This window comes from Sturnira hondurensis, unplaced genomic scaffold, assembly GCF_014824575.4.
Source record: "Sturnira hondurensis isolate 20B ecotype Veracruz unplaced genomic scaffold, ASM1482457v3 Scaffold0000780, whole genome shotgun sequence".
NCBI classification, from domain to species: Eukaryota; Metazoa; Chordata; class Mammalia; order Chiroptera; family Phyllostomidae; genus Sturnira; species Sturnira hondurensis.
Window position 1 is genome coordinate 20,202,388 of NW_028073411.1, and position 112,556 is coordinate 20,314,943.

General features: G+C 61.4%; 5 protein-coding genes across 14 annotated transcripts; 2 read left to right on the forward strand and 3 right to left on the reverse strand.

Annotated features, from left to right (window-relative positions):
• Positions 1-10,353: 10,353 nt before the first annotated feature.
• Positions 10,354-31,595, reverse strand: JAG2 (jagged canonical Notch ligand 2). Of its 3 annotated transcripts, XM_037048247.1 has the most exons (26): positions 31,486-31,595; positions 30,940-31,284; positions 23,888-23,945; positions 22,700-22,951; positions 22,520-22,580; positions 19,562-19,692; positions 19,336-19,455; positions 19,038-19,151; positions 18,696-18,809; positions 18,442-18,555; positions 18,314-18,360; positions 18,019-18,189; positions 16,904-17,054; positions 16,671-16,823; positions 16,486-16,599; positions 16,152-16,265; positions 15,964-16,077; positions 15,701-15,817; positions 15,227-15,254; positions 15,060-15,145; positions 14,516-14,629; positions 14,312-14,427; positions 13,654-13,902; positions 13,049-13,180; positions 11,774-11,930; positions 10,354-11,690 (listed from the first exon to the last, which is right to left on the reverse strand). In XM_037048247.1, exons 1-26 carry the CDS (start codon positions 31,549-31,551, stop codon positions 11,215-11,217), a joined length of 3,714 nt encoding a protein of 1,237 aa, XP_036904142.1. In that variant the 5' UTR covers positions 31,552-31,595; the 3' UTR covers positions 10,354-11,214. The 3 variants fall into 3 exon arrangements, with proteins under 3 accessions (XP_036904142.1, XP_036904150.1, XP_036904158.1); XM_037048255.1 differs by lacking the exon at positions 18,442-18,555; XM_037048263.1 differs by lacking the exon at positions 31,486-31,595 and having other exon boundaries at positions 31,145-31,234.
• Positions 31,596-36,746: 5,151 nt separating this feature from the next.
• On the reverse strand, positions 36,747-43,694 carry NUDT14 (nudix hydrolase 14). Of its 4 annotated transcripts, none has more exons than XM_037048367.1 (5): positions 43,508-43,694; positions 40,703-40,746; positions 40,114-40,178; positions 39,687-39,924; positions 36,747-37,062 (listed from the first exon to the last, which is right to left on the reverse strand). In XM_037048367.1, the coding sequence occupies exons 1-5, from the start codon at positions 43,586-43,588 to the stop codon at positions 36,822-36,824; spliced, it is 669 nt and encodes a 222-aa protein (XP_036904262.1). In that variant the 5' UTR covers positions 43,589-43,694; the 3' UTR covers positions 36,747-36,821. The 4 variants fall into 4 exon arrangements, with proteins under 4 accessions (XP_036904262.1, XP_036904240.1, XP_036904251.1 ...); XM_037048345.1 differs by having other exon boundaries at positions 40,114-40,145; positions 43,508-43,673; XM_037048356.1 differs by lacking the exons at positions 40,703-40,746; positions 43,508-43,694 and adding an exon at positions 40,624-40,699.
• A 608-nt stretch (positions 43,695-44,302) lies between these two features.
• Positions 44,303-48,247, forward strand: LOC118989662 (uncharacterized). The gene is made up of 4 exons (XM_037049953.1): positions 44,303-44,320; positions 45,353-45,460; positions 46,706-46,837; positions 46,997-48,247. The coding sequence occupies exons 1-4, from the start codon at positions 44,303-44,305 to the stop codon at positions 47,405-47,407; spliced, it is 669 nt and encodes a 222-aa protein (XP_036905848.1). The 3' UTR covers positions 47,408-48,247.
• A 9,753-nt stretch (positions 48,248-58,000) lies between these two features.
• On the reverse strand, positions 58,001-98,922 carry BRF1 (BRF1 general transcription factor IIIB subunit). 4 transcript variants are annotated; one of them, XM_037048278.1, is made up of 18 exons: positions 98,365-98,920; positions 91,275-91,355; positions 84,186-84,359; positions 79,547-79,578; positions 77,214-77,286; positions 68,401-68,550; positions 67,464-67,557; positions 66,537-66,663; positions 66,025-66,064; positions 65,844-65,936; positions 63,676-63,939; positions 62,382-62,443; positions 61,840-61,921; positions 61,710-61,765; positions 60,750-61,012; positions 60,123-60,174; positions 59,492-59,663; positions 58,001-59,057 (listed from the first exon to the last, which is right to left on the reverse strand). In XM_037048278.1, the coding sequence occupies exons 1-18, from the start codon at positions 98,546-98,548 to the stop codon at positions 59,020-59,022; spliced, it is 2,037 nt and encodes a 678-aa protein (XP_036904173.1). In that variant the 5' UTR covers positions 98,549-98,920; the 3' UTR covers positions 58,001-59,019. The 4 variants fall into 4 exon arrangements, with proteins under 4 accessions (XP_036904173.1, XP_036904198.1, XP_036904189.1 ...); XM_037048287.1 differs by lacking the exons at positions 58,001-59,057; positions 59,492-59,663; positions 60,123-60,174 and having other exon boundaries at positions 60,827-61,012; positions 61,840-61,994; positions 98,365-98,922; XM_037048303.1 differs by lacking the exons at positions 77,214-77,286; positions 79,547-79,578; positions 84,186-84,359; positions 91,275-91,355; positions 98,365-98,920 and adding an exon at positions 69,796-69,937.
• On the forward strand, positions 73,799-76,317 carry BTBD6 (BTB domain containing 6). Of its 2 annotated transcripts, XM_037048316.1 has the most exons (4): positions 73,799-74,224; positions 74,367-74,457; positions 74,584-74,702; positions 74,870-76,317. In XM_037048316.1, exons 1-4 carry the CDS (start codon positions 73,860-73,862, stop codon positions 75,900-75,902), a joined length of 1,608 nt encoding a protein of 535 aa, XP_036904211.1. In that variant the 5' UTR covers positions 73,799-73,859; the 3' UTR covers positions 75,903-76,317. The 2 variants fall into 2 exon arrangements, with proteins under 2 accessions (XP_036904211.1, XP_036904217.1); XM_037048322.1 differs by lacking the exon at positions 74,367-74,457 and having other exon boundaries at positions 74,139-74,224.
• Positions 98,923-112,556: the final 13,634 nt, after the last annotated feature.

Here is a 112,556-nt window from a genome sequence, read left to right on the forward strand (position 1 = left end):
GTCCTTGGCCAGTCAGACCCTCAACCCCCACCCCAGGGGAGCCCGGGGACCCAGCCTGGCCAGGAGGACCACACACACACCTGCCCCCGGGAGCCGCCCAGCGTGCGCTCCTGCGATGAGATGGGGGGCAGAGGACACCAGCGTGGCCTTGGCCTTCTTCCCCTCCCTCTGCCCCAGAGGCTGCAGGGGGAAAGGGCCGGCCTGCCCTGCAGAGCGGCCCGAAGGAGAAAGCCCCGCTGGCATGGCAGGGCCGCCTCGGGTCTCCTGCGAGGAAAATCAGTGCATCTGTGCACCTCATGCTGGGCTGCTTCCTTTGCTTGGAGCCAAGCTGTTCCGTTTTGTCCTCTCCCGAGGAAATGCCCTCACTGGCTTTAGAGGCAGAGGGAGGGAGGGAGAGACATCGATGTGAGTGAGAAGTGTCGCTTGGTTGCCTCCCACGTGTGCCTGCACCGGGGATCGAACCTGCGACCTTTCAGTCACGGGATGACGCTCCAGCCCACCGAGCAACACTGGCCAGGGCCCAGGCCACTGTAAATGTGCACACCACACACGCACGTCCACACACGCTTCACAAACGATCGTGGCAGCGCCTGGACTTTTCCACACAGCCACTGGCCTCGGGGCGACCGCACTCCCGCCAGACCGCCCTGCAATCCGCCACCTGGTTTGTCTGACCACCCTCTGGCCCCGCCGCAGAGCTACGCTCCCGCTCTTGCATCATAGAGGGCTGCGCGGCGCACCCCTGGCCTCACGCCGCGGGGGATAAGCTCCCGGAAGTGGGGACGTCCTCACGACGGCCGCACCTCCCACCTGAGACCAGGGCCTCCATGGGCCGGAGTCTCCGCCCAGTCCTCAGGGCAGCGTAGGCTTCTTGTGAGTGCTTTCACTTGTCAGGGTCTTCTCTCTCCGTCTCCCACTGCTCAGGAGCAGTTTGCTGTGCAGACCGAGGCCAGCGGTCCCGCCTCTCTCGCCCCGGCCCCAGCCACCGGACGATGTTGCCCAACGGCATTCAGCCTTCTTGGGTCATCCAGGGATTTCGTCGTATGAGCCGCAGAAAGTGACATTTCATCCCTCGTCACAATTTTCATAGCTCGTTTTTTTCTCTTCTCCATGGCAACAGTAGTAAGTGGAGCGTCATTGCCGCCAGAACCCTCCCCACCAGCGGGGCGGGTGGCCTGGGGCTTCTGCCACTGTCCCGGGTCCTGCTGGAGTATCTGGGACGTGGCCTCGCGACCGGAGCCACAGCTCGCCTCCCCGCCGTGGCTGTGGAACAGGCGGTCTCCGAGGCAGCTGCTCCCAGGAGTGGAGCAGCAGGAGGGGCGTGTCTGCGACCTTCCAGGGAGGGAAATGTGTGTGGAGAGTCCCATGTTCACCCTGGCTTTCGCCTTGGTTTCCTTCCCAGGTACAAGGAGATGAGGCAAATGTGGTGGTGGGGGGGCGCTGGCTCACTGGCCAGGGAAGCAGAGGTCAGAGTTCGGGGCACTGGAGGGAGGGGCCCAGGGGCAGGGGCGGTCCTGGCCACGAGGGAGCTCCGGGAGTCTGCACCAGCTCTTGCTGGGGCTCTCCCCTGGGCAGCGCCACAAGACACCAGCTGGGGGTTGGAGATCTCAGCGCAGCGCTGACGCGGTCTGCCCAGGAGCAGTGTCAGGGTGGGGGCTCTATCCCATGAGACCACCCTCTGCAGGCACCAATCTCCAGCCCAAGCTGGTACCTGGGCTTCTGACCGACCGGCCAGCAGTGGGAGGTCACCTTGCTGAGGTGCTGTGGTGACTGGCGGGCCTCAGCAGCCCTGCCGTCCCCCCCCATCTAGTGCAAAGGTCATGGAGAGGTTGGCCCTGACATTCGGACGAAGAGGTGCCCAGTGGTGGCCAGGAGGTGCTCAGTCCCCAACGCGGAAGGTCTCCAGACCGTCCTTTGAGTTTTGTGGAGGTTTGATTACATCGCCGGGACTGACTGAACCCCTGGCCATCGACCACCCGCCCCTGGGCTGACCTTAGAGGTGGAGAGAGGGGATGAAAGGTCCAACCCTCTAATCCCAGGTTGGCTCCCTGGTAATCAACCCCCCATCTTTAAGAGTTTCCCAAACATCGCCTCATTTCCATAACCAAAGACACTTGGATGGCTCGCTGCACAGGGAATCCATCCGAGGGTTTTAGGGGTTCTGTGCCAGCCATGGGGTGAAGACCAAATACAGATTTCTTATCATGAGTCACACAATCTCAGGGAGCTGGCGTGAGGGCCCCTGGGCAGGTCAAATGCAGGGACGCCCTTCATGCAGCCAGCAGGGGTGAAAGGGCAGCCCCCAGCGGCGCCTGGTCGGGAGGTTCTGGCCCAGTCACGGAGAAACTGACCCCCCAAAGACCAGGGCTTAGGACTCAGAGTCACACTCCAGAGTGAGGGCCAAGCCCCAGGCAAACGCCAGGCAGACCCCCTCCCAAAGCCTGCCAGTGTGTTAACTGCCACCCAGAGCAACGCCACACCTTTCAGACTGTTCATTTATTTTTAGAGAAAGGGGGAGAGAGGGAAACATCAAGGTATATCGATTGGTTGCCTCTTGTGCGCCCCCCAACTGGGGGCCTGGCCTGCAACCCAGGTATGCGCCCTGGCCGGGACTCCAACTAGTGACCCTTTGGTTCGCAGGCTGGTGCTCAATCTGGTGAGCCACACCGGCCAGGGCACATTGCAGCATCTTTTAACACGAAGACAGCATCACTAGACTCCTGTCAGCACGACCACAGTGTCCCGCACCCGGTGACCTGCTGGCAGAAGAGAGCTGGGGCAGGAGAAGATGGCCCAGCCTGTGGAGGGAAGGTGACAGGGCAGACCCGCGGCGACCAGGCTGTACACAAGCAGGCCAGCACCCCCAAACAGCCACTGTGTGTGAGCCCGGGACTCCCAGGCGTGAGTGCGCATGGCTGTCTGTGAGCAGTGGAGACTCTCAGGGGACCGAGAGTAGACCAGCGAAGCCAAGACCAGGTGTGCAGTGGGACTGTCTCTGGGATGCACAATGTTGGTGAACATGAAGAACAGAAGAAAAAAAAACTCAGAAAGGAGCATCAGAGACGGGGCGATCTCTGGGGAAAAAATGCCGAAGAAAAATCTCCAACTCGGGAAAATCGTAGACAAGCAACGCCCTGAGTACAAAGGGAATCACACCTGGGCACTTCCCAGCCACCTTGCTGAAAACCAGAGATAAGCAAGACGCAACTTAAACCACAGCGAGATTCAAGTTTAATAATTAAAGTGGAAACGAGTCGCCGCCCAGTGCCGTGACATCAGGAGCAGGCAAGCTCGCACTTGGCTGCCGAGACACTCCAGAGCTGGGAGACACGGGCCTCCGCTCCACGGCCTGCTGACACTGCTTCCCCGCAACGGCGCGCTGGCTCACGGTCACCGAAGTCGGCAAGACTCTGTGTCCGTCCCAGGAGACCTGACGGAGCCAGGGTGGGCCTGTCTGCAGCAACACGCTCTTCAGAGCGAACGGCAGGGAATCACGGACACTTGCCGCGCTGGGGGCGAGCCCCAAAGCAGAGTAACAGGGGCCCGACAGCCTTGGCTGGGGAGGCTCCATTGGCTGGAGCATCATCTGGTAACCGAAACACTGGGGGTTCAATTCCCGGTCAGGGCACGGACGTAGGTCTTGGGTTCAGTCCCCCGGTGGGGCAGGTCGGGGAGGCAACTGATTGATGTTTCTCCCTCTCCCCTCCCCGTACCCCCTACCCCCACCTTCTCTGAAAGGGATGAAAAACAGTCCTGGGTGAGGACTGAAACACAGTGCCCAGCGCACAGGCGTGTGCCCTCGGTGCCTCTCTGTCTTTGGAGCATGGGCAGCACAGCCGAGGGACAGAAATCGGAGCGGCAGCGGCAGCCCGTGGGGCGGAGTAACCTCTCCAGGGCTACAGGGACGTCTGACATCATGACTGGAGGTCCCGATTACAGGGCGTGTGACTTGCCAAGTATCCCCAAACTGCACACTTCAGATCTGAAACAGTACGTTCTGCTAAAGGGACCCAGGACCCAAGGAACGTGTGAGCAGGGGATGTGAGACGGGCCGGGACTCCTGCGTGTCGGTCACAGACAGAGGAGGTGCCCGGAGTGGAGAGGATGGTCAGAAGACAGGAGACCAGGCCCGAGGGGCTCCCACTGGCCAAGCCTGGGCTGCTCTGGGGGAAAAACAAACAATGAAAGTAATGGGAAGGCGCGGTAAGTGAGGCCTCAGGGATCTGCTTCACAACAGGCAAGTGGGGCCACCACCCGCCACCGCCCGCCCCCGCCCCCGGCAGCGTTCCAGAGGCAGAGGTTTGGTGATAAAGGAAAGGGGTCTTTATTCACAAGCTTCAGGATTTTGGAGTAACAGCTTTCCACAAGAATTACCTGTATTTTGCTGTGTATAATGCACACTTTTTGCCCCGATTTTTTAAACTCCTGGCATATTACTCAGGAAGATTTTTTAAAGATTTTTATTTATTTATCTTTAGAAGGGAAGGGACGGAGAGAGGGAGAGAAATAGCAATGTATGGTTGCCTCTTGTGCACCCCCTGCTCGGGACTGGCCTGCAACTGGCCTGCATGTGCCCTGACTGGGAATCGAACCGCGATCCTCTGGTTCGCAGGCCTGCACTCAGGCCCACTGAGCTACACCAGCTGGGGCTTTGCCCAAATTTTTGAAGGAAACATAAGGATGCGCATTGTACATAGGTAGTACTAATTCCTTATCTGTATAAATGTTTTTGATTCCTTTATTTATGTGTAGGAGTTAAATGTGTAACTCTAGAAAGCAATAACATTCTCTGTATGCAAAATAATACCCCGGAATACAGTAATTGGTTTTGTATCTAAATATAAATAAATAAATAATTGAATTTAAAAATGAAAATGAAAGATTTTTCCCCTGAAAGTTGGGGCCCAAAACGGGGGTGCTATACATGGGAGTTCATCATAATCAGCAAGACGCAGTCGTCACTGAGGCCTCTCAGCTGCGGCTGAGCCCTAACTCCTGAGTTCCCCAGCCTTCCCCCTGTTAGTTTTCAGTTATCTTATTTTTCCTGTAGGGTTAGTTCAAGGACTAAAACATCAAATACAAAAGCTACACAGTTCTTAAAGAATGGCAGGCCTCAGACCCTGGCCCCTGGAGAACACCCAGAGAAGAGCAACCCCGTCTCTCCCCGCCAGGGCAGCCCGACCCCAGGATGCGCCCCAGCACAAAATGCCGTCTGCTGGGAAGCGCACCAGCTGCAGCCCAGGGCCCTGGAGGAAGATGAGTCCAGCCGCGGAGAGCCTCCGAGCCACAGCGCCAGCCCTTTTATTTCAAATCTCTGGCCCATAATTCCATGGGCTCTGGAGCCGTTCAGCTTCTCGGCCAATCCCGTCCCAGGCTGTTTACGTTGCCCCAGCAACAGCCTCCCCACTCCGCCCCAGGGATCTGATCAGAGCTCTCTGTATCATATCTGTGCTCATATATAAAAGTTGATTTTATGAGAAATGGGATTTTTTAAATTTTTTATTTATTTTTCTAGAGAGGGGAAGGGAAGGAGAGAGAGGGAGAAAAAATACCAATGTGTGGTTGCCTCGCATGCGCCCCCTATTGGGGACCTGGCCTGCAACCTAGGCAGCAGCCCTGACAGGGAACCAAACCAACGCCCACCCCCCACCACCGCCCCGGCCTTTGGGTTCCCAGGGATGTCCAATCCACTGAGCCACACCAACAGGGGCCAAGTGTTCTCTTATGATTAAAATGTTTCTCTGTTATTATTTTTCTCTTATTTCTTCTTCTATTTTAACTTTTTCTTGACTCAATCTCATAATAGTTTCTCTGTTGTATGGTGATTGCATTCCTGAAGAATCAGCTCTTAGAATTACTTATTATTTGTCGCCATTCTCTGGGTTTGAAATTCATTCTTCATTGTCCTTCCTGGTCTCTGGCCAGTGTCCTGCAGGCGGTCCCCTGAGGCAGAGGCCAGTTTGAGGCCAGCGTCCTGGGTCCTCCGGGGAGCAGAGCTGGGGATGGGCCACCCTTCCTCCAAGTGTCTCAGCCTCAGCCAGTGTTTCAGTCAACCAGCCAGGAAACAAGGAAGGGACACGACCGTCGTCCTGGGCTAAGATTGCCGAATTCCAAGTCTCCCGTGGCCAAGCAGTCTCAACAGGTTTGCCCCTCCCAGGGGACGTCCTCCCGGCCCACCCCGGGCCTCGAAGACCCTCCCCCGGGCCAGAGTCTGACAACACAAACAACAAATGTTGCAGAGCTTTTTATGCTTCAGCTGGCTCTTCCTTGGTGAGGGTTGTACTCACCCCAGGGAGGCCGGGACCCAAAGGCAGTTGCAGGACTGGAGGTCAGGGTGGGGGAGGGGTGGCCGAGGCCATTGAAAGTGGCCACATCAGGTGAGTCACTGCAGGGCCCGCCCTGGGGGAAGCTCCATTTCTGCCCAGCAGGGCTCTCCCAGCCTCTGTCTTCCCTCACGCCCAACTGAGGGGCTCGGCTCTGTCCCAGTCGGGGCCCCAACTTTCGCAGCCGATGCCACCCACTTTGGGAGCAGGCCGACCCAGCAGTTCAGAGACCAGAGAGCCTTTCCATGGCTGTAGGAACAGCCTTGCTCCTGGACCAGGTCACAAGCCGGGCACACAGAACAGCCACTGAGGTCACTGCATGTGGTTTGGAGTGGCCGCCAGGCCGCAGCCATGCTGCTGCCCGCCGCAGGTGCCCCTCAAGTCCCCTTTCACCACTGTGGGCCCAGAATCTGGCCCTCGAAGGCCCACGTGCTACAGAACTTGAGGGCGTGGATGAGACTCTTCTGGCTACTCGCTGGAATGGGCTCGGTGGGCTTAGACCCAGGGACACTGGAAAGGCTGGACTTGGCTGAGCCTCAGCTGCTGGCCATGGTGCCTGCAGGGGTGGGGGAGGGGCAGCACACAACCACAGTCTTCTGTCCTTGACTGGAGACCAGCCTGTGGCCAGCTCTGACCACAAGGGCATGTCGGAGGGGAAGGCCTCTGTCTGCCAGGTTCTCTCAGAGCTGCGCCGAGATGACGACGAGACGAGACCGGTCTCAGGGACAGAGAGTAACCAGGGCTCAGCCACCAGGCCTGAGCACAAGGCCACCGGGAGCCAGCCAGACCTCAGGGGACTCACCACCCAGCGGCAGAGCTCTCCGGGAAGCTGTCTGTGGGCTATGAGCCCAGCAGGACTGCTCACCCGCCCAGACCATCCACCACACACTACTGAGCAGCGGAGTGACCACTGCAGGGGGCAGGACCGCACACCTCCCCTGGGATTGCAGTCTGGCCCCGAGGGAGGAGTGGGGGGTGCTGGCGATGTAACCTGGGCCTTTGGCTCCGGGGCCGCACTTGGCCGGGAGCAGGGGCGGCCAGATGGCTGACCTGTGACAAGAAGGCTCAGATGAGGCTCAGGCCTCTGCAGAGACCTCCAGCCTGGGCCCACTCGTGCATGAGCCAAATGTGCCTTCGCCTTCCCTACCAGCCCCACTGAGCCAGGATTGGAAGGTCACCCACTGAGATCAGAGGGTGCTTATCTGATCTTTCAGTAGTACTTGTTGGGGGAAGGGTGTTATTTGCGGCACCTTCAAACCCCCGGGCCCCAAAACCCAGGAGCCACAAAGAGAAGGACAGACAGATGACCACACGGGAGTTCAAGCTTCTGATCGGCAGAGAAGCGGCCTCCACAGGGACCTGGGCACTGCCCCCTGGAACGCGTCCCAGGTCATGGACAGATCTGAGCATTGATGGTGAAGGTTCCACTTCAACAGCCACCCCAGTGGGCCCCGAACTTGGAAAGCCCTTTGTAGCCTGCACAGTGGAGGGTGGACAGGCCTCACCACGTACACACTGAAACTCTCTCAGCAAAAGGACACAAGAGACAGACATGGCCGGTGCAAACTCTTCACACATCTCTGTTAATTTGTGGGGATCCCCACGGTGGGCTTTCCACAGAGCACAGTCTTCCAGTCAGTCCGGCTGCCCTCTGACTATTCAGGTACACTCAGCCTGGCCACCCACTCCCCGTGGGGAGCCGTCCCCAGGCCCTCCGGAACACCTGTGCACACGTGGGCCAGCAGCAGCGGCCAGGGACCCCAGCTGGCCCCAGGGCCAAGCCCCTCCCAGAGAAACGGAGGTGACGAAGGCTGGTGGTCTTTCGCTGCTGCGTGGGGGTGGCTACTGATGCAGCAGCCACAGTGCTGCTCCCTCCAACGAGAAGTGCAAGGATGCCTGTCAGTCAGCAGGGAAGGCAGTCGCGTAACACACATCCCCAGACCTTGGTGTCCCGCGTGCCAGGTGGATGTCTTGCCCCCTGGATGTGCTGCACCGTGGGCCCGGGAGGCTCTGAGTCCCACCCAGCAAGGCCCTACACAGCTGTCTCAGGGGGCAGGGGCCAGTGCCGAGTCCCGGGCCTGCTCCTGTGTCAAGGCGTCAAGGCTTCACCCTGGTGACACAGTGAGTCGGTGCGGGTTTCTCCTGCAGGGCAGTGGAGGCAGGGGAGGTGATGGGAAATGGCCTCCACCCAGCCTGGCTTTTCCCTTTCTGGGCTTGGATTCTGCTGCTGGTTCGGTCTGCTCAAGGCTGCCTCTCCCGGGTGAGCACACTGGTCTGGACCGCTCCGCAGCACAAGCCTCGCTGGTGCACAACGGCACACCCAGCCCTCCGAGGGCAGCCTGGTCTCCACCCAGCTAAGGGAAAAGTGCCAGTTCACCTTAATCAGCGCTCTGCCGGCCCATCCGCCCTCTCTGCTGCTCTGTTACCCACACGTTGCGTCCCCCGAATCTCCACCACATGCGCTTTCTTCCCCTCAAGGCACCGACAGGCCACCTCTCCGCTTGCATCACTGTGGAATTCCTCCCTGGTTTGGCTGCAGAAAGCCACCGTGTGGCCCTCTCTCCTGCATCTCCATCACACTCGGGTGGGTGGGGGCAGGTGCCAGAAGCCTGTAGAAGTGGAAGACCCCGCAGTCCCACGTGGATGGGGGGAGAGTGTGAGATAGCTCACAGCACCTGAAGTGACACGGGAAGAGCTGAGGGTGTGGGGGGTCATGTCTCTGGGCCACACACCATTCTCCTAAGTGAGGTGCACTGAAGGGGTGGGGCCCCACGCAGGGCCCTGGGCAGGACACCCCTCCACCCTGCCCTGTGAGTGCCCCTCCCACTGAGCGGGGGTTAATGGGCCTGGCTGCTCTGGGGACGCCCAGGAGGAGACTCGGGAGACTTGCAGGCGGTGCTGTCTCCAAGCAGAGGCAGCAGGGACCGTCCCCAGGGCGGAACACAGGGGAGGCTGTGCGCGGTGGCACGAGGGAGGCCTCGTCCCAGCCACACTGCTCTGCGCCCCAAGCAGGCCATCTACCGAACCATGGGCCAGCCTGGCGGGTCCGCGTCCCCCCCAGTCCTGGCCAGGCAGGGAGAAGGTGCCACTGGGACCACAGAAGGACACAAGGAGGAGGGAGGGGCAGCTGTCTCCAGGCCTGTGTGGGGACCCTGGCTCTACCCTTGCCATGCAACCCGTGACTATGCAGGCCTCTAGCAAGTCTGGCCGGTGGGGTGCGGCCAGCACCCCTGCTGAGAGCTGCGCCTGCCAAGGGCGCCCACGTGCCCGCCACAGCCTGTGTGTCAGCGCCCAGAGGGCCCACAGCAATGGAGGCCGTTGACTGCCTGCACGCGGTGCGACCTGCAGTGACCAGCCTGTGGCCAGCCAGCTGGCAGCTCCGCCCAGGCCACGAGCAGGGTCCTCTCCTTCTCGCAGGGTCCGTCTTGGCCTCCCAGTTCCCTGAGTCCATGATTGGGACACAGGCACCGAGCCACGGCCTGAGGCCTCCGACCTGAGTGCAGCTGGCTAACCGGCGAGATGGGGCTCACGGCCTCTTCCCCTCAAATGCCACCTAGCATTCCCTCAAAAACTCCACAGCTCTTTGTGGCTAAGTGGCTTTAAACTGCTTTCTTTTTCAACCCTCAACGAGGACCTGTCCCGGCTGCTTCTTAGGGAGGGAAGGCGCCACCTGGTTGTCTCCCACTCCTGCCTGGGCCTGAAACTGACCATGGCACTGTGGCCCCGTGAGCAGTCCGGGCCGGGTCGACCTGAAACCACTTTGCAGAGTTTTTCTCGCTGTGGTTAGTAGGGTATTGATGCAAGAACCTCCCTGCCCGTCCCCAGGAAGGCTGCCAAGACGCCCAGGTCCGAGTGTGGGACTGGGCCCGCTGGAGGCCCCGCTGCCTGGGGGGCCCTGGGGGCAGGAGGCCCCTCCCTCAGGTCGCAGCCACCCCGGCCGCCAGCGGGCCCAGCCTGCAGCCACGCCAGGCTCTCCACAGGGAGACCCTGCTGCCCCGACGCAGAAAACAAAGGAGCAGCACCCAGAGGACAAGGGGCCAAAACGTTTAAGTCATTAGGTCAAATGTACAGAGTGATTCCCTTGGTATGTACATATGTACAAAAATGCACTTTCACGAGGCGGGCCGGGGCCAGCAGGTGGGCAGTGGCCTGTGCCCACAGCGAATGTTGTCAGGTGCGAGGGAGAGTCTGTGTGAAGGCACTTGTCACGAGCTTCGGTGCTGCCACCGTCCCCGGGAGCAGAGCAGTCAGGAAGGGCACTTCAGAAGCACAGCTGACGGACGTTGGGAGCGCGTTCCCTGCAGCAGCAGGTGAGGCCGGCGGACGGGAGGGGCTGCCCACGGCCTCGGGCCCCTCCAACCACCGCAGGCCCCGCCGGCCACCACAGGTGCCACCGGCAGCCACGGGCTACACTGTCAGCCACGGGTGGTCCCACAACAGCCTCAGGTGGTCCCATCAACAGCCACGGGCCACACTGTCAGCCACAGGTCCCATCTACACCGTGGGCCACGGGTCCCACCAGCTCTTTGGCCTGGAGCCACTGAGAACCCCAAGTGAGGAATAAAGGGAAGATTCTGTAAACAGGGCACCTCTGGGCTCAGGCAGTTTCGTGAGAACACAGCAACACCTCTCCCGCCACGCGGCAGGTGCCACGCACGGAAACGATACAAAAATAGCGACTGCCCGAGGATACGCCCTTGCCTTCCACCTGACAATTATCAAATAATTTACACAAGGTTAAAGAAACGTAGAAAATAAACATTCGTTTTTGGTTTTTGGTTTTTCTACACAAAATAAAGAAACTATGCACACAGCCTCAGCCTCCCATTGTCAGCGGTGGCACGGCGCCCAGCAAGGGGTCCCGGACGCTGGCCCAGATGGCGGCACGGCCCTAGTCCTGGTCAGCGCGGGGGGCCTCATTGACGCTCCTCACTGCGCGGTTGTCCACTTTGGGGCCCGAGGCCCAGCGGGCTGGCCTCCCTGGTGAGCACCTGGGCTCTTTGGTGAGTCTGTGCGGGAGGAACTTCCCCACCTCCAGGGAGTCCTCCTCACTGCGGCTGGGCTCCTCGTCCTCCTCGTCCTCCCCGCTGCCCCCGTGGCCCGCGGGTCCCGGCAGTGCCTCGCCCGCCCGCCGTGGTGGCGGTGTGAAGTTCTTGCACTGGTACAGCACGTCCTTGTGGCCGCCCGGCCGCTCAATGGGGTTGCGGATGGGGTTGAGTGGGGCCCACTGGTTGTTGGCGCTCTCCTCCCGAGGCAGCCGGCTCCTCTCCCGCTCTTTCCTCCGCTTTCGGGTCCACCACACGCAGACGACCACGCAGACCACGCACAGCACACTGAACACGCTGCAGAGCACAGGCACCAGCGCGCCTGCGGGCGGCAGGGTGTCCAGCCCAGGTGTGGCTTGGCCCCAGCTTGGCGCCCCCGGCCACCTGCCCACCCACCCCACTCACCTGCGGAGGAGCTGCCCACGATGACCGTCTCCACCTTGACCTCGGTGACGGCCAGCAGGAGTGAGCTGTTCCCCCGCTGTGTGATGGCCGCCACAATGGCATGAGCTGCGTTCTGAATCAGGCCGCTGTCCGGCAGGTCCCAGGCTGGACTGAAGGACTGTGGCAGAGGGTGGCACTGAGGGCCGCCCGCCCGCCCACCCACCCACCCCCTGCGGAGCCTGCACCCCCTCCCCTCTGCAGGGCCAGGACAGAGACAGTGCTGGGCCTCCTGCCTAGCTGCAGGGACAGACCCAGGCTGCTGCAGCCCCTGAGCAGGGCTGCACTGGACAAGGGATGTGGGCCCCTGGGCAGAGCAGGGGGCCACTGCCACCAATGAGGCCATGGACAGTGCTTCATGGCCCACAACCCCACCAGCCCCGCCCGGCTGAGCAGCCCCCCTGGCCTCTGTCACCCCTGCCACCACCCACGCTTCGGCCTCAGTCGAGGTCCCAGAAAATGACCCCTGACCCCACGACCCCCACCCTCAGGCCATGTTCCCAGGGCCTCCTCACCCCCCAGGCCGTGCTCCTTTCCCTCTGGGGGCAGCCTTTGTACCCCACCTGCTGCGGCCCCAGGGCCTCCCAGCGGTCCGGGGACACCAGACCAGAGAACGGGAGCAGTCTCAGTCCAGGCCCAGTCTGTGCCCGCCCCTAGCCAGCACCTGCCTGGCATGCTGGCTGGACTCCTGATCCGGCAGGCCCTCCACATCCCTGGGCCTCTGCCCACCTGAGCCAGAGCCTTCATTTCAGCAGGCAAGACAGGGACCCCCCCAGCCACACTCTGGTCCGTGGCCCCTGAGAAGCTGACTCCACTGTGGCGAATTTCCACCTCCCTGGGCCCCAGGCCACTCCCCAGCCCCTCCTGTGCTCTTGGACCCACACACACACCCCACCCCTGGCCCCTCTGACCCCTGCCTCACCCCAGCTGCTGGCCCAGTGCTGGCCCGACCTCCAGCCTGGCTGACGCGCACTGTCTTGTTGAGTCCTGGTCTTGGCTCCACTGCCCTTCCTCCCATCCTAGGCAGGTGGGCCGGCCGGGCTCCACCAGCCCTGGGAGAGGGCACCTAGCACCCACCCCATCCCACGCGGGCGTGGTGGGCCGACTCCCAGGCCTGCGTCCCTGTCTCCTCAAGCACCTGGGGACAGACCTGGCCTAGGCCCTGTGCTCCCAGCACCTCCCAAGAGCACATTCAGAGCAGGACCCCAAGGGGGTGGCCACCCTGCCCCCAGCACTCACCATGGCCACCTCCACAGCGCTGGCCTCCAAGGACGGCCGGTCACAAAGCAGCACCAGCAGGCGGTCCCGGGCCACTGCCCTCGTGGCTGGCAGGGCACGAATCCCTGAGCAGATGGCGCCCACGGTGGTGCCCTGGGCAGAGGTGGGCAGCGCGTGAGCAGGCCCACACCCCCCAGTCTGCCTGGGGACACGGAGCGGGGATGCAGGGGGGCCACCACCACCTGCAGCAGAAGCAGCAGCAGCACAGGCAGGCCCCAGGAGATGGGGCCTCACACACCGAGCCCCTCCCCCGCCTGCCCCGGGGTGCCGGGTGTCTCAGGCCTGATGGCCCACGGCCACCGTCAGTCAGGCCCCTGGGAGAATGAACCAACAGGCACCCTGGCCGGGCCTGCCCCCCCCCCACAGGCCACATGGGGCTCCCATTCATCTGACCCCACAGGGCCAGGCTCCCTGAGCAGCCACAGAACCAACCTTGGCCCTTCCAATGGCACAGGGGTGGGGCCACAGCCCGAGTAGAGGGCGGCTGGAAGCAGTCCCTGATGTCCAGGTGGCCATCAGGAGAGGCTGGGAGCACCCGGGGCACTGGGGACTCCCAGATAGCTCACCTGGGGCACCTGGTCGCGGTTGAAGCGCAGCGTGAGGCGCGCGCAGTTGTCGTCCAGGTGGCTGGAGCCGGGCAGGCAGGGCGTGCGGGGCAGCAGAGGCTCCTCGGGGCCGCACTCCCCCCAGGCCGCACAGGGGGGCTGCAGGCACTGCCCCGGGGCCTTCTCCCTGCACTGCTGCCCCGGGGGGCACTGCGCACTCAGGGCGTCTGGCCGACTGACCAGCAGGCAAGGCTTCTGCCCGCACCACACCTGGCCGGGCACGCATGTGGGGAGGCAGAGAGAGTTGGGGTCAGCAAGTCCCAGGACCACATGACCCCATCACTCAGGCTCCTAGGCTGTACCAGAAAGGGCTTCCAGTGGAGGAGGGACAATGGGAGGCAGGGGGCAGACAGCACACAGGCCTCGAGCTTCTGGAACCTGCGCGGGGGGAAGCCTCAGTTTCCTCAACTGCACAAGGATGGGACCTGGTCATGCCAGGGGGCCTTCCTTCCTGGGTGGCCAGCAGAGGTGAGTGGACTTGGCTCCTCCCACCCCTTGACCCCGGCGGCAGCTCCGGGTTCTTACAAGGTGGGTGCCAGAGTCATGGACAAAAGACGGGGCTCCTGTGGGCCAGGGGCACCAGGACGTCAGACCCAGGCAGGGCAGGGGCCCCAGGCACCTTGCTGCAGTCCCGGTGGCCATCCAGGCAGCGGCAGCTGTTACAGTCCTCCACCCAGGAGCTCCCGTGTGGGAAGGGCACACCCCTCGACCAGCAGGGTCTCCCGAACACAACCACTGTGGGGACAGCAGAGGGGTCGGGCATGGCACTGCGCCCTGGAGGCCAAGTCTGGCCCTGCCGATGCCTGCCACAGGCCCCACCTACCCTCCTGGCAGCGTGGGCCAGCCCGGCCGGGCGGGCAGCTGCAGCGATAGCCATTGATCTCGTCCACACAGGTGGCCCCGTACGTGCAGGGGGAGGACTGGCACTCGTCGATGTCTGCGGGGATGGGGCTGGCTCAGCGAGCAGCAGGGGCCACGCCCCCACACAGGGCCTGGGCAGCAGCCCAGAGCAGCAGGAGAGCCCCATGCGGGTCAGGGGGGATATCCCAGGTGAGCAGGGGTCTCCGTTTGCCCCGTGGAGCCTCTGAGCCAGGCCTGGCACTGCCATGGGCCTGCGGCTCTGTGGGCACCAGCCCCTCACTCCACTGTGGTCTGTTCTCTGACCGGGCAGCCTCAGATGCCAGGGTGGGGCAAGCAGAGTGGTGCTGCTGGCCGGGCACGGACAAGTGGGGAAACCGGGCGGGGAGCAAAGCCTGGGCGGCTGTGTCCACACTGGACTCGTAGCCATGACCCCAGGCCTGGGCTGGGAGGAGCTCCCTGGGCCGGGCCCCACAGTCCCACCCACCCAGCCACCCCAAGTGCCTCACTGATGCGGCAGTCGGGACCCGCGAAGCCGGGCGCACACTCGCAGCGGAACCAGTTGACACCATCGATGCAGGCACCGCCATTGTAGCTGTGGAGAAAGGACATGTGTCAGGGGTCCCCCGGGGCAGGATGAGCTCCCAGGGTGGCCAGCCCCCCAGCTGCCACTCACCAAGGCAGAGGGTTGCAGTCGTCGGTATCTGCATCAGAGAAAGGGGAGGGGCCGGTCAGCACAGCCTGACACCCAGCCCACCTTGCCATGTGCCCGGTGTGGGTGCCCCGGACATGCCACCCACGTGGCCACACTGGGAGGCTGGGGGGAGGGGCAGGGTGGGGAAGAGGAGGTGGCCCTGGGCAGTCACGGAAGGCAGAGTCCTGGAGGCGGATGGCGGGGGCTGTGAGATCTGGCCGCAGGGTGAGCGGTCGGCAGGAGGTGGATGAGGCCTGGGATGTGCAGCGAGGGATGGGCTACAGGGCTGGGGGGTGGGGGCAAGGGCAGCACAGCAGGTCTTGGAGTGTAACTGCTTCGGTGGACAGGTGGGATGGACACACCCACAGGCAGGGTCAAGAAGGGCAGGCCTGGGGAGCCCCCAGCCCACAGCATCCTGCCCCATCCCTCCCTCCGCTGCCCCCGCCTCGTGCTCACTGTGCGTGCAGGTCCGGCCCTCCCAGCCCTCTCGGCAGATGCAGGAGAAGGAGTCTCCGCTGCCCACACAGGTGCCCCCGTTCATGCAGGGATTGGGTAGGCAGCTGTTGTTCTTGGCTGTGAGGGGCACAGAGGAGGAAGGGAGCCTGTCTGTCCAGCGCTGGACAGACGGGTGTCCCCGCCACACCCCGGCCCAGCCAGGGGCGGCGCACCAGACCAGGAGTGGACACGCCCAAGCTCCGAAGGCCCCAGGGCCTCCTCACCCGTGTTGCAGGTGCTGCCCTTCCAGCCGGGGGGGCAGGCGCAGCGGAAGGTGTCCCCAATGTCGTAGCAGGTGCCACCGTTGCTGCAGGTGTACGCGTCACACTGGAACTCACCTGCGGGCACAGGCTGCTCAGGGGTGGCCCCAGTGCCAGGGCAGGGCCGAGGGGCAGGGCGGCTGGGCACTCACGCGAGTGGCAGGTCTTGCCCTTCCAGCCGTCCTCACACGCACAGTAGAAGTCATTGACCAGGTCATAGCAGCGGCCTCGGCTGTGGCAGGGATCGGGAAGGCAGTCGTTGGGATCTGGGGGCGAGGGCGCCGGTCAGCCGGGGCCACCGGCACTCAGGGAGGGCTTCTCGGGGGCGGAGGTGCTGGAGCTGGCCCAGAGAGACAGAGGGGCGGGGAAGGGCGCCGGTGGCAGAGCCGGGGCCAGGCCAGAGGTACTGGGCGAGCCCGGCACAGTGTGCGGGTGCCTGGCACCCAGAGGCCGCGGCCAGGGCGGGGAGCCTGGCGGGCCACTCACTGGTGTCACAGAGCTCTCCCTCCCAGCCGCTGGGGCAGAAGCAGCGGAAGGCGTCCACCTCGTCGATGCACGTGCCCCCATTGTGGCACGGCTGGTCTCGGCAGTCGTCAATGTCTGCAGGAGGCTGGCGTGAGCAAGGTCCCGGGCAGCTGCCCCCACCCGGCCCATGGTCCACGGCCACTCACTCTCATGGCAGTAGGTGCCCGTGAAGCCGCTGTCACAGACGCAGGAGAAGTTGCCGCCAGGCAGGCTGACGCAGTGTCCGTGGGAGCCACACACACCAGAGACCACCTCGCCAGCCACCCGGGGTCCAGCCTCCAACTCGCAGCCGTCAATCACTGTGGCAGAGGGGAGGGATCAGCCCAGCGAGCCCCTTTTCTGCAGGCCCCGCCCCCACCTCCGCAGGCCCCGCCTCCACCTCTGCAGGCCCCTCCGGGGCAAGGGTCCTTGGGCACAGAGCAGTTCTTGCCGCCCACGTTCTCGGGGCAGGCGCAGTAGTAGTCACCCTCCAGGTTGTAGCAGCGGGCGCCATTCCAGCAGGGGCTCGGCTCACAGAGGTCGGTGTCCACCTGCGGGGCGGGGGTATTGTGAGGACCCAGCCGCTCCTGGCAGACTGGCCGGGCGTCCTGTCTACTCGAGGGGCCCCAAACACCAGGCCTCCATAGCCAGGGCCTGAAAGACGTCCCCGGGGACTATCCAGGCCACTCAGCTGGACGGAAACACCTGCGGGCCTCAGGGCTGCTCAGTCCACCATGGCTAGCTTCCTCCGCCCGCCAGGCGGCATCCGGCTGTCACCCCTGCTGTTGGCAGGAAGGCCAGCCCCTGACCCACTTCCCACTGACACCGCTGCCCTGAGCCCGGCCTGCAGGTCCTCCCCAGACACCGCACCACCAGGCCCCCGGGTGCAGGCAGGACCCTGGCCACGCGCCCCAGGAAGCCTGCAGCCAGCAGCCCTGTCCTGCGGGCCCCGGCAGCTCCCTACTCTCCCCTGGGGAGGTCAGGGCTGCTCAGAGGGCAGTGGGACCGGCCACCTGCCTGGACAGCACCACCCACTCCTGTGCTGGACCCACGCCCAGCCCTCACTCTGGCAGGTGCCCTCACCACACCCTGGGGCCCCCCTCTCAGGCTGCCCACAGCTCAGGCCAACAAGCCACTGGCCCTCCAGTCCCAGGGCAGGGTCACACAGGGCTACTACCGGGCTTGGCATGACAAGCAGGGACCCCCCTTTTTTCAAAAAGACTTTTATTTATTCATTCTTAGAGAGAGGGGAAGGGAAGGACAAAGAGAGGGAGAGAAACATCCATGTGAGAGAGATACATCAATCGGGGACCAGGCCTGCAACCCAGGCATGTGTCCTGACTGGGAATTGAACTCGTGACCCCTCAGTTTGCAGGACAATGCCCACCCACTGAGCCACACAGGCCAGAACATCAGCAGGGACCCCTGACCCTCCCTTTACACTCTGTGCAGCTAGGCACCTGGGCTTTAGGGGCTGCATCACAGTCCAGGACACTGCAGGGTCAGCCAACTCACCTCACAGAGTGGCCCAGCGAAGCCCTGGGGGCAGTGGCAGCGGAAGCCGCCCACCAGGTCCTCGCAGACGCCACTGTGGCAGGGGCTGCTGGCGCACTCGTCCAGCTGCAGCTCGCAGTGCCGCCCGCCAAAGCCCCTGGGGCACGTGCACTGGTAGCCGTTCACCAGGTCCTGAGGCAGGTGGAAGGACAGACGGACAGGCGGGGCTGGGTGAGCAGCCTGCGGCAGCCTGGCAAGCCCCTGCAGCCCCACGCCCTCCCCGTGTGTGCAGGGCGGGGCGCCTCCTGCAGCTCACCTTGCAGGTGCCCCCATGCTGGCACTGCCCGTGACAGTCGTGGTCTTCTGCGGACAGAGGGTGGGGTCAGAGGCAGGGTCCTGGCGCCGCCCCAGCCCACCCGCCTGCGGCCTGCCACCCGTACTGACTGATGTGGCAGTTGAGGCCCTTCCAGCCCGGGAGGCAATCACAGTAATAGCCACCAATCAGGTTTTTGCAAGAGAAAGCATTAAGGCACGGCTTCCCTTCACACTCATTGGCGTCTGTGGAGGAGACAAGAGGGCGCCGTGGGGCCCGGCCCCACGTGACCCTGTGCCTGGCGCCCGCAGCCCCCGCAGCCCCTGCAGCAGCCGCTGGATGCAGAGCCCACAGTGCATGCTCCCACGAGGCCCCCAGCCCTTACCCAGAAGGCAGGTGGCCCCCACCCATTGCTCCGGACAGATGCACTCGAAGCCATCAACACGGTCCACACAGGTGCCGCCCGCCGCACACGGGTTGGAGGCGCACTCGTCCACATCTGAGGAGGATGGGGTGTATGGTGTGTGAGTGGGGCTGGGAGGAGGGCTCACAGGCCACGGGTCTCCATGTGGAAGGCCAGCCACATGCCAGGGTCTCCCAGTCACTCCTCCCCGGGGCCACCAAGCCCACAGACACATGCACAGACTTGAGAGCTGCCGCCCCACCCCGCCCTCAGGACCCCTCAGGTGCCCAGCTAGAGCTCCTCGCCGTGCTCAGTGACACTCACCCAGGGCGCAGGTGGGCCCGCTCCAGCCCGACGGGCAGTGGCACTCGAAGCCAGAGGGCACCTCGTGGCAGGAGCCACCATTGGCACAGGGATTGGAGAAGCAGGCGTGCTCGGCTGCACGGAACCAGAGACAGCGCTGGGTGGGGTTTTGGCTCAGGCCCCCCACCTTCCCAGTGTGTGCCCCTGAGCCCCCACGGTGGGGGTAAGGGAGTGTCCAGGACACAAAGGAGCCGGAGGGACGGGGCCCAGCCAGGCCCCTGAGAAGCAGCCCACTGCCGGGCCGAGGCCACGGACCTACCCCGCTCACAGTTCTTGCCCGAGTAGCCAACGGGGCAGACACAGTGGTACTGGTTGGGCTCGGCGTTGGTACAGGTGCCCCCATTGGTGCAGGGGTGGTGGCTGCCACAGTAGTTCAGGTCTGGGGGCAGGGGCAGGGACAAGGCACTCAGGGCCGGGCCTGTCCCTCACGCCCTGCCCACTCCATGGTGGCCGAGCTGCGGGCCGGGCCGCCCGCCACCCGCTACCTTTGTCGCAGAGCAGGCCGCCCCAGTTGGTCTCACAGGTGCACTGCCAGGGCTCCACGCAGCTGCCGTGCACGCAGCCGGGGTACGGGACGCACTCGTCGCAGAACCGGCCCTGCCAGCCGTAGCTGCACCTGCGGGCAGGCGGCCGAGGGGCGTGGGACTGGTGGGTTAGGGTGCGCCCTGTGGACGCGGGTGGTCATGCAGGCCACCCCCAGGCTGGCACCCCTGGCCTTTGAACCAGAGCAAGCCCAGGGCCAGGCGGGGGTCACAGTGGCCAGCCACCCCTGCCACTGCAGACACATACAGCCACTGGCCCAGGACAGTGGCCGCAGCTGTCCAGTCACTCCTCCCAGAGCTATTTTGGGACTTGCCCCTGAGTGGGGCCCCGAGAGCAGGCGCTGGGGAAGGGAAGCCCTGCCGGGACCCTGGGACACAGAGCCCTGGCTTAGGCGCGCCAGTGGCTGCCAGGGCCCTGCGGCACCAGGTCCCAGCAGGCCAGTGGGACATCAGGAGGGCCTCCTGGCCTGGCCCCAGCTCTGTGACCTTGGGCCCAGCTTGCTACCTCACCTGAAACTCAAGGGCAATAACAACTCTCTGCCAAAAAAGCCCCACCAAGGGTCCATTTCATTGGTGGGGACCCAAGGCCCAAGTCCGCACCAGGACGGCCCTGCCAGACCTGGGAAGAGCCACCTGCTCCCTGGCAAAGAGGCCATGACCCTGAGGCCTGGCCCCGCCCATGCTGTGGGCCAGCATCCCCTCCAGGAAGTCTTGCAGGAGGAGGGCAGGCGGCCAGCACAGAAGAGGCCACCTGTGCAGCCCCATCCAGGACGTAGCTGCCCCTCCAAGAGCCCAGAGCTTAGCCAGACTGGGGACCCCGCTGTCAGGGGAAGGCCCCACACTCCTGCAGCAGGGACCCCAGGGCTGCCAGGCCCTGACCAGGACCCCAGGGGCCCCTTCAGAGAACTGCAAGATCCTGGGGGAAGGGCGGGATGTCCAGGCTGCGTCTCTTTCATGCCGGCACCACCACGTGAATTTATTTTTGTACAAGGAAGGAGCCACGGCCCTTCCTGGGCTGCCCCCGAGCCCCATGGCTGCCGGAGGGGCCAGCGGCCTGCCCGTTCAGTGGGCACAGGACCGGGAAGCCGAGGGTGGGGAGAAGGGGCTCTGCCAGGCAGATTCCGTGCACCAAGGGCCCCATGGGCATGCAGGCCGCACACCCTGACCAGACCCCTCCAGGTGACATGGGAGACCAGGCTTGGGCGGGGCTGTGAGGGGCTTGGGTCCCCAGCTTGGGTCCCAGGGGTGTGCTGTTGGGCCTGGGTGGGGCAGACCCCGCCTCCCTGGCCCAGGGCTCCAGGAGCCAGGGAGGAGGCGGCAGGAAGGCAGGGCCATCTCCGCAGCAGCATCCGGTGGGGGTGTCCTGCCCTGAAACCCGAGTCCTGAGCCACCACAGCAGCTGGGCCTCCCCCACAGGGCGGGAGAGGGCGGATGGGGGCTCACCTACTCCCCCATACACGGCCCAAGGGCCTCCATCTCAGGAGTCCCGCCCCTCGGCTTCCTGCTCAGCCCTGGCCAGCAGGGGGAGGGTGGGACCGAGACCAGCTTCCCTCCTACCTTAGCCTCCCTCCGTCACTGGTCAGACCCCCGGGGCCACAGCACTGTGGCCACCAGGGTGAGGCAGGGTGTGCATGGCTGAGACCCAGCCCCACTGGGCTCGCTCCCCGGGCTCACACCCACCCCCCAAGTCAGTGGGCAGGCCCCTCCCTGGACAGCCAGCCAGCCAGCCTCACACCACCTCTCCCACCCAGAGTTCAGACCTGCCCTGGGCTGAACCCCCACCAGTGGCCCTCCTGCTGTGCTCCGACCTGCGGCCACCTGGGCAGGCCTGAAACCCAGCAGTGTGAGGGGCTGGGTGAGTGAAGTCCCAGCCCCCTGACCTTCCCTGGGGCCAAAGCTACCACAGGACAAGCAGCAGGGTCACCACCCCTGCCTTCCTGTCCCCGACACCTTGCCTTCCTGTCCATACTCATTTCTGTGTGACCCTGAGAAGGTCACCTAACATCTCTGTGCTCAGTATCCTCATCTGAAAAAGGAAACCCAACCCCCAGGGAGGCCCTGGGCAGAGAGCGTCCACCTGGGCCCCAGCCATCCTCAGCACCTGAGCGCCCACTGTCTGCACCTTGCTGCCAGCACTCCCAGGGGCCCTGCGGGCTCCTCCCAGTCATACACCTTCACCAGCAGGAGGCCCAGACCCTTCCAGCCTCCTCTCTCCATCTGCTCCCAGCCCAGGGCTTCAAACACCGTCTGCATACCCCAGATGCCCCTGGTCCCTTGGGCCAGGACCATCCCCATAAACCCCTCTGCCTAGAAGACCCCGCCTGGGGCAAGGCAGACACCGCCCCTGCCCAACCCTCCCCTCACTCACGACAGCTTTATGGTCAGCTCAGCACAGAGGCCGGAAGGCTTGGGACCCTCTTGACCCCCCACTCCTCTCACCCCATGTCAAATCCTCTCCAGGATGTCTGAAGGACTCGCCCATCTCTCCGCCTCCTGGTCTCCCCCCTCCACCATCACCCCTGCAGCAGTCTTCCCACCAGCTCGCCCCATAGCAGCTACCCTGGTCCGTCCTTCCTCCTTCTTGCCCAGCTCCAAACCCCCAGGGCTCCTCTTCCCTGCAGGGTCCTGCCCCACACCTGCCAGCCTCTCCCCAGGATCCGGGAGTGTGAGCCCCGCTGCTCCTGTGTCCTTGTGCTGCAGATACGCCCCTGCCGAGTGGGCACTTGGTCCCCAGGCCTGCGCCCCTTGGAAGTGACTGTCCCAGCCACCCTCCCGGAGGCCCCACACAGCACCCCTCCCACAGCAGGCCCCCCCTGTGCAGTGTGTGTGCATGCATGTGAATGTGTGTGTGAGCAGCTGTCTCAACATCGGGAGGAGAGGGCAGGGGCGGGTGGCACTCACCTGCACTCCCCGGGCACGGCACAGCCCCCGTGAAGCAGGTTGCAGCCTGGTTTGCACACGGCTGCAATAGAAGGGGGTGGAGAGCCTGCTGCGGTGGTGGCAACGTGGCCACCCTCGGCCCACCGGCCCGCCCTCTGTGGGGCGCCCCCCAGGCCCGCCTGCCCCGCCACCTGGCCGCACCTTCCTGGCACTCCTTGCCCATCCAGCCATCCATGCAGGCCTTGTTGCCGTACTGGTCACAGGTGTGGTGGCCAAAGTAGTCATCGCGGGGCCGGCAGAACTTGTTGCAGGTGGGGCTGTAGTAGTTCTCGGCGCAGCGCACGCGGATCTGCAGCTCCAGGTGGGCCACGTGGCCGCTGAAGTGCAGGCTCTTCCAGCGGTCCTCGGGGTTGACCATGCCCGTGTGGGACACCCGCTCAATCAGCAGCGCCTCTGGGGCAGGCGGCAGAGTCAGCCCCAGTAGCAGAGCAGGGATGCTCCGGGGCCACCAGGCTCCTGCACCTCACCCCAACTGCAGACCGGCCCGGAGGCCTTCTCTCCATCCCAGCCACCCGGCACCCAGGGGCTCACAGGGACCCGGGAGACCAGCCCTGTGCTTCGAGATTTCCCACAACAGAGGCTAAGGAATCCCGCGCGCCCCACGCTCCCTCCACTGTCTCCACGGGCCTCTCCCGGTGGGACGCTGCGCCCCCTGGAGCCTGTCCTTGTGTGGGTTCCCACTGCCTGTCCCACCGCCCCTCCTCCCAGAACCACTCCAGACCCGAGTGGCCCGTCCCCACCCCCCCCAGCACAGCCTCCTGGGGGCCCACCCTGGCCTGGCCAACCCCGTCACTTCCCCCTGCAGTGCAGACCCTGGCTACTCCCCAAACACCTGGGGCTCACTCTGGCCTCAGGGCCTCGGCAGGAGCTGCCGCTGCCTGTGGGGTGCCTCCCTCCAGCCCCTGGCAAACCTCTCTGCCCACACCCACAGGGCCCGCAGGCCCCGAGCACAGGCCGCCAGCCCACAAGTGAGTCTTGGAGAGGGCCACCATGCCCCGCGTTCCAGGACAGACAGGCAGAGAGAGGCTCCAGGGGTGACCCACTCCCTGTGCCACCAACATGGCCAAGAAGAGCTCGCCCGCAGGGGGACGCACAGGAAGCCCCCTGGTGGGGGCGGGGCACACTCGGCTCTGCAGAGCTTGGTGCAGCAGGGCTTCCTGGCAGCTGGGGGGAAGGGATGATGTGCACAGGACCCTTGGGGAGAAGAAGATTTCCTGGCGTGTGGGCCTCTGTCCCGAAGGAGCCTGGCCGAGAGCATCTCCCGGGGCCCCAAGGGAGCCCACTGGCAGCGGCCCGCCTGCCCCTCCCAGGCCGGCAGGGCGGACTCACCATCGGGGCTGGTGTGGTTGTCCCAGTCCCAGGCCTCCACGATGAGGGTGAAGGAACGCTGTGGATACAGGGGCCTGTCAGGGACCTCTGTGCAAACAGGGACCAGCCCTGCAGCTCTGCCCTTCGGTCTGTCAGGGCTCCCCACCCACCGAAAGCTCCCTCCCAGTGTCCTCGCTGTGGCCTCCATGCCCCCACCCCTCACTCAGATGACCCCTCACTCAGATGACCCCTCACTCAGATGACCCCTCACTCAGATGAACAGCCTCTGGGCACATCTCAGCAGACCCCCAGACCACCCACTGGCAGGAAGGAGGCTGCCCCCCTGGTCAGCCAGGCTCAGGGGGGCTTAGCCCCTGGCTCCCACAGCCAGCAGCCCACACCTGGGGAGGCTGAGTGCCCCAGGCAGAGTGGCCGGTGGGCGGGGGCAGTGTGCTGCACTAGCCACAGGTAGGGTCCCCACGGCCTGGGACCACAGGGTGCCTACTGGGAGCCTTGCTCAAGAGGAACGTGAGGCCCTGCAGCAAGCCCACCCCAGAGGGACGACACTGTGGCCCCCAACTGCCCCCTGCCAGGCACGCAGAGATCGCAGGGTGGAGAACATGCCCACAAGGCCCCCGACAGGCCCTGGCTCTGGTGTTGCCCCTCCAGGACTCAGCAGGTGCACCCGGAACAGCACACGACCCACAGATCCACCTCACTCTGAGACCAAGAAAAGGGGCAGCGAGGGGCCCCCTGGTGCAGCCTCGGCCATGGTCACCCCCCCACTCCCAGGACCATCTGAACCCCAGGCTGTGTTGGGGTATCGGCACTGAGAAACCCCAGGGCTCGCACCCTCAGCCAACGCAGTCCTGTTGCTCGCAGGCACAAGCCCCGCAGGAGCGGCGAGCCTTGGCCTCCCTGCCCAGGACCCTCCGTGGCTCCCCCGTCTACTACACAGCAGAGCTGAGCACCCTCCGCCAGGGCCTGGCTCCACCCAGGCTGGGGCCCCCAGGACAGGGCCACCTCTGGGACTGCTGGCTGCCCCAGGGGACCCTGTGTGCAAAGGCCGGACTCCGGCTTGTCCTCAGGGACTTCATCTCCCACCCCCACAGCCTGGCTGTGCTGGGGAACCACACATTTCACTGCCAAGTCCCCCTTGCCGACTGCTGTTCCCACTCCCCACTGGCAGCCTCTTGCTGACACACAGGCCCAAGCCCGCCAGTCCCCCTGGGCACACCCGAGTGCCCACCCCACCTGGCTCCACTCACCACCCATGAGCTGCCTGCCACAGCCGGCCACACCCACTGCCTCTGGGCACCCCCCCACCTGGCCCTTGGGGACCCTCCCCTCCTCCCACAAGATGCTTTCCTATGGCCTCCCCTCTCGTCCACACTTCCGCCCCCACTCCAAGCCCAGCAGAGCCTGAGACACCCAGGTGATGGCCACAATCTCACGCCCACAGCCACCACCCGGGGGCCTGCACTTACCCAGGAGCGTGGGCTGAAAGTGGGGATCAACCCTTTACCATCTGGAACCCCTCCTGCCACCCCTGGGTGGCCACCAGGCCCTCAGTCCCACTTCCTGAATCTGCCCCACCTGTCACTGCCAGCCACCAGGCCTCACCCATTATCCACTGCAGCCCCATGGACCCCTGGACTCTGTCCGCATCTCCCCACACGCTGCTCCTGGGGCTCCTGCAGCTGCTGTCCCCTCACAGCCGCCCCAGCACGCCTACCCTGTCCCCAAACTTCACACACACAGCACCCTCCCTTGGCCCAGACTGCCACCCTCAGGCCAGCCTTCCCCTGGCCACCCAGAGCCCCAGCTCTGTCCCAGCCTCGGCTGTTTTGTCCTTCACCGGCTCACCCGCTCACTCGTTCACTCCCACCTGGAGTCTGCAGCAGGCTCTGCTCTGCACTGCAACCACCACCGCGGCCCCGGTGGGCAGAGAGCCAGAGAGCTCCGGGGCAGGGAGCAGAGTGTTGTTCTACAGGGGTCAGGGCAGGGCTCGAAGGGGGCCCCCTGGGGCTGAGGCCGCTTTACAGGGCTCAGGGCTGACAGCCGGGACCCGGAATGGGCACCAGTCACACTGTTGAGGGTGCAACGACAAAACCGACTGTGGCCCCAACACTGAGTGGCCACCAGGGGTCCGAGTGAGGTCTGCGGCCCCTGGGTGGAGTGGGCAGCGAGGGCACGCAGAGGCGGGAGCAGCGAGCTGACCCAGGTGGGCCTGTGACCACCACCGCAGGCCCACCCACCAATGGGGCAGGACAGCCCAGGCCGCCCACCCCACAGGGCTGCTGGCTGTAGCCCCCCCCCCACCCCGTGCCTGGGCGCCGACAAGCATGGTGCTCCTTCTGGCTCCCAGGAAACCCCACGCCACCCGCTCAGGTAGGGTTACTGCCACCTTGGCGGAGCCCCGGGCTCCGGTTACCTGTTCCCGCAGGGATGTGTGCCCGCCCGCCCGCCCACGAGGGCCCCACCGCCCGCCAGCTGGGTTCCCTACACCGGTAAGGCAGGAAGTCATCCAGAGCGAACCTGAGCCTCCCTCAGTGCGGCCCCACCGCCGCTTCTCCCGGCTGGCCTCCAGGACTCAGTTTCCCCTCTGCCAACGGCAGCCTGCCATCCCCGCCTCAGGGGCTGCAGGTGGACCCGGCTGCCAACCCCACAACCCAGCAGGGCAGGAGGGCTGATGGGTCTGGGCTGGGCCTCAAAGAGGTCCTGCTGTTCTAGGGCCGGGGTGGGACAGGTTCTCTCCCGAGCAGGCAGAGGGACCCTGGTCCCTGGGAGGCCCACCAGCCGGCTGACCTCAGTCCCTGAAGGTCTGGCCACAATACATCCTGCGAGCAAGCCTGCCCTGACCCACCCCATGCTGCGTGGCAGAGCCCCCTCCCCCACCTAACCACCAGACCCTCCTCCTCCGAACCCTGCCCCCCAGGGTCAGGTCCAAACCCTTCATCTGACCCTAAGACAGGGGTGACCAGGCAGCAGCCCAAAGACAGAGGAACGGCCAAGGACCACGTGTACCACACCCCACAGGCTAGGGCCCCCCATGTCAGGAAGACCCTGCACAGCCCCAAGCCCACTGCCCAGGGCTCAGCCTCCAGCCTGGCCTCCTCCCCGAGCAGACCTGAGCGCATCAGCCCTCTGGCCCCCCACGGAGTGCAGCTCAGTGTCTGTGGTGCCAGGAGCTCTGAGCACAGATACATTTCCTGAAACCCGAGCTTTGGAGAGGCCCAGGCCTCTGTGGCCATTGTCACCAGAGGGAGTGGGGAGGGGCTGCCTCCCCACAAGGCCCTGGGCCCCTGGGCAATGGCAGGAGGCATGGGCCACAGGCCCACCCCACTCAGGAACCCAGACATCCACACCCCACACCAGACTGGCCAGGGCCTTGCCAAAGGAGGCCCCGCCCATCCCATCCTCGGGTCCCTGCTGTGAAGAGGGCTCCCAGCACCTCATCAGCTGCATCTTGGGAGTCGGCTGCGGCAAAGCCCAGATTGGGCTGTATCCTAGTCACACCTGGGGACGAGGACAGGTCCCCAGCTCACTTGGGGTCAGAGGCTGAGGGTCCTCATCACCTGGTTCTGAGAGTCGGGGATGAGAACCTGGCTCGGGCCTGGGGTTTAGGGATGCTGGTCTCCCCACTCTTGGTGGCCTGATCTGCCTCCATCCAGACCCCAAGGAGCCTGACAGTCCCCGAGACCACAGTCCCTTCCGGGAGCCCCTGCCTAAAACACTGCAGGGACCTCTTTCTTGTCAGCTGCAGCCTGGCCCCCCAGCCCAGCCCCCAAGGCCGAGGGACATAGCCCCACCCACGTCCGAGCTCCCCCAGTGGCCCCCCTTTGCTGAGCCCTGTCCAGCAGGACCCCTGGTCCCTGCGGGAAATGTGTAGGAAGGAAGCAGGGGGCCCAGTGGGGGGATGCCCTTAGACCCCAGGAAAGGGTGAGGTGGGAGGGAGTCAGGGCTCCCCCAGCCCCTGGGGTGGGGCAGGAACACAGGCAGGGTGACGCTCTCCCCAGCAGGGACAACACTGGGGGCTGGCACAGGACTCGGCTGCTCCTTCCAAGGGCTGGGGGCTCTCGCTGGTGCTGAACTGTGATGGCCAGAGGCAGGGGCCAAGCCCTGTGCCCACATCCCACCAGAACCCCCTCTTTGGGGCCCAAACCCCACCCCCGTTCACACGCGCTCCTGAGACACCACAGCCCCCTGGGGACCTCGGCCTTGGGCTGGGCAGCCATGGGGGAGCCAAGCAGGCTGGGAGCAGGGCTGGGGGTCACATGCATGCCAGGCGCCAGTCCCCGGGGGAAAGCAGCCCCAGGAGCTGCTGTGGCCTCAGGCTGGCTGCGCTGTCAGAAAGGGGGTCAACCCAAGCCCACCTGTGACACATGAGGGGGTCCATGCCCACCCTGGTTGTCCCCACAACTCCAGTTCTTCTTGCCACTAGCAACCACGTGCCGCCCACACACAGGTAGAAAAGCAGAGCCTGCAGCACCTCCCCGGCCCCCACCCTCCATTCCCACACTTGGGTGCAGCCCCAGCTGCCACACTGACCCTCCACTGCCCAGATCCTCGGAGCCCACCCCCATCAGGCCCCTCTCGCACCCCCTGGCCACCTGCCAGGCCCAGAGAGCACACGTGCACTCTCCCACGCACGTGACCTTCACTCAGTCAGCTGGAGGCCGCTCTGGGGCCGAAGGGTGTCCCTGAACCCCTGGAGGCCAGGGAAGAGGCTGGGGGGCCTCTGTGGGGCAGGGTCAGGCGAGCAAGGCAGCTCCCACATCCAGGGCACCTCCACCCCTACACCCAAGGCCCAGACCATGCCCTCCCGGGAGGCTGAGCCCGATGTCAGCCTGGACACAGGCCCACCCACCTTGTCAGGGTTCTGGGAGAGGCAGGGGTGGGAGGGCCAGGGTTGTGGGCCCAGGGTCACTCAAGGGGCTAGAAGGGCAAGGAGCCCAGACTAGCTCCTGTTCTGCTGCCTCTGCAGCCCTAGGGGTAGGAGGGCTGGCTCCCTGGACTCCTCCTGGAGGCCCATGTTCACCTCCAGCTCCCTCCAAGCCCTCCGCCGCCGCCGCCGCCGCCGTTGCTCAGTTCAGGGAGCCCCACAGTCCATGCTGGCCCCAAGCAGGAGCCCCCACCACCAACCACTGAAGCTCGAGACACCCACAGCTTGCAGGGGTCCCAGGCACAGGCTCTGCTGTCTGTCAGAGAGGAGACCCAGTGGACACCCTGGGTTCCAAATAGACTCCAGCCTGGCAGGCAGAGTGGGACCTGCTGCAGGCCAAGGCAGCGTGCCCCCAGAGTGGCCGCAGCACGCGGAAACACCAAGGCTCTGGCGTCACTGCAAGCTGCACACCTGGCAGCCCAGCCGCACTGACACACGGAGAGGGAAAGGCGCTGCCCCTAAGCATGCATGACCCACGGCCCCGGTCCCTACCTGGGGCATCACAGGGAGTGAGCTTCGAGCAGGAAGAAGGGGAAGCTGCCTGAGACCCACAGCCCAGAACCCAGGGCACCCAGGGAAGCGAGGGCCTACCCCACCCTGTCCCACACCTGGCTGGCCAGTGGGGCCCAAGAACCACGAGGGACCCGCACTGGCCCGCCACACATTCCTCTGAGGCCTCCCTGCCCCCACACTGTGGCTGCCAACTCGAGCAGAAAACACATCCTCAGGTAGCGATTCGAAGCCGCCCTGGCGGGAGCCCAAGCACACACGACAGGCTTCGGCCCTGCTCAGACCTGCCTGCCGCACCGCTGTGGGGGCGAGGGGCGGGCTCATCGGAACTGCCCGGGGCCTCCCAGGCTGCCCCTGCCTCCTCCCACTCAGAAACATGTTCCCCTCGAGGGCCCTGGGGTCAAGGGAGACCCCAGAAACCAGCCTGGCTCAAAGGGCACAAGGCCACGGCCAGGGGGACGTGCGAGCCTCCTTCCCCACTGGGCGGTCAGGGAGGGGTGAGGATGAGGGTTGGTGTGGAGGGAAGTGCCAGGGCAGGGCTCCCGCAGGCTAGGTCCTGCTGCTCCAACGCTGGCCAGCCAGCCTCAGGGGCATCAGGTGGCCACATTCCTTCCACCCAGACGTCCTGGGTCAGAAGGTGGGGCCCCTCCATCACAGCCTGGCACCCTGTGCCTGGGACTCCCGACTCACCAGCCCTCTGCGCGCCCCGCCCCCGCCGCCCCCTCCCACCCCCAGCTAGCTGCTCCAGATCCAGCACACAACGGTTCTGACGCTTCACAGGGTCCTCTGCATTCCTGCCCCACCCAGTCCCAGGACTGCGGCCAGCGCCCCAGCTGGCCACGCGGTGGTTCAGAAACAGGACGCATCAGCACCTGACCAGCAGCGCTCCCTCACACAGCCCCTGCCCACACCTGCCCGAGCCCTCACCGGCCATTGCCTGGGGCAGCCCACATCCCTCCCAGCATCCCCAGGCCCAGGGCTGCTGACTGACTGCCCAACCCCCAAGTCCCGGCACCAAGGCCCCTGTTTCCTCCTGGAGGTAGGGGGCGAGGTGTGTGTGTGTGTGTGCGGGGGCTGGATCAGCACCGGGGTCTGCAGTCAACATACGTGCATTAAGCCCTCCCCAGTGCAGCCCCCAGCCCAGCCCCCCATCCGCACCCCATTCGCGGGCATCCAGGAAACAGCAGGGCGAGCGCAGTCTGGCCGCCGGCCCAGGGCGGCTCCGCCGGGGCCTGCCCCATACCAGCCCCAGCACGCGCGGCGCACATGCCTCTGCGGCCTGCAGGGGCCCAAGGCGCCTCGAAAGGCCTCCCCACCCAGACAGACACGCGCACAGCGACGCAGGCACACGCCGCGGGGCGCTGCGCACGCGGGCCGCAGCCACCACCGCCCCCACCGCGACCCCCGCGCGCCCACGTGGCGGGGCGCGGACGGAGCCCCACGGAGCACGCGCCTGGGGTCTGCCCGCCGTGCGGCGCCCCCTGCCGGGCCCGCCCCGTCTGGGCGCGCGCTCTGCACGCAGGGCCCGGGCCGCAGGTGCCAGAGGGTCCGCGGGCAGGGCGGGGGCCTGGACGCGGAGGGAGGGGAGAGCTGGGGCCCAGAGTAAAGGCGCACGTACCGGCCAGGCGAACTGGAAGGGGATGACGACGAGGCCCGGGTCCTGGTCGCCGCCAGCCCTGGCCCGCGCCCGGTCCCCCGCGGCGCCCGCCGGCGGCAGGTAGAAGGAGTTGCCTCCCAGCACGGGCGTGGCACCGTGGCCGTAGCTGCAGGGCCCCGTGGGCGTCACCTTGGCCTGGTACTCCTTAAGGCACACGCGAACGTACGTGTCGCACTCGTCGTGGCCGCAGCCCCCCGCGCGCGTCGTCCGGCCGTCGCCGTCACAGCAGGCGCCGTTCAGCAGCTCCCCGTTCGCGTTCCGCAGCGCGCTCAGCCGCAGCTCGAAATAGCCCATGGGCCGCGCCGCCTAAAAATAAGGCAGAGAGCGCGCGAGGGAGGCGCGGGCCGGGGTCGCGAGCGGGCGCCCCACCCCCACCCATCCGCCAGCCCCCGCTGAGTCCCGGCCCTGGCGCGCGGCCCCGAGGGTTTCCGAACGCAGCGCTCACAGGCGGTGCCGCCCGGCCCCGAGGGACAGCTCGGTGCGCCCCGTCCGCGCCCCTTCGCTCACCTGCACGCAGAGCGCCAGCAACAGCAGCAGCGGCCGGGGAAGGCGCCCCCGGCCCCGCGCCCGCATCTCCGCCTCGACCCCGCTCGCTGCCGCCACCGCCGCCGCCCCTGCGCGTCCGGCCGGGCCCGGCCTCCCTGCGCCCGAGCGCCCTCCGAGCGCCGGCAGAGGCAGCGGCAGCGGCAGCGGCAGCGGCGGTGGCGGCGGGCGGGGTCGAGGCGGCGCCGCGCGGGTCTGGGCGGCGGCGAGCGCGCAGGAGCTGCGGGCTCGGGCTCGCAGGCGGCTGCGCTCCGACCCGGCTTGGCTCCCTCCCGGCGGCGGCGGCGGCGAGCGGCGGCGGGTCTCGGCCTCAGCTCTGAGCGCCCGCGCTCCCGGCGCCCGCAGCCAACAAGTTCGAGACGAGACTGACAGCTCGCTCGCCCATTCGTCACCCGCGTACCTGCATATGCATGAGAGGGCGGGGAAAAGCCGTGGGGTGGGGCTGGGGAGGGTGCCCGAGCGCCGGGGCTTTAAAGGCGGAGGGCGCCTCCAGCTAGCGTCCGGCCCTTCGCGCGCTTCTCCGGAATCAGGGACCGTGGGGCTCCGGTGACGCTTCAGCCGAGCCCGGCGAGGAGGGACCGGTGCCTCAAAGCGGTCTCGGCTTGCCCGAGCCCCGCTGCCGGGTGTCATGAGCCAGGGGGTGGTCCCCTCCCATCAGTGCGCGGCCACTGTGCTCCTTGAAGTCCCAGAGGAGAGTTGCCGCCTCAAGCACAAATCAGGGCTCGGCCCCCACGCGGGACAGGCGCGGCCTGGGACCGAAGCCGGACCCAACCTACTGCTCGCCTCCTTCCCGGGGGAGGGTCCCCTCCGCGCGGTTCCCATCTCCTTCACGCTGGCCGCAGGGGGCGCTGCTCCCCGCCGGCGTATGTATGGCCTCCCCGATGTATGGCTCGTGGGTCAGGCAGCCAAGCAATGAATGCTCCCAGGAGCAGGCTGTGTCCAGCTCCGCGCTGGCACAGGGTCGCCGGAACACTCTGGAGGAGTGCCCAGGCCAGGCAGGGTCCAGTCTGGGCGAGGGCAGTAAAGGACAGCGCTGCACGCCCAAAAGGACAAGGCGAAATCCACCCGAAGAGTCTCCTCTTGCTGTCCCTATCGCCAGACCCCTGGTCCACTTTGCTGCCCCATTTCCACGGAGTCAATCATGAGCTCCTTGTCTCCAAACATCATCTACCCTCCACGAAGCAGGACCCCTTCCAGGGCTGGGATGACCTTAGCCGTTAGTGACTACATGTTCTACAGGGGTCTTCTGGCCCCACCCCCACAATAACTGGATGGTGTCCTCTCCCTTGGACCCTCCGGCAAATCTGTCCCAGTCCTTCGGCTGGCAACCCCGCTGGGGTTGCAGGCCACTGCCTGGAGCTAGTCCCTCCCACAAATAGGGGCATGGAAGGCTTCCTGGAGGAAGGAAGCTTTGAAGGAGATCGGTTCAGGGCCTGGGGGTGGGAAGAAGGAACTCAGGAAGGAGCACAGGCTCTGCTCTGTGTCTAGAGGACATTCTTGAGGTGCCCCCCTAAGGCCCTGGTGCCCTGGGAGTGAACGATGCCACCCCCAGTTCCACTGCCCCACGAACGCTGAGCAACCCTCTGGGACCCAGGCCTCAGGAGCAACTGGGGTCCCCTGGAGGGGTGGGCCTGGCTCTGCCCATTCCAGGTGCTCATCCCTACCTCTGCAGGCTGGGTGGGGGCAGGGCTCACAGAGATTCCACCAAAGGACGGCCTGTGGACTGTGTTCAGAGCAGCCCCTTCTTCCTACAGGGGTTGGGGGCTCACCCTGGAGGCCCTACCCTTTGCTCTGGCCGGGAGCAAGTCCCCAGGTACTCTAGGCCGAGTGGAAGAGGAGGCCCCCAGTTCCAAGGGTCTTGAGCTCCATGCCTGCCTGTTCCCCCTGCCCATGTCCACTGCCCCACTATCCACAGAGACCCTGGGCACTTCTGCCCCTGTCTGCCAAGCAGGGACCAAGGCAAACAGTCCCTGCCTACCCTCAGGGGCTCCCAGTCAAGGGCAGATAGAGAACTTGGACGAATCCTGTAGAGTGACACACTGCAAGGGTGAGAAAGGCCAGTAACCCAGGGAGGGGCCTTCTAAGACAGAGGGCAGACAAGAGTCAGCCAGGTGAGCAGCTGGACTGGCAAGTGCAAAGGCCCTGAGGCTGAGGGAGCTGGACCCCAGGGAGGGCCTGTGAGAGACAGGGCTGCTGCTGGGGAGGTAAGGGGCAGAGGTGGATCTTCGGGGAGCACCAGGCTAAGCTGGCTATCCCCCCACCCCCACTGGTCTTCCTGCTGAGACCAACGGGAAGTCCCAGAAGGCAAGGGAGCCAGGGTGGGCTCCACTTTCAGCTTACATCTTCACAGAGATCCCTGGCTGTGGGGGAGGGGCAGCAGGGCAAGGCCGGCAGGGAAGTGCCAGTGAGGGCCAGTGGCTGGGTAGGGCCTGCAGGCGGATGGGCTGAGGATGGGAATTCCAGGGTAAGAGAGAAAACAGTCCCCTCCCCAAGTGCCTCTCCCTCACCCACCTCGGGAGGGAAGGTTGTCCTAGGCTGGGAGCGTGCAGAAGCTGCTGCACTTTTCTGCTGGGGGCCATCTGGCTGGGAGGCAGCAGGACAGGCACTCCCTGCATCTCGAGCATCAGGCCCCAGCCCTTGGGGTACACGGAGCCCTTGCCTGCCCTNTCCAGGGTAAGAGAGAAAACAGTCCCCTCCCCAAGTGCCTCTCCCTCACCCACCTCGGGAGGGAAGGTTGTCCTAGGCTGGGAGCGTGCAGAAGCTGCTGCACTTTTCTGCTGGGGGCCATCTGGCTGGGAGGCAGCAGGACAGGCACTCCCTGCATCTCGAGCATCAGGCCCCAGTCAGGAGACGCAGCCTCCTGGGGCCTGCCCAGCCCTTGGGGTACACGGAGCCCTTGCCTGCCCTGCAAAACCAAGGAGACAGTGGCCGGGTCCCTCTGCCTCCCTGCAAATCCTTGGGGAGAGGAACCAGGGTCCCCATGGCAGGGGCAGCTGGTTGTGTCACGACAGAACAGGGGGCAGCAGACCCAGGACTGCTGTCTGTGGGGCAGGCTCCCTGGCCTAGGCGTCACCCTGCAGGTACAGGGCCCTCCTGTTCACTGTCCCCTTCCCTGCCGTCTCCTAGGAGCCACATCCCAGGACCTACTGGTGCTCAGGAGGTGCTCAAGCCAGAAAGGTGGCCTCTTCAGAGGAGGGGTGGACCCTGGATGCAGGGACCCCCACACTGGGTGCCCCCAGCAGGGATTTCTGCAGCCTTGGGCCAGAGGCCTGGAGATCCAGTGGGATCAGAGCTCCTGCCTCCACCATTGCCAGGCCAGGCTGCTCTGCCTCTTCCAGGAGGGTCCCCAGTGTTGTTCTGGGGTGTGCTGAACCACAGCTCCCCTCAGACCCCAGTTCCATGGGCCTCTTGCCTGGGAACCCTCAAGTTGGACTCCGAGCCCCAGGGCCCTGGGGCAGGCTCTGTGGTGGGTGCTCAGCTGTTGCTGTGCACAGCAGGGTGGGCTGGGGCCATGCAGCCTGGCGGGGGGTGGTGGCTTTGGGACCAGGCTAGGGTGCAGGCTGCTGGGGCTTTGGTCAGAGGTGGCTGGGCTTAGGAGAGAGCTGTGCTTCCGTCTCATTCTGCGGTGCTAAATATAGCGGCCAGGGAGGGGAGTTTCCGGTTACAGCCCCCGCCCCCCACCGCAGTGCTGGGAAATCGATGCCAGTTCCATTAGGCTCGGCAGCAGTGCCTGTTGACCTGCCCTGGGGCCGCAGAGTCAGGGGGCTGCACTGCACCCTGTCCCCAATGCCTGCCACACCAGGCCAGAGCCCAGCACACAGGCCACAGCACAGAGAGCCCACGGGTCCTGCCATACACACCTCCAAGACAGTGTGGCCAGCAGCCCAGAGGGCCAGTGAGCACTGGGGGTGGGTGTAGGAGTGCAGGCTGCAATGGAGGCCAGTAGGTGGGGCAGCCCTGGGCTGGGCGGAGCTCCGGCTCTGGGGCAGTTCCCAGAGGAGTGGGGCTCGGGGCTCCCCCCGCACCCCCCACCAGGCCAGCCCCTTGTACACAACACGTGCCCAAAGGCCCCTCCCCAGATGCATGGCAGTCACCTGGCTGGGCTCCTAGGAGGCCCCACCTGGGACACAGCAGACATTTGCATACAGGTGATGCTGCTTGGGTGGGTCAGCTGGGCACAGCGTCCTCAAGACCGCCCCAAACACCAGGCTCAGGAGCTGTGTCCCTCGGGCTGGGTTCAGCCACTGGCACTGCCTGGGCCGGGGGGAAGCCCGGGGAAGAGAGGGACCTGAGTGCCCCTCCACACGTGCTCATAAAAGCATCTGCCTGCCGGCCTGGGGTCAGCCTGGAGAAGGGCAGGGGGAGGACATCCAGGCAGGCGGTCCTTGGCCCTCATGAAGTGCCCCCACCCAGCAGGTGCCCGAGGCAGTGTGTCCTGACCCTGTGCCTTCCATAGCCACAGCCCAGGGCCCAGCCCCAGGGACACTGAGGCCCTGGACAGTGAGCCAGTCCCCACCATCCTGGATACCCTGCACACCCCCAGGGCCGGGGTCCATGACCCAGGCTGCCTCAACCTGCCTCCCAGGGCAGCACACGAGGGGATGACTAGAGGGTTTGGGGGGGCTCTGCAGAAGGACAGGACAGCCCCCACCCCCAGCTGACACCTATGACCATGGGGACCAGCACACACTCTCCATTGCTCGCTCTGGCCCACCTTGGATGGGCTGAATGTACCTGGCTGAGTGGGTGCCAGCCCCCGTGACCCCAAGGGTTCGAGGTGTCTGGAGGGCGGTGGGCAGCCCCAGCCCCCCATCAGGCCTGTGCAGGGCAGGGGCTTCAGGGCCACACACACACATAGGCAGGCAGGTGGAAGTTCACTGTGTCACAGGCTCCCGTGGCCTGTGGGACACAGGGGCTCTGGTGATGCCTGCCACTAAGGCAGGGCCCCTCACTCTCTCCAGAGCAGGAAGCCTGCTGACACAGTCCACAGTCCTGTCCCCCTCCTCCTGACACAGGTTAGCTCAGCTGCCACCCCCCCTCCCCGGCCCCAGTTCACTCCGCACCCTGGCCCACTGAGCTGCCCTCCGAGTGCTTGGCCCATTCCCTGCAGTCCTGCCGAGGCACAGCCACAGCTGAAGCTGGTGCTGCGTGGAGCCGAGGGGCCCTCTGGAGAGCACGCCACCCCCGCCTGCCCCACCCGCCCCTTGGAGCCAGTGGACATGGGCTGGAGCTGTGCAAGCCTTTATTGAGTCTGCAAGGGCGGGTGGCTGGGACCAGCCTCTGTCTAGCCCTCTGGAATGTCACTGGGGATCCAGTCCAGGGGCCACACAGCTGAAGAACCAAGAGATACCAAAGATGACGCCGAGAGTCTTGGGGACATCTGGGTTGTCCGAGAAGGCCTGGGCGCCAGCCAGGGGAAGGTGCACAACCTCGATGAGCTCACCCTCCTCGGCCAGGCCCCCGCCAGGACCACCCCGCTGGGTGTCTGTCACCTCTGCATAGAACATGGTCTGGCTGGAGCCGGTCAGTCCCACACCAGACCTATGGGTCGAGACAGTGTCCAGTGAGCTGCTGTGCGGGGCCCGCTGGCCCTCTCCACTCTGCACCTTCCAGCCCTCTTCTGGGTGGGGTTCCGGGGGCCCCCACCCGTGCACCTGTTAGCTTTGAAGATGCAGCAAGCTGCTCGCTGTGAAGGGCCCCACGGCAGGCACTGCAGAGCCCTGAGGAGCTGACCATGGTCCCGGCTGAGAGCCAGCCAGAACACAGTCACAGCCAGAGCCACAGCCCTGGGACCTGGGAAGGGCACCTGAGCCCCAGGGTGAACAGTAGACCCAGCAGCCGAGACCCTGAAGGACGGACCCAGACTGCCAGCCCAAGGCACCTGGAGGCCGCAGCGGCTGAAGCTGGTCAGCCTCGGGGGCCGTCTGGAGCGCAGCCCCTCCTGCCCATGCTCATGCAGTGCCCTCCTTCCCCACTTGGGTGTATCCCCCTGCCCCCGACACCTGGCTGCTGAAGTGTGTGCTGGACTCCCACCCACACCCAGGAATCCAGGCTGGCTGCAAGCAGGGCTTGGGCCTAGGAGACCCCCCCCACTGTCACCGGCAGGGCACCAAGCCGGGGGCAGCAGGTGCCAAGGGAGCCCAGGCAGAGGGCTGGGGCTCGTGGTGGTGGTGGGGTGGGGTGACAGCAAGGTCCCCCAGACCAAGCCCATGGGTCCCTGGCTATAGGGGGGCATGAGTTCCCTTCCCAGTGGGTGGTGGCCACAGAAGGGGACAAGCACCCCAGCAGAGGGCAGTGGCCCAGACTGGCTGACGGAGGGCAACAATGGGCAGCATGCCGACTGCTGGCTGTGAGGACAGGGTGGTCACCAGGCCAGTCTGGCTTCCAGAACAGGAGAGGAAGGCCCACGTATGGTGTGCAGGGGAGGAGGGAAGCTCTGGGTCAGCCCAGCTCGCTGCGGCTTCCCTTGGAGACGGGCCCGAAGCACAGGGCAGGGAGCGCAACGGAGGGGCCGCCACTGCCATGTCCCACGAGGGCCCTCGCACACTGACCTCGCCCAGCTGCTTCCTTTGCCCTCCACACCCTTATCACCCTCAGATCCTTCCTGGTGGCCCGCTTCCGCCGGCGGCACAGCCTGCCCTTTGATGGGAGCCATCTGAGGTGTTTCTAGTCCCAGTTTCCCCTGGCCGGTGAATAAGGCGGGCAGAGCCTTCAAACGCGCCCAGCCAGCTGGGCACAGCCTCTGCCTCCTCACTTGGCTGCTTCAGCCGCTGGTTGATCTCAGCCCTCTGGCTGGGTCCCCTGGGCCCGGGAGTGGGCGGCCTGGCTCACTCCGGAGCGATGGAGAGGAAGCCACGGGCCCCACCCCAGGCAGTGTGAGCCCTGCTGTGTGTCCAGCTCTCGTGAGCCCCACAGGGACAGCCGCCCCAACCAGTGCCCCAGCCCTGCCTCCCCACGGATGTGTGTCTCCCTCCAACACACATCTGAACAGGTGCTCACTGTCCACAACCTTCCTTGGTCCCCCAGCATCCTCAGATTGGGTCGTAGCCCAGAGGCCCTGCTTGGGGAGCCACTGCAGCCTACCTGCTGACCCACCTGCCCAGAGCCCCTGCCAGGACCCCCCCAGGCTCACCTCCTAGGGGGCGACCCCTCCTGAAACCTCCCACCTGCCTTCTCCTTGCCCCTACCCCAGCCCAACCTCTACCCCACGGCGGGTCCCTTGGAGTCTCCCCATCCCCAGCAGGCTAAGGGGACAAGTAGCCACTTACTGGCCACTGGAGAACGCTTGTAGAATGCTGAGGCCACTCACCCCAAAACATCCAACCCTTTGGCACGTTTAACATGGAGGATCCTGTGCCTCACCCCCTTCCTGGGACTGGAGATCAACTCTGACCCCCACAACTGTAGGCTGGGGGACACCCCAACAAGGCCTTGGGGGCTGCTGAAGCAGGGAGGCCCTGGCCCAACACTGCATGGCCCCCGCGCTGGGCTGAGAGGAGGCAGAGCCTCCAGGCCTCCTCCTAGGGATACAGGCCCCGCCCCCTGGGGAAGGGCCCACGTAGGACTCAGAGAGGCCCCCTCCTGCTGGGGTCAGGACCCACCGCAGTGTCCCCAGGGTGGGGGTGGGCTCCACTCTAACATCCTGTCCTGGAAAGAGGGACCTAGAAGTGGGCCCCCTGGGGAGTGTGCGGTGCGGGACACCTGGGCCTTGGCGGGCTGGGCCCTGAAATCCAGGGTCCAGGCCACATGTCCCTGCTTCCTGGAGTGCTGGGGCCCCCCTAGGCCTGGACGAAGCCTTTCGCTCCTTCCTGAGCCACTTTCAGGGAAGATCTGTGACTCACCCCCACCCCCCTCGTCCAGGGCTTAATCCTGCAGGAAGTGAAGGCATCTGTCAGTGGCAGCTGCCACGAGAATGGGGGCCAGGGGGCGGGGGCCTCAGGGCGAGGCGGGCCCCTGAACCAGCTCCCAGAGCCCCGACTCCGGCCTGGATCTCCATCTGGGTGCGTTCCATCCAACTGTCCCCAAGCCCCCAATAAAAACAAGGGGCTCCCCTATAAAAACTCCCTGGGGACAGGCGTGTGCGTCTGGAGGCAGCCAGTCCCACGCCCTGGGCAGCACTGGTGGGAGGCGCCCCTCCCTGGCCTTGCAGGCCCAGCCTCACTCACTTGTAGGTGGCCACTCGGCGCAAGTCGGCTGGGGCCAGGCGGTAGCCACACTCTTCCCAGGCTTCCTTGCAGGCCACCTCCTCCAGTGACAGCCCGGGCTCGTCCACCAGGCCAGCACACAGCTCGAACGTCACCCCCGCTGAGCCCGGCAGCACCGCTGGCAGCACCCGGGGCCTGTCCTGGTCCATGGCCACCAGGGACCCTGGGAAGCGGCGTTCCACCTCGCCTGCATACACAGCTGGTTGGGAGGGGAGGGCAGGCCATGGTCACAGCCACATAGCAGCCACCTCCGGGTGCACCAGACCCCTCACCAGGCCTCAGTTTCCCCCGGAGCCCCTCCTGCATCTGCATTCTGACCGTAGGACCATAGGGGCCTGGAAACAACCTGCCAAGCGCCCCCCGCCCTCACCCACTACAATGGCCTCACCTGGCCGGAACTGCTTCACCAGCACCAGGCTCCTCCGAGAAGAGTTGAACAGAAGGATGGTCACACTGGGCAGGATGGGCAGGGCTCAGCGCAGGAGCAGTGCCCACCTCAGCTCCCCTGGTCCCTGGTCCCTGCTCCTGGCCCGCCCAGCCCACCTCCTCTGCCCAAGCAGCCTTGCTCAGATGGGGAGAGTGAGGCCCAGGCAGGGCCAGAGCTTGCCAGGGTCACGGTCAGGCTCGATCCCAGCTGGCAGGATGGGGCAGCAGGATGGAGAAGACATGTTGGGAGGCTGGGGGCCAGGTGACTGACATGACATGTGGTCCCCATTGGCCAGCTGCCTGCTGGCCACACTCCTGGAACCATGCCACTGTCTAGCTTACCCCCCAGTGCTCAGGGGCCAGGGCACCCAGACAGCTTTTCTCAGGTCCAACCTAGGACCCAGCTCAGCCCCCAGCCTTGGGAGGACCCTCAGTGAAGGGAAAAGAGAGTGGAGATGTTCGTGGGAGATACACAAAGGCAGGGTGGGGCTCCATGGCCCTCGTTCCCAGGATCCCCATGGGCACTGGAGGGGCCCAGACTGGATGCTAACCTGTCATGTGTCTTCATGAAGTCCCATGACTTCTGGGCACCATTCTGAAAGAGGCAGGCAGCGGTCAGGGTGGGTGAAGGGCTGCCAGCTCGGGTGGAGGTGCTCTGGGCAGCCGGGGAGGCCCAGAGGCCCACATGCCAGCTCCAACCAGGGAGGCCCACTCACGGCCTGGGCCCATGGGAGCCGTGCGCCCCTGCTGGCGGGACAGAGAGGCCAAGGACAGTCTGATGTTCCGTGGGGTGAGACAGAGAAACGGCACAGGAAGGAAAGGCATCCCAGGTACAGTGCGAGCACACCCAGCACAGGTGAGGCCCAAGGAACTGCAGAGAGATGTACGCCATCACCGAGTGTGGGCAGGGACAGGGAGGGAAGCTCCAAGCGGAGCAGAGCAGACAGGGTTCCCACTGCTGAAGACCCCTGGGCCACCAGACAAAGGGAGGTGGAAGGGCAAGAGCACCAGCGGCAGCCTGAGAGGGCACCAGCCCGAAGAGCAGCAGGAGTGGGGTGGCACCCGAGCAGGACGCGGGGGTTCTAGGATGGTGACTGGATGGTGGAACAGCCCCTCCTGCACCATCTCTCAAGCACCCTGTGGTCCTACAGCTCCATCCCTTCTCCCACCACCCTGCTCCCAGGCCCTGGGTGCCCTGCCCTGATGGGCTCTGGGCAGCACTCGGTGTGTGCAGGAGGCGGTGTGGGGCACATCCTGGCCAAGCCCACTGGAGGCAGACAGACAGGACACTAATGGGGCAGAGCAGGCAGCAAGTAGGAGGTGCCCGGGACCCTGTGGCTGGACACCCATGGGTGACACAGGCCATTCCACCCAGCTCCACCTATTTCCCTAAAGGTCTCTGTGAACTGGGCTGGACCCCAGGGCCTTGGGGCCCTCCCTTGGCTGCCCATTGCCAGCCCCTCGGTCACTGGTCAGCCAGAGGCCCTGGTGAACTGTGGGCCCATCCTGAGGGTCTGTCCAGGCCAGGAAATGCCAGGGACCTGGGCACTGGAGACACAGAAAGGTGGCCAGGGCTACAGAAGAGAAAGGACGCTGAGGGACAGCCTTTGTGGGAATTCCCGTAGGTGACACTGCAACCGGCCCCACAGAAGGGAGGCACGGGCACTCCAGGCAGGAGAACCTCACGGGCAGAGGCCCACATCCTGGCTTCAGCTGGGCTGGGAAGCCCGGCCTGAGCTTGGCCCGGAGGCAGAGATGTCCTGGAAAGGTGCTGGCAGCAGGATTCCCATGGTGCGGGGGGGCTGATGTCCTGCAGTGGGCAGGCTCGGTGCTGGATGCGTTCTCAGGCACTGCCCCCTGAAGCAAGCCCAGGCCTTCTTACAACTTGGCTGCCCAGGGGCCAACCGCCCACCCAGGATGGTCTCCAAGTGCCCACTGCCTCCGTCAGGGTGCGTGTCACCTGTGCAGGTCTCAGGAACCCTTCAGCTTGGGATCAAAATGTCAGACCCTCCAGTCCAGCCAAGGGAGGGTGCAGGGATGGTCTCAGAGGCTTGCTGAGGCCCAGTGAGCCCCCCCCACAGGACCCTGGCTGGTTGGTGGGCCCCAGGCCTGGCTCATCTTCTGGGAGGTATGGGAGAGAGGGACAGGACTAGAGTGGACACAGTCCCCTGCCCCTCAAAGCTCCAAGGGTGCCCTGACTCTAGTCTATCTGCCTGTCCACCAGATCCTTCCTGGCCAGGGCAGCTAATGACCAATGGTATAGATGCCTTGGGTCGCATGCACTGCCCAGCCCAGTCCTGGGCCCCCGACTTTGCTCCCACCACAGCCTGCTGCATCAGGGCTCAGCTCTGGTCACCAGCACCCATCAGTGGAAACATCCCCGCAGGCACCCTTCACAAGGCATGGGAGAGAGGGTGTCCACGGCCCAGCACAGGGTGGCCCTGGTCTACACGTGCGGACCAGGGCCACCCTGTGCCCAACTGCTGCCACCTGGAGCCCTTGCCCCTTGGGGGCCGTGAAGCCAGTCAGGCACCCTGCCCCAGGTAACTGTCATTGGGGAGGGTGATGACCTGCTCCTTTCAGGCCAGTGCTGCCAACATAGGTCTTTCCTGGAGCCCACAGGGCCCCAGCAACGGGGAAAGTGGGGGCGCAGAGGCCTCTCTCAGACTGGACCCTAGGGGGCTTCACAGGGTTGATTAGAGGAAGGGGCAAGGAGAAGATGGGAGGGCAGGACGCTGCGGGCCCAGAGGCACAAACTCGAACTGCCCGTGCTGCCCGAGGAACAGGAGGCAGGGCGCTGGAGCAGAGGGAGCTGGCAAGTGGAGGCTGGGGACCCGAACAGGACAGAGCAGGCGTGGAGAGATGTGCAGGAGGTCAACGGCTGGACAACGCGAGAGGGAGGCCACAGCCACACGTTCAACCCACAAACATCTCTTGTGAACCTCCTAGGTGCCCAGTGCGGAGGGAGGCAGCCCCGCCCTGCGCCCCCGGACCGACAGGTGGAGACCCCCGCAGAGGGGTTCTCCAGTGCTCTCCGCTCCCGCTCCTGCCTCCCCTCTGCCAGGCTCCTGTCCCTAGAATGGCCCCCAGGAAGCTCTCCCTGATTCTGGAGGAGGCCAGTAAGTACCACCGCAAAAAGGGCCGGTGCCCAGCAAAGCCTCCTTGAGGGACAAGGAGTCCCGAGGTGTCCCTGCGGGGCCCGATGACCATCGTGCCGGAACTCGCGCAGTCCCCAAGCCCTAACCTTCCCAAGGAGCCCGGGGGCGGGGCTCGGCGCTGAGGGCGGGGCTCCACGCTGTGGGTGGGGCTCCGAGCCGCAGGGGCTGAGGGCGGAAGCCGCGGAGGGGCGGGCTCACCTGGCGGTAGTGCAGCGTGAAAGGTTGCAGGTAGGGCGAGGCGGTGCAGCGCCCCACGGCCGCCCCCTCGATGCGCTCCATAGCGGCGCGCGGCGTAGTTCTGGCCGCGGCGGACGCAGCAGAGACCGTGCCGGCCGAAACGAGCGGGCACGTGACGCCGTTTTGAGCATGCGTAGTGAGCGCGGGGCGGAGCGGGGCGCGCGCAGGTAGAGCCTCCGGGCGGTTTCGCGCGTGCGCGCGGTGGAAGGAAGCTAAGTGTGACCTCTGGAGCCGGGACTCGCGGAGTGTGGGTCCTAGAGGGGCAGCAGGGGACGGGTCCGGGGACCGATCGCCGGTGGTTGGATTGGGGACCTATTGGTTGAGAGGGAGGGCTTCGCGGTGCGGTTCTGCCGGGGATGAACCAAGTGGTTGCTTCCGCCACGGGGTGGACCGTAGCTCCCTGGCGGGGTCTCCCAGGGGCGGAGGCTTACTCGGGGAACGAGACAGGGCCCTGAAGAGAGAAGACGGTGTTCACGGCTGCCCAACCGAGCCCGCGACTGTGGGAAGGGAGGTCACCGGGGCTTTGCACACGGGTCGCTGCGCGGACTGGGTGAAGCACAGAATGTGGACATCCCTTGGGGGCCTGGCGGCTGTATAGAGAGAAGGCTCTGGGAGGAGGACAAGGCCAGAGGAGCACGAGTGAGGCAGGGAGAGCCAGGTCCTCCCCTCTGGGTCCCTGGGGTGGGGTCGCTGGCCTGGGCTGGCTGCCCGCCTGCCGCGCATCAGAGGAGCTGCAGTCTCGCTGCTTCTGGGGCTATGCCTCCTCCCTCAAGAGTCAGCGAAGTTCCTTCCCCCAGAGGCCCCTCTTCATGGTTGGGGCCCTGGCTGTGGAAGGGCCCCATCCTTCCTGGGTGTGGATCCCACGGACCCACTCCAAATGTGGCCACTGCCTTGCAAGGGGCAAGTACAGGTGGTGGGGCAGGGAACGAGCCTGTCACCTGCTCTCTGAACTATGGCCCCAGGAGGGACAGCCCATGTGGGGCTGGCCATGTGTCCTTGAAGTTTACTCCAGTGTCACCTGTTGCCCTGTGAAAAAGCATCCCAGAATTCCACAGCTTGGAGCACCACTTACTCCCTTCTCCCATCCGAGGGTGTTGGCCTTGGCAGGACTGGGCTGCTGTGATCTGTGGGCTTTGGGGGAGGCCTGTCCCGCACCTGCTTCTTTGCCCAGGCCTGGTGCCTCAGTTCTGTGGCTGGGGTGGTGGGGCTGGCTGGCTGCGTTACCGTGTGGCCTCTCCAATGGGGCTGGCTTGAGCCTCCCCACTGCCTGGTGGTCTCAGCAGCTATTCTGTGGTGGCCAACTCCCCCAGCACACAGCCATGTGGCCAGGCTTCTCATTTCCCCTGGGTAGTGGGTGTCACAGAGTAAGTCCTGGGCCACCCCAGATCCCAAGGGAGAGGACTTCACAGGCCTGGGGGCACTGGGAGGCCTGGTTCATAGGGATTATCATCAGAGACTGGCTGGCATTCGGCCCACTCTGGAGGGGATTGTGCTTCCCAACCTTGCCCTGGTGCCCTGGAGGCTGGAGAGACCACCCGCCAGACAGTCGGTCCCAGAAGCTGTCCCCCCAGCCCAACAGGCCAGCTGGGCCTCTTCCAAGCACACAGGGCCCCGGGGTGCTCCCACCTGCGGTTGTGTGCAGGTGGGAACTGACCACAGAGCGTGTGCAGCAGCAGTGAGGACAGGAGGCGTCTGTCTGCACCGAGCGCAGCTTTCCTCGAGTTCAGGGAAGTGACGTTTTGTGACAGTGCAAGTGGAGGGGCTGGCAGTGCATGTGCCTGCAGTGTTCCGTTCCCCCACTGACAGCTCAGCTCCTGGTGCCGCCCCAGGAGCAGGAGGGGCCTCCAGACAGACATTTGTGCCAACAGCCCCGTCCACAGCAGCTTGAACCTTCATGGCCCTCAACACGTGACGGTAAGCAAGCTAGTCTAGCCGCACGGCCGAGTATCTGTCACCCTGCAAGGCGACAGCACTGATGCCTGTCCTTGTGGGCGTGGGCCTGGACACAGGCTATGGGGAAGCAGCAGACCCCAGGGGTCACAAGTGTTAGGATCCATCCGTGTGAAGCGACCCGGGCACATAAAGTCCTACGCATGGGAAGCGGATTAACGGTTGCTGGCATCTGGGTGGGGGTGAGAGAGGGGCTGCTGAGGAGGACAGGGTTTCCTTTTGGGGTGTGAGAATGTTCTGGAACACACCATCATGCATGCACTAAATGCCACTGTGCACAGTGAAATGGTTAATGTTATGTGAATTTCAGTTCAACTTTAAAGGAAAAAAAAGGTGCAAGTGAATCTGTTCACGAGCATTCAGGGTTTACTGTGGCCATCCAGCCACGCCCCACTTGCCCTGGGGCCAGTCCAGGCCACTGCAGCCACCCCGCAGCCTGGGGACAGGATGCCAGCGGGAGCGAGTTTCTGGACTGGGGTGCGAGTCTGGCTGTTTCCCCGCAGCATCTCATGTGTCCTGGCAGCTCAGAACCAGGGCCAGGGCCCAGAGGGGACCACAGAGCCTCTGAGAAACTGCCACTGGCTCTGTTTCTGAGGGGCTTTGGAGACCCTGCTGGGTTACTGAGAAGTCTGGCATGGCCCCTGCGCCATCCCCAGCTCAGGGTTCTTTGCTTAATCACCTCTTTGCTGGAGGTTCTGGGGTCAGGGTGTGGATGCTGCCCCAGCCCATGTCAGAACTGTCCGGTCCTTGCCAGTAGGAGCCTTGGCGGGGGTTAGGGCCCTAGGGACACTGGAAGGACACCCCACTGCAGGGGCAGGAGCCGGCAAGACACCCAGGATGCTCCTGCTAGCTGCCACCTCCCTTTTCTGTGTCAGGGGTGAGGATGAGAGGGGAGGGAGAGTGGCCACACAGGGTTCTGCATGGGCAGGGGCTGGGAGCCCAGATAGCCAAGTGAACAGGGCTTCCTGGTGGCCGCAGGCTGGAGGCTGCCCTTGGACAGTTCTCAGTGGCCTGGGCAGTGGACGAGTGGGCATTGGCTTCCTCCAGGGCTCAGCCCTCCCCCAGATGGGGTGACAGGTGAGGATGCCAGTCATGGAGTTTCTGACACAATAGACCTGAGAGGGAGGACAGCATCAGCATCAGGGCCTTTTCTATATCCAGCCTGAGCTGCACAGTGTCCGCTGGCCCTGCCTCCTGCTCCAAACTCAGGTCTCCCAAGGACCCCAGACCTGCAGAGGGCCAGGGGTCAGCCTTCAGGCTTCCTCTTCTGTCTCCGTGCCCTGTGCTGATTCCTGCTCCGACTCACACGGTTGCAAAGGCTGGAGGCCCCACGTCTGTTCGGTGAGCTGGGGGCCGCATAGAACCGAGGCAAGGGAACACATATCCTGCTGGACCATCAGGCCCGAGTGGACCCCTCCCTCCACCTTCACTCTGTCTGGGCCCCACTGAAGGAGAAGGCTGCAGCTCTTCCGCATGCTAACCTCATCCACATGTCCTCAGGCCCCCCCAGAACAGCGTCCCACCAAATACCAGGTGGTGCGGAATGAGCCGCCACAGAGGGAAGGAGCTGAAAAGGCAGTGGTTCGAAACAGTCCGTGCAGAAGGGGACGTGGGAAGAACGTGCTTCTGAGCCTGCAGAGGACACGTTCTGAACCCTCTGAACGCGCTGCAGGACACCCACTCACAGTCCCGGTGCGCCTGAGGTCCGAGGTGCTCATACAGGAGAGAGGGACAAGGGGGTGTGTGTGCATGTGCACACGTGTGTGCCGAGAGGCTGAACCCTGCATGGCTGAGGTTGGGACACCTGTCCCACATCCACTCTGTACCTACCTCACCTCCTCCTCCCAGGCCCAGCCCAGGTTGGAGCGGTTACCTCCAGGGTGCATGCTCTGGCCTAGACTCTGGATGTGAACAGTCACTGGTTTCCACAAGTGGGGGCCTCTGGGCCAGGGTTTCCCTCAGTTTGCAGAAAAGCACCCCCCCCCTCCTGATGCCACTGGATCCGAGACCGGCTCCCAGGGGCCCCGCGCCCTGCACTGTCTGGCTGCTGCGTGATGCCACCCACCTCCCGTCGGGCCCCGCGGCCCCGGTGAAGGAGCCCCCCTGACTCAGACGACCAGACCTGCGGGGTGTCCTCCGTGCAGAAGGCACAAGGTGTGTTCCTGCAAGGTGCGGTCTGAGGAAAAACAGGCAGACAGACGCACAGGCACCCATCTCTGGTACCCTGGAAGCTTCGGGGGTGGGGGTGGGGGCTGCCCCCCACTGAAGTCATTTCCTCCAGATGCCGAGAACAATCCCCTGGATCATCCCATGTACATCCCTGACCTCTGTTCCCTTGTGCTTTGAGGAACTGCTGCACCAAAGGCCCCAGAAAAAAAGGCTGAGAGAGCCCAGGTCCGGTCTGCCCTCTGCCTCCCTAAGAGTCTCTAGGGGCCACTCTGGGGCCATCAGTGGGCAGGGACACAGACGCTGTAGGGGTGACATCCAAGCACCCCCACCCGCCTGGACGTCTGGCAGGGCTCTGCATTTCTGCTTCTGGCCCCTGGGGCCCTCTCTTAGTCCTCTGGCACAGGTCAGGGGTCGGCCACAGCAGACGCTTCTGGGGGAAGCCACATCCTCAGCTGCCCCAGAGGTGCCATCTCTGGTGTCACACTGTCTCCCCTGGGTGGCTGACACCCACAGGCACAGGCATCCTGCATACACCTCCCTTCCCCTGGCTCCTGTGTTAGACGCTGCGGGTCCCCATGCCAGGCGTCTTTTGCGCTCTTGTTTCGGTGGAGCTTCTCCCGCAGGAGGCTCTGGAGACAGAGCATGGAAGCTACATTGTGATGCCTGCCTGGCCCAGCGCTCTTCACTCCACCTTCCTGTGTGAGTGCTGGCGGGGCTAGAAATCTCTTTGCCCACAGTGCTGTGTAGGCGTTGCTTCCATGTCTGCTAACCAGCCACACTGGCTGCTTCACCTCAAGCCAGCGTGAGACTTCTTTTTGGACCTAATACATGTTGGTTTGGAGAGCGCCCCATGTGGACTACAGAAGAATGTGCATCTCTGAGTGTTGCTCCATCCAGACAGCCGTGTCTGCTCAGAAGGTTCCAGTGGGTGCTGAGAGGGGCTGGGGTGCTGCCCTGCAGCGGTTAGGCCTGCTGTCCACTGCTGCTCGGTGTCTTCCGAGGCCGTGTTTTAGTTGTATCTGTACATTTTTCATCTGCTGCTCATGTCAAAAGTATCAGTGTCCCTCTTTGTCCTTTGTGATACTATTATTTTTTATTTAAAAAAAGATTTTATTTTGTTTTTAGAGAGAGAGGAAGAGAGGGAGAGAAACATCGATGTGTGGTTGCATCTCATGCACCCCCTACTGGGGACCTGGCCTGCAGCCCAGGCGTGTGCCCTGACTGGGAATCGAACCTGCGACTCCTTGGTTCACAGGCGGGCACTCAGTCCCCAGAGCCACACCAGCCAGGGCTGATGCTATTATTTTAAAATCTACTTTCTTGTTTATTAAAGTGACTACCCCAGCTCTCCTTGAAAAGTTCTTTATTTTCAACAGCGCATGTTCTGTTGTTTTAAGTGTGCATTTCAACAAAACGGTACCAGTTTGGGCTGCCCTGCCAACAGGGCCCGGCCCACCCCTGTCCCCCCGGCATGGCAGGGTCCCCCCAGGCCAGCTGAGACCGGGCATCAGGGAAGCACCAGGCCCACTGGCAGGAGCACCCTGACCAGATCTGGGAGGGGTGTAGAGTGGGCTGGGGTAGCCCTCCTGGGGAGGGGAGGGGAGGGGAGGGAGGAGTGGGCTCTGGACCCTCAGGTCCAACGTCAGTCAAGGCTGTGAGTGGTGCACGGGGCCTCGGCTGTGACACCACCACCCCCCACCCCCGCCCCGGCCCCCAGCTCAGAGCCGCGCACAGCCTTGTGGGCGTGGCTGCCCCAGCCTTGCGGCAGTGGCTCGACCAAGGCCCCACACTCCCGACCTCTAGGCGCCCCTGGGTCTCGAAGGGAAACAGCTCAGCTGGGAGCCCCAGGGGCGCACAAGCCCCATGGCAGACCGAGTCCGCCCGGAAAGCGGGAGCCGGGGAACAATGACCTCCGTGTGACAGACTTTCCCCTCGGTGGGAGAAAATAGAGTCTCATAGAATGGCGGCTTCCTGCGTTTGTGCCTGGGGAGCAGCTCACACGGAGACCTCCCACAAAGAGGAGCCTCCAGCCAAGTCTGCCCGGCGGGGGCCCTGGCCCTCAGGCAGGCGCAGGTCCGCCCGCCACCCCCTCGGCGCCTGCCCCCCGCCCCCACCGCAGCTCAGCCCCAGCAGCTTGACCACCTGCAGAGGGCCTGAGCTGAACAGGCAGCAACAGCCACAGGCCTGGAAGAGGGGCCGCAGGCTCCAGCTCGGGTTGGGGGATGGGAGGGGCAGAGGACTGGCCTGAGGAGAGCTTCTCCAGGGCAGCGGGTCTAGGATAAGAGTGGTCTGCGCGTCTCTGCCCCCAAGAGGTCAGGGAAGGCATGCCATGGCTTGAACACCCAGGGGCTGTGCTGAGGGAGGCCATGGGTGCCAGGCAGAAGGGAGCAGCAGAAGGGAGCAGGTCCAGGCCCTGGCTGGTGTAGCTCAGTGGATTGAGCGCGGGTTCGATTCCCAGTCAGGGCACATGCCTGGGTTGCAGGCCAGTTCCCTGCAGGCCAACTCCCAGCAGGGGACACAAAAGGCAACCATACATTGATGTTTCTCTCCCTCTCCTTCTCCTCTAAAGATAAATAAATAAAATTAAAAAAAGGGAGCAGGTTCAAGGGGAGGTGGGTGCACCGGTGGGGGCCCAGGGAATGGCCTGGAGGCTTCCCTAAGTGTGGGAGGCTGAGCAATGCTGCCTATGAGGGCCATCATGCGGGGGGTCGAGTCAGGAGGTGCGGGTGCCCACCAGCAGGTCCTGGGAAGCATGGGGTCATGGACGGCTCAGGTAGTCAGACCCAGAGCCCTAGGGACATCTGACCCGCTCAGGGGCCAGAGGCTTGCCCTGGTGGTAGCAGGAGGGTCCTGAGGACACCCTTGGGGGCTTTTCTGTCTGGGAAGAGGTGTGAGGGTAGGGTGGGGCAGCCGCAGGGCCCCCGGCTGCCACTGAACCCTCCCTCAGGGAGCCTGGATGAGGGTCCTGACCTTCCCCCTCTGCCTCTGCCTGCTGCTGGCTCTTCACCTCTCCCAAGCCCACTTCTGAGAAGCCCTCAGCCCTGCGGAGCACACAGCCTGTCAGCCAGCCTCCCTGCCTCATACCTGCAGTTAGTCTGCCCCCTTCTCCAGCCACTCAGCCTTGGTATGTCCTGGACGAGGCCCCGGCTGACCACCCTCCCACCTGCTCCTGAGATCTCTGCCCCTCACCAGAACCCCACTGCAGCCAAGCCACCCCTGCCTGGCGGCTCTGGGTCTCATCCCCTGCCCATCCTCTTTAGGGCACACAGCATGGAGACCGTGGCACCACACTCCCTGCCTGGGAACACACCCGACACACACCCGACCCTTCTCTTGGGGCATCTCTGACACTAGGGTGAGGCTGGTCCATGTGGCCACACGGTCAGGCTCTTCTCACACATCCTGCTGCCAGAGCCCACCTGACGGCACTGCCCTCCGGACCCCCATGTGGCATTGGGGCCGAGGCCTCAGTGCCCCAGCTGCTCCCAGCCCAGGACAGAGCCATGGAGCTCGGAGGCCCCCTTCTCGTCACCCCCCACTGCCTGTCCCGTTTCCCAGCGCATATACCCTGCGAGGGCCTGGGGCTCCCCCTCGATTCTTCACATGCGTTTTCCCTCTACTACTCCCAGTCCCCATCTGGCGCCCAGATGGACTCAAGTTCGCACTGCAAACACCTCTCCTGGGCCTTCTGACCTCCAGATCCTCAGGCCAAGGCAGCAGGATGGCCTGGCTCCCCTGCCCCCGGGGGTGCTCAGGCCCTTTATAAACACTGGCTGACCTGAGCCACCTGTGGTGGATGGAGTTGGGTCGAGTGAGTCAGGGGAGGACTTTGCTGGCCAGAACTGCTGGGGGTTCTCAGGCACTAGGGAGAGGGACCCGCAGGGGTCAGGCCAACGTCCCCACCATGCTGGGGTGCAGAGAGCTGTCTCGCCTCAGCCAGCCTGGTGAGGCTTGGTGAGCCGAGGGGCAGGCTGACTCCCATCACCTACTCACTCCACCTGTGGGCGAGCACCTGCCTGAGGCCCACCCATCTGCCTGGAGCTGACCCAGGAGCACAGGGACGAGGGAGAGGGAGGCTTGCTGAGGGCTCAAAGAGACAGCCTGTCTGTGAAGGAAACTGCAAGGTAGGGCCCAGCCCAGAGAAGGTGGGACAGGAGACCGGGGCCCAGGTTGGGGAGCCCTGCGCCATCACCCCCTCCCATGCTGCAGACCAGCATCCCAGCCTGGAGTCCTGAGCGGGCGCCTCCTTTTGCGGTAGGGAAACCTGGGAGCTGGGTTTCCATCCCCTGGGGCTTGAGTGCTGCGTGATGCTGTTGTCGCCCTCTCGGAGCCAGTCAGCCCCTGACAGGGGTAGAAGGCACCCCCTACAGAGTCTCTGCTAAGGACGCCACAGGAGCGGACATGCTCGTCTGCCCACTCTGCAGCCGGCACACTGACCCCCGACCAGAGAGGAGAGGGCTGGGCTGACCCAGCTTCGCTCCCTGCCCGGCTCCAAGTCCAGGACGCCCCGCGGGGGCAGGGTGGGGTGGTGGTCATCGCCTCTGACCCCAGGCCCGGGCGGCCTGGGCGTTCAGGCCGCGGCTCGGAGCGTTTCCGCCCGCCTGTCCCAGCCCGGCCCCGCAGGAAGTGGCCGCCTCCTGAACAAAGAGGCCGGCGGACAATGGCCATTGAATTGGGCCGGGGCGCTCGCGCACGGATAGGCCGCCAGCTGCCCGCGCTGATAAGACCCAGCTCCGCGAAGCTCGGCCTCCGTGGGCACCCCAGGCCCGGGACCCGCGGCCGGAGCGCGAGTCTGGAGACTAGTGGGGGCCCGTCCAGCAGCTCCCTGGGAGCGGCCCCGCCTCGCTCAGCAACCGGGCCCCGCCCTCAGGCCTGCGGGGCGCGCACGCGGCGCCGGGGTCTTGCTGGGCTGTCCGCCTGGCCCTTGCGCGGCGGACGAGGCGCGCGTTGGAGAGGGCGTGTGGTCCGCCGTCTCCCCCAAAGGTCGTCGGAAGTCCTGCATCTGGGACACGCCGGCACCTCGCTGCACCTCCTCCACCTCGTTCGAGGAAAACGGCGGCCCCGGAGGGCTGCCCTGCTGGTCCCTGCGCAGGGCTTCCTGCGAGGATCGCAGGAGGCTCGTTGTGCCCGGGACGGAGCCGGGGGCAGCGGCGGGCAGGCTGGTCCTCACGCCTAACGGGGGCGGGAAAGGGTCGGGGTGGGGGCAGGGTCCCGGTAAGCCTTCCAGGAGGCTACTGAGGGCCCTATTTCCTCGGGACTCTGCCTTGGGGGCCACAACTTCTGAGCCCCCAGCACAACGGTGCACCTGGGCCCAAGAGCCAGCGGCAAGGGAGCAGAGGGAAGGTGCCTACACTTGAGCCGTATAGCCGAGGGCAGGGGTCTCTACGCTGGCTCAGAGCCCAGGAGCACCCTCAACGGCACCCCTGACCTGGAGGTTTTGTGAGGCAAATACCCATCCTAACCAGAGCAGTGGCATGTGTGGGCATGTTGGGGGTGGGGCCCCAGCATCTTCTGGAAGGAGCCCAGCATCCTGCCACCCCTGGGTTAGAAAACCACAGGGGCAGGGGCACTGAGAGGGACCAGACCTGCAGGTCTAGGGGAACCGAGGCAGGCTCTCTTCCTGGGCAGGGCGAGGGTCTGAGGAGGACCCAGGAGCTCAGGCCCACAGCAGTCTCCTGTTCTCATCTGTCCAGCTGAGAGTTCTGCCAGCATTTCTGGCCCTGCATCCACTAACCAGTAGGCCCTGCCCTCGACAAGCCCCTGCCTTGGTGGAAGCCCTTCCCCACCCAGGACAGAGATGATGCAGATGGGCAAGGTCAGGACAGAGACACTCCTAGGCTGCAGGACCCAGGAGAGAGCTTGGACCCAGCTGTGGAGTCAGTGGGCATGGAAGGCTTCTTGGAGGAGGTGACACCTGTGTTGCATTCCTCAAGGGAAGAGGGCAGAGGGCAAACCCAGCAGGAGGACCCCGACCATGGCTAGAGTCAGGGAGAAGCCAGTGTCTGAAGGACAGAACCCAGGAGCACAGGTGGATAGCCAAGGCTGGGCAGTGTGCCCAGGCCCCGGCTCCCACCAGAATGGGGACCTCGAGCTGATACCCATTACTCTCAGACCTGTCCTGCCCATTCTGCTCTGAGGGTGGCAGTGGCTGTGGAGAAATGGCCACTGGAGGCCAGTCTTGGTAGGGAGAGGGCATAGGAGGTGACTGTGCCCACATCCCAGGGGGGGGGGTGGAGTGACAGGGTTGTGTGGAGGGTGCTGGTGACACAGGAGCCACATGGGCAGCAGTGAGCACAGCGTCACTGGCAGCGGGGCTCTGGTGGACCAGTAGGCAGTGGCCTAGGCCATGGTTGAGCGCTGGGGCACCTGAGGCCTGTGTCAGTTGGGGTGCCTCAGCAGGGCTGTCCAAACCGCTGCTCAGAGGCCTAGGGAAACGCCTCCAAGGAGCCAAGTAGCCCCAGAGGGTTGCCTGCCTCTCCCACAATGAGCTGTGAGCATCCCACCACCTGGGGAACCGTGACCCTTCTGAGGCCCGGGCAGGTGGCATAGCCTAAACCTCAGATGGGCACATGCCCACCCTGGCCTGTCTGTCCCTTGCCCCTCCACTCTGCCTCAACACTTCAGCTGCCCTTCCTGCCAGTGGCCACCTGGGATTCCACAGCCCACTTCGATGTCTCACAGTGTCCCCCTCCTTGGGCACAGCTAGGCATGGCCATAGACACTAGGGCCTGCACAAGCAGACACCGTCCCACCAGGCCCCTGCCCAGCACCAAGCCCTGCTTTCAGGCTGCAGGGAGTGGGAGGCCAGCAGCTTCTGACTGCAACTCCAGGTCCACAGCACTCACTGAGAGCCTGCTGTGGGGCTGCCCTGACCACCACCTGCCCACCAGCCCCCACCTGGCTGGCTGCTTTGTGTCCCAAGAACCCTGGTGGGGTCCCCAGCCCTGCCCTCCCTCCATTCCACATCTGCCAGCATCTTTCCCACCCCCGGGCAGCAGGGCTGAGGCTCCCCAACCCAAGGGCTTGCAGTAAGCAGCATGAGGCCAGGGACAGGGCCCACCAGAGCTGAGCACATGCTTCCACCTCTGCTGTGTGCTTGCTCCCCATCCATGGGCTCAGCTGTACCCCCACGCGAAAATGATACCCCAACCTCTGGGGACCCTGCCCCTCCACACTGAGGCCCTCACCTCCTGCCTCCAATGCCCTGTTACCAGGCCCCAGGTCAGCAGCCCACTGGCCTCTTCTGTACCCCAATACATCCTTACCAGCTCCTTTGCGACCCAGGGTGGACCCCTTCTCCTCTAGCCTACCCCTCCCCTGCCCTGGGGCCACCAGAGGAATGTCCCTATTCCCGTGAACTAGTCTCCGAGCTTTACGGGACCCTTAGTGGGAACCCAGGCTGCTGCCTCACCCCACACCCACCCATGGCCCAGTGCACCTGAGACATCCTGGGGAAGGACAGAACTGAAGTTGGAGAGGGGACTGGGGCCCCAAAGGTTCCCATCAGTCTGAACATGCAGATCCCTGCTCCCCCCAACCCTGCACCAGGCATCTGCCCTGGGGCCAGTGTAAACGGCAAAGGAATCAGTGCCTGAGGGCTCCTTCCCAAACTGCCCCTCTCTGGAGGGGACACCTCACTGCACTGACCCCCGCCACACATTCTCTCTCCCGCTGCAGGAGGCTGGCACCCCATGGTCCACCTGGGCATCCTGCAGCGCCACCTGCTGGCTGTGCCCGGTGTCTCCCACACTTGAGGAGCCTGCAGGGCTGGGAAGGAGTGCTTGGCATGGCTGTGCCCCCATGTGCATGGGCAGTCCAGAGGGCCCCATGTCCCAGACCGTGGGACCGCCATGCCCTCCCCAACGTTCAGAGAACCAGGACCAGTGATGGTGGTCTGCAGCTCTGTGGGAACCAGCCCTGCCCAGAAAGTCCCCACATGGTCTAACACTGACCCTGGCAAAGCCGGGCAGCCTCCCACTTGGACCTCAGCCAGGCTGCAGTCACTGCGCCTGCCCAACTTCAGGACACCCCTGTCCCATTCCCTCACCAGCATCCTGCTGTCACCCTGGAGTACTATCCACTGGCTGGGGTGGCCATGAAGATGTTGCAGATAGTGTCAGGGTCACTGACAAGGTCAGGGCAGAGGTCAGGTTCAGAGTCAGATCCCACCAGTCTGGGGCCCCAGCCCTCACAGGTCCCTAAGGGCCCATTGTGTGGGGACAATGGCTTCCTGAGCCAGGTCCCTCTCCCAGCAGGAAAGCCATAAAGAGTCTGCACTCTGCCCTTTGAAGGACCTGGGTGGGCAGTCAGAACCTGAGGCCTCAGTCCCCGCCCCCTGCCAGCCTGGCAGGGACCCAGGCCTCCCCAGGGACTGGCCAGCCCTCCAGGCACGTAGGCACCAGACAGGCCCTGACCAGATACTGCTGGCCACATGCAGGCATGTCCTCACCCCCCACAGCACAGAAGCTGGGCTCAGGTGCCCACCCCATGGGAACCAGCTGGACCACTGGTGTATCCCCAAGGGATCAAGGTGCATGTGCAAGATTGAGGAGAGGGTCTTGGAGGGGCGGAGCCTCTAACAGGCACACCTGGCCCCTGCTGCCTGGGACCTGGGCCAGTCCTGCCGTGGGGCTGGCAGTGTCTCTCACACTAGGGCTCCGCTATCTTGCCAGGCAAGGGGGTCCAGACCCTAGGAAGGGCAGGAGGTAAGAGTGCTGAGGACAAGGACAGCAAACTGGGGAGCCCACGTGGGGTGTGGTCCTGTGGCACAGCAGCCATGGCAAGGAAGTGTAGCCCCACAGACAGGACTATATGCTTGGGGCCTTGATAAAAACCGAGTGCCCAGCCCAAGGCTTCACATGTGTCCATGGTTCTATGGTTTGTGCTTTTTATTGTTCATAGAAAGGAGTGTTCTTGGGGGCAGGGGACCCCAGTTGGGGCTTAGAGACAGGAAGACTGGTGAGAACCAGTCTGGGCAGAGGAGTCAACACTAGACGGAGGTGGCCCCCAGGGGCAGCCAAGTGACCACAGGTGGGACAGAGTGGAGCTGTCCATCAGCTCTCCCACAACGCAGGCAGTGTGGTCCAGTTGCCACAAGGAACCTTCAGGAGCTGATCCCTGGGTAGCCCATCCCCACTGCAGGCCCACAACGACAGTATGAGTCCCTGAGTTTGTCCTGCTGTGACCCCAGGGCCCCTCTGTGCTGCAGCAGCCCGTAGGATGGCTGCCCTGCTCCACTCCCCTGCTGGGCCTAGGCAGCCTGTCCTGAACCAGGCCCTTCCCCATAAAGCAGCCCCAGGTCGGACCTGGCCTGACCTGGCCCTCACCCACCCAATAGCACCAGGGAGCAAATGGGGGCAGGGCTGAGGGGCACCTAGAGGAGAGGGAGGCTGCTGTGCCAGTGCCGCAGCCTCCAGGGGGCACAGGGGGCACAGGTCCTGGGCAGCCTGGACAGAGAGTTGGTGTGGCCTGGAACCTGTAATGGCAGGTGTGCAGAGCTTCAAGGGGCACAGGTGTCAGAGGGGTTTTGCTCTTGGAGGCCCTTGGGTGCTCCTGGGAGTGTGGGGTGGCCACTGGCCCTGTGGTTTGTTTGCAGGCCTGGATCATCCAGAACCCACCATGGGTTCTGCAGGCGGTAGAGACTGTCAGGTATGTGGGCCCAGCTGGGTGACCTTGGGCTGTCACTCAAGCCACTTTGCCTCTTTGGCTTCAGCTGAGCCACAGAGGAGCCCGTGAATTTCCCCCAGCACCTGTGCTGACCTTGACCTCTGAGATGTCAGAGCAGAGGCTCTGCTCAGCGCATGACAGGGAGGCCCCAGGACTGGAGATGGGGGGCAGTCCTGTGCCAGACCTTGGGGGAGAGGCTTGGAGAAGCAGCCGCAGCCCCAAAGTGTCAGCCCTGGGCCACTTCTGGGCCAGCAGCTGGAGGTACCTGGCCTTTGGGCATCCGGATATGAGTGTTGGGGAGGGTAATACCAGTGTGGGTGGAGGGCACAAGTTCCCCTCGGGCCAACAGGTGTGGCAGCAGCGACCTGCACACGGGCACTATCTAGTTGCTGGTCTCCCCCATCACTTGCCACCTGCACGTCCGTGTGGCGTTGGCCCCACTGCTCAAGGACCCTGTGCCAGGTGCTCCTCGCCCCCCTCCCAGGGCACAGCTCTTCCCCACCAGCCCCTCCTCTGAGGGGCTGGACTCCTGCCTCAGCCACACACACCCAGCCATGTTGCCCACCCCAAGTAATCTTCTGGCCCTGCCTGCCCCTCCAGCCTCCCTGGGGCTGTGTCCCTCTGGGGCAGGCCACAAGCCACATACAGAATCAGAGACCACAGCCTCAGTGGATTTCAGCTCAAGTAACATCTTCCTGTGCTTGGAACCCAGCCCCCATCCACCTCCCAGGTGGCCCAGGGTGCCGGCTGGCCCCAGAGGGCCGCAGACACATGGCCTCCACGTCCTGACCTCAGACTCCAAGTCTCTGGGAGGAGGCCCAGCCCACCCCAGGGACTAAGTGCCAGCCCAGAGAGGCAGTGTAGGGTGGCCTGCCCCTGAGGCCACCCTCTCCTGAGGCAGCAGGAAAGGGCCGAGGCCTGGCCCTTAAAGACATGTCCAGAGCAGTGCCCTCTGGGCCTCCCCAGGCTGAGGCCTGGCCCCTGGGCAGTACGGGGCCACAGGAACCCTCTGGAGCAGGATGGCCCAGCTCAGGGCCCTGCCTGTCTCCCCTCTGGGGTGCTGGGCCAGATACCAGTGCAGACAGAGGTGGCCACTGCTCTCCTGGCTCAGGCCCTCAGGGCTCACGGGTGGGGTACAGCTCCCTCTGCCTGGTCCCAGCACAGAAGTGGTGGGAGGGAGGCCAGGGTCTGGCTGAGCACCGCAGCTGGAGGTCCAGGACCAGCCCCGGACCAACAAAGGGACAAGTGGACACAGTGCTTCTCAGTGACAGCAGGTGGCAGATGCAGGGCACCCAGCCCGATGGAGGGCAGAGAGCAGGGTCCTGGAGCCCCCTAGGCTCTACTCACTGAGACAGGAGCTGGCCTCCCTATGCCTCAGTTTCCTTACAGGAGACCCCACAGTCACGCCTGTAGAGGGCTCTTGGGCGATGAGACCTATGTCTGATCAGTCACATGTGGGCAGCAGCCCAGTCCCCTGTTCTGGACAGAAACACGCCTCATACCATTCAGAAGAGCGCTGTGCCCTGGACCCCATGCGAGGCCGTGAGGCGGAGGCCGCAGAGCAGGCCGGGCAGCACCTCTCGTCACAGGGGTCTTCACGCTCACCCCTGGGGGCCCAAGGCCCGGCCTGACTTCTCAGACACCAGCGGGGTCCAACACCAGGACACTGCCCACTGCCAGGTCATGCCTTAGTAGCCATCATCATCGTCACCATCACAGCCGTAATCTGCAAACGGACAACCGTGGCCGTTGAGGAGGGTCCTGCTGTCAGAGCGCCCGGGCTCCCCTCCCTTGCCCCTAGATGCTCTGGTACCAGCCGCTGGGCTGTGGCCACACAGCCCCCCAGTAGAGGACTGCCCCCTGATCCCTGCAGGTGCTGGGGGCCAGCGGCCTGCCTGTGGGCAAACACTCTGCTTGTGTGGGCTGGACCAACCCCACCTGCCCAGCACCCACAGTCTCCCCAGCGGAGAGGGCCTGGCCAGCGCTGCCTGGCACACTGAGGGCCTCAAAACTCAGGTGTCTTCATTCAGTTTTCCTTCTAGGGTAAAACGGGCCGAGTGTACAGCCCACAGGCCTCAGCAGAGGGCTGTCCAACAGATGGCCAGTGCCCTCCCCCTGGACACCCCTGCCCGTGCCAGCCCCATAGCCCTGGGCCCTCACCGCTGCTGCCCAGCATCTGCAGGGCGCTGACGCAGGGCTCCCCGTCCTCCTCGTCTGGGTCCTCCTCCTCCGCGTCCTCATCGGGGTGGTACGACACAGGCCCACTCTCCACCACCACTGCCGAGGGCCTCCCGGGTTCGGCTCCTGGGGTGGGGGTGCTTGGGAGCAGGGTCTGTGACAGAGGGGCGGGCTCTGGGGCAGGGTACCGAGCAGGCTCCCTAACCTGCTCCCTGCCAAGCCCTCGCTGCCTCTCTACTTGGCTTCCTGAGCCAGACCACAGCCCTGACCACAAGGAGGGAAAGCCCTGAGCCCTGTCCCGGGAGGGCCTGGGCCCCTGACAAGGCTGCCACCCAGGCAGGGAAGGCCGGCACAGGCAGGCTGGACCGGGGCTGTGGCCTCACTCCCCAGGGGCTCTCTGTGTGACCTGGGTGATGGCCCAGGAGGGACTGCCCATAGGTGGTCAGGGCAGGGCTGTGCTCCGCAGGCCCCAGGCCCACTCCCAGGACATCTCTCCCGGGCACCCTGGGCTCAGGATGCCCCCTGCCCATGCAGAGTGGGTGGCTGGCTCTCCCACCTTCCCCAGGACCTGCGCTCCCAGTGCAAGGCTCTGCCCCCATGTCCACACAAGCACCTCTCCCAGGGCCGCCTTCTTAGCTGGCTGTGCAGACACCAATGGCCTCAACCTGCAGGGAATCACAGGAAGAAGGGGTGAGGGGAGGAGCAGCACTGTGGGGCCCTGTCTGCCCTTCTCCTCCCGGGCAAACAACGCTGGTCACCTCTCTACCCACCCCCTGGCCCACAGCAGGGGTACCCTGACTTGTGCTAACAGCACCCCTTGCACTGGGCCTGCTCTCCCTCCTCTAGACACTCAGCCAGAGCATCTTTCCCCACTGTCATCTGCAAGGGACCGAGGGGGAAATACCTGGAACTCCTCAGTGCTGCCGACCCATCCCAAGGGGACAGTTGGGACCCTCACCTGAGAGGAGGCAGGCTCCCCTGCATGCCCAGGAACCCCACGCCCCAGGGCTGGGGACAGGGCAGTGTGTGCACTGTAGCTGCTTCCCTGCAGGCCCAGCTGGGGAAGCTGGAGCCACACACTCCACTGGGGGGCGGGGGTGGCTCAGAGGACCCGCTGCACCTGCTGGGTCCCAGCCCCGCAAGGTCCGGGCCTGGCATACAGACTCGTGGGCAGTGGGCACCACCAGGGTGTTCCCCAGAATGCAGACTCCTGCCCCACCTCGCCCACTCAGTACAACACCTTTTCCCCACACTGGTCACTGGGTCAGCCCCACTCCTGCTGGCCGGTTTCCTCCTCCGAGGCAGCTTCCTGCTGGTAGCCCTGGCCCTGTCCTCGGGCCGTGCATCTGGCCTCTGTGTGCCGCCCCCACCCTTGCTGTCCAGGTCCCGGAGCACGCTGTAGTTGATCTTGCTAGAGATCCTCTTCTGCTCCAGCATCTTCTCGATGGCCTCGCCAGCCGTGCTGGCCTGGATCGGCTCCCTGCGCTTGCAGGACTTCTTGGGCTGGAGGGGACACACCAGTTACGTCCCCTGGAGCCGCAGTCAGTGCCCTCAAACCCCTAGCTACTTCTCAGGACACCAGGGGAGGACAGGGCTCAGCGATCCTAAGGCCAAGCCCTCCTCCTCTCTTGGGGTGGGGGGAGTGGCCCATGCTGCCCAACTGCACCCAGTCCAGGGAGCAGGGCCCCAGGAAGCACTGTCAGCAGGAAGCCTGGCCTGGTGCTGCAAAGTGCCCACAGCCCACCATGCCATGCCCTGCCAGGCCCAGCAGACAGGGGTCAAGTGTCCTGCGCTCTGGCTGTGTTGCCAGCAGGGAGGTGTGGTCCCCAGACCACCTCCTGGGCGCCAAGCTGCAAACCACTTGCAGGAGTCCCCTATGCTGCCTCCATCACGGTCCAGGGACCCCTGCCAGGCTGCTGGTGGCCTGAACGCTGACCCCGGCTCCCAGTGAGCCCAGAGGGGCTCTCAGGTGCGGCCTTCCAGCGCTGCAGGCCAAGCCCTGTCTCTCCTCTGGCTCGGGCACAGGCTTGGCTGCCCCCCACCTGGGAGCTTCCTGGCAGGATGGCACCATCTAGCCACAGAGGAGAAGCTCAGCCCCTCACTTCGACCGCCAACTGGGTGGGTGGCAAAACAGGCGCTCAGCACCCGCTGACACCCTGCCTGGGGCTGCCCTGAAGCTGAAGGGCAGGTGGGCCCCTACCTTCTGCTCCTTGTACACGCCCAGCTCCTTCTCCTTTGCTATCCGCGCTTCTTTCTCTGAAAGGCCGGAAAGTGCTGGGTCACCAAGGGCCTCAAACCCAGGGGGGCCCTGGGTGGGGGCCGGCACTTACCCCTCTGCTCTCGCAGGTACTCGGCGTTCTCCCGCATCCACAGCTCGGCCTTCACACGAGCTTCCGCCTCGTTCAGGATGTACTGGGCAGAGCACATGCACCCTCAGCGCTCGCTCACTCGGCCTCAGCCACAAACTCGCCTCCCACTTGGGCACCTGGGTGACGAGTGGGCCCCGACCCAGGAGGGTGCATATGTGCACCACACTAACCAACGGTTCATCCTTGGGAGCCCATGGGTGTCCCCCAAGCTCCCCATCTCTGGGCCCAACAAGGGAGTGAGCTGAGGGCTCCAGAGGCCAACTTGGAAACTAACAGGTGGTCTTCGGTGCAATGTCCTGAGAGCAGGGATGGACCATGCCTGCCTGCCGCAGGCCTCAATGCACTCTCAGCCCTGGGACTGGAGGTCTGAAGCTGTGGGGGCACTCGGGTCAGGGTCCCTGTGACTGGCAGGGCCTCAGAGCACAATCCCGGGGGGACTGACATCTGTGTTGCAGCCCATGCCGCATAGGGTGTAGCCCAGAGGGCACAGGGCCGGCGCTCACCCTGTCGATCTCCAGGTCGTCGATGCCGCTGAGGTCCAGCTCGCCATCCCCCGAAGTGTCCTCTAGGGGGAAGCATAGCTTCTTGTTAGCACGTGCCAATACCACCTGGGCTCTCAGGGTGCAGCTCCAGACTCGCACCTCAGGGCAGGCACCGCTCTCCGGGAGCAGGGGAGTGAGCAGATGAGCCCACACTGCCCAAAGCCAGCAGGACGCTAAACGGGGCTACTGAGCACAGCTTGCCTGTGGTGTGCTCACTGTTTGGAGCAGTTTCCAGAACGGGAGAGGGCAGTTCACCGGGTCTCTGCTCAACCACCCAGCGGGCCTCTGAGGGCCTCCAACAGTCCTCAGGGCAACCCAGAGCCTGTCAGCCACCCCTGTTGCCCCAGCTGGGTTGATGGAACAACCTTCAAGGTTCAGACATCAGGCGGCCCCTCTTATCTGCTGCCCCTCGTCACCTGAGGTCCTCCACGGAGTCCCACTGATGCTAGCCCGCCCAAAACAGGCTGTCTGGGATGCTCCCAGCTGAGGTCCTGCTAAGGCCCCCTGTGCCCTTTGCTCTCTCAGCTCCAGCCAGAATGGCCTCCTTCTGTTCCAGGGTCACAGCGTCCCCACTGCCTCACACGTGCCCTCTGCCTTACACTTGGCAGGGCCTGCCCACGGCACGTGATTCATGTCTAAGCCACTGCACCTCGGCCTGAAGGAGGGCAAGGTCCTCCTCTGTCAACCTTGGCCCCTGGAGCAGGTCGTCCCAGCAAAGGACCAGGACTGGCTGTTAGAAGTGAGTTGACAGAGCCAAAGTCGCCTTCCTCAAAGAGCTGCAGATGACTGTGCCAGTTCAGTGGTGGGACTCAGCGAGCGACATCCGTCTGCCTACACATCCCCCCAGGTGAGAAACACGGGAGGACGGGCACAGGAGGCCGGTCTCTGTCCCTGGGGGACCTTTGTGAGGTGTGTCTGTGACTTCTCAGCTGGGAGGCATTGGGTGCTGCTGCACAAGCACCTCCCAGGTCCCCCGGGGCAGGAAGGGGCCTGGGGCCACAACCCTACCCAAGGTCTCCAACCAGGACCTGGGCCAGTGGGCAGCAGGCAACAGTCCCAGGGTGGGGGCATGGAGGCGCCCTGCTGGCCTCGGGTGTTGGCACACACTGGGCCCGACAGTTCCCGAAGCCCTGTACTGGGGGGGCGGGGAGGGGGGCCGGCAGTGCCACCTCTGCCTCCTGCAGACCGGGGGGCCAGCCCTTGCCCAACCCAAACCCAGAAGCTGTCCCCTATCCACCACTTGCCCCATACTCACTGGGCTCCCCGCCATGTGAGATACACTCTCGGATGGAGTCTGAGATGCCCAGGCTGGCTGCCGTGGGCAGGGGCCCCAAGAGGGACTCCAGTGCAGGGGGCCTGCCACTCCCGCTGGGGCTGCCCACTGCCTCCGAGGTCCTGGGATCGCCACCGAGCAGCTCCTGGTAGAAGTCCTTGTTCAGATGGCTGGCAACGGCCTCCAGCTCCTCATCCTCGGCGTCCTCCTCGCCAAACAAGCTGGCTGCAGGGTCCTCGACGGAGCCTGGGGCACAGTGCCACACCAACTGTCAGCTGCAGAGGCCAGAGGAGCCTGCTCTTGCGCAGAGACACTCCCACCAGCTGCAAACGGCGCTTGAGTGTTTACAGTCTCAGTCGGCACCGAGTGTCATGTGCGGGGTTCACATGTGGATGAGTGTCCCCTGGGGACAACCTTTCCATCCCCAGTGAGGAGTCGTGTGGGTGACCCTCTTCGGGGCACACCTGTGGCTCTCCACCCTGAACACACTCGATACCCCCTTCAGTGGAAAGACCCTTCCTGCCGCATAGCCAGCTCTTCCAGGCATCCTGCCCCCTCACACGTTTCACGGGGACACGGCGACACAGAGACTGAGCCCATGGGAGCTGTGGCTTCCACGGGCTTGCAGGTGTGGTGCAGGTGGACTATCCCAGGAAAAGGCCCAATGCTGAAGGCAGCCAGACTTGCCCTGTCCCACTGAGCTCAGACCCAGTGGGTGGGTGGGTGCAGAGCTTACCACCCTGACATCCTGGAGCAGTGAGGTGGGGTGGGGCTGGCGGGCTGGGATGGAGTGGTGGGCACGTGCCCATTTTGTCATGGCCAGGCAGGTGCTGGCAGGGAACACCAGGAAAACCTGGCCAGGCCAGAGAACACCTCCAGAGGGAGCCCCTGGCCACAGCTCCCCCAGTGCTCAGGGAAAGCAAGCGGCCAGAGCAACCAACAGAAGCAGATGAAACGGCTCCCGGAACAGTCCGCACAGGAGCGCCCTCCAGAGGCCACAGGGCGCGGTGAGGGTCAGGCCCCTGAGGCATCAGCAGGGAGACAGCCATGGCCGTAGAGGCGCAGGCCAGAGCCAGGGTGCTCCTCCTGCCCCAAGGCATCTCCAAGGACTCCTGGCCACAGACATGCAGTGGACGGCGCAAAGGAGGGTCAGCGCCCGCAGCCCTGCCTGGCATAACCCAGAAAATGCAGTCAGTGACAAAGCAGAACCCCTTCCACACGTGGCCCTGACTGGGCTCCGAGCGCCGAACAACCAGGGCCCGCCCCCCCACCATGAATTGGGGGTGGGGGGCAGCGGGCAAAAACACAAAACACGGTGCCCTGTGGAAGATGGGCTGTGACCCACATGACTGCATGGAAGATGGGGCCACAGGAGAAACCCACATTCAAGCTGCGGCCTGGCTCCCACTGAACGCTGGACATGCCTGAGCCAGGGCAGGGCAGGGCTCGCAACCCGCGCCGCTGCCAGTCAGGGCAGTCTGTGCTGGAAAGCCTGACAAGGAGCGGGTGCTGAGGCCGGGTGCGCAGAGGTGCATGGGGGCGGTGCAGGCACAGACAGCAGCCACTGCAGGGGTGGGAGAGACAGCACTCCCCAGCACAGAACGGGCTCAGACACGGGGACCACGGGGACAGCGCTGGCCTCCTACGGCTGTGGAGCAGCAGGGCAGGGGATGTAGAATGCAGGGCGGCAGCGGGGACACATGACTGAAGATCACGAAAAAAACACACCAGGGGGCTGCCAGAACCTGGAGAGGAGCCTGGGGGCATCAGTCACCCAGACTGAGTGTCCGAGCGGATAAACGTCATTTGGCACCTGCTCCAGGGCCTGGGCCTCGTGAGACAGGACTGGACAAGATGGACTCTGAGGGGCAACTGTGGAAAGGGGCCTGGGGTGGCCAGCAGCCGCATGTCCAGGGCTGAGCTCTGCCCTTTGGGAGGCAGGCAGGGCTGGCCTGTGTCCGAGAACAAGAGCTGAGGGGACAACTTCAGTCTGGGGCCACGGGGACAGGAGACAGGTGGGTGTGGGGGCTGCCCTGCGCAGGGCTGGGGGGCCACCTGATGACGAGAGGTGGGTGCGAAGTGGAACACGTGGCTGTGGACAGGGTGCAGGCAGGGGCGGCCCAAGCAGCTGGGTACAGGGATGGACTCACCGTCTCTTGCCAGGCTGGCCAGGGCCCCCTTGGCCTTCGGCCGGCTGTTTTCTAGTTCAGTCTCAATTGCATCCTGGTAGCTGGATATTTCACCTGAAGTGACAAATTAAGAGTAGAAAGTGAACACAAGACCTCTTTGCTCAGGCACCCACGGTACCCGTGTGGCAGGGCGGCTGGTTACCTTCAACTTCCTCCAGCTTCTTCGACAGCACCTGCTCCAGCTGAAATGCAGAGGATGAGAGCACTCAGTGACAGGAGGGGCCCGAGGACCCGCCGGACACTGCCATGCCCCTGCGGGCCTGTCATGAACACAGGGGCCCCTGATGCCAGCCTTGCCTTGCCAGAACTGCGCTTCACAGGTGCAGATCAGAGGTGGAAAGCAGCAGTTTCAGGGTCCAGGAAGTGTGGGGCAGCAGTGGCCTGGGGTCCCCTGACCCAAGGACTGGGCCCTGGAGAGGCAGCTCTTCCCTGGACCCCACACTAGATGCCCCGAGGGACAGTCTGGGAAGAAGCCCTGTGCACTGCACACTGGCTCCTCTACGTGCCCGCCTCCCCCCCACACACACTGCATGCATGACTGCATGCAGACCCACCACTCTGCCACATGGGGTGTGCAGTGTCAGACTGTAGGATGTGACAAGGGCCTCTAGTGCTGACAGCAAGGCCAGGCAGTTGGCAAGCATGTGGGCTCACCTGCTTCATCCGCAGCTTCCGCTGGCCAGCTGTATATGACGGGGGGTCACACTCTTCCTCCAGGTCTATCTTCATGAACTCGTCCACGGTTAGCTGGCTGGTAGGCGTGTCTTCAAATTCTGTGAGCCTAGAACAAAGACCAGAAGGGGACCTGATGCCCCTGAAGAGCCACTCAAACCAGCACTCAGTTTACAAACAGCCCCAGGTGGTCTGGGGTTCCTGGCCCAGCGCCTCGCTGCTCCTGGGGAGCAGAGGCCCCCCAACCCTCCTCAGTCCTGCCAACAGCTCAAACCCAACCCAGGAGAGAAGGCTACTCACCCTCCCATCTCCCACGGGCCATGAGAGAGGCCCTGGGAGAGAGAAACCCAGCCTGTGGCCGCATGCCCAACTAGAGGTTTGCAAGCCCCTGTTCAGTTTCCCCCAGTCCATACAAGAACCAAGATGCTGAATGAGAGTTTAGAAAGTGAATGTGAGTTACACAAACACACAGGGCTCCGCCTGCCTCTTGAGAAGGGCCTGGGGAGTGGGGGCAGCAGGGGGACAGGTCCCAGAGCAACACAGCTGCAGCGGCTGAGACCCCTGCACCCCACAGCAGCACCTCAGTAGGCTGCTCGTGCACACAGGGGTGGTGGCCATGTTTGAGCCCAGCTTCCAGGTGACTGTCAGTCGGGCCACGCCAAGCAGGACACAGGCAAATCGGCCCTCAGTGCCTGTTTCCTGACCCTTTTGAGCTGCAAAGTCTACAAACCATCATCCACTTGAACTTGCCTTAGAGAGAAAAAGGCCTGCTAGAAAGGGGTTGGCCCCGAGACAGACCTCTGCAGGCAGAGGGTGGCGCCAGGACGGTGGAGGGCCCCACCTTCAGGACCGCAGGCCTGGCCGAGCCCGGGGGAGAGCACAGCCCTGCCCCCGGCAGAGGCCACTCACCTCTTGCGCAGCGTGGACTCGCACACCTTGACCACACCGATGACCTCTTTGATGGTCCTCCGGAAGTCGTGCATCCTGGCTGCCACCAGAAGTGCTGGGAAGAGGACGGGGGAGTGAGCAACAGAGCACGCCATACACTGAACCAGCATCGGGGCTGACCTTGCACTTGGTACGTCCGCTGCCTGGTCAGCGGTGGCTGCATAACCCAGGTAAACACCAGGGGGACAAGGCCCATGCACGGCCCTGCCCATAACTGCTGAGATGTACACAGTGTGCAACACGCTGCGTCACACCCTCTGTGGTTCAACACAGGATTCAGAGTGAGTTTCCTGAGAGCTTCATGGAGCACCCCCAGAGGGAACCCACCAACCAAGGTGCCTGTGCAGGCCAGCGATGGGGCCGGGGGCTCTGAGGGACACAGGGAGCAGCCCCGCGTACTGGATGCAGCGACCACCATGAGGTGCAAACTCGGAAACCAGGCTCTGGGGTGGAAAGGGAACCTCAGGCAGCGTGGAGCCTGCCGGTAGATGATCATGAGAACATGGCCCTTGGTGTCCAGAAAGGAGTAGACCTGCAGACACTGGGTACAGGGCCAGGAGAAAGAACATGGGCCCTGGCAGCCTGTGGGGCCGAGTGGGCTGCAGGTCCAGGGCCCCGATGGACCTGACGCCATTTGCAGGTGGTTGCCGCTGGAGAACACACCAAACAGCTGCCCCAGGGGCCAGGGCCCAGCAATCAAGCCCCAGGTCCAGACAAGGGAGCCTGGCAGTCCCCTCAGCCTGAGGGCCCTGCCCCTCCCCCAGGCCAGTGGAGGGCAACTGAGTGCAGGTTCAGGTCTCTGAGGGCATGGGAGGCTGGGAGGCAGCTCTGGAGATAGCCCAGCACCCACTACCCATAGGTCAGTGGGCCCGACCAGTCTGACTCCAAAGCCCCTCACCTGCCCCACAGAGGCCCGACGGGCGCCGGCCTGTGTGCATCCAATCCCTCTTCATCCTTTGCAGGAGCCTCAGGGCCGTCATGGACACCTCATGGTTCTTCTCGCCGAACTCCAGCAGGTGGGCAAAGCGTGGGATGTACAGGCATGGGTCTGCGGCAGACACGTGCCTCAGTGTGCGCCCAGACAGGACGGCCACACCACTGCACCCCCAGCACCCCCAGCAGGGCCACCCTCACCAGTCCTTCCCCCACACAGGCTCCCCGGGGACATGCAGCCTCCCCAATCCGCAGGTGGGGGCCCTCACCGCACGCCCCCTCCCATGGCTGGGCGGCTGCTGCTTCATTTGGGCACTTCACGGCAGCGGGTGAGGTCGAGCTGACTTTTACCATATTTACTGGCTGACACTCATTCCTGTGGAGTGTCGGCTCGTCTTCTGCCCCTTTACAGGTGTGTGTTGTGTCTCTTCACCTGAGTGTCTACTTATCACTGAGGGCCCTGGGCACCCCGATGCACATACAGACACACACCAGGGCTGGTACAGGCTGGGGACAAGGCTTTCTGGGGCCACCAGCCTCCAGGGCAGCAGCACCAAGTCACTTAATGGACTCGGCTGACTGAGACGCTGCAGCAGGGTGGTGACGCGGCACATGGGTGTGAGACCTTTGGACATGACTGTCCAGCAAAGCCTCACTTGAGAGAGGCCACTGGGGCAGAGGGCGGAGAAAGGAGCAGGGGCAGACTGGGAGGCCCTGGGAGGTACGGAAGGGGTGGGCAAGCTCATCACACCCCCAACCACAGCAGGAAGTGCTCAGACAAATCCTGGCTGTAGGGCACACCAGGAGCGGCCTCCACACGGGCCTCCCAGACTAAACTCCGGCCCTGGGGGCCCCGTGACACTGCACACACTGCCACCTGGTGCCTGCCAGCCTTGGCTCACAGGAAACCCAGGGATGGTTTCTGGGGCCACTGAGATCGGTGCAGCCCCTGAAGCAACACGAGTCCCTGAGGGCCCCCGGGGGCCTGACTGGCACTCCCCACACTGACCGGGGGGTACCATCCCTTGGCGATCCCACCGCCACAGTGTCGCCCAACAGGCACAGGCAGCTGCTGCCTCTCAGTCCCTTCCGGGGGGGGGGGGTGGCACAGATGGCACAGAGACCCCGAGGTGCCCAAGGCCATGTGGCCATGCGGCCACCATGAGGCTGACTCAGGTGTATGGCTGGACAGCTTGAAGTTACAGCCAATGTCCACCTTGGGTGTTTTGTCTGGGGTTTGTTTTTTTGTTTTCTTGTTTTTGATATTTGGTTACTAAAACACTTTTGGGAGAAAATCAAGATATGCTTTATAAATGACACAAATAAGTTTTCTAACTACTTTTTAAAAAAAAAAACATACCATCAAAGCTGGGGTTTAAAAGCAACATAAAGAACTTCATCCTAGTTTGGGTGGGACGTGGACTTAAGTTTAAAAATCCTGGTGCCTTGGCTGGTGCGGCTTAGTTGGCTGGAGCACTGTCCTGTGACCAAAGGGTCACAAGTTTGATCCCTGGTCTGGACGCACACGATGCCCCTTTGGGGGCGACCAACTGAGGCTTCTCTCCGGCACTGACGTTTCTACCTTCCTCTCTTTCTAAAAAAGCAATGAAAAAGTGCCCTTGGGTGAGGACCAAAAAGATAAGTGAATATACTGGTAAAAATTTCAAGGCAAACCCACTAGGAAAGGGGGTGGTGCTGGGAGGGACAGGGACTGTTCCGCTGGGAAGGAAAGGAGCAGGCAAAGGAGAAAGCAGCAAACACAAACACAGATCACATGGCCTAAGTGAAATGCCATTCAGCTTGGAGAGAAAAGCAAAATTCAGGGGCAGGGTCTGCAGGAGGCACTACAAATTGAGACCAAAACACAACACCAAAGGCTGTGCAAGCCTCACAAGCACGGTCACCAGGACAATGGGCCGCAGCAATGTGAACACAGCCATGGCCACACGAGCAGTGAAGGGGGTGGGATGGACACTGCCGGGTGCAGAGAAAGCAAGCCCCTTGCAGGAGGCCAGACAGACACTGGGAAATGCAGCAGGAACGAAGCACAGCAGCAAGGGCTGGAGACCAGTTTCAGACCACGAGGGACGATGTGTGGCTCTGGCACAGACTTCAAGCTGGACAGACTCAGGGAAGACTGAGTGTCTAGGAAGAGCCATCACCACAGTGTGGGTGGCGCGCTCCGTGCAAGAACCAGCCCTGGCCGGTAGCTCAGCGGGCTGGAGTGTGGTCACCACACACTATGTTGCGGGTTCGACCCGCCATCAAAGCGTATACAGGAACCAACCGGTGACTGCATCAACGGGCAGCACAATGAATCAATGCCTGCCAAAAATCAGTTTAAAATACATATAAAAAATCTATGCATTTCAAACCCAGTACCCTACGAACAGCAATCATGCCTCTTTAAAGCCTGTGGGGCAGTTCTCAGAACCGACCGTGCATGGGAGAACAAAGAAACCCTCCATACGGCTGGAGAACACAGCTCTTACAGGACATGCCCTTTGACCTCAAGTGCGAGTACTAAGTGCCCCTGCCGGGGGCTCAGTCGGTCACCGCACTGCCCTGCACACCAGAGAAGGTCGCTGGTTCGACCCCCAGTCAGGGTACATGTAGCAGGCAACCAATTAATGTTTCTCTCTGTCAAAAATACACAAGCATATCCTTGGGTGGGGATTAAAAAAAGAAAAAATACTAAATATTAGCCAAAAAAAGATAAAACAGTTCCCTCCTGTCCAAGCAAAGCATTAGGAAATTAGAGAGCAAGCTTAGACTTAAATGCTTTGCTAAAGAAGAAATAATGAACTAAATATTAGGGGGGAAAAGTTAACAAAATAAAGCATTTAAAGTAGACAAATGGAGTAATAACCAAAAATAGTAAATCATCACCACCCAGAAAAAAGTTTAAAAAGAGCAAATCAGACAGCACCATGGTGCAGGTGCTGAGACACACACACACACACACACATGGCTGGGGCAGGAATGGGCCAGAAACAGCCCCACACATGCTCAGTGAGCCCCTAAAGGGGCCAGAAAGCCAGGAAAGGGTAGTCTCCTCAAGGAACTGGGTTGGATCCCTGGCTGGTGGCTCAGCAGACTGAGCTCAGGCCTGAGAACCAAAGTGTCACCAGTTTGATTCCCAGTCAAGGCGCATGCCTGGGTTGTGGGCCAGGTTCCCAGTAGGGGGCGTGTGAGAGGCGATCACACATTCATGTTTCTCTCCTGCTTTCTCTCTCCTCCCCAAAACAAACAAACAGACAAACAAACAATCAAAGAAACCCAAAATGGTGTTGGAAATCTGGACCCTTATTTTACACCACATTTGAAAAACAACTCAACCCTGGCTGGGCAGCTCAGTTGGTTGGCGTGCCACCCTCAGATGCCAAGGTTGCAGGTTCGATCCCCAGTCAGGGCACATAAAACCATCAACCAATAAATGCATCAATAAGTAGAACAACAAATTGATGTTTCTGTCTTCCTCTCTCTAAAATCAAAAACTAAAATAAAATTCAAAGCAAGCACAGGCCTGCAAACCAAAGGATCACGGTTCGATTCCCAGTCAGGGCACATGCCTGGGTTGCAGGCCAACTCCCAGCAGGGGATGCACAAAAGGCAACCATACATTGATGTTTCTCTCCCTCTCTCCTTCCCCTCTAAAGAGAAATAAATAAATAAATAATCTTTTTAAAAAAAGAATAAAAAAATTCAAAGCAGATTAGAGAACTAACTGTAAGATGTGGAACCCCCCAAACTAGAAGAAGGCTTAAAGGGAGCTCAGGGCATCTCAGAATGGGCCAAGATGTCTTGGATCTGACACCAAAAGGACAGGGAACAGGGCAAAAACACACAAATGTGACATCAACTCAAAAACTTCTATGCAGCAAAGGAAACAATCAGCATGAAAAGGCACCAAAGAAATGAAAGAAAAGTATTTTCCAATCATGTGTCTGAGAAGAGACTAACATCCTATACACAGAGAACTCCTGTGACTCCTGAACAAGACACCTGATTAGAAAAAAAGGGCAGCCATGGCTGACGTGGCTCAGTACACTGAGTGCCCGCCTAGGAACGTCCAGGTCACCAGTTCAATTCCCAGTCAGGGCACATGTCTGGGTTGCAGACCAGGTCCCCAGTAGGGGGCGCGTGAGAGGCACACTGATGTTTCTCTCCTTCTTTCTCCCTTCCTTTCCCTCTCTCTAAAAACAAGTAAAAATCTTAAAAAAATAAAACGAAAGGGCAGAGTTCAGGCAGGTCAGCTCAGTTTGTTGTAGCATAGTTCCCAGATGTTGGCTGAAGGTTTGATCCCCAGTCAGGGCACATACAAGAATCAACCAGCAAATGCATAAATAAATGGAACAACAAATCGATGTTTCTCTCGCTCCCCACCCCCAAAAATCAATGAATAAAAAAGCAAAAAACAGCCCTGGCTGGTGTAGCTCAGTGGATTGAGCACGGGCCTGTGAACCAGATGATCACGGTTCGATTCCCAGTCAGGGCACATGCCTGGGTTGCCTGACAATTCCCGGCAGGGGCCAGTTCCCAGCAGGGGATGCACAAGAAGCAACCATACATTGATGTTTTTCTTCCTCTCTCCTTCCCTTCCCCTCTAAAAATAAATAAAATATTTAATAAAAAAAATCGAAAAACAAACAAAAGGGCCCTTGGACAGGTGGCTCACTGTTTGGAGGGTTTGCCTATACACCAAAAGGTTGTGGGTTCACTCTGGGTCAGGGCTTCCATGCCCCTTTGGGGTGTGGGTGGGAGGCAACTGATCCAAGTCTCTCTCCCTCCCTCCCTCTAAAATAAAAGAGAGCCCTGGCTGGTGTAGCTCAGTGGATTGAGCGGGCCTGCGAACCACAGGATCGTGGTTCAATTCCCATGCCTGGGTTGTGGGCCGGTTCCCGGCGGGGGACTCACGAGAGGCAGCCATGCATTGATGTTTCTCTCCTTCCCTCCTTCCCTTCCCCCTCTAAAGATAAATAAATAAAATCTTTAAAAATAAAATAAAAGAGAAAAAAAGGCCCAGGGCGTTAAGTGTCATTTCTCCAAGGAAGACACGAGATGTCAAACAGGCCCAGAGCCAGGTGTGGGCACACTGGTTACCAAGGAAATGCAGATAGCCGCACTGCCCATCCCAACCACACCGCGGCCCACTGCCCCTGGCCTCCGGCCACAGCACCCCTACTAGACTCAGCACTGCGGGACTCCCAGCACCTCCCAGGCCTGCGCTGCCCGCTCCAGAAGCCAGGCTGGAGGCATGCTCATCTGCGCACAGGGCGGGGCCGCGGACAAGTACGTCCTCTGCGCAGGGCGACGGGGTGGGCCGGGCACCGTGACGCAAAGTGACGCGCAGGTGGACGGCGCCCCCTGCGGCCGGGCAGCGGGCGGGCGGCCGGGCGAGGAAGCAGCGCCCGCTGCGGCCCCATGCTGCTGCCCCTGGCCTGTCTGCATGGTCGGGTGACGCAGTGTCTCACCGCGCTCCTGGTGCTCACAGAGCCGCCCCCGAGGCCCAGGCGCGGCGGGAGGGCGCACGGCGCACCGCCCTCGAGCACGGAGGCCACCCTGCCTGTGAAGATGGCCGCGGAGCTGTACGCACCCGCAGGCGCCACGGCCGCCACCGCTACGGACATCGTCAACAGCAACGCCGCTGCTGCCGTGGTCGGCAGGAAGGCCCTACCTAGTGCTCCGCCGCCGGCCGCGCCCCCACCTGCGCCCGCGCCGCCAGCGCCCGACAACAACAACTTGGAGAGCCCCAACTGGCAGTCCTTCCACCCGACCCTGCGCGAGAGGTGAGTCCGGGCCGCGCCTGGCCTGGAGCCTGCGACCCCGCCCGTCCGGGCCCTGAGCCCATCTTTCTGCGCCCCCTCCTTCAAGCACGGGCGGAGCCCTGTGCCATTCGAGCCCTGCGCCTCGTGCCTTTCCCCTTTACAGGAACGCGCTGATGTTCAACAACGAGCTCATGGCCGACGTCCACTTCTTTGTGGGCCCCCCGGGCGGGGCCCGGAGAGTGCCTGCCCACAAGGTTGGTTGAAGCTTGTCCCTTTGAACTCCCAAAGGCGACAGGCATTTTCTTATTAGGCACGGACAGTCTTCTACCCGGGGTGTGGCATCACTAGGGCAGGGGGTCCAGCACGCTCTCTCTCTACAGTATGTCCTGGCTGTTGGCAGCTCAGTCTTCTATGCCATGTTTTATGGGGATCTGGCAGAAGTCAAGTCGGAAATCCACATTCCTGACGTGGAGCCTGCTGCATTCCTGATCATGTTGAAGTAAGTGGGCTCCCCTGGCTGCAAGGATGGGTGGTTCTTCCCTGTCTGCTGCCCTGGAGGGAAGGTCCACAAGGACTTGTGGGCTTGCCTCCCAGGAGCTGGGTGCTGTGGGGGGGGTGGGGGGGGGGGGGCTACGCAGCTGGTGACGGTAGTCCCCACCCTGCCAGGTACATGTACAGTGATGAGATTGATCTGGAAGCAGACACAGTGCTGGCCACTCTCTACGCTGCCAAGAAGTACATTGTCCCTGCATTAGCAAAAGCATGTGTCCACTTTCTGGAGACGAGTCTGGAAGCCAAAAATGCCTGTGTCCTGCTGTCTCAGAGCCGACTGTTTGAGGAGCCTGAGCTGACCCAGCGCTGCTGGGAGGTCATTGATGCTCAGGCGGAGATGGCCCTGAGGTCTGAGGGCTTCTGTGAGATCGACTGGCAGACCCTGGAGATCATCATCGCTCGGGAGGCCCTCAACACCAAGGAGGCGGTGGTCTTTGAAGCTGTGCTGAGCTGGGCGGAGGCGGAGTGCAAGAGGCAGGGCCTGCCAGTCACCCCACGCAACAAGAGGCATGTTTTGGGGCCCGTCCTCTACCTGGTCCGAATTCCAACTATGACCCTGGAGGAGTTTGCGAATGGCGCTGCCCAGTCGGACATCCTGACACTGGAGGAGACCCACAACATCTTCCTGTGGTACACGGCGGCCAACAAGCCCCCACTGGATTTCCCACTAACCAAGAGGAAGGGCCTGGCCCCACAGAGGTGCCACCGCTTCCAGTCCTCCGCCTACCGCAGCAACCAGTGGCGCTACCGTGGACGCTGTGACAGCATCCAGTTTGCTGCGGACAGGAGGGTATTTGTCGCTGGGCTGGGCCTGTACGGGTCTAGCTCTGGGAAAGCCGAGTACAGCGTAAAGATTGAGCTCAAGCGGCTAGGGGTGGTCCTTGCCCAGAACCTGACCAGGTTCATCTCTGACGGCTCCAGCAGCACCTTCTCAGTCTGGTTTGAGCACCCTGTGCAGGTGGAGCAAGACACCTTCTACACAGCCAGCGCTGTCCTGGATGGTAGCGAACTCAGCTACTTCGGGCAGGAGGGCATGACGGAGGTGCAGTGCGGGAAGGTGACCTTCCAGTTCCAGTGCTCCTCAGACAGCACCAATGGCACCGGGGTGCAGGGTGGGCAGATCCCCGAGCTCATCTTCTACGCCTGAGGCACCGGCCACAGCTGGTTGGGGCGCACTGTGGGGGACGCAGGGAAGGCGGCACTCACTCTCCGCAGCAAGGTGGACGTCACGCACTGAGTCTTTTGTATGCGGTCGGCTCTCGCCGAATGTATGAAATAGACGTTTTCTACACCGCCAGAGCACTGGTTTCCGAATGCTAGCGACTGGGCCTCATGGTGTCTCCGACGCAGCGCGCTGGGGGGCCTATGGCAGGTGGAGGGCAGGCTGGGGGCAGACGGCAGCTCAACTCCACCGAATGCTGGGTGGGACTCCTACCCTGCTACCCTCTCGGATTTTATTCTAAGTGGTTCTAAGTGTTAGGTCTTCCCTTCAAGTCTGAAACCTGGGAACAGTCATTCCAAATAGCTTACCTCAAGTTTTAATAAAGTGAGAGCCACACATAGATAAGTGGTACTTGAGTTCTCACCAGCCCAGCAGCAGGGAACACCTGCAGTACTGAACACCACAGGTGAGAAGCCTGGCCTGCTCCAGGTCTGCCCTCTCCGGAGGCTAGGCCTCCCCCATCTGGGCAGGCCTGCCTCCTGAGACTGTAGCTAGAATGCCCCGAAAAAGGCTGAGGTGTGCACTTGCTTAAGCATCACTAGCTGCTCAGACAAAATCCTCCTACTTGACAAATTCGGATTCAAGGGGGTGGGGTGGAGGCACTTGGGCCCAGGGCTCTAGCCCTTGGGAATGCCCCTGGCAGGCCCAGGACGCCCCCTGCATGGGTGCACTGCAGTGAAGCAGGCTCCATCCTCCCTGGGCTGTGGCTGTTTCTGTAAAACCTTGGCAGGACCCACAGGGAAGGGGTGGCACTGCATCACTCAGTAGTGACATGGCCTCTTGGGAGGAGAGGGCCCTCCCTGTGCTGCAGCCCCACCAACCCCAGGGGAGTGTTCGCCCCAGGGGCCATCCTGTGGGTACTCCAGGACTGCCTTCCCTTAGTTCCAGGAGGTGCACTAGACGCTGACGGGCACAGGAAGGAACCAACTGAAAACTGGCCACCTGGCAACACTCCAGCACTCGAGCCAGGCTGCCCAATGTGCCCAGGCCCTGCCTCCCCCAAGACACCCAGCTGCCAGTGTGTGCCTTGAAAGGCGGACATGGGGCCCCACCCGAGGCAGTGTCCCTGCTTCCCTCTGTCCACACCCTTGTCCTCAGCTGCTGAGAACGGACATCAGCACTCTGGCTTTGATTCAGAAATGACTGCCACCCTGCTGTGAGCCTGGACACGTCTCTCACCTCACCGTGTCCTTGCACTAGCACATGACCCCCCACTTGACACCAGCCCCGCCGTACCTATCGCCGGTGCGTTGATGCACAGCTCTCTCGCCAAGAGGAGGAATGTCTTGCCCAGCACGTACACATTCACCTATCAGAAAAAAACATCCAGGGGTGGCATTTGTACTCAGAAAATGTCTGCTTTTTTCCCTCAAATTGCATGTTTCACTTTGGTCTTTTAAAGAACTCATCGGGCCCTGGCTGGTGTAGCTCAGTGGATTGAGTGCGGGCCTGCAAACCACACGATTGTGGTTCAATTCCCAGTCAGGGCACATGCCTGGGTTGTAGGCCAGTACCCAGCAGGGGACTCACGAGGGGCAACTATACATTTCTCTCCTTCCCTTTCCCCTCTAAAGATAAATAAACTTTAAAAAGTATTTTAAAAAAAAGCCCATCAGCTCCCCAACCCCAATGGGCCCAGCCCTGGGACTCGGGCCTAGCTCCCTGCCTGGTCCAGCCTGGCCTTTGGGCCCCTGGCTCAGGGCCTAAGAGGCCACCAGGCCACCAAGAGAAACAAGACTGGTGTGTGCTATGCCCAGGCTCTGAGGGAAGCCATCCCTAGGACCAGCAGCTCACAGATCCCATGGCCTGCACTCCGACCCATGCATGCACACATGGTGTGTTAGTGTGTGTGTACGTGTTAGTGTGCATGTTTGTGCATATACACCCGTGGCATGTTAGCATGTGTGTACCACGTGCTAGTTTGTGCATGTGTCAGCATGTGTGTGCACGTGTGCACTTCGGCCAGGCTCCCACTAGGTTCCCAGGTCTCCTGGCCCCCTCCTCTGTACAGGTCTGCCTGCCACGCCACCTGCCACCCTGTGTGCCACACTTTAATCGAGTGTTAAAAGGGGAAGTGCTGAAACACAGGCCTTTACTGCCAGAGACGCGCCATCCCTCCTCCTCATCCATCACAGGCTGGCGTGACAGACATTCCGGCTAAAGTTCACATTCGCAGCTCGTCTCTGATGGTGGTTGGTCACTAAGGGGGGTGGCTGGCCAGCCCTGCCCACTACACCCAAGGACAGGTAGGCTTTGCACATACAAGGATCCCGGCTCTGCCTCTGAGGGCCACGCCCAGGTGAGTGAGCCCCCGTCAGCTGCAACATAATGGGATGAAGGGGCTTCCGGCCAGCACCCTGGGTGCTCCCATGGCTCCTGCTGGAGGGTGTTCACTGTTCACTCACCAGGGAGTGCAGACCTTGGGGTATGTGGGTAAGCACAAAATGAAACCCTCAACCTGGGTCGTCTCTTCCAATTCTGAGTCCCGTACTCATTTCCTCTCCACGTGGTGAGCCCCTGGCAGTGTGAGCCCTGGGTGAGGCCGGCAGTCCAGGGTGGAACACGGATGCTGCACCCAGCCCGCCAGGGGGCCCGAGGCATCGGGGAAGCCGACTGTCTGTGTAGTCCAGCCTGAACTTGCGGGTCAGCACAGTGACCCTCCCCAGGCCTGGTTTGGCTCCAAGGGGACGGAAACATCCATTCCAGCTGCCCTCTTCGTGTGGATGCCCGACTGGTTTCCTGTTTCCAAGGCTGTGAAGTGAAAACCTACCAGAACATCCCTGCCCTGGAGGCAGGGCCCAAGCCCTTCCTGGACAGCGGTTCTGCCTGGCCTCTCACATCCTTCCCAGGCAGCATGGGAAGGATGTCAACCTTGCACAGCATGGGAAGTGCTCGGGTCTCACAGTTCCAGGGAGGTGTTCTGAGCAGGACCCCTGAGAGATGCCATGTGTAAGGACAGCTGGGAGGACAAATACAGGCAGTACCTGGTGCTTTAGCCCAGTGCCCCATGTGACACCTGGGCCGGGACGAGCTTCCCCCATGGGGATGGGACTTGTGTGGCTCTGCACGAATCCTCACACTGAGGTCATGTCTGTTTTCAATGCCACAACTTCACTTTCCGAATCCTCAGTGGGGCCCAGGGCATGGGGGCACACACAGAGCCTCGATGGCCCTGACCCGGCACCGCCCTGCTCTGGAGTGCACCCCATGCACAGGTGCTGCCCGTATGGGGTCTCCCCACCATGTTCAGGCCTCTGGAGACGGGAGACTCCACAGGAAAACGGTTTCCTGGCACTCAGAAGGCAAATTTCTTTCCATGCACTGTGAAAGCAGGCGACGCGTTGTTTAAAATGTGTGCGTCTGGTCTTGCCCTTTTAAACAACTGCCCTGTCTAAGGCTGAGTCCACCTGGGCCCCACCAAGGGCAGGGACAACATGGGGCCCGCGTCCGGAGCCCCCACAAGAGACCACAGTTGTGTGTCCCTTGCCCAGGGACCCTCCTAGCCACGCAGGGCGGTGGCGCATGCCTCAGCACAGACCCAAGGGGAAGGGACTCAGAGGGCACTGTACCTGGAGCAGGTCGCTGAGGTCAAGAAGCATGTCTGCAGGGAGGGTCAAGGAACATCTCTCTCACCCACATGCCCATGGAAACCTCAGCTCAGCACCGATCAGGAGGGAAGAGTGAGGTGGCAGCAGGGTGACTGGACCCTCCAGAGACTCCTGTGAGCCAGGGCAGGGGGTGGGCCCCACCCACACAGGCGCCTATGCACCGAGAGGCATCCTGCCCTGCGGGCGTGGCCTGCCTCAAGTGAGCAGCGACATTCACTCAGTGCCTGAGGGTGCTGGGGTGTCACCTGAGCCGGGCCCCCCAGTGCCTGGGGACAGATGCAGGCGCCACCACCATGCCGGTGCTTTAGGGGATGGCTGTGGGGACCCAGGCGTGTGCCCTACCCCCGCTCTTGCCACGTGATCCAGCTGCAAGCAGCACAGGCCCTCAGTGAACCACAGCTGGACACACACAAACCCAAACACAGCTGCTGAACCAGGGGCTTGTCGAACAAAGCAGAGGTGTCACCCTGGGTCTGCAGTGGCTTCAAGAAGGAACTACGAAAGAAACCCCGCCGAGGACTGGAACTGAGCCCGAACGGGATGTCAAGGGCTGCAGCCCCTACGAAAGAGGACACTCGAGGGCCAAGTTTCTCAGGCTCCAAGGTCCGTAGCCCCAGGACAGAGAGTGCCACACACAGACCCACAGGCCATGACAACTCTGAGGACGGGACACAGGGAGTGCAGAAAAGGCCACACCGAACTGATACACAGAAATTTGTGACACAGGAGAAAGGAAACAAAGCGAACAAAGCCAGAGCTGCGCATGGCGGTCCCAGCCAGACGGTGGTCCCAGGGGCCAGGGGAGGGGCAGAGCACAGGTGGTTTGTAGGGCTATGAAACTGTCTCGTGTGCTTCCCTGACGGACAGTCAGACGGACGGACAGAGGTGTGGTGACTCGGAGTGCAATCGTGGTGGGGGAAGCTACACGGGGGCCGGAGGGGCAGCCCTTCCTCAGACCCGAACTGCTCCAGAGAACGAGCCCATCTAAAAAATTATAAAATGAAGATAAAAGGGGACAAAATTTTGACCAGATGCTTCACAAAGAGAAGCAAAGAGCCACTAAGACCATGACCAGAGTCCTGCTCAGCGACCTCAGCAGGGCCAGTGACAGTCCTGCAGCCTCGGGAGCAGGACAGCTCACACGACAGCTGCTCTGGGGAGAGGCCTGGAGGCCCAGGCAAGACAGGACCCACACCCACACCCTCCTCAGCTTCTCTCCCCAGAGGGAGAGTGCAGGCCCCACCACTGAGCCAGAAGGGCCCAGCCAGGACATCGGCAGAGGAGCCACAGGGACAATGGCAGAGCCCACAGGCAGCAGTGTGGCGCACGGGCTCTGGCCCGGAGGCTCTGGGACTCACTTGCAGGGAGCAGCGGGGCCTGCATGGGGGGTGGGGGGTGGGGGCTGCTGGAAGGGGTGTCGGGAACTTGCTGTGGGCACAGTGCTGCCTTGTCCCTGAGATGACTGGGTCACAGGGATGCACGTGTAGGCCGGAACCTATCTACCACACCGTGGAGACCCAGTCATTTCCTTTATGCCACATGGGCTCAGGGCCTCTCCTCAGCTGCCTGCAATGCCCGCAGGGCTGTGGAAGGAGCCTGGTACAGCCTGGGCCGCCCCTCCCCCAGAGCTGGATGGCCCGGCAGGCTGTAGGAATGCCCTCCCTCAGCACTGAGGCCAGCACGCAGCGGGGTCCTGTGGACAGGGAGCCCCTCCCCTCTGTCCCCACAGCAGGCCAGGCCACAGCTGTCAAAAAAGCAGGAGGCACAGGTGAGGATGGCGTGGGGAGGCACCCTGGTCCTGCCTATGGGGCCTCTAACTCCTGGAGGACGGGCTATAACCCCAGGCGAACCACCCAGCACACAGGCAGCTAGCTGCATGACCCACGGGGCCCCACTGCCCCAGGCAGAGGTGAGGAGGGAGGGGCAGGGCGCAAGCAGACAAACCGAGACATGGCCCGGCACAGCCGTCGGCTGTTTCACGTGAGCGCTCCATTCCCCGAGAAAAACAGCTCGGGCCCAGATTGGGAACCGGACAAGACGCAGTTGTGCGCTGTTTACCAGAGACGCATGTTCAGCGTGTCACAGGGACCGGGTCCGAGAAGACGGAGCGCTCAGTGAGGACCGGTGTGGTGTGCCTTGCAGCCAGCACGGCCACACTTCGGGGAACATGGTCAGTGACACAGAGGGCATTTCACGGTGTTACAAGAGTCATTCCCACAAGACGACCCCAGTTTGTGTCCTGATGTGACGCAGACCCGGGAGTCACGGGGAGCAAGCGAGGCACAAGCAGTGGGGGTCTCAGGCCGCCCTCCACAGCCCCAGGGGCACCCGGGCAGGCGCCCTGACGGGCTCAGAAAGCCCAACCCCCGTGGAAGGCTGCAGCTGCCTCTCAGATCATGGGGTGGGGGTCACGCAGGGCCCATCCTCAGAACGCGTCTTCGAAACAAGCAATGACTTGTAAACGAGTCCGGACACAAGAGGTGACGGTGCAGATCAGAGAATGCTCTGAACTGAATGGCGCATCGAAAGTGGGGGGCGCTGCCGTGACCAGGGCAGCTCGGCTGGGTGGAGCATTGTCCCATAACCAGAGGATTGTGGGTTTGATCCCCGGTTGAGGCGCATCCAGGAGGCAACCTATCAACGTTTCCCCTCCCTCCCTCTCTCTAGAAGCAAGGAAAAACGTCCTCGGGTGGGGAGCCTGTACCCGCAGAGACAGCCACCGCAGGCCCAGATGCCCCGCAGGAGGTGCTGTCCTGCTCACCCCACTCCCACAGCGCAGCAGCACTGCTGAGGGGCACGCGGCAGCCGTGGGGAAAATACGGAGTTCTCAGACTGGGAACCCGCCCAGCCCCGTGAACCCCAAGTGCAGCGACCGAGCGTGGGGTCTGCTGCCTGAGAGACGGAGGCCCGAGGCAGCAGCAGGCTGGGTGCCGCCCGTGGCTGAGGGGCTCCGAGCAGACGGAACCCTCCCACCTGAGGCTCTCTCAGGCGGTGACAAGTCAGTGGTGACAGACGACTTCCACGCCACTTCCTGGCTCCGTGCAGACCCCCTGGCTTTCCGCACTGGCCTCCCAGCGGCTGGGCTGGAGCCCAGCAAGTGGGGGTGGAGACCAGCTATGGGTAAAGGCTCCCGTGCTCTGTGTGCGGCAGCCGAGCGGGAGGTCCAGCCCTGAAGTCTCCACAGTCACGAGGGTCCGGGGCCAGGAAATCCAGAGAGCAGGTCTCTTCCTGCCAGACCTTCCATGAGCTGGGGAGGGAGGAGCTGAGCGGGGACATGAGGGTGGGGGCTGCGGGCAAGTCAGCTGGGGTCAGAAGAGAACAGCTTTGGACTCTGGTGTGGACTCTGGGTGTTTGGGATTTATGTGGAAGGGATGAGGCAGTGCCAGGACGGGGACCACAGAGCCAAACCGGGGGAGCTAGGAAGGGCCCAGGGGCAGGAATGAGAGGGGCATCCAGGATGAATCAGGGGACTCCCACTTGCCTCCCCCAAAGGAGCCATCCTGAGGCTGGCCGGGGGCTCTCCACGCCCTGCTGTCTGGTCTGTAACCGTGCTACAGGGTCCAAGTTACAGCCGAAATTCACCTGTTTGCAGTGTGCAGTTCAGTGGTCCTCAGTCTACCCAGAGCAGTGCAACCAGCCCTCTAACTTGACACTGACCCATCCTACCACCTCGGAGAGGAACTCTGGACCAGGTCACTGGTCACCCTCGCCTGGTGGGCAGCCCTATCTGCTCCATCTGGGGGTCTGCCTGTGCTGATGCCCTATGCCCTGCAGACATAGCACCCCCACAAGTGGCCTCTATTCCCAACTGCACCTGGTCCCATGGTAAACAGGAGGAAGACAGGAAAGACAGGACTGCAAGGCTGGGCAGAGGCAGCACAGAGGGAGGAACCGTTGGCTTGGGCAGCCACAGACAGGAGGTGTCCGAGCCACCAAGTCCGTGGTGCCACAAACCCCTTCCCCCAGTGAAGAAGCGCCCCCCGCAGAGGGAGGGTGGGACTCAGAGCGTCGGGCCGCTCAGCAGGCCTGTGGAGGCAGAAGGCTCTGGCCCTGCTATGCAGATTCTGGGAGAGACCTCTGTATCCTAAGATCCCTGCAGGTGCAGGCAGAAGGGAGATTGTCCTCTGAGGAGCACAGCTGCTACTGGAGGCCATGGGGCAGGAGCGGGGCCCACCCAGGACAGGGGTGGGGAAAAGAGCACAAGGAAGCAGGAGGGCAGACGGCCCGGCAGGGAGCCCCGGGGCACTGGATGGACTCTGGGCATGTGGGCTGCCTGCAGAGCCGAACCCCAGGCACGCGCAGTGAGGGAGAGCGGGCACGGTCCTCTCCAGAAGAGGTGGAGCTATGGGGTGGCCATGAGGCCAGCGGACCTCGGGGGGCCACTCACCCTGCACTGTGCACTGGCCTGGCTATGAGCACCCACTGTTCCCCTAGGGACGAAGGGGCGCAGGGACCCAGCCACACAGCTCCTCAGTGGGTGACAGGCCACCAGGAAGCCCGGCACTCACCTGGCCGGCTGACCCCACCAGGTGTCCAACCACACAGATCACCGAGACTGCTGCACCCGATGTGAACGCGGAGGCCCCAAGTCAAAGGATACGCGGCGTGCCCTCCGTGCGGCACACGAGGTAGAGGCAGGCGGCAGTCACATGAGCTGTCTTCCGGCCCCGGGTCAGGTGCTTGCTCACTGCCATCTTGAAGAAGTTGAAGGCCGTGTCCAGGCAGTGCTGGTTCAGCTGCAGCTGGCTCCCCAGGTGGTGGATCTGGCGCCGCCCTAGGGCATAAGGCGATGGTCACTGCTTCACCCGGCACTCAGGACGTGGGCCCGGCCTCCCCTCTGCACCCTTCCTCCACTGGTTGTGTGGGTTCCACCAAAACCTGAGGCAGGGACCTGGGATGCAAGGTCACTGCCGTTCATGCACCACCAGGCACTCCATCCACGTTGAAATGGTGTCAGCTCTCAGCCCAGACAGGTGTGGGTAGCACGGAGCTTGTACCTCTCTCAAGGCCCTGAGTTCGGGGTGTCTGGATGGGGTTCTACAAGGTCCCGCTCTCTCCCGTGGCTCAGCACCCTCAACCCCCCGGTGCGATCTGGTGCGATCTGGCCAGTGCAGCAGCAGCACTGGCAGCTGTGGGGAGGGACAATCTACACACACACGCCTTCGGAGCAAGCCCACCCTGGGAACTTGGCCAAAAGGCAGACGCCAGAGAGGCCAGTGCTGCCCCGCCCACGAGAGGCCCCAGGGCCCCGCAGGAACCCAGGGAGAGCCAGGATGAGGAGCTGTGCCCGCCACCACCACGGCCCCGCCCCAATGCCTGGTGGCATGGACATGCTGGGCACACAGACCCCGCAGACCGCTCTCCTGTACCCTAGCCCGGGCCAGGTAGGAATCGGGCCTCCCCTCGGCCCACAGACGATGACGACGATGGCTAGTCCCCTGCTCTGACACAGACCGTGGCTGGGGAGGCGAGAGCTGGACTCTACCTGCCGCAGCCCTGCTCTGTCGAGCACCCACACAGCTCCCAGGCCTCCAGACAGGCTGGACAGACGGACATGGGCCACAGTCACTGTTCTGTGGAGTGAAGGCATAGGCAGAACCAAGACCTGAACAACCAGATGGAAAGACAGCAGGGCCAATCGCCACCTCCCCATCGGCACGTCACACCCAGCATCCCCAGCAATTGTGCTGGCATGCGCGCTCTATGCGACGACAGCCTCCCCAGAGGTGGACTCAGTCCCCCTCCTGCTCTGAGGGGACTGGACTGGGTGCTGTTGAAGGAATCCAGCACAGAAACGGCACGCGGGCCTCCGGGAGGAGCCTGGCAGGAGCCTGGCAGGAACGGGTGTCGGCTCCCCAATGTGGGGCTAGCGGAAGAGCGTCCCACCGCTGCAGGGCCCCTCTGAGACCCACAGCAATCTCAGATGTGGGGCCTCCTCAGAACACCTGCCCCGGGCTCCTGGGGAAACCAGCACCAAGGAAGAAGATGAGGGAGGCAAGGCCGCAGCAGCCCAGCAGGTCCTGAGGACTCCCGGAGATGCCCAAAGCGGAGCAGAGCAGAACAGCAGCTGCGTACGTCCCCACTGTGGCTGGCGGTGTGGCCACACTGGCCCAGAAAGCACTGCTGCGTCGGGGGTGCTCTCTGGGCCCGCCCCCTGTAAGGAGGGAAGAACCGCTGTCTGCACAGCGGTGGGCTCCAGCGAAGCTGCGCACAGAGGGAGGAACAGCTTTAAACACAGATGCCAGCCAGAGGGAGCTGGAAAGGGCAGCGGGAAGTGCCCACATGGAAGCTGAGAGGCGGGTGCCAGAGGAAGGGGACGGGCAGATGGCACGTGTCCACCAAGCCAAACGCAGGAAAGATGAACACAACTTCCACCTGACAATCCCGGGCATGGTGGGTGGAGAAAGCAGCTGCCGCGGCCCGGAGAGAAGGGCTGGGGCAAAGGGAGGGCCAGGGAGGCAGCGGGATCCCTGCTGAGCCGTGGGGTACACACAGACACCGACGGGAAGAGCCAGGGAACCGAGATGGTCCTGTGACAAGCAGCCTTCTCAAAGAGCTCCTCGTGACTATAAAATCTCCTCACCGAGAGAACACTGGGCTCACACAGCCTCACTGTAAATTCCCCACTCAAGGCAGAATCTGGTGTCCCACACTGGCCTGTGAGGGGCCAGTATGACAAGAAAGGAACAGGAGAAGGAAAGGACAGGCCAGTACTCCCAGGATCTCAGACCCAGAGGCCAAAACAAGATGGACGGTCAGACGCAGAGGCGTGGATGCTGCGTGTCCGGCCCAGCAGGTCACACTGAGAAAAAGGACCACAGGAGCAGCCGGAACTTGCCGGACTAACAAAACGGAGAAGAGCAGGGGCAAAGCAGCCAGTGACTAAGTGCTGACGTCACTCTTGATGACGGGGAAATACTTGCAGGGCAGCAGCATCAGGGACATGGGAACATGGCACCAGGCAGGCAGATCACAGCTGGGACGATGACTGGCCCTGAGACGGGGACGAGGCTAACGAAGTACAGGCCCCTCCCCAGGGCCTAAGCACACACAGTGAGCCCCGGCAGGTTTTCTGGTGGGAGCCTTGGCTCGGGAAGGACCAGGAGCGGAGGCCCTGCAGCCCGAGCCCACGGAGCACTGGGGACCAGGACGGACTGTGCTCCTGTGCCCAACGCCCAGGCAGCTGAGAAGGGCAGCCTCCCGAGGACGGTGCTGGCCCCATGTGGGGCCCCCACTGGAGTGTGTGGACCTGGACCCACTTGGAGCATGGCACAAAATGGGCCCGAGTGGGTCGCAAGCCCGAGGGAGAAAGAAAGCAGTGAAGCCCCAGGTGCAGACGCGGCAGAGTACCTCCAGACCTTGGGGTGCACGAGGGTTTTTAAGCAAGTCACAGAAACCCGGACGGCGAGGAACTGACAGTGGTGCCCCACTAGAACTAACTGCCCCGAGGGCGTTTAAACAGTGAAAGGAGCTGCCATCGACTGGGAGAGCATTGGAAACACGAGCCTCCAACAAGGACTCAAGTCTGGAGCGTGGAGCACCCACAGGGGGGCAAGAGAAAGCCTGGTCCAGTTAAGAAACAGGTGCAAGAGGCTGGTAGGAGGGTGCCGGCACAAGATAGACAAGCGGCCCCCTGGACGATGTCCCACATGGCCACCAGCCAACCGACCCACCTCCGACTCTCCCAAGGGACGAGCTCTGGGGCCTACACTGGTGTCTGAGGCAGAGCACACACCAGCAAAGACAGCAGGGGCCATGCGGGCTCCAGGAGGATGCTGCCACCCTGGTTAGTGAGGCTTAATTCGTCTCACCGTCCACGCTCAGTTGGCGCACTGCATGACCTTACTGCCCACAGGTCACACCGAAAAGAGAAACAAATTTCCCCAAGAAAAGCCCTGGCCAGCCAGCTCAGCTGGTTAGAGCATCATCCTGAGGTGCCAAGGCTGTGGGTTCAGTCCCCAGTCAGGGCACATGCAGGAACCAACCACAAACGCGTCAGTAAGTGGAATCACAAAGTGATGTCTGTCTTCCTCTCCCCTCCCTTCCTCTCTCTCTAAACACACAAAAATTATTTTGAAAAGAAAATGTCTGCGAGAAACATCTCCCAGATGAAAGGGTCTGTGGCATCTCAGAGCTGCCAGGGCACAGAGAAAACCCGAAGGCCCCCATTTTTAATGGAGCACCACGACCCTCCCTCCTCGGCCAGGGTCTCCTGTGGCGTGGCTCCGCTCAGCTCGGCGAAGAAGGAAAGGAAAAGCCCTGGCTGGTGTGGCTCAGTGATTTGAGCGTGGACCTGGGAACCAAACAACCATGGTTCGATTCCCAGTCAGGGTACATGCCTGGGTTGCAGGCCAGTTCCTAGCAGGGGACTCATGAGAGGCAGCCATACACTGATATTTCTCTCCTTCTCTAAAGATAAGTAAATAAAATCTTAAATTAAAAAAAATTTTAAAAAAAAGGAAAGAAAAAAGGGTGGGATCAGAGCTCAGACTGGGAGCACCATATGATCCTCCCTAAGGCAGGGTCCTGCAGAGGGCGGCCTCTAGCCCCTAGGAACTTAACCGGAGTGAAATGCTGGCACACCCCCGGGGTGCTAAGGGAAGGCCCAGGGGAGCTGGGAGGACACGCTCCAGCGAGTGATAAGCCCAAGCCTGCTGCCGGGGTTCCTGCCGCAGGTGGGGCCCCGCAGGCCTGGGGGAGGTCACTGGCCACTCCGTCCACAGTGGCAGGCAGCAGGGAAGGGGACAGATCCTTGAGAGCCACAGAGAAGGTGACCAGTATTCAGGTACAAACTTGGGGATGCTCTTGTGTGCCCTAACATCTTTGAATATCCTCACAGAAACGTCCCAAAGTCCTTGGCAAAAAATGTCCCTGCCTGAGCTGAACACAGCTAACCTCACGCTTTGTGGCAAGAAACCGGGTGCTTTCCCCTGAAATGAGGGACAAGACCCTTCACTGCACATGGCGTTGGAGGGCCTGGCGGGGGCCCACAGGCAAGGACATTAAATAAAACAGTCCAGTTTGGGAAGTGAAGGAAAGCTCTATTCTGCTTTTTTAGTTGTATTTTATTGATTATGCTGTTACAGTTGTCCTGATTTTTCCCTTTTGCCCGCCTCCACCAGTGTCCCCCGCTCCCTCGGGCAACCCCCCCACACACTGTTCATGTCCATGGGTCATGTGTATTAGTGGTCTGTAGCTGTCCACTAGGTGCACTGGCCCTGGGGTTCCCCGGAAGGTGCAGGCCAAGGTCAGCCCCCACTTGTTTTGCCCAGAGCCACCCTGCCGGGGCTGCAAGCAATCTGAGGTAGCTGCCGCTTGTACTGGGCTGGGAGCTTCCCAGTGACGCCAAGCTAGCCAAGCTAGGACTGTAGGCTGGCTGCCAGTCCCTGAGGCGAGCCTTTGCTGGTCTGGTAGGATGCAGGACCAAGGCAGCTATTCTTAGGGAAAACCTATTCTTGGGTGGGCCTGTAAGCTGGGCGGGGCAGAGCCTCAGGGGATTTCCGAGGTGGGCCACGTTAGGCAGGTTGATGGAGTCTCCAATGTGGCTCTGTGGTGAGTAGGGTTCAGCAAACGGACAATGGCCTCTGCTTGCCAGGATGCCAGACACTTCAGTCTCTCCCTGTACTGGTGCCCTTCAAGCTGCTGCCCCAGTGCTGGATGGAGCTCAGAGGGAGCGAGTCTGAGCAGGTGAATGTGTGTGTGGGTTTCCCAAGAGGAGTTGCTTAGGGCCCTGGCAGCCCCCTCCACTGACTCAATCTGCTGGTTTTCACAGCCAGAATTCACAGGGACTTATCCTCCTGGCACTGGAACTCCAGGCCGGGGGACCTGGTGTGGGGCTGGGACTCCTCACTCCCACGACGTCCCTCCCGAATTTTCATCCATGTGGGTGTGGAGCCAGCCCATTCTGCATCCACACCCTCCTTCCAGTCTGGATGGATGTGATCTCTCTAACTCCGTAGCTGTCAGACTCCCATTCAACTCGATGTCTGACGTTCCTGAGGAATGACTGTTCCAGGTTTTGGCTGTAATTTTGATCTGGCTGTCCCAAGAGGCGAGCCGTGTCTGCTTGTGTCACCATCTCGTGACAACAAGCAATTTCCATCAGGGCTGCAGGTACAAGACCAGCATGTAAACACCTGCCCTGTGTCTGTGTACTGACCATGAACAACTAAAGATGAAACGAAGGCAGCCACTCCAGCCCGGCAGGTAGCTTGGTTAGTCGCAGCAGCGTCCGTCCTGTGACTGACAGACTGGCTTCAATCCCTGGTCGGGGAGTGCATGGGAGGCAGCCAATCACCGCTTCTCTCTCACGCTGATGTTTCTGTCTCTCCCCCTCTCCCTGCCTCTCTCTAAAGTCAACAAACACATCCTCAGGTGAGAATTTAAAAAAAAACACCCCGTCCTGGCTGGCGTAGCTCAGTGGATTGAGCTTGTGGGCCTGCGAACCAGAGGATCGCGGTTCAATTCCCAGTCAGGGTACATGCCTAGGTTGCAGGCCAGGTCCCCAGTAGGGGACTCACGAGAGGCAACCATACATTGATGTTTCTCTCCCTCTCTCCTTCCCTTCCCCTCTGAAGATAAATAAATAAAATCTTTAAAAAAAAACCCACAAAGAAAGCAACAGCATCAAAAAGAATAAAGCACTTAGAAACAACGTAATGAAAGAAATGTAAAACTTACACTGCACAAACCACAAAAACTGTTGAAACAAATGAAAGACCTAAGTCAGTGAAGGGACACCCACCCTCTGGAGTCAGGAGACCTCACCAGGTTGAGATGACGACGCACTCCCCCCCCCACACTAGGCCCACCTAGGGACCCACCTAGGGACCCACCTAGGGACCCGGCACAAGCCCCCACCCCTCCCAAGGCAGAGCTCCTGCTCTGCTGCTGCTGCTCTGCAGGAACGGGCAAGCTGACCCTAGAACACACATGGGAACTCCAGGGACTCGGAGAGTCCACAGAATGGGGTTAAGAATAAGGAGCAGAGCTGGAGCCTCCTGATTCCTGCCTTCACACTCGCTACAAAGCCACGGCCACCACGACAGGGCTAACCGGGCTGATCCAGTCCCTCATCAGCTGGTGCCTCAGCACTGGGCACCCTCGCTCCAAGAGAGAGGCTGGGCCCACCGCTCCAAGTGGGCCGGGGCCTCACTCTGAAAAAACAGAAGCGTATGTCTGCAATCTGGACCAGACTGTCTATGCTTCTCAGTTGTGACTTGGAAAGCACAGCAACAAAGGAACAGACAGGTGACCTGGATCCGTCAGAATCACAGGGGAGCTGGACAGCACCCAAACACCTTTGGGCTCACAGTGCAGTGTCAGCAAAGGACAGCCCCCCGATGGGCAGGCACGTCCAGGTACCGTGCAACTGACAGGAGACCGGGGTCTGTAGCACACAGAGAACTCCCTGTGCAACCTAGAGAGGACACACACCCGGGAAACAAGCCCGGGGCCAGACGGCCAGCTCCGCCCCTGTGGTGAAGAGCGGCCACACGGAGATGCACGTCTCTCCTCGACCTCACCCACTGCCCTGTGCCCTGGCACAATCTTTGCATGAGGCCTGGGAGGTATCCTGCTGACCCGGGAAAGGGCCTAGGAACAATCCCTTCTGGAAATGGGGCCTGCACCTGCCCTCACCCTGCACCGGCCCGCCCTCCCTGGCCTGGTCCCACGCAGCAGGAGATACCATTCTGCAGGGTCTGTGCTCTCGACTCCTTTCCCAGGTTCACGTGGAAACCGCTGCCCAGGGATGGGGTTTTGCCAGCACCTAGAAACACAAATCAGACCAATTAGCCCGAAAGCGGCAGAGCGGCTCCACACAGCTCTGCACCAACAGCCCCCGCTTGCCTCAGGTGTGACGGACCCAGGCAGGATCCGCACTCTACCCTCTGGCAGAGCGGTGGCAGCCTCCCAAGGCCAGAGGCCCAGCCTCCTCAGCTGCTTCTTGTAGTCACAGCGGCCACAGGGCCAGCCCAACTCATGGGGAAGGAGCACCGTCTCCTGGTGGGGGCTGGCATGGAGCCTGTGGCAGGCGGCAGTGCCTGGAGGTGAGTTTGCTGTGCTGACAGGCCACCAGAGATCCAGGGCCTTTGGGGGAAGCAGGGCCAGCTGTGCGCCCTCCCTCTCACATGGTGGCTTTGGGCCATCCATTTCCAGCAATCCCCAACTTCAATTTTAGGAGAGAGAATCTCCCTACTGTTCTAATTAAATGGTGTGTGCTTCTGCTAAGTGACAATAACTCTGTTAGAAAAAGGACAGTGGGCCCTGACTGGTGTAGCTCGGTGGATTGAGCGTGGGCCTGGGAACGAAAGGATTCCGGTTTGATTCCCAGTCAGGGCACATGCCTGGGTTACAGGCCAGTTCCCAGCAGGGGGCTCACGAGAGGCAACCATATATTGACGTTTCTCTCCCTCTCTCCTTCCCTTCCCCTCTAAAGATAAATAAATAAAATCTAAAAAAAAAAGAAAAAGGACAGTGGGATAGCCTAACTCCTTGATGCCCCACCTTCCAGGACAAGGGCATGGGGTGGCCTCCCTTCCAGCCAAGTGGAAGGTTAAGTACACCTCCTTGTTCCTCCACCTGCTCTGGCCTGGTTTCTGCCAGCAACAAGCCGCAAAGCCCAAAGGGGTGACGCCACCCTGGGTTCCCCAACCGTGCTGCCTCTGCCCTCCTTCCCCCTCCACACCTCTTCCTAGCACCCTCACCCCCACTGCTACCTCCTTACACTTCCAGGGCCCATTTCCTATTTCTGTGTGTCTGTCCCTGCTTTCCCCGCTGCCCCATCACCCCTCCTGGGGCTGCTCTGGAAGCCAGCTCTTAATACCTGCTCCCCACACACGCACATTTTACACACGTGAACACATGTGCATGGTCATGTGCAACACAGAGACATGCACATGTGTGCACACACGTGCATAGTAACATAGGAGTGTGCCTGCACTCATACACACACAGGCACACATACACAAAAAATACTTATGTAGCCCTGGCTGGGACAGCTCAGTGCATTGAGCCCTGGCCTGCGAACCAAAGGGTGGCCGGTTCGAACCCGACTCAGGGCACATGCCTGGGTTGTGGGCCAGGTCCCCAGTGGGGGTGCATAAGAGGCAACCACACATGGATGTTTCTCTTCCTCACTTTCTCTCTCCCTTCCTCTGTCTCTAAAAATAAACAAAATCTAAAAAAAACTACTTATGCACACACTCTTGCGCACACATGTAGCTGCACACAGCACACAAGCATGCACACACTCTCCCGCCAGACACATGGCCTTGGTGCACCATATGCACCCAGGAGAGACCAGGGTCTCCCTGTCTGGCCCCTTGTAGACTAAGTCCTCTGTGCCAAGGGTGGTGACGGCACCCCATGGGGTCCAACTGGCTGGGTGGCGTGGGCCCTGCTTGCTGAATTGACCTGAATCTTTTGTTAGACAAACTCCACCCACTGGGGTTTGGTTACAACAGATCGAGTCTGGAAAGCACTCCAGGACCAGGATACTGCATTAACTCTGGCCAAAACATGGTATTCTTGCCCTTCAGATGCCCTTCACACTGTACCCTCTACTTCAAAACATCTGACAGTCTTCTACAACAGAAAGAAAAACACAAACACCTGGGACTAATAAGCAGTACGTCTCGGGGTGGTCAGGCTAAGACTGCCCCCGTGTGGGCAGCAGGGGAGGGACCCGCTGCTCCACTGGGACCCTGGAGGTGTGCAGGTCTGAGAGCTGGGGACACCCACACCCCGGAGACTAGAAGAGGAAGACACGGCCGAGGCGGGGCCAAGGGCCCCAGGAAGACCCACACAGAGCGCCGCACTCTGCTTCACTCACAGTTTCTCCAATGCAGGTGAGCGAAAACTTCAGTGATTTTGTACCAATTTTACTTAGAGTGAGGGGTTTCTTCCTGCCTACTCTGAGGTTCTTTTACAGGAAGCAGGGCATCCAGGTATGGAGAGCAGTTCAGTGGTGCTGTAGCCTGAGCTTGCATGTGGGCTGAAGCACCCAGACCCTTGGCGAGACCTCGGTGAGTCTCCAGCACGAGGACGTGGCCAGGACGTGGACCCCTTGCCACTGAAGCGTGAGGAGCTAAGCTACCGAAGAGGCCGTCCCGTAGGGTCAGAGTTCTGACAGCGGAAGCCCTGCGCGTGGCGGCTGTGGGAGCAAACGGCAGCCAATACCCTCGTCCACATAGCAGTCCTGTCCCACTTGAGGGCCTCCAGACCGCCATCCACCCTCGTGTGCTGACAGTGCGACCCTCAGCCAGGAGCTCACGGGGGCTCTGAGGAGCCACAAAACAGAGAGACACACAGCCTTCTAAACTCGGGGACATTGGCACCTGCCACCAGGCCAGCTGTGCTGGGAGAGGCCCCCATGGGTGGAGCACATGCAAAGTGGACCTCCCCCAGCAAGAGCAATGCCACCTGCTGGACACCCCATGCTGGGGGCCCCCCCGACAGGGCTGGGGGCAGGAAACTTTTCTCATCCAATGATGGGGGGCATCTGTCACTTGGGTGTGGAAGTGCTTCATCACTCACAACAGAGACACCTCCCGCCCTCAGAGACACTGTGGCCGTGGACACCATGGCAGGTGCTCCCCAGACAGGCGGGTCCCCAAGTAAGCAGGAGCCACATTGCTGGGTGGAGCTCCCTCTGCCCCCAGATGCATCACCCACCCCAGAGGGAGCTTCCAGGTGGGGAGCGTTTCTGTCCTGGGGCCCTTGACTCAGCCGGCCCTGCAGGCTGCAGTAATCGTCCCTCAGACAGCCTACCCCTCACACCTTGCTGGGGAGCTCTGCTCCGCCCCTTGCAGTGCCTGACAGGCACAGGGCATGCCCCTCCCTGGGGCTCTTCCTCGGGACCCACGAGGCCTCGGCCGTTCTGACCTCGCTGGGTGCGCAGGCTTCAGCACCCACCCGGTTCGGCCCATCGCCTCTCCCTTGGCCATGCACCCCTCACCAGCTGAAGTACTCAGCCTGGGTGTCCCCAGCAACACCCTCACTGCCACCGTGGGGCGAGGTGCCAGCTGTGCACCCAGCACAGGCACACACTCTGCTGGTCCATGAACATCTTCCAGGGAGCCCAGGGGGCTGGGATCCCACAGAGCATGAGTGCTGGGGTGGCACCCAGGGCTGGGAGCTGCTGGTCCCTGCCTTCTAACGGACATACCCTAGAGGAAACCCCTGAGCTCACTGCCCAGCTTGGTTCTCAAAACACACACAGAAGCATCCAGGAAGACAGTAGCCCTGGGACCCAGTAAAGGGTCACTCCCAGGGATGCTCACCTGACGGTGAGGAAGTGCTGCGAAGGCTGCTGGGCACACACAGCAGTGCCAGGGAGGCTGAACCAAGTCAGCAGCTGGAGTCCCTGCTGCAGTGACGGGGAAGGGAAGGGGCCAGGCTGGGAGTGCCCTCCCTGAAGGACAGGGAAGCTGCCCTCTCTGTCCAGGCACCAGCTCCCCGGGTCCCCTCGGGCTGAGAACCCAGGACCCCTGCCATACTTCCCTGAGAGCCCGCAGGACCGAGCTGGAGGAGCAGCCCCACGCTACCATTCAACCACATCAGCGAACAGCGCCTGGCTCCAAGCCTGTGCTCACAAGGCTGCAGACCAATGGGCCGCGTGTGGGTGGGAGCCCATCTCTCCACCCAGGGCCCTCCAGATTCCCCTGCGGCCCAGCTTCCTGTCTGCCTAGTGTGGATAGGCGCTGGCACGGGAGGCAGGACACACTCAGCACAGTGCTCGTGCTCACTCTGGTCGCTGCTCTCTTTCCAACAGGGGCCAAAGTCCTGGATGACTGCGGGGGGCAGGGGAGAAGTATGGCAATGTGTGATAAAGCCACAAGCTGCCCGTGACTCCGCTCCAGCAGTCCTGGTTAGTCGCCCTGGGGAAGCCACACAGGAAGAACACAAAGACTCAGGGGGAGGGAGGAAGAGAGGAGAAAAATCAATGCAACCCAAATCCGGTTCTTTGTGAAGAGCAATAAAATTGATAAACTTCTAGCAGAAGAGACAAGGGGAAGAGAGAACACAGAAAACACCAGCACCTGAGAGAAAGAGGGCCACCACTGCAGATCCAGTGGCCCTAGGGAGGACAGCAGGAGAACAGTGCCCGCCACTCTCCCTGCAGACACTTGCAACTCAGACCAAGTGGACCAAGCGTCCAAACCCTGTCCCCGCAGTCACCCCAGGGACAGGGACCACCTAAACCACAACCTACCCCCTACAACCACTGAACAAACAGAATCTGTAGTTAAGAACCTTCTGACAAAGAAACCTCGGCCCAGGTTGCTACACTGTGAATCCTACCAGACATTCAAGGAAAAATAACACCAATTACACACAATCTCTTCCAGAAAAGAGAAGGGGCATCTCACAAGTCACTCCCTGAGGCTCATGGCCTTGGTATCAAAACCAAAGACATTACAAGAAAACTACAGACCAATATCCACATGAACATAAACTAAAAAATCATCAACAAAATACCAGCAAATCGAATCCAGCAACACATCCACGGACTGACACACCACAGCAGGTGTGTTTACCCCAGGAATGTGAGGCATGTCCAATGGGCAAAAACCAGCCACACTGACACACACTACAGAGGAAAAACACATGACTGTATCAGTTGATACAGAAAAGCATCCAAAAACATTCAACACCCGCTCACGATAAACCCTCAGCAAACTAGGAGCAGAAGGGAACATCCTCCACTTCCCAGATAAAGAACAGGAACCAAAGCCCCAGCTCACACTGGGCCGAACAGGGAGCAAAAGCTGCCGGTCTGAGGAGAAACACAGGAAGAAGTCAAACAACCCATCTGTAGATGACACGACTATCCACATGGAAAATCCCAACGAATCTACAAAAACACCTACAGCTGACAAGTGTAGCATGTCAACAACAGGAGTCAACCACATCTCTATACACTGGCAATGAAAAACTTGAAACAAAAATTGTATTTATTTTTAGAGAGAGGGAGAGAAACATCAGTGTGTGAGAGATACATTGATCAGCTTCGACTTGCAACCAGGACCTGGCCTGCAACCCTGGCAATAAGCCATGACAAGGAACTAAATGAGCAGCCTCTCGTTTTGCAGGCGCCCAATCCACTGAGCCACACCAGCTAGGGCTGAAATGAAGTTTTTAAAAATATTGTTTAAATAGTTCTGCATGGACCTTAGGTGGCTACCTAAAGATGCACAAGAATCTAGGCTAAAAGCTAGAAACACTGACAAGACAGCAGAGGGGATGAAAGTGTGTTTGTGGACTGGAAGACACAGCGAGGTTTAACACAATTTCAATCCAAGCCCCATTGTGTGTATTTGTAAACATACAGAACCTTATTCAAAGAAGAGCAAAGTTGGAGGACACAGGACGTCTGATTTCAAGGCTTAGGATAAAGTGCAGGAAGCCAGAGAGTGTTTGAGGACAAAGGTTTGGCACTGGGGACACAGGGACAGAACTGGGGGCCCAGTAACAAGCCCCACAAACATGGCCCAGTGGCCACTGCCAAAGGAACAAAAGCAAGTCCAGTCCCACAGCAAATGGTGCTGGAACTGGACGTCCACCTGCACAAATGAGCCTCTGCCCACACATCACATCTCACCCTGAGTAAACTCAAAATGGTCACAGATCTGCCTTGGCTGGGCAGCTCAGGGGGTTGGGCATCACCCCAATGTGCCAAGATTGCAGGTTCTATCCCTGGTCTGGGCACACAAAGGAGTCAACAGGAAATGCATCCATTAATGGAGCAACAAATCGATCTCTCTCTCTCTCTTTCAAATCAATAAATAAAAACAATTTTAAGTGGTCATTGATCTTAATGCAAACAGAAGAATCAAAGTTCTAGAAGGAAAACAGGGTGACATGGGGCCAGGATGTGCACAAAAAGCACCTCCTGTGAAAGAAAAGAATCACGATCCACTGGACTGCGTCAAAACGTGAAACTTCTGCTCTACCAATCACACAGCCAACAAAGGAGTCGTCAGCAGAACACGTAAGGACCGCTCCAAACTCAACCGCAACAAAACTAACCCAAACAGGATGTGGGCGCGAGACCCGGACAGACGCTCCGGCAGAGGACTGAGCCGGCTGTTCACCATCACAAACGCGCGCCCCCAGCACTGAGGCGGGAACTGCGGGCGCCTAGAGCAGGTGCAGCCGCGGGGAAGCCAGTGGTCAGTCCGCGTGAAGTCAAACCTGCAGCCGCCCGTGACCCGCGGCCCCAAGACCTTACCCCTGGGAACCACCCGGAGAAAACGTCCGTCCACACAGGAACCCTCCCACGACGTTGTCAGCAGTCCTAGTAGGGACACCCAACCTGGCCGAAGTGTCCACCGACGCGCGTGGCCCCGCTCTGACGGACGCTGCCGAACCGCTCACCCAGCGCAGGCAACGCCACCTCCCGGGCGACCCCCGGAGACCCTGGCGGGAACAGACACCGCCCCCCGAGGTGGGGGACGCTCCGGCCCCGGTCCCGAATTTTGTTCCGCGGCACCGCTGGGGCCAGGTCGGGCGCGAGAGGGCGACGGCACCGCGGCCCTCCCCGCGGGTCCCCGAGGCCGAACGTTCGCCAGTCCCACCATGTAATCCGGAGGCCAGCGTGGCTGCGCGGTAGTCCCGGGGGAGGACTTGCCGCAGTTCCCGGCCCGGGCCGCGGCCCTCGTCCGCAGCCGCCGCACATCGCCGCCCCCCCCCCCCGCCCCGGTCGGAAATTCGGTTACGACCCAAGGTCGAGCCCGCAGAGCTCGCGGCTCCCCCGGCCCCGGTCCCAGACCCACCGTCCAGGGACACGAACTGGCCCACGGCCGATGAGCCGCCGCCGCTACTCTCCACGAACTGCACCTCAGAAACGATGATGTTGTCCTCGAGCACCGAGCCGCAGCCAGTGCACACGGCGTCGCCGCGCGCCGCGTCCAGCTCAATGTCCGTGCCGCCGCAGCCGCGGCACACACGGCCCGTCATTTCGGCGGCCCCACGGGCCAGGCCCGCCGCTCCTGTTGCTCGGCCCGCCGCGCCGCCGCCGCCGCGCCCGCAGCCGGACTCTCGCGAGGCCTCGCCGCCTCCGCTGCGCCCGCCGATGCCCGCCGATTCGCAGCCGCAGATTCGCCGCACCCCCAGCAACGTCGGCTTCTTCGGGAGGAAGACAAGCAGCAGGGCAAGCGGAGACGCGACGACTCGAACTCCGAGTCCCCGCAGGGCCACAGAATCCCGCCACCACAAACCAACAAACCAGCAAATCTAAACCAGCAAGTCTCGCGGGCCGCGCGAGGGCTTCTGACGGAGGGGCGGGGCTTGTGGGACGCACCGGAAAGTGAGTGAGGCCTGTGACTGGCCCAGAAGCTGTAGGCAGAGCCCGGGGGCGGGGCAGAGCCCGGGGGCGGGGCCGGGCTGGAGCGCCAGGGACGGGCGGGGTGGAGAAGCGCCGCTTCTGAGGTCCGCTGTCTGTCGCCGCCGGACTCCCGGCGCCAGGACTATCCGTCTCACTATGTGCAGACGCGGGAGCAGACAGGTCAGTGTTTTTCATATTTATGTATATGATTTTGTTACACTTATTAGACGGTTGTAAAGATTTTATTTATCTTTAGATGGGAAGGGAAGGAGAGGGAGAGAAATGTGTGGTTGCCTCTGGTGCATCCCCTACTGGGAACCTGGCCCACAACCCAGGCGTTCTTAACTGGGAATCGAACCGCGATCCTCTGGTTCGCAGGCCCGCGCTCAATCCACTGAGCTACACCAGCCTGGGCTCACCGGTTGGTTCTTGAGTGCGTTCTGACCATGATCGAACCCGCAACCTTGAGGCGTGAGCGAGCTCTACCGAGTCACCGTGATAATCACATTTTGTTTCCCGCCCTCCCGCCCACGCACGCGTGCTGTTCTCAGTCGCCCAACACCCATGAGGTCCCTGGGAATAATCCTAAAAAGAGATGTGCAAGACTACATTTTTGACAGGAGCTCAAACTAAATCAGAAAACGGCGAAGTTATAAATAAACTCTCCGCGATGCAGTTGCAAAATCGATTTCATCCCCATCCAAGGACAGTGAGGTTTTCAGATAACTTGATGAGCCGATCCTGAAGTCACGTGGAAGAGATGATATGCTGTAGCCAGAACTTTCTAAAAGAAAGCAGAAAGCTCGGGAAGAGCATGGGGCCGGCCAGCACCCGCGCGGCGATGCAGGCCTGATGACAGTCAGAACGTCGGCCTCCTTGCAGGGAGCTTCGGGGAGCACAGAGGCCTTTCTCCTGCCGGTCCCCGGGGAGAGAGAAGTAGGTTGTCGCCCGCGCTGGGCCTGGGAGCCACACGGGAGAGGGGCGCCCGGAAGATGGAGCCCGCCCTCCCGGGCCTGGCAGGGCGAGCAACAGGAATCCACAGGCCAGGAGGTACCCCCGCGGTGAGGACGGTGAGAGAGGGTGTGGGCGGCTTGACCAGCCTCCCGGGTGTGCGGTGGTCAAGCTGTGCGCAGCTGCCTTCGGAGGTGGGGCCGCTGGTGGGAGCAGCGGGAAGACCAGAGAGGGCGGGGCGGCGCTGTATGCGCCCAGTGTGGGACTGGAGGCTGGCTGTCACTGTCTTGAGCACTTTAAGGACCTCATTCTACTACCTTCTTGCTTCCATCATTTCTCTCCAAAACGTGTTTTGTATCTTTTTGTTGCACTTTGAAGCTAAAGTTCCTTTTTTTCCCCCTGGATGCCTTTAAAGCTTCTATTTTTAGCGTGTTGGCTAGGATGTTCCTAGGTGATTTTCTTTTATTGGGTTGGCCAAAAAGTCCGTTTAGTTTTCCATAAAATAAGAGGCCTTTGTCATTTTCACCAATAACTTTATCTATTTGGATGTTTTGAGTATGTCGGCTGTCTCCCGCCATTGCCTTCTAGTGGGGAGAGGCCAAGGGTGCTGCTCAACACTTCCAATGCATAGACAGTCCCACAGCAAGGAATCACTTGGCCAAAATGTCAACAGTATTGAGAAACTTTGCAAACCACTTTTGTCATGTTGGATCAGTCCCAGCACCTTCTCCATACACTGCACAAATCTTTTTTTTGCATTTCATTCGTGTTTTTACCTTTCTTTTTAAAAAGATTTTATTAATTTATTTTTAAAGAGAGGAGTAGGGAGGGAGAAAGAGACAGAGAGAAACATTAATGATTGCCTCTCACGTGCCCCCTACCCGGGACCTGGCCCACAACCCAAGCATGTGCCCTGACTGGGAATTGAACCAGTGACCCTCTGGTTCCCAAGCCGGTGCTCAATCCACTGAGCTACACCAGTCAGGGTTGTTTTTACCTTTTTTGAAATAATAAAGCATAATATGCCAAAAATGTTGCATATCTTCTAACATCTTCAATATCAAAATAGCTGTACAAAAATTCAACATTTTGATAAGTTTTTTAATGCACACTGATGACAGCTGCTACAATACAATCTAACAATTGTTTTGATGATGTTAAACACAACTAAGCACTACGAGAGCCATTCTAAGGAAAAAACATAACAGACTTTTTGGCCAACCCAATACTTAAGCTAATTAAATTTACTTGTGGTCCCCCCTGGCTGGTGTGGTTCAATGGATTGAGTACCCGCCTGTGAACCAAAGGGTCACCAGTTTGATTCCCACTCAGGGCACATGCCTGGGTTGTGGGCCAGGTGCCCAGTAGGGGGTGGTGAGGAGCAACCACAGTTGATGTTTCTCTCCTTCTTTCTCCCTCCTTTCCCCTCTCTCTGAAAATAAAGAAATAAGACCTTTTCAAAATAAATAGTTTTTAAAGTTAAAAAAATGAATTCACCTGTGGCTTCTGCACAGTTCTCCCACTCCAATCTCCCTGGGATTTCAGTTCACCTGTTAGGTTTTTACAACATCCCAAGTGGTTGCATCCTGTGTATTTTTTCCTTTTTCCCTCCAAGCTTCCATCTGGGTGTTTTCTACCTGCTGTTTCCAGTTTCTCTCATCCTCTGTGCCGTGTGTCATCCACTTTCAAACTTTCTTTTCAAGTGTCCATTTCAGCCATGTTTTCATTTATGTTTCGAACATACTTACTGCATTTTAGAGGCTCCTTCTAGTAATGGCACAACCTGGTGCCCCAGGGAGCTACATCCGCTGTTGATTCTCGGTTTACATGATCGTTTCCTGGCCCACCTGGGAATCTTGGCTGAATGCGACCATGGTGAAGAAAATGGTGAGGCTCTGGAGGTGTCACATTCTCTCGAAAGAACTTATTTTTCTTTTGTCAACAGAATGAGGTGGGCTCACTCCTGGACGCGGCCAGGTGTTGGATGCCAGCTGCTTCAGGTTTTGGCAGGGCTCTGTCTTCTCCAGGGCCTTGCCTTTCAGGGGCAGACAAAAAGTCTGCTCATCACCAGAGTCGCTCCCAGGCAAGCCTTGAACTCCGTATTTTGTGACACTTCTGATACCTCTGTCTGGCTTTTTTTCTTGCTTTTTTATTGGGATCTTTTAAATTTCTCCCAGTATACATTTGCAGTTTTGTTTGAAGAAGTTTATTGAGGCCTGACATAATAACTGCAATTAAAATATATAATTTGGCCCTGGCTGGTATGGCGCAGAGGATTGAGTGTCAGCCTGCAAATCAAAGGGTCGCTGGTTCGATTCCCAGTCAGGACACATGCCAGGGTTGCAGGCCAGGTCCCCAGTAAGGGGTGTGTGAGAAGTAACCGCACACTGATGTTTCTCTCCCTCTTTTTCTCTCTCCCCTCCCCTCTCTAAAATAAATAAAATCTTTAAAAAATAATAATAGATAAAATAAAATATATAATTTGTTGGTTTCCCTTTTGAATTCTTCTCAGAACCAAAGGGCATTTGTTAAGCTTGATGAATATTAAGCCCACGAGACCATCACCACCCGAAGACATCCCTCCTGTCCCTCTCCCACTCCTGTCCCAGACGTTGGTCATTTTTGACTTCCTTCTTTTCTTTCTTCTGATCAGCATAGAGGTTTACCGGTTTTCTGGACCTTCTCAAAAAAACATATTTGGTTTGTTGATTTTCTTGGTTGTTTCTCTGTTTTCTATTTCATTGATTTCTACTCTGACTTTATTGCAGTTTTCCTTCTGCCCAACTGGGGCTTGATTTTTTTCTTCTAGTTTTGTAAAGTGGGAACCACCATGGTCAGGGTGAACCATGCTCAGTCGCAGAGTCTGGGGCTTTCCTGTGGGAGTTGGTTGTTCAACAAAGCCAAGCCCCCCCACCCCCACCGCCACCTCCCGCAGTTTGGAGTCCCCACCACACCCCCATTTTGCTTTCGCTTCTGGGTCTCCTGGAGGGGGGTGGTCTCTGAACCTGAGCTGATTTTGAGCCCTCTCCTCCTCCTCCAAACCCGAGTGCCAGCCCAGTGGCTCCTCCCACTCCCTCTCCCCAGTGACAGTGCCAGCCGGGCCAGCCCAGGGCACTGTGCTGGACTACATGGCCTTCCTACTTGTGGCCACAGCCCCTGTCCACGTCCCACACTGCAGACGTAGATCTCGGAAAACTGCTGTGTTTGCCCCAAAGTGTGCTGTCCCCCCACCTCTGCTCTTGGTGGAGTGCAAAGCCCAGCATCCAGGCACCTCCATCGGGCCCCGCTTCATCCGTCGGCTCGACAACCTTCATCATTGTTGCTAGTTGTAAGACATTGGGAAAATTTTTAAAAACCTAAGGATAACCAGAAACCATTTAGACATTAATCTGAATACACCAAGGCTGAACATCCTTTCACAGCACCGCGGTCACTGGAGTCCACCATTGTGACTTGTCCGTGAGCATCTTCTGCTGACCTCTGTGTTAGAGGCTTGCTGTTTCCCTTTCTTTCCCAACATCTAACTCAGGCACTGGCGTATTGAGACACTATTTCCGTGGGAAGAAACACAAAACGGCACTAAATTAAACACAAAGGTGCCCCTTGTGCTCAGGGCTCACCGAGGCCAGGCGAGCGTGGACTGGTTGCTGCTGGGTACCAGCAACTGTGGTCGATGTGTGTGCCAACTGGGTGGGTGTGCCCCGGCTGACCTGCCTGTCTTCTGTTATTGGCTGCTCCTTTCCCTACGTTTTGCTGCTCGAAATGTCACACACACCTGTTCCCATGTCCCTGTTGACGTCTCTAGTTTCACCTGCAGGATTTGTGGCCCGGCAGAGGGCTGCTCCAGGTTCCATCCCTCGAGGTGCCACACCTGAGCCTCACCTGCACGGAGAATGAGCAGGGGGTGCACCAGCTGTGAGACGCAGGGGTCCTCCCAGCCGAGGTCTGCAGCTGGTCTGTGTCGGTCTGCGTCAGGGAGTTCCAACCAGTGTGCCGTAAGAGTTTTTAAAACGTGCAGTACGTGATGATTTGGTCAGAGCCCAAGGGACCTCTTTTCCCTTAGACTGTTAAATACAAAAAAAGGACAACAGCCAACGCAACAATAGCTATGTGGTGTGAACGAATCAAATTGTGCCCACTTTTGGTCAGATCGGCAAAACATATTTTGGGGTGTGCCGCGTGAATTCAGTAAGGAGTTTACCAGGAGATGGAGAGGCTGCAATCTGCTGGTCTGTGTGCAGGACACAGTGAACCACACGGCTCGTTTTGACCTACAGTTCCTGGCACCGGCAACAGTGCTGGACACAGTGCCCCGCATACCCTTGTGTGAGCCTCGCGCTCATCCACACAAGGTGTTGGGGCCATCCAGTAGGTGTGTGGCTTTCTCTGACAGGAGGGTGTCCCCCTGGGTGCAGGGCACCCTTACAAAGACCGCCTTGGTGTGTTGTGGTGGTGCAGGTGGGAGGCAGCTCCTTGCTCTGGTTTTTCCAGGACGTGGCCAGCCCACCACCAGGCCACCGGCCTGGCCAGAGGAGCCGGTGTTATTTGCCTTCCCTTTTTTTTAAATCTTCACCTGAGGACATTTTTGTGTGTGCCTTTAGAGAGAGAGGAAGGGAGAGAAAGAGAGAGAAACACTGACTGGTTGCCTCTTGTATGTGCCCCGACCTGGGATTGAACTGGCAACCTCAGTTTGTGCCTTGACCAGGAATCGAACCCCCCACCATTTGTTTCACAGAACAGTGCTCCAGCCAACTGAGTCACACCAGCCAGGGCTATGTTCCTTATTATATTACACAATTCATACATGTTCATTGCACAGAAAATACGATATAAAGACAAGCAAAAAGGAAAACCTAAGTCAACTGAATCACACCATAGAGTTAATTTCTTAATTCTTTGGATTCATTTTAATCTTTTGGTCTTCTTCCTGTACTTAAAAATAGGGCTTTTCCATGTATAACCACTTGCATACTTTACGTGTATGTGTGCACATGTACATGCACTTACACACCTGTCCTGCTGATGAAATGGGATCGAATTGTGCATTTTATTTGTAGCCATTTTCTAATCAACCATTTCTCACAGCTGGGCAGTGCTCCGCGGGGGGGTTGCATGGGGCTACAGGCCCCATGCCTGGCCCCACCACCCAGGGCTGATTCCTGGCTCCCAACCTCAGAGGCTGAGCCAGCGAGGCCACAGGCAGGCACCGGCTGGCACTGTCCATGGGTGGCCCGGCGACCGCCTGACTGCAGGGCTTGCCACTGCAAGGGCCTGATGGTGCCCCTTGGGGCACTGGCACCCACTTCCCACCTAGCACCAACAACACAGGGACCCTGGTGGTCAGTCCTCAGCAGTGCGGGGGGTGGGGGAGAGCCGTACCTGTGGGAATTTATCCCCTGCCTTCCTGCCTACCCATCACCTTCTATGGGCCTTTGAATGGCCCTTCCCTGATCCACCCTGGTCCTGTCTGCCTGCAGGGCCTGCCACAGACCAGGGTATCAGCCTTTGGCCTCCCTAGCCCCCACCACATCTCAGAGGCTTTCTCCCATTCACCTGTCACCTTGCAGGTTTAGGTTCGGGGCTGCAGAGTCATGGGGCACGTCCAAGTGCACAGACAGCCAGGCTGTCCCAGTGGCTTCCTTTATTCAGACGGTCTCCCAGAGCCCAGAGGGCCCTCTTCCTTTTTTGGTGCCTTTTCTTTTCAACTGTGTCACCCACCTGGGGTTCTCGTGGGTATTTTGTGCAAGGGAGGCTCCCGTGTGGCTCTCTGCAACGGGCTGGGGCAAGGCCAGGCACCCATGCCATTCTGTGCGGTGGGCCCTTCCTCACGTCTGGCGGGGATCTGCATGGCCTTGGTCATGGCCATCTTGTGAAGCATTGAAATGCCAGTTAGGATGATCACCATCACTATCACTGGTGACAGTGGCGGTGACCCTGCTGACTTCAAGTGGTGCCTCTGGGTGTCAGCTCCATCAAGCTGTGCTGTCATCCAATGGCTGACCTCAGGACCAGCCAGGTCGGGGGCACTGGGGTCACCGTGTCACAAGTGAAAGGACACAGGGCAGTGTCTCGGGCATAGGCACCTGTAGGCCTTCTGCCAAGCATCAGCCTTGCAGTCCTGGCAGCGGCCAAGGCTCTGCAGGGGGGCAGCGACAGGGTGCACACACAGGAGCACCTTTGTCATGGGAAACTCCTCGTGTGACCAGGAGCTGAGAGGTCCCACGATCGGCAGGCTTCCCGCTGGAGACTAGGGAAGCTGGTGCCGGGATTCCGTCTGAGCCTGAAGCTCTGAGGCCCAGGAAGTTGAGGGCGGAAGAAGATGAGATGAGATGCCCCAGCTCAACACAGAGACAGGAAAAGAGGGCAAATCCTCCACCTCTTTGTTCTGTTCAGGCCTTTGACAGATCGGGTGAGGCCCACCACCCTAGGGAGGGCAGTCTGTGTTCCTGAGCCCACTGGTTCATGTGCTGACCCACCTGGGACCTGCCTCACAGACATGCCCAGAGACAGGGCTGAGCCACTGGCCAGTCCAAAGTCAGGACAGCTTGATGGCCAGACAGTGGCCACTGCCTGTGCATACCCAGCTCTGAGGGCCCCTGACCACATGCCAGCGTCCTGGAGGAGCAGGATCCGGCTCTCCAGTAGGGGTTGAAGCTGTGCGACTGGATGCACCGGCACTTCAGGGAGGGGTTCGGGGCCAATGAGCAGGGAGGGCAGAGCGCTGTCCCCATGGGCTCACTCAGGATGGGCAGCAACGCTGCCTCCTGCCCGGCTCTACTTCAGAAACTTTGTCTTTTTCCCAGGAAACGGAGGGTCTACAACTGCATTTAATGCTTTTTCAGAAATCATTTTCCCAACCCTGAGAGTATTCCTTGGCAGGGAATAAACATCCAGGAACTTGAACCCTCCTGGTGCTCCTGCGCCCACGGCGGTCGGCAGGAGTCGGAGAGCCAAGTTCTGTGGAGGTGGGCCCCTGGGTGTGGCCTTTGAGAAAAAAAGAAGTCTGTTGATAAATGGGGTGATAAATCAAGTCATGCTTTGTTCACCAGTTTCTATGGTGCAAACCTATCCAGGCCACCCTCCAGCTGCCACTGCCTGTCCCTGAGCAGGGGGTAGGGGAGGGCAGAGGGTAAGTGGCCCCCTGCAGACATCGCAGAGGGGAGACCTCAGGGGCATGGACCGTCAAGGAGTCCTGAGATTAATGGGAGGGGGCTGTGTGGCTGTCACCTATTTTTTTAAGGTTTTTTATTTATTTATCTTTAGAGGGGAAGAGAAGGAGAGAAGTCTCAATGTATGGTTGACTCTCGTGAGTTCCCTGCCGGGAACTGGCCTGCAACCCAGGCATGTGCCCTGACTGGGAACTGAACCACGACCATGTGGTTCGCAGGCCTGCGCTCAGTCCACTGAGCTACACCAGCCAGGGCTGTTACCTTATTTTTCACAGAACTTACTTGGGTGCAGATTCACATGATTTAATTTTTAATCGTGGGTGTGAATTGGGGCTTGTGTCTTTTGCAGTTTTCTGTTGGGTTCTTTCTTTTTTATCACTGACTTGTAAGAGCTTTTAATGTGTTAAAAATTAGTCTTTCGATGTGTCTGTGGCAATTTCCTCCCAGTGTATAGCTTATTTATAAAAGCTCTCCTTGCTGCAAGATGATAAACTATTTGTCCAATTTTTAAGAGATTTTATGGTTTCATATTTCATGATTAAATTCCTGTTCCATCTGGAATTTATTTTGGTGTCAGGAGTGAAGTAAAGATTCAAAGGAAAAAAAAAGGTTTAATCAGTTGCCCTGGCCAGGTGGCTCAGTTGGTTGGAGTGTTGTCCTTAGGCCCCAAAGGGTTGTGGGTTCAATCCCTGGTTGGGGCAAGTATGGGAGGCAGCTGAAGAATGTCTCTCCCTTTCTCCCTCCCTTTCTTTCTGTCTAGAATCAGTGGGCATGTCCTCGGGTGAAGGTTTTTGGTTTTTGTTTTTTTAAAAATATTTTATGTATTTATCTTTAGAGGGGAAGGAAAGGAGAGAGGAAGAGAAACATCAATGTATGGTTGCTTCTCATGCATCCCCTGCTGGGAACTGGCTCCTGATGGGAACTGGCCTGCAACCCAAGCATGTGCCCTGACTGGGAATCGAACCGCGATTGTCTGGTTCACAGGCACGTGCTCAATCCACTGAGCTATGCCAGCCAGGGAAAGTTTTTTTTTTTTGTTTTTTGTTTTTAAGTTTCGTCCTGCCCTGGCTGCATGGCTCGGTGGATTGAGCGCTGGCCTATGAACCAAAGGGTCACTGGTTCAATTTCCAGTCAGGGCACATGCCTGGGTTGTGGGCCAGGTCCCCATTAGGGGGTGCAGGAGAGGCAACCACACACTGATATTTCCCTCTCTTCCTCCCTCCCTTCCCCTCTCTGTAAAAAAATAAATATTTTAAAAAGTGAAATAAAAAATAAAAGAAGTCTCATCCATCGTCCCAATACCATTTTCCAGTCACCCATCCTTTCCCTAATGGTGGTGATGTCCTCTGCTGCTTGCCCTTCCCTTGTCCCGTCGACCTGCACCCGGGACACCATCCTGCTGTCCTGACAGTGAACACGCTCCTTCCTCATTCTTCTGCAAGTGCACCCTGGCCACCCGCTCACATTCAGGTTCCCAGGAACATCCGAGGAGTCGTGGACTGTTCCAGATCGGCACTTCAATGAAGACTGTGGGTCAGGTGTGGGCAAAGGGGCGGAGGGACCCTGAGCAGGACTGGGACACCTTCTCACTGCCACGTGTGTCCCAGTGCTCTGCTTTCTTTGCTGTTCTGGGCAGACTCTCCCCTTGCAGGGGACTTGCTGCCTGCTGGGGGTGCAGGGGAGGGCACCACGCCTCCCGCTTGGTGCCGCCTTTGCCATGTCTCCCTCATTCGTTCAACAGAGGTGCAGGGACCACTGCCGCTACCTGGTGGGACCTCAGAAAGCACGGGCTCCCTTGTCCATGGGTTTCCAGGTGGGCTAGCCTCCTGTGCTGGCCAGGGCCCCTGGGCAAGTTGCAGCTGTGAGGAGGAGCCCTTCTTCCAGGGCCCTCACTGCCCTGGTGCACTCAGGGTGACACTCACCCTGATGGGTGGTGCCACCTGTCTCCTAGAAGCACTTTCCCAACAGACTACTCTCTCCATCAACATCACGTCATCAGTGTGCCCCTTGGCAGTAGCATCACTGGCCTCTGGGGTGCAGCCTGCCTCGCCCTGAGGCCCCCTCTCACATCTCATCTTCCAGTCCTCACTCACAGTGCACAGCACACCCTCTGCACCCTCCACCCTCAGGGGCCTCGCCATCCTGCCTGGTGTCCGCTGGCTCTTCCTCCCAAACGTGCCCCACACGCCTCTCTGTCCAGGCCTGCCTCCTCCTGCTCTGGGAGCAGACTGTCTCTCCCCGCTGTGGGGAGCCAAGGCCAGTGTAGATTAAGAGCTGGGACCCAGTCTGCGCCTCTGGGCTCTGCCCCACTTGCCTCTCCACCCTCCTCCATCTTCCTGGTCCTCATTCCCACTGGCTGCACGCCTGCAGAGCGGGCCAGTTCCAGCTGCAGGACCTCCGCGTTCGCTGTCCACTCTGCTCACCTGCTCGGACGCTCTGCCCTGAAGCCGAACAACGCAAAGGCTCCCCCTTGGTGAAGTGGCTTCACCAGTGGTCTCAGTTCTTTCGTTCCAGAACAATGAGCGCCAGCCTCCGCAGTTTTGACCTCTCTCATGCTTTCTGTTAGTGCCGCACCCTGGTCCATCCTCCAGGCTGGTCTTCCGCTTCAGCCATTCTGTCTTCAGTGGCCCCTGACATGCTTCTTTCAATCCGTCCAGCACACTGGACAAACTTTTGTTTCTTTACACAAAAGAAATGTCTCCAGAGGACATTCTCTTTGGTGCTGTGTTTTGAAATCTGCTCAGTCTTGGTGTCTGTGTTATCTTCTTCCTCCTCACATCCCCCCTGAGCCTGCTTGTGCGTTTCCAGGACCTGATGCCCTTCACGGCTCATTCCCTCGCCTCCAGCAGGTGCTGGCCCGTTTCCAGGAGTTGCTGCCCCTTGCCTGGGTGCCTCTCTCTGTGGCAATCCTGCCCAGCTGGGGCAAAGGGGGCAGGCACCCTGGAAGACTGCTGCCGCTCCCAGCAGCCTCCCAGGGCCCTCCCAACCAGCAACTCTGGGACAGCGTGCTGGCTCGGGCTCCGAGACCACAGGGCAACACGGAGATCAGTGCACATCTGGCTGAGGGCAGACCCAGCCCGGACTCTTGCGGGGTATTTTACCCCCCAGAGCACCAGCTGAGCATACCGGCATCCCGGGGCTCCGGGTCCATCATGGCCCTTTCCTGTCACTGGCTTCTCGCTGTCCCCAGTCCTCAGCTTGGCCATCTTTTCTCTGTCTTGGCGACCACACTCGGTCTGTGCTCCTGTTGTCTGGAAGCCCAGTGTGTGTACTGGTTGGCCCATCCCAGCAGTCTCCCCAGGAGGATGTGGGTCCATGAGGGCTAGACCTGGTCCCATTTTTCTTTCCTGGGTTCCCAGAAATTGAAACCAGCTGCACTGCCGTTTACTAAAGGAACAAAGGACTGAGTATGCGGACTGCAGACTCAGCTCTATGCGGGTCACCTGGGCTGTTTCATCCGGCGGCTCCTAAGAGAACTTCCTCCTGCACACCAGCAGCTGTGGTGAGAGGGCGTCTGTTGCACACCAGCCACTTAGCGGGCAACCAGGGGAGGCGCCAGACGGCTGTGACTCCTGCAGCACAGGCGCTTGTCAGGGTGAGCAGGCATGGGGGGCGTCTCCCACACACCGGAGCCTCGTGCTCCAGTTGTTCCCCGCGTGCCTGGGCTGTGCCGGGGTTCCTGGCCACAGCTGTCCCTCTCCTGGAAGACTGTTGCCCTGGCACTGCCTCTGACACACTGTGCAGGGCATTTCTGTCCCTTCCTCAGTGACGGCGGCTCAGCCCCATGGGGGTGGATGTGACACAGGCCTCATCCAGGGATTTCTGAAGCTATGTCCATCTTCCAGGAGTATGGACCAGACAGGGACTTCTCTGTCCAGGGCAGCTTCCTCCACCCGCTCCAAAAAGGAAGAGTGGGCTGCATAGTGCTGTGGGCTGCAGTGGGCTGGAGGAGACTGAAGGGTCCAGCCAGCTGACAGGCATCTGGGCTCTACAGGAGGCCCTGGCCACTACCCCCGCCAACTTGAACCTGCAGAGAGTGGCGACCGTGCACAGGAGCACACAAGCCTCCCCATGTGGGCGCGGCAGAGGGCCCGAGTTGGCAGCCCTCTCTGTGTGCATGAGCCTGCTGTGTGCAAAGATGCTGCTGCCATCCCTGCACCCTGGAATGGGCCTTGTGATCCCAGGGCCCACTTCTTGCCTGCAGGGGCCAGACCTGCCTGGTGCCATAGCACGCCCCCATGCCTGGGTGTATCATCTTAACTCAGGCTGAAGAGACCAGTGAGTTGCCAGAGCCCCTACCTGCCAATGGAGGGACCCCCAGTGACAATGGTTGGGACCTCAGAAAAGGGGCTGCGAGCCTGGACATAGTGCCCAAGAAGCTGGGGCTTCAATATAGCCAGAGTCCTATTGCACCCCTGGGAAACCCAAGGCTTTAATTCATCCATTTTTTTAAAGATTTTATTTTTCGAGATGGGAAGGGAGAGAGAAATGGAGGGAGAGAAACATCAATGTGTGGTTGCCTCTCACATGCCCCCTACTGGGACCTGGCCCACAACCCAGGCCTGTGCCCTGACTGGGAACTGAACTTGGCGACCCTTTGGCTCCCAGGCCAGTGGTCAATCCACTAAGCCACACCAGCCAGGGCTGAAGCTTTAATTTGTTTAGCAATGAGGCAGGCAGGTGGCACACAGTCAGATTCTCATAAAGGTTTTCAGGGTTCCCTCCTCGAATCCCAGGGCTCTGGATGACATTCTCCTCTGGCGTCCAACCCAACCACACTCAGCCACCCGTCTTGTCCAGAGAGGTTCCTCTTGGAGCAAGTTCTTGCTTTAAAGAAACAGCTATCAGAAAAAGCAGGTGCAAGCCACACATTTGGGAGTGTGTGTCACCCAATGCCAGGCTCACTGGGAGGGGCATCCTCCTCACTGTCACAGTATCGCCCGGGACCACAGTCCCCTGGAGGAAGATGAAGAGTCATTTTCAAGTACAGAGGGGGACAATGCAAATACAAGGTTCTGGCCAAAGAAAGTAACTTTGGTCACCCAAACAGTGTCTGTCCACTGCAGAAGCCTGGAAAAGCAGGAGACCTCAATCTCACCCCCACTGACATTCCGGTATCTACATGGCCCCACCTGGAAAACAAATGAGCACAGAGTCATGGGCACAGTGTGCACGGCATGTCTTTGCATCTGAGTCCCTGCCTTGCATAACACTGTAAGCATTTTCACCATAGCAGTGGCTTAGGGTGGGGAGGCCATTTGGGGCCAGACTGTGTGGGCTCCCACCCTAGCTCCTCTCCTTAGCAACTGCATAATCTCCCGTGCCTCAGTTTCTCCAACTGTCAAATGGGAATGGGACAGGCTGTCATGCCCAGGAAGGGCTCACAAGGTTGCCTGGTGTGGAGGAAGGGCTCGGCTGCACTGTGGCTGGCCGGCAGCTGGGGTAGAGCCTCTGTGTGCTGGGCTTAGTCACCCTACTTTTTCTCATTTCACCCCCCCTCCCCCCCACTGTACTCGCTGCC

What these genes read in the sequence shown, in the direction of transcription:
- LOC118989662 (XM_037049953.1), top strand. An exon ending in ATGGCCCTCAACACGTGACG is followed by an intron (nt 45,461 to 46,705) that starts GTAAGCAAGCTA and finishes CTCCAAACTCAG; the next exon opens with GTCTCCCAAGGACCCCAGAC. An exon ending in GGAGGCCCCACGTCTGTTCG is followed by an intron (nt 46,838 to 46,996) that starts GTGAGCTGGGGG and finishes ACATGTCCTCAG; the next exon opens with GCCCCCCCAGAACAGCGTCC.
- BTBD6 (XM_037048316.1), top strand. Translation starts at nt 73,860, where the DNA reads ATGCTGCTGCCCCTGGCCTGTCTGCATGGTCGGGTGACGCAGTGTCTC. An exon ending in CACCCGACCCTGCGCGAGAG is followed by an intron (nt 74,225 to 74,366) that starts GTGAGTCCGGGC and finishes TCCCCTTTACAG; the next exon opens with GAACGCGCTGATGTTCAACA. An exon ending in GCATTCCTGATCATGTTGAA is followed by an intron (nt 74,703 to 74,869) that starts GTAAGTGGGCTC and finishes CCACCCTGCCAG; the next exon opens with GTACATGTACAGTGATGAGA.
- JAG2 (XM_037048247.1), bottom strand. Translation starts at nt 31,551, where the DNA reads ATGCGGGCGCGGGGCCGGGGGCGCCTTCCCCGGCCGCTGCTGCTGTTG. An exon ending in TGCTGGCGCTCTGCGTGCAG is followed by an intron (nt 31,285 to 31,485) that starts GTGAGCGAAGGG and finishes CCTTATTTTTAG; the next exon opens with GCGGCGCGGCCCATGGGCTA. An exon ending in CGTGGGCAGCTCCTCCGCAG is followed by an intron (nt 11,691 to 11,773) that starts GTGAGTGGGGTG and finishes TGCCGCCCGCAG; the next exon opens with GCGCGCTGGTGCCTGTGCTC.
- BRF1 (XM_037048278.1), bottom strand. Translation starts at nt 98,548, where the DNA reads ATGACGGGCCGTGTGTGCCGCGGCTGCGGCGGCACGGACATTGAGCTG. An exon ending in GGAAGCTGCGGATGAAGCAG is followed by an intron (nt 66,065 to 66,536) that starts GTGAGCCCACAT and finishes TCTGCATTTCAG; the next exon opens with CTGGAGCAGGTGCTGTCGAA. An exon ending in GTACCTGCGAGAGCAGAGGG is followed by an intron (nt 61,766 to 61,839) that starts GTAAGTGCCGGC and finishes CCGGCCTTTCAG; the next exon opens with AGAAAGAAGCGCGGATAGCA.
- NUDT14 (XM_037048335.1), bottom strand. Translation starts at nt 37,756, where the DNA reads ATGCCCCCCTATAGCCAGGGACCCATGGGCTTGGTCTGGGGGACCTTG. An exon ending in TGCATCTTCAAAGCTAACAG is followed by an intron (nt 37,063 to 37,175) that starts GTGCACGGGTGG and finishes CTCGACCCATAG; the next exon opens with GTCTGGTGTGGGACTGACCG.